We start from the raw sequence: 140,276 nt of genomic DNA, 5'->3' as shown, positions 1-140,276 counted from the left end.
AGCCAAGACGATTCCTGATACTTTATTTTACCAAATTCATGTGTGAAAACAAGGATTCGCATAAATATGTAGAACCGAACCGCATCAACAAAGTTACAACAAATCGTTTCAAGTTGTACATTTAAATAAACATATCTGTTGCCTCACAATTGACTCAACAATCTGTATTTTAAGACAATACGCAATCTGGCAAAAGGCTTTAATTTAACTGTTGTGTTGCTTTTTAATCTTGAAAGTCTGGTAACCCTGTCTATGGTAACCAGTATAAATTTAAAAAACTACAAGTGGGTCACTAAAATTCCTGTAGCGGGTCACTTTGTGACCTGCGGGTTGGTGATTCGCCACCCTGACCTAGACCATTGTCACACTAGCAACATGTTTCCATTATGTTTTAAAGTGCTTGAAAATAGGACTTAAATGGGTACTTTCCTACACTACATATGTGTGCACTTGAACATTTATGTGTGAACCAGCATATGTATGAAACTGTATAGTTTTGGATATGATAATGGAATGTTTTTTACATCCTCGTCTTAATTTACAAACATTACACATTGCTAAAATAAATAAACAATATAGTTGTACACTACACTTAATAGCAATAAACTACCGTGCACTTACAAAAACTTCAAACAAGCATACAGCAGTACCTTTGTTTTTTAGATTTCACAGATGGCCTCCAGGTTCAAATATGTGGTCCTGCTTTATTTTATGTTGAATCAGAAACAGAAATGAACGCAACATTTTCAACTGCAACAACAAAATGTGATCGAGTAACAGCAGGATGTATGTTTGTTTAAAATCAAAAATCACCAAAAACAAAACCATTGTCTGACTGTGGTTATTGTTTTGTTCTATTTTCAGTTGCAGACACAGTTGTTTTTTTCTTTCGTGTTTTGTTTTTTAGTATTTTTTCAAACAATATGGACTTAAACTATGTGAATGTTTAAATCATAACGCCTTGCCAATCGCATTTCACAACAAGAATTTACCTCTCTTGTAGTTAAACTAGCAGATGCACTGTTCAAATTTACAATAGCAGAGTAAGTTAACATGTTAAGAATGTGTTTAAATGTAAGTGTTTCTGCAATACAGTGTTAGTGTGCGCTTTCATAATACATGCTTCTCTTGTTTTTGCGTGTCTAAATTATCGGAACCTTTAATTTAAAAGGTTCAAACCTTTATTGCCAATTTTAATCACCAGAAACAGAAAAAAACAAGGTCATTAAAATCAGATATTCTATAATTGCATGTTTCAGCCAACTACTTTCTGTTAGCCAAAAAAACATACACAATGAATTTTTATCAAAATGATAACTTAATTCTATAGTTACATTTTTCTTACCTGCACTGTAGTTGGCATCAATAATGTTCAGGAACCTTTGAAGTTGAACCCAAAATATAGCCTATACTCTTTCTTTAAAAGGAACCTAACAAATCAACAATATTTAGTAGTGAAATAGTTTTCAGCAGATACCATGTTGTTTCATATTAAACATGCTCTTTGCAATTTTCATCAACAAAAAGGATTCGATTGAAGTGTTTCGACCCGAAACTTTTACGCGTAGCTAGTTTGCAGTAAAAGAGATTATTAATAAACAAACAACTCAAACATGCACTTCATAAAATCCTACAAAACAAAACGTGCTTTGCCAGCAAAACACAAAAAGACTCGTTATTTTTAGACTTGTCCTCTCATTGGGTTTCAAATGGCGGGAAAAATCTTTCAGTTCACTGAAGCGTTATGACGCACAGGCAGTACCTGACAAACAAACTATGACCATTAGGTATTTATTTGGCATAGTTTAACCATTAATTGCCCCAAAAAATCAAACAAAACAAATTAAAACAGTTGTGCTTTTCCAAGCGTCGCTTAAGTTAAGTGATAGGATTAAATATAATCTTAGGCATCGCAGTGTTCAGAGTCTGCTTTGAGACTAAAGTTGTCACACGGCGGTAAGTTCAAGAAGTGGAAATTTTGTGTGTATTATTCAGATTATTGATTCAAAATAGTTTTCAATAACGTATTTTACGAAAAGCATATGTATTGGCTGTTTCTATGGTTTTTAGTTTATACTGTGTAAATATACAGATAATCAATTTTAATCCGAACAGTACAGATAGATAAAACACACTTCATTTTGTTATGAGCATAATTTGGCGCATAGTAAACATTCAAAATATACCATGTTTTATAGCATGCTGGACTGTAAGTTTTGTATTTGACACTGCATGTATACTAAATTAGATGGAATCTCTGATAAAATTTCTTGATCAACATTCCAATGTGATACCAGACCAGGCAAAAAAATATCAGGTATGAATTTGGGGTAGTTTTGATATATAATCTCAAACCACCTGAATGAAGTAACATTGATGGATGTTTTGTTTCGCAGTAATATTGATCTTATTGTGGTTTTGCCTTACTGTTGGTGATAGGATAAGTTCAAGGTTCTTTACACAAAAGGGGATTTCCCCTGTACTTCATGTGACCTTTTTGAAATCATTTGTTTTAGGCAGTTCAATGCCAAAATTGTTCCCAGTGCATTCAAAAATACCAATACACCATTTAATTGTGAACATGTGCGATTAAACAGCAATTAAAAAACTAGCCATGCCCCTTTAGCAATAGTACCAAGTTGCCAACCACAAGTAAATTCGTTAAGACCAATAAGGTTGTTACTTAACAATTTGCGTTGCTTTTAATCGAGTAGACACTACATTTTATTGAAATATTTTTTCAAATATCTTTTATTTTGCGACAATATGTATTTAATTCTATTTGGCATGTAGACATTAACTATAAATTAAAAGTCCTTTATTCAATCATGTATACATGTTTACAATGTTAGAACTTTTTTGTGTTTCAGGCCAAATTAAACCGCTCCAATAGTAAATCAGCAGAAGCTGTTTATTCTATCTTACACCACAGTGCAGTTGTAAGTGGTGTTTTAAATTATGCTCAAAACACTAAGCCTAATACAACATGTACAATTCTTAGGGTCTTGCCAGCATTAACGATGAAGGTGAATTATTGGACACTGTAAAACTTTGTATTGAATGTCTGAAATACTTAATAGGACTCAGCCCAAATTTGGGTGGTGTTCCTGATGGTGGTGTGGAAAAGTTGGCATTTCACATTATTAAACAAACTGAATCAAAGTGAGCATCTTGATTAAAATGACGTTACATTTGAACTATATATGTGTTATATGACTTACTCTTTTGGTTGAGTACCAATGATGAGAAACAGTACATATATATTACACAGTAAAACTCGGTTAAAACACATTCAGTTAATCTGACTCTTTGCCAAATTCGGACAAAACTTGTGGTACAAATGATTTGTAATGCTGTAAGGCTTTAACTGATCAACATCGGTTAACCCGGATTTCGCCTAATTCTTATAAAACTTTGTTTGAAAGATTTGTAGTATGTTAAGGCTATCAACTAATTAACATGGGTTATTTCGGATCTTTGCCTATTTCGGACAAATTTGTTGGTCCAAACGGTTTCAGATAAACTAATCGTTTGTTAACAGACATTTGATTGAAGATACTAAACTTATTTCCGACCTTCTGTTGAATCTTTCCCTTCTACAAGCATGCCATACTCAGGTATAAAACTGTTACTCTTCCAGAATGAATATTGAATAACACAGACTTTTGATCAGGTTCTGTACTATGTTAGCTTGAAATTAAACAGCCTGGAAGCAGAGCCAAAGATCTGTGGTTGTCACAAAAATGATTGCAAATTGATAACAGCATTATCTTGTAAAATTAATGGAACAATATTACACAGTTTATCAGGTAAGTTTTTTCTGTATTTAAACTACGCCAACCAGTTTAAATATTTTAAAACAATAAAATTAATTTAAGTACATAATAAAGCAAAACTTCTTTGGTTTGTTTCATTTGGGTTTTTCTTCCTTGACCAGCTCTTATGAGTTTAATTGTTGATACTTGTTTTCTTTTAGGACATGATGTTACATTCAGCCATTTTTTCTGCACAACAATGAACTTTATTGTTCCCCACATATCAGACACACACTGTTTGTGTCATTTGTTGAATGTGGTCAAAGTTGTTTCAGGCATTTGCAAGCTTTTTGAACGATACCAGGTTTTAAATGAACAACTTGGGAAAAAAGAGGTCAAAACTGCCACAGAATTTCTTAGCAATTTTGTGCACTTATTTGGTCTCTTGGGTCGCAAGTCTGACAACTGCCTTGATAAAGATGTAACCTCTGCATCAGTTTTATTTCAAAACTTGTACAATGCTGCTGAACATCTTTCTGAAAGTCTTACAAGTAAGTTGGGAACTAACTGCTATTTATATACTTGATTGTTAACCACATGTTGCAATGATGAGAAATCAATATAAGTAATGTATTGTTTGAGTTGAGTTTATTTTGCTTGGTGAAAGACGACATAGCGACACAATTGCACTAAAACAATCACCAAGCCGGAAATAGCTGCGCAACGTTATGGAGCGCATAAAAGTGTCAGGCACAAGTGGTGGATGAGAGCCAAAACACGCTGCAGCTACACTGTCATTACAAGACGTTAAGTGTCTGGGGCTCACAAGAAAGTGAGGTTGGTGCATTGTGGGTAAACCCGACTGGGGTGGAAACAGTCGATTGTATGCACGCAAAAAGGCATTTTCACTGACAATAAAAATGTAAGATGCACAAACTGAGATCAAAACATGAAAAGTCACAACTTGCTATCAGATAAATATGGTACAGTACGATCTTCGCCTAATTAGCCCAACTTGAGGTACAAATCAAATCTAGATTGGATACAACTAAAATCTATGAGCATATTCCAATATTTATGAACAGAATTGGAAATAATTTTATTCCCAAAAGTTGTTTTTCGAGCCAAATGTGCTGAACATTGCAAACATAAACATTGAACATGGTTTATAGTGTTTTTTTTGCAAATGGATTACTAATAATGTTGTCTTAGATAATTATCAATCAAAATCGCTGATAATGTTGTATGTATATGCTCAGTTTGAGAAAGCTCAGGCAAGCCTAGAGTAAAAACATGGGATGCTTGACATACAGAACAAAGACAGAACACTTGCAGTTCGCACCCTAAACATCATATTTGTATTTTCCTTTCAGATTCCCCTAAAGCAGAACAATCAATGATTTGCAAAGTTGGCTGCAAGGTTAGTTTTTTTCTCTGTACTAAAAACCTAATTTATTGATTTGGTAACATCTTTAATTCTTCAATTTTTTCAGCTCTACCATGAAATACTAAAGCACCTTTCACATATAGAACATGCACAATCAAAAAGTTTTGAGGTAGCATTTAAACTAAAGAATATATATGTCGTCAAACACTATATGCATAAATTTATACAACCATTTTTGCAGTGGGACAAAATCATACCGATTGTGGGGAAAATGGCTGCACTTTTACTATTTACCAAGTCACAGGTACAGAATTAACGCCTGAAATTCTTTGAGATGTGTGTTATAAAATATTTAGCCTACTAATTGCTTTTTTGTAGATTGTTGACCCAGATATTTTTACAAAGACGATTTTTTGTTACAACCAAATCTTAATGCGCCAGAATGGTACAAAAATTCAAAACCTGGCGTTACAATGCGCAGATTCATTGGTTGAGAAAAATATGGAAAATGTTTCTGGGTTCTCCAAAGCAAGCACAGAGTTTATAAGTATGTAGTGTTTTGCGTGTATGTTTTTTTATTTAAAAAATTAAAACACATAATTTTTTTATCTAAAAACATAACTTGATCTTTGTTTCAATAAAAAGTTGCTTTCAAAATTAGAATGCTCAGTTTTTACCGAATTTTTTTTCAGAAATCATGTTTTGCACAGTTATAATTTTTTAATGAATAAGTGCATTTAGTAATAGAAAGATAACTTACCTACCAAGAAGTAAGAATGCCTTTCCAACTTCAAGCATCTAATTTTATCAGATAAACAAAGTATGTAATGCTTTGTTAACATTTACATATTTCTTTGCAGTGGATTGTCTAACTAACATGTGCATTTTTGTTGTGAAATCAAAAAATAAAGATATTATAAAGGAAGCCCTGCCAATAGCTGTGAATACCCATGCAATTTCATGCAGACTAAAAAATTGCACCAAAGTGAGTTTCTTTCTGTCAAGTCATTTTGTGAAGTGTTTTAATTGGGTGTGACTGATTGATGTAGCCTCATGTCACTGATGCTGACTTGGGCGTTTCCGAAGCGTTTGAACATTTATGCATGCACTGTTTTACATATGTTATTGTCATTAGACATAGAACAGGTCCATGTATAGTGTTCCAAAGTGAGTTTCTTCTTTAGCATTTTGCCCAAACTCTGCTGTTATAATTTTTGTGCAGTAATGATTTAAAACAGGTTTATCTTTAACATTTTCAGGATGTTTTAATTTTTTTGCAGTAATTTTTAGGGTTGGGCATTTGACCGGTCAAATAAAATCTGGTCAATTGACCCGTCAAATACTTGTCAAATAGGTCAAATATCGGTCAAATACTATTCACATTATTAAATTGCACTTTTAGTTTAAAGTTGAAGTTAAATCTTCTTCTAAACCATAAGTAGTGGAGATGGAGGTTTCAACTCATATAAATTTGTTTGTGAAATGGGAAATATTCAGTTTATATTATATTACAGACTACTCCGACTGCATTGCATGCTTCATTTCATCAATGGCCCCACCTGTGTGCCTGTAATTTTCATTCAGTAATCACATTTGTGAACTGAATTCTCATTATATTCTATATACATCATATTAAAGTCTAATTTTGACTGAGATTTAACTGTAAAACTCGCTTATCCTGCTTAAAGTCGTAATTTATGCTGTTACGCTGTTGTCACATCTCTATTCATGACAAAAAAGGAATATACAAAAGCTTAAAATGTACGTACTTTATCCCAATCAGTACTGACCTGGAACTTATCCAAAAAAATCTATTCAGGGCAATTATAAGCTAATAGCTACAAACAATTTTTGGATCAACTATAGAAAAAAGGACTGTAGACCTACAAGTTTACACAGATGCTATAAATTGCTTAGATTTTTTTATCTGTCAATAAACATGTGCAACATTTACAAAAATGTCCAAGTAAATACTAATGAACTAACTTTCCCCCATGGACATATCACACTCGATTTTTATTAAAATAAAACGTTTTTTATTAAATAAACTAGAAGTGATCCATGTTTTTTAATTGCATTGTAAACCTTGCAAAGTTTGCCATGACGTAAATCAGATCATAATTTCAAATCAAAAGTATCTCCTAATTGTTTTGCTATTTATTTTAAATGAACAGAACACATCTATATTGGCTTTAAAAGCACTTATTAATACAAAAGTATGCCCTAAACTGTTCTATCTGAGGGTTATTAGAAATAATTTACCCTTTCCAACAACCAAAAGCAAGTACAAAAAAATTTAACACATTTGATTTTTAAAATTAAAAATAGTATTTGACCGGTTAAATAAAGTGCTGTCAATTGACTGGTCAATTGACCGTATTTGACCGGTCAATTGACCGGCTTGCCAACCCTAGTAATTTTGTTAAACATGTTTATCTTTCACATTTTCAGGTATCAAGGATAACACCCCTTCTTTGTAGCATTCTTCGACAACTAAACCGTGCCAGGGAAGGTATGAAATATGTTGCCCAAAATGTTGCTGAGCTTTCTCCCAGACCTGAAGCAAAAGAGTTGGTATGCATGTATTTAAACACTCTAATCCAGTCCAACCAAAATGACTTTGGAGAGCTTAAAATTTTCCTACACCGAAATTGGTCAAGGTTGTTTGTGAGGCAATGTAACAAAATGTTGATTAATGGCACACTGAATTATTACTGAACTGATTAGGTATACTGAAAGATGCAAGCCTATAATTTTGTTTTTTTGTTAGAGAGTATTGTGTGTTAACTGTTAAAGCCCAAGTGGTTCAGCATGGTTTTTACACAAGCACAACTTTGTGCATGTATTTTTTTATGATGTATGAAACGACATTTCTGTTCATCACACCAAAACATATATAGTCCTTTATTCTATCATCACAATCACAATTTAGATCAAATATATGTTTCAGATTGTTTTTATTGTTGTACTGGGACGTAAAACAACTACGTCAAATGTATGCATGTATTCTATAGTGTAGCACAGGGGTGGGCAACCTTTGTCAGTCTAGGGCCAAATACAATTGCCAAAATTAGATCATGGGCCGCATAGTTTACAACGCAAGGCGATTTTACTTTGTTGTTTACCAAATTTGCGCAACTACAAGTAAATTTCGCATTTGATTCTAGCCACATATTGCCAGGTCGCACAAAAATAGCATCGGGCGCATTAATCTGCTCAAAAGTATGTAATATTTGGACTCGTTTTCCTGTACATGTGAAATCCAAGCGTCTCTGCGGGCTGCACAAAATTTAATCAACGGCCGCATTTGGCCTGCGGGCCGCAGGTTGCCCACCCCTGGTGCAGCAGAAGCTTCTAACAGTGTTTTTCTTAACTTGTTTTAAACAACCTTTCTAAAAATACATTGTATGCTAAAGGTTGAGGTATGGGTTCGATGCAAAGTTTCCTGGATGTCAGAAAAAGGTGCCCCAAGCAATGCTGTCACATTCACGATAGGTGAAGATTTGCCACCTAATACACCTTCATCTACAGTTTTGTCTGCTTTGTTTTATGAACTTGATCTTTCAAGATCTTTTAGGTATGTTGTCATATTTTTACAATTACAGTCAAACTTCGATACTATGTCCCTTTGGGACCGAGGGTGGCATAATAGCGAGAGTTGTTTTTAAACATAGCCTTGTGACGTGACAATGCACTGAAATGCCATGTTGTGTTGTAAGATTATAATTTATTACAGTTACTGTATAGTAGGGTTTCTCAAATTTGCCACTTTGGCTTATCCCGGGATTCCGGGACAAAAACAACCTCTATCCCGGGATTTTATTCGATTTTTGTTAAATTTATAATATTAGTTTGTTTGTTTCATTTTTATTTCTAGTGGGCCGGCAAAGCATCAATGCAATATGTTCAGAAGGCCACCGTAGAGCAGCCTGTTATTTTCTAAGTTAATTGAATATTTTTTTAAGTTGAAATCAGTTTTCAAATTAGTCAGTTGGTAAGTCCAATTTAGTTCAACCCATCAGGTTCCAGCTACTGAGATAGGATTAGAACCCACAACCTTGTGACACACGTCGATGGCGCTATAACCACACCGCCGTCTTGGAATTTTACAAATTGCCAGATTTTTACCAACTGGAGAGCTATAGCGCGAATTTGACTAACTGGGTTCTATAACGTGGGTTCTAACACTGTTGTAATGTTCACAACAGCAGAACTATTTATCATTCCTGTTTGAATTGTTGCAAGAAACCTCGGTGAACACTTTAATTCACGGAAACCCAGTGGATGTCGCACCTCTGGTTGAAGAGTGCAACTAAAAAAGCATTCAATTTTTGTCCCGGGATATCCCGGGATAGAATTTTTTGCTAAAATTGTCCGGGATTCCCGGGATCCCGGGAGAGAAACCCTAGTATACAGTATAATTTATTACAAAAATACGGATAGATCGTGCCTAGAACAAACAAGATCTGTTAGTTTTGCCGTGACACAAGCACAGAACGGCATTTACATAACTCGCTGCAAAGCTGTGAAACCTCTTAACATGACCATGTTTGTTTAATCAACGATTTGTTTTTCGTGTTTTCTGTGTTTTATCATGAGCTCAAAGCGAAAGTTGTCAGAAGGCCCAATTTTCAATCCATAACCAGACCGTTAATACAGTATTACTGTACTCTTATGCTTCATAGTATCAAGGGTAAGGGGTGGCATAGTAAATATATTTTCTATTGAATTTACTTGGTGACGATCAAAAATGATATAGTAGCGAGGGTGGCATAATAGCAAGGTGGCATAGTATCGAAGTTTGATTGTAGTTGTAAGTTGTAAATTAAAATCATTATTCAACCAAGTAAGTTGTACTAGAATTAAAGCTTACACATTTTTTTTGTTTTCATATTACAAAATATGTAAATGTTAGGTTAAATTAGCATTTAAACTTATGCACTTTAATTTATAACTATAGTGTTTGAATTAACATCATAGGCGGATATTGAAATTTTGACTATACATACAAAAGTATGTGAAAAATGTGTAAATACGGTGTATAAATTTTCTGTTTTGAATATTTTAAATTGCTGATACATATGTTTTGTAGGCAACATCCACCAACTGCTGAATTTCATGTTCTTAGCAAAATCATTGAAATTTCCTGCGGTAAATCTGAAGAAAGGGCTGTGGCAACTACTTTACTGGCAGTGTTTTTACATTCTTGGTCATCAGTGTTTAAATATGAAAGGTCGAAGCTCATTTCATTGAATGTCAAATTTTACCACTTTTTAATTCATAAGGCAAAATGATTTTTTTCTTGTAGTTCTTCATTGATTCTTAGCTCAAATGCACTTACAACTGCCGATTGTGTAAAGTTAAAATGGGAGATTGTTCTTCTAGCAAAGTTTACACAGTTTCTTTGCACTTGGGAAAACCAACTAGCAATGGTAATAATATATAGTTTCAAGTTGATTTATAGTTCAATATCAAGCATTAATGAACATAGGTTTGGAAAGACAAGGAAAACTTTGATTTACACAACTCTGCTGAACTCTCTAGTTCCCTCAAGTGGTTTCCTGCAGTATCTTTCTTCCACTGTGACAAATTAGTGGCAATCATTAAAGAATGTCATTCTGCCATTAGAGAAAGTCGTGATCGGTCTATAAAATATCCAAGTGAATCTATTCAATCTCTGAAGGCCATCGCAATTTTGCTGCAGTTACGTGGAAACGTGAGTTATGATTTGATGTAAAAAGGCAACCTTTGTTTGTGGTGCTAAGCTGTAATTGCAATTAAAAGCTCTAATCATATTTTATGCAGTCTTTGTTTATTATTAAGTGATCAACGATTTATGTGATGTAATAACCACCTGACAACAGTTGTTTTGTGTTGCTGAAGGGTTACAACCAATGAAATAATTGAAATAATATTATTTCGGTAATATCAATTTTAAAGCAAAACAAATAAATAAACTGCCCAGAAAAAAACAATGTTTTCTGTTCTATCTACTTCCGGCATAAAAACTACATTGCTCTTCCAGCAGTTTTGATAAAGCATTCAACATATCTAATTTAAATGGGATGTGTTGCTGTTATAGCCTGACCATTCTATGCATAATTGACAAAATACTTCAATTACATTGTCCAAGCCAAAATGTTAATGAATCATTAAAAAAAATCATTAATGATGTTATATTGTCTTGCAGCTGTCTGAATCACTTGCCACATATTCTTTGACTCAAAGCTTGCTTGAACATGTAGTAAGTACAGGTGAGTTAATTGAATGATATTTCAAAATCCAGCCACTAACTTTCATTTTTTTTTCAAACAGAGACACATGACAACGACCCTGCACTTTTTGTGCATTTGGTCACAACAATATGTCGAAAAGCAAGAATTCTGCTTGAACTTGGCCATGCCTCCACAGCTCTTGAAATTTCCAAAAGTGCATTGCAATTGTCAAAATGTAAGTGCAGCACACAGTTTTACATGCGTAGTTGTATTATTTTTTTTAATGTAAGCCGCAACTAATAAAGTTTTTAACTTCTGTGGGCATTTTGCGTTTCTAATGTTAAGCCAATATCGTAAGACAGCCCTGCTTTTTGATACAAATTGAGTTCACATTTCTTATGCATGTCAAATTACATTAATTACTTTCCTTATGTACCTTACACAATTTTTTGAAAAACCTCTTTATGTAGTTTAATATCAAAGGTGGTGGCTTTAAATTTATGCTGGTTACAATATTATTTGCTTTTAAGGTTTTGCAATATGTGTGTCAGAAAGTAAGGAGAGAAGTGAAAAAATTCAAAAACTGAAGGCTCAAATACTAATGGAAGCACAAACCACCTTACTTGAATGTTTAATTAGCTTAGACAAGGTAACCTTTATGACATTAATTAGCCTAATAGGCAGTAGTGGGATTCAGCCGGTTCGCACCAGTTATATAGATCCGTCCCACGAAATTTTTTGGGGAAATCAGCGAACCTGTTAGCATTACTGGTTACTGTCAATAGACTTTTTGTAACAGAACCGGCTAAAAAATATGGCTTTTGTGATAAAACCGGCTGTCAAAAAATTTGAATCCCACCACTGCTAATAGGTCCAGGCATACAGCATTGGGTTTTTGTATGTAGTAGCAAAGTTTTTCTGTTTAAACAATAACTTAACATCGGACCAACTATTAACACTGCCTACGAGGCAGGCAACGGTGTGATTCGACTTTCAGCGGATTCTCCACTGAGCCTGCGTAGCTCAGTTGGTAGAGCGTGAGTCCCCGAAAGACTCCTGTCGTGTGTTCGAATCCCACTGCAGGCTAGATTTTTCTAGCCGATGCCTTGCCATATGGTGGTGAATGCTTGGTGACCGGCTGATTCTGTATGGCGCCTTCAATGGGCCTGGCATACTGTGATATATATATTGAGTGTGCCATGATCGCTGGTCTGCATAGACGCTTCAGGGCTGATCCCAGTAATGAACTTATGTTTATCTTAATTTTTTTTCTTATTTTTTATGCTCAACTAAAATAACATAAGGAACAATCCACCGCAAGATTTATTTGTACAATGTCACAATATCAAAGGCTTGGTAAAATTTTCCAGAACTCTTGCAGTTTAAACCACAGCATCTACATATTTTCAACATTTTGCCTTACGTTTAATTACACTATGAATCTTACAGATATCAGAAGCAACAGAACTAATGACTGTAATTTCAAGTAGCGAGTTTATTGATGCTGAACATCGAAGAACATCTCATGCATCCACTATCTCAGCTGCAAGAGTCCAACTTCTAATGTCACACATTTGCATTGCCACTGCAAAACACCAGTGTGAAGCTTTTAATTCACAACACATGCTTAGTGAAACTATGCAGTCTGTGCAAACCATTTCAATGGTGTTATCTCAATCTCTTGCTGGATCATTCAAGGTAAAGTAGCATGGGTTAAGATGAATACGAGGCAGGCAACGGTGCTTGTGATTCGACTTTCGGCGGATTCTCCACTGAGCCTGCGTAGCTCAGTTGGTAGAGTGCAAGTCCCGGAAAGACTCCTGTTGTGGGTTCGAATCCCACCGCAGGCTAGATTTTTCTAGCCTACGCCTTGCCATATGGTGGTGAATGCTTGGTGGCCGGCTGATTTGGTACGACGCCCTTATTGGGCCTGGCGTACTGTAAAGTAGCATGGTTGATCAATAATAATTTAATTTGTTCAATTTATTTTTAAGTTGTTTTAGTATTGTTGGACTCGAACTGATAGCAAGGCCTTTATCTTGCCCTTGCACAATGTATTCATGTTGTATACCAAACTTGGCTGGAAGCCAGAGTAACCCAAATAATATATCATTACTTTCAGTCCACCTTTAAAAGTGCAACTTTTCTGACTCTACAAACCTGTCATAAACATTGGGATATTTTCAAATGTCTTGTCAATATTGTTTTACTTTAAATACTGGCTTGTATAATTTTGCTTTGGATATGTGAAAACTCTTTTACTTATTTAAAGTCTTATGTGACAATTGCAAGGAACTTCCTCACAATTATTTTCTTTTTCATGATTTTTTCTGTTTTTATTTTATCAGATGATGCAAATGTTTGAATCCAATCAACCATCTGCACCACCCAAATTTGGCCAAAAATCAAAAGGTAAAGTTATTGATTATTGCAGTGGTTCCCAACCTTTTTTGTTATATTCCTCCCTTTGCCTGTTTTCGAACTATTCATTCCTCCCCATAAGAAGAAAAACAAATATAACATAAAAATTATAGCAATTTGAAATAGACCTTATAATTAGGGATGTCCGTTTCAGAATCCTTTACAACCGGTTCCAAATGTGAACCGGGTCCAAATTATAATGGACATAATAATGTATGTACAAAAATATTCTGTCACATTTCCAATGTAAAATTTTTTATGTACAAAGTTTTTATGAAATTCCTCCCCTGAATTCATAAAATTCCTTTCCGGTTGGGAGCCACTAGATTATTGTATATATATACCTGTTTGTCACACAAACCCCTTTAAAAACTACTTATATTGTTTGTGGTTTTTATCAAAGGTAATTTGAGTTTTTGTTTACCCCATACAATTGTATCCACAGAAACCAACAATGACTTGTTGCGTCAACTTGAGTTGCTTCTTGATTTGGTCAATGGACTGCACATGGTGGCTGAGCTTTGGATAAGAGGAGGATCTTTGAGATATGCTCACACCAAAATTGTTGAAGGAATTCTGCTGACAAGGCATTTCTTGTTGCCTGAAAGGTTAAACAAAGAAAAATATATATTCAATTTGTCTTCAATGTTCTTTTGCATGTAAATTGTAGACCCAGGGTTTGCAACCCCTGAAGATGATTTTTATGGCATGGCAACCTATTTGCATGTTAATATTGAATTACAAATTTAACCACTAGGCTTTCTGCCTACTATTAAGATGGCATAAACCATTATTACCCACAAAAATGTAGTCACACACAATTTGAAAGGTTGCCAACCCCTGTTGTAGACATTACATACATTCATTTCCAAGCACTGTAACATGCAAGTTTCATTCAAATGAAATTTACAATAACTTCTTAACACTTGAACATGCGGCTTCCAATCGTGTAAGGCTTACAATAATTTTCACACCACAACATGCAACTAACAGATGAGTAAATTTGGCACATATTTTTCTTGCAAACTAGGAGTATAAAATCACCAAACAGGGGTAGACAAAGCTATTGAATTCAAAATATACTGTATCAAACATGCAGGGAGCTTCAATTCCAACTGCTGATGACCAAGTGTGCGATTATGGAATCAGACCAAGTACGAGTTCATGAGGAACTGACTGTTTGTGAAGACATACTTAAGTATGTTGATCAGACCAGTGTAAAGTCAAAAAGGACCAAGTTATGTTCAACTAGTGCAAGTAGGAATTTGTTTGCTTTTTAATGTTCAAAGTTGTTTGGCATTTAATTATTTGGTATGATGGTTTGTAACTAGGATATGACTGGTAATGTTTATGTTATCAGTTGTCACCATAATTTTTGTGAGCAAGGAAACTAAATTATTTTTGTAATAAATGATGCAAGTGCTAGCACAACTGCTTTAGGGAGAACAAATAGCTGTCATTTTTGCTTTAACTCAATTAAACAATTCAAATTGACGAGTATTTGAATTTTGTGTATTTGATTTTTGGGGGGATGGGACCTTCAAGTCTGTTTAAAACTGCCTCCCATATGTTGAAGTTAATCAATCAAAAAACTTTCGACTAAAATTGCATTGTTATCTTCCTTTACTTTTTCCTATCTCTTTTAGCTAATGAAGATCTTGAAAACGAAGAATTGGAAGCAGCAATTAACAACAGCAGTGTTATGGAGGAATTATGTGAAGACAAGGAACAAGATGAAGAAGATGGTATCGACGTGGCAACCCTTCCTGTTGACATGAAGACAAAACTCTTCACAAAAGAATACAATGTAATGTCCAGTCCAGCACTGCAGAAAAGGAAAAAACGTGCCTCACCACATCAAGCAGTTTTCAGACATGACTTAAAATGTGAATGCTCACTGTGCAGTGATCAACTGATGGTAAAACTGCAATGTCAGTTGGCATTACTCATTGCCAAACATTTAGAGGTAAATAATACCCTTATAAAATGTTTGTTAATGTTAATTTAAGAGCAATGATGCAGTTTAGAAATATTAGATGAATGCTAATGAAAACTTATGTATATTATTGCCTTATTTAAATAGAATATAAACAGAGGATTAATAAACTTAGTAGAACACATAGAATATATGATATAAAACACATTGAAAGTAAACATACAGTCAACTTCAACTTTTTAGCAACTGATCGCAGGGCCATGCAAGTTACTACTTGCTATATGGACAATATCAGTAACATAACTATAAGAATAACTGGGAAATTCAGCTGAAGACAAATTTTAAGTCAGCATTTTTGCCTGATGCACTTTAAAAGCAAGTTTTCAATGCTTTAAATTTTAAACTCTTTTATTAAGGCAACAAGTACAGCTGCAGAGTCAATCAGAGTGTTAGAAAACGTTGCAAGTCATATTCCTGCAAGAAATAAGTACTTGATGAACTCTGTCGAAAATGTGAGCATTTCTATATCATAAACATGTGTCTAAGTTTCAGACTTATAATACTGTTTTTAGGTCATTCAAAAACCTGATTCAAAACACAAGGAGCAGCCTTCATGTGAGTTTGAAAGTTAATTGTATTGGCACCTTTTACAAAAACACATAAAAGTTAACACCATTTTTACAGGTTTGTTTTCAGAAGATTTGATGTTGACAGCAGCTTTGGCTCGAGTCTACTACAACATTGGTGACCAAAAATCAGCTCAACTGTTTGTTAAACGTGCATTGCAAAAAATTTCAGGTACTTTAAACCTAGAGTCACACCAGTTGCATCGTTTTGCACCTCTCACTCATGGGTGGCTTACATTTTAATGCTATGGCTTAAAAAATTTGGTATGTAGTAGTGATGGGACGATACCAGGTTTTGAAGCGAGTATGAGTACCACATGTATATACCTTCGATACCGAGTACTTAAGTGTACTGTTGTACTTAGTTGTGTATCACAGGCTAATTTATCTGCCACGGTCAAGGTACAGGCGTGCACACACACATGTCGAAAAATGTAATCTCCATGTGATAGCGAAAAAGATATACGTAAACTGGCGGAACTTTTTTTTCCAATTTTGTGCTGACCGAAGCAAATATTGGCATAAAGTTGCCCGTGTTCTTGTGTCGTAAATCGACCTTTGGTACTCGCATGTTGGTATCGCAAGCTGAGACAAAATATTTCGATACCGAGTCTGAGTATCGATACCACTGAAATCATTCGATACCGAGTACTCATCCCATCACTAGTATGTAGCCATTATTAATTAACATTCTTTCTGCTGGGTACAGTTAACTGCCTGACAGTTGTTGATGTTGACAAATAGGGATGTTCAAAGTAGAATAACGAATCCTTCGGATTCGAATCCATTTTTGCCGTTTATATCGGGTAATTGGAACCGATATAAATGTGTGCTCTCGTCGTTGGCAAAAATGTAAACACATGTGTTACGCTTTTACGTCGACGCCCGGTCATTGTACCAGTTGCAAAAGACGGCGCCGTCAAATCAGTGAGCGCTATACAACGTTACAACGCCAAGTCACGAGTCGCTATAACAACGCCATAACGACGGTTGTGTGTTGGAGGCATAATTAACGATTAGCGCACTTGTTACGCATCTGATCACGTGATTATGCTTTTGCAACGTCTTACCAACATCTAATTGTTTCAGACGCTTTTTTGACACAACAAAAATTTAACGGTGTCGTTATGCAGGGATTGGAAGCATGGGATTGTCTGTTAATATCGCAAAAACAGTGATGGAATCCCATAACATATGACGTTTGCATCATGTTTTAACCCCATGCAAACATAAGAATGCAGTTAGTACACGCTGCAAAGTTCACATTTTGTGTTGCCAAATCGCTGGTAGTTTATTTGGAATTTAAAATCACCCAATGTTTTAACTTTGCTAGGGTTACTGTTTTTGGAGTTGTTTTAGGTTGACAAAGGTTATATATTAGTAGCCTACACTAGGGAGTCTATGTTAGTCCTCTACCATCAACAAATCAAATTACCTTGGCATGCTTACAACATAGTTACTTCTACTGAAGGCAATAATAATCACTAAATAAAATTGTAAAAGTTTTTTTTTAACCTTATGCTAATTTTTTTTTTTTTTAACCTTATGCTAATATGTTTTATAATGTATTAAACTGGTCTACTTTAGTTGTTGTCAAGATTAATGATTGCTCAGTCAAAAATAATATAAGAATTGGATTCGATATTCTAGATTCGCATCAATTATTCTGGAATACCCAATTATTCTACTTTGGACATCCCTATTGATAAATAGGTTTACTATGCAACAACAGATAGAAGTATTTTAAAAGAGTAGTAACAACACAGCATATGTCTTTGATTGTAAGCATATAAAGTTTTTTTTACCCTACTATTTGGGTGGCTTTTACTGGCATGCTGATACCTTTAAAATTGAACTCTACCAGATCATTTTTTTCAGCATCCCAAGTTTCTGTGCACAATCTTCCAACAGTTTCAGAAATCAATTTAATTGCTGGAATGTTGTTACTTGAAAAAAGTGAACCCATGAAACAGACAGGTTGGTGTTGATTTTACAGCATTTTATGTAGTTGTGGAATACATTGTTTTTTTACATTTAGATCAACAACAGCATGTTAATAAAGTTGTTGATGCCCTCGCTAAAAAAAACAAAGCTGAAAAAACTGAAGAAGTCGTAATTATTGCTGACAAATTAAACACACTTAACTTGGACAACAAGAAAGAGGCCAAAACACAGTATGTTATACCATTTTTAATAGTTTAAAAAATGTGATCCAAATGTACAGACATCTAAAGAAGTCAATAAAATAAATCTTTCCCAATGTTGCTCTTAGTTCCATACCAGTCATTGTCAAAAATCTAGAAATAAATATTCGCAGGGTTCCCAGTGTTCCGAAGCTTGAGCCAGCTGCGACTGAAGCAGTCGAGAAAGACTTGTCTCCCTTCAACACTCCAGTAAAACAGCAGTCCAAGAAAAAAGCGAAGCCAACTCCTTCAGCAAACCCATACAAAACCCCACAAGTCAAAGGGTAATATTTCTCATTGTTATCAGAAATACTTCTACTCTTAAAGTCCATTTTTCGATTGTCAGGGCATGGGGAATTTTATGATTTGTTTTTGTAAAAATTATGTTTTGTTTCATATAAATGTGTTGTTTTGCCTTCTGTAATGTTGGTTGTTCCACCCTGCAGTCGTTCTGGTCATTTACAACAGAGAGCAAAAACTTCTATCAAAAAAGTTCCTCCTGGCAAAACAGCAGCAACAAAGAAGTTTGAAATATTTAACGAAAGTCAAACTCCAGACATTTGTCTCTCCACCAAATCAACAAGGACAGTCTCCAAGGTTTGTTCCATCCATTGTATTGTAATGTAATGGTTTTAATTTAGAGCTTTAATGAATGGAAAATTTTCTAACCAGTTACTTTAGTTAACTGAACCCAACTAGCTACCCTTTCTGCTGTATGGGAATGAAATTTATCATTACCCACCAATATGATATCCTTCTAAATAGTTATTAAACATTAATGCAACTGCCTTACATTACAAAAACGATTATCTGGAAACAAATCAATGAAAACGATGTATCTACCAACCAAAAATTCTTTATTGCAGTTACAAACTGTTAATAGTTCAAGTCTCATTACATATAAGTCATTTTTAAGTTGTAAAAATAAAGTTCAGTTTCTCACTTTTTAACTAGTGTATTTTTGATTTACAAAAACTTTGCATACACCCCTTGCCAACAACTAATATGCACATGGTAAGTCCAAGAATAGTTTCATAATCTTAAAAATACTTAAAGAACCTATGCACAGGCCTGCAATGCGTAGAGATTTAACCATGTGTTTTAATGGTAATTTCAGACAAGAAGCAAACTTCCTGTGCCCAACATAAGTGATTCAGATGGTGATAATAGCACTGACTGGGTGCCTGGTGCTAAAACAACATCGAAAAGCAAACGAACAAGAAGAGTTATCTTCAGTGTTTCCTCAGATGACAGCGATGATGCCACACCTTGTATTAAGATCACACAGGCAAGTCTTTGCAGTTTGCAAGAACGTCTCTTGTTTATTTAAAACTACAAAATATTTTTTGAGTTTAACGTTGCAGCATTTTTGGCTTAGCACCTCTTAAAAATAGCTTTTTTTGAAACTCATTGCCCTAATATGCATTGTCTTTGTCCACAGAGGAGGAGATTGGTAGATTTTATGTGTAAGTGGCGTTGATAAAAAAAAGCAGAAAATGTACTAAATTTAATTTCTGTCGTTTTGTTGAAGCAACTTCTGTGTTGCTAAGCATTCTTTAGTTGGAAAAAAGTTTGAGAAGACTACAAACCACGAACGCTTTAAATTGTAAAACTCTCCTAAAGGCGATATTATAGTTTTATATAATTGACCCCGTATGAAAATGTATGTTGCCTTCAGGAAACGCCAACGGTCACTACCAGGCGCACGCGAGCCAAACCGGCTGCATCAAAAAACATAATGAAGACCAGGAAAAGTGCTCGGCGGCGACACCGCGCGGAAGAAGGTCCTGTGTATACTGATGAGGAACAAGAGGTATAAAAATACTGAATTTATCCAATCAAATATACAAAATATACTCAAAAAGAGTGGCAGACGATCAGCGTCAGTGTAACTGACGATGCCTTAATAGGCGAAATTAATATTTCTGTTGAAAATAAAACTTTACACTGACGCTGATATTTTGTATATTTGACAAGTAAAGACAGATCTGTCGGTCACCACCCTGTTACAGAGGCTGATTCTTGTAGTCTGTTATGACATCACACGTACTTTATCCAATCAAAGTTACAGACAGTGCACACTGTTTCGACCTATAAGGTCTCATCAGTGCAGCTGGTGACGAGAGATCGGCCGTATTGGTTAGTGTAGTCACCTTACGGCACTCCAGTTTGTTGGGAGTAACAGGTGAAAAGCCATGCCTCACTGACCTATTCGATGCCAACTTAGGCATTAATGGCATTATGTGGGCATTAACTGTTTGCCCTGTTTGTTTTTCCTACATTTGGCTCAAAATCAGCATTTCTTTTCTTAGATGGATAGACCGACTGGAAAAACGACTAGAACCTCAAAGACAAGAGCGGCAAGGTGACTATAGCACTTTTTATTTCAGCACGTTTGTATTGTCAAATTAAACACTTTGTTTTGTCTAGATTGGGCGCCGTAACTAACGACGATATGTCCGCCAAAAGTTCCGGCAAAGGTAAGATTTATATTGTATACTTTTTAAACTTTTTTTACACTTTAATTTACTTCAGATTCCGAGTTGGATGAAATCGAAAGCGTAAGGGAAAGCACAGTTCGAGAAATTTCCCCATTGCGAAACGCCCTGGTAAGTGTGTGTTTTATGCCATTTTTACCAAACATTACAATCAAAAGAAGCAAGGAGTATGGACCATGGTTTCACAGACTTTTTTTACAACGCCCAGTTTGGCTGTATGTTTTTGTAAATAAGAAGCTATTTTGCCAGGAAACATAACATAGTATAGTATACTGTTTGTACTAGAGATGTACCGAATATTCGATTTGCCGGATTTATTCGGCCGAATCGGTCATTTTTGCAAAGATTCGGTTTCGGTCGAATAATTTGTTGCGATTCGGCCGAAACCGAATCTTTTACGAACACAAATTTGAAACGTTAAACGTGTCTTTTCTGATTATTGAGGTACCACGGAATCTTTCAAAAGCCCAAACATAACGAAAATCGCGTCAATTTGTATCTTTTTCAACACATTATCGTTTTTTCCCAATGTAGTCAAAAAATAGTAATTCAATGGCAGGTTGCCAATCATGCTTGAGGCAATTTTAAACCCCACAGAACAGAAATTAGGACGAAACACAACTATTCTGCACTAGTTGCCTGGTAAATAAACATTTTTTATGTCAAACGCATACTGTACGAAGTCGCGTGGCGTCATAAATGATTCGGTTGATTCGGCCGAATTTATTCGGCAAAACCGCCGAATATTCGGTTTCGGCCGAATCAAAATTTAGCCGATTCGGTACAACACTAGTTTATACCGCCCATCTAGTTTTACAAAACGGCCACGGTTCCCCCTAGTTCAGGTGGTTCTCAACCTTGTGATGATTGTGTACATCACCTTCGACTTCTCTTGTTGTTGCGTACCAGCTCAATCTTTTAAAAGGGTGAGCCAAAAGATAGGCCTAGCAACTTAAATAGGTTAGCGTTGATTGAAACCAGCAATGCGGTAACTTAAAAAAAATTCCGAAACAAATTGTTTCTCCCAATACCAGCAGCTCAGTTGAGATTGGATACCACATGGAAACTTTGTGGGTCAGAAAATTATGAACTATCTGATTTCTGACACTTTACTGACGTAATACATACGTAACGTGATAGCGTACAGCAGGTTAAGAACCACCGGCCTCTGTTAAGGTTTAAAACTGAGGTAAAACGTTTTGCCAGTTTTCTAACATGGCGTATTTTATCCTAGGGTGACATGCATATCGAAGATCTCCCATCGAATAATGTATCCAATTTTGAACTACGAGCTCCTGATGAGCATTTTATGACAGCATTTGATTGCAGTACATCTTGTGGTAAGTATCATCTGTTATCTCCTTTTTATCGCTTTTAACTCTTAACATTCGCTTCAGGTGATTTTATTCATTCCAAGTTGCCTGTGCAACATTTGGCTTTGCACCATTTTCGCTCTTGCAAAAAGTCACGTGACCTGTTCCACGTCGCTGCCTGTCACGCTCTGTCAATCGGCGTCACGCTTCGCTCGGTCTTCAACCTCAACCTGAAGTTACGCCAAAAATCAATACAAAGGGCTAGAAAAAATGCTTCAACAGTTCCAAGAGGTCTTGAAAATGTTTTTGGTGATTTCAATGAGTTTTCAAAATGTCTTATGCGTGATTTTCTTTAGCCCCTGAAGAACTGTTGCTTCATGAGGCAATGACCGAGATCGAAAAGCTCACGCAGCCACATCAAGTAATACACAATCTCCGCCAATCACGTTCCTTCGTGAAGACCATGTGCTCACAGCTGCCCTCTGATTGGACGGTGTGTTTACTGTCCACAGTCCTGGAAGGTAAATACATTTCTATTGCTAGTGTATGTATTTACTTTAGTTTTTTGAGCATAGTTCAATTTTGTGCCATGTTTGGTTGTGTCTTACATTTATCTTATTGCATACAACACCACTAAGCCTTTGTAGTTTAGTTTATACAGCACAACCTTAACGAAGTCTGCAACTGTGGGTTCGAATCCCACCGCAGGGTAGAACTTCTAACACAGTTGGAACGCCGGCTGTGATTGGGTAATGCCATTTTAAGCTATCTAATTTTCAAATGTTACCGAAAACTTTACGTCCCAGCATAGGAAGCTAATAATGATCTAAATTTTAGAATACTGAATGTAACAACCGAACAAATAATGTGTTAACAGGCTCGTCAGACAGACATGTTCTTGTAACTCGGCTGCGAAGAGATGAAGCTCCCCTTCATATCCAACTAAATGGTAAACCATTGGCTGCGTGTGCATTGTATTGCCAAATTACACTTCCGTTCAATGCTTGTAGCACACTTCCGGATATTGATTGCTATGTATCACTTCGGAAAAAATGCGTAAATGGGTAGGAAGCGAAATAATCCCTTGTTGCGACATGACAATCATTTTCACCGTTCTCGTTATAATTGGCACTCTTAAGCGGTAAAACTGAACCATATTAGTTGATCAAAATGCCCAATAAGGAAATCCGGCAAAAATACGCTTTTGTTGCAACATGATAATGATTTTGCCATTCTCCTTGTAATTGACCTAGTTACCTATTACACCAAACGTCGAAAGCGGAACTACATTAGATTCAGGAAATAAACAAGATGTCGAAATATTCACTTTTGTGTGTCATGTATGTGTAACGTTACGATACCGTTTGGTAAATAGAATATGACCAGTTTGAGCATACCCTTGATACATTTGTGTCACAGAATAATTTTTGGCACGAACCCTGCGATAACGGCTCACCACTAAAGGCAAAGATACCGCGCACTGATTTACTTATGGGCGGCGCAACTTTATTAAACTATAAAATCAACATCAATAAAAGCACGTTTATTTACAAAAGCACATTGCGATCTTTAGCCAGCACCTCGAGCACTCGAGCGTCACCCAGAGAAAAGCCACTGTTGCAAAATAAAAGGTTCCTTTTGCAAGAGCCTGATTGGCAAAGCATCGCGTTCCAGGCCAATCAGCACAATTCGTGTAATGGGACAGGAAAATAAAGGGAAGGACAATATCGTGTCTCGAATCAAATAACACAAGAGAAAATAAAATGCGCGTGACAGTACAATCAGGAAAACCAAAGAATGTGATTGTTCATGACCACAATATGTGGTCAAAGTAGTTTTTTTAGTGATGGGACGAGTACCCGGTACTCGGTATCGATAGTATCGAACGATTTCAGTGGTATCGATACTCGTACTCGGTATCGAAATATTTTGTCTCAGTTTTCGAGACCAACGTTCGAGTACCGAAGGCTGATTTACACCATAGGAATACGGGCAACTTTATGCCAATTTTTGCTTCGGACAGAACAAAATTGGAAAAAAGTTCCGCCAGTTTACGTATATCTTTTTCGCTATCACGTGGAGATTACATTTTTCGGCATGTGTGTGTGCACGCTTGTACCCCGACCATGGCAGATAAATTAGACAGTGATATACAACTAAGTACAACACTACACTTAAGTACTCGGTAATCGTACTATCGGTATCGAAGGTATATACATGTGGTACTCGTACTCGGTATCGGTACTCGCTTCAAAACCTGGTATCGTCCCATCACTAATAGTTTTATTACACATTTCCTGATTGAACTGATTTAAAGCGCACTTTTTTGCCCAGGATTTAACGTGCCAATAATAATGGAGGAATTTCGTGCCTTGCTCAAGGGCCATGTGGACGGGTTAAAATGCAAAGACAAGTCGTTATGGTGGACACAGCAAAGGAATGTGAACCGCGCTCTGGGTGAATTTGTCGTGAAATTTGAGCAAAAGGTAAATCAAATTGGCCGCTTTCGTGGTACACATTTTCCGGGAATATTGTGGTTATAACCGTGCATTATTTTTTTGCCAAACTTTTTTTCAACATCACCGCAACTGTATGGTGATTTTTCTTAAAACTACCACCTAACAAAATACACAGGGGAATCTTGATACGGCCTTGGTTCTTTCCAATAAAGTTGACATTTTATTGGGAAAATGAACTGCAAATTTCAATATATAATCGTTGCTTTTTCCAAGAAACTGTTTAATAAGGACGCGTTGCAAATCATTGCATCATGTTTTACTGCTAATTTGCATCAATTAGAGAAAAAATGCGTCAAAATTATGTTGACATCAAGAATTATATTGGAATTTTTCGAGCCACTCTTACGTGAGTGGCAGCATTATGAGTTGAAAATCAGGCCACATCCATCTCAAGTGTTTATTATTGGTGTGATGTAATCAATGCTTTGTGGGTAAAATCCTTAAAACACCACCGTTACATTATTTTTCAACCGAATTTCACCACCACCCAATCACATTTTCTATTTCGGTTCAGATTCTTGGCATTCATCGGGGCGTCACGCTTGGTCGGGTGCTCGGTAAAGCGCGAAAACAAGTGATCCATAGCGTTGGAAAGATTTATTCTAAAGTGGTTAACATCAACAAGACTCCAGACACCGTTGATCACGACCTTATCGAGGTAATTCTTAGTTTATTGCACTGACTTAACAGTTATTAAACGGCATTTGACCTCCAAAGGTCATAAAAGTCTGTAGTTTTGTATGCTTTGGGTAGTTTGATTGTCAATACATTTGCACGAGAAAATTTATGTAAAGACTACTTAAAAACATACGACCAAACGTATTTACTATTTGCATACATGAACAATTAAATCGTATACAGTTTTCTAAGCATTAAGTCATTATTTGTCAATTCGCATTGACAAAAGTTCGATTGTGACTCGACTAAACAAAGCATGTAGTGTTATAATTTACAACGCAAGTTTTAAAATGCAGTGACATGTATGTAGTGTTCGAAACGCAAAGTTAGTTTTTGTCAATTCAAACCCACCTATCTTTACAAAAACGCAACTGTAAATTTTTAGAGCAAAGCATATTGTATTTCACTTCAAAATACAAAAACATCCAACCCATTTTTTTGGTCTGTATAGGTTTTTCTCTCCGCGTGGCATAGCTTTTCTGTTGAGGAAAAAATAAGCGTGGCATGTCAACTGACCAATAGCAACGCGTCCAAGCACGTGATTGAAGTCGTCCTGACATTTGAAGAACAATCCAAACTCCTTGACCACAGCGCAGTAAAAATATTTTGTCTAAAGTCAATATTGCTGAAGTGTAATAAAAATGCTGACCTTGCAGAAACGAGGTCACGTGATTCTAATATTGGACAAAGACCTTCAAGCTTTGCCATGGGAATCGGTCACGTTTTTGCGCAGTCATTCCGTGTCACGAATGCCGTCGATCGATGTGTTGTTATGGCAATTAAGGCTGGCAAAACTTCCAAACCACACTAATGCTGATTTGCGCAACGCTGCGTACGTATTAAATCCAAAGGTATGTGTTCTTTTTTAGTTGCTTTGGGTTTTGTTTGCGTGGATTTTTTGCTCAAATACGTTGAAGTAAGGAAACGGTATCCAACTTTTTCTCTAGCGAAGTATTTGAACGCAATTTAACTATAAATCTTAAATATGTGTTTTAAAGGGTATATGTACGGAACATAACAAATATATTATGTGAGAATAATATAAGTTTCTCACTTTCTACGTTTACTTGATATCGCTATTTGTCTTTTTTTTTACTTAACCACAATGGATAGTTCTATGCTTGTGGTAATTTAAACTCCACGTTTTAATGTAAGTCCTTCACAACGATGCAGAGTTTAAAAATCACTACCTGAAGGTAAAATCCCTACTTTAAATTTTTTAATCTCCCTTTCGGACAGAAATGTTAAAATTACCTACTTTGCATATTGTGCAACAATTACTTCAAAAACTATGGGACTTTAAATCTCTAAATTACAAAAAATACCTTTTGGGCGATTTATGTTGCAACATTGCATCATTTAAGCTTATATGCCTTTTCCTATTTAGCACTTATTGCCACAATAGGATTTTCCTGGGTCCAAACGTTTTTGGTTTTGTCATTATTTGTCACCTTACCTAAAATGTGCAAACTATACACTTTCGTACCTAACACGGTAAAACGTTACGTGCAATTATCACGCAATTGGCAATCCAACCCTATGTCACTTCCGACCATATACATCAGGTTTCACTACATTTCTGTACCAAACAAGGTCTGTCTGGCCAAGCACCATCTGCGTATGTATGAAATTTGCATTTCTGCGCGCTAACCCCAAGCCGTACATATCCTTCAATGCGTTCTGCGAAAAATCCGTATGACTGACAAAAACGTTTTATTGTCACAAGCCATACCTCTGTCATACCTATTTTTGCCTCGTATTTTAACACGCAAACACGACATTTTAGTTTTTTTATGCGCAAAGATGTACGTAACCTGAATTCGCCTTTTCAGGGCGATCTTTCCAACACAGAGGACCGGTTTGGTGATTGGTTTCGATCTATCCAATCATGGGACGGCATTATATCACGTGCTCCAGCGCGTGATGAGTGGTTCTCATATCTGGCTGAAAAGGATGTCTTCATGTCAGTTCGCTGTGTTTGTTTCAACTTTTTGTTATTTCTAGCCTTGGTAGAACAACTTAGTTGATTGTAAACTGTGTTTAACTCTTATTTTTGTCAGTGGCTTTTCGCTAAAAGATAGGTCATGTGTGTATATTTAGTTACATTGGACACGGATCGGGTTCTTTGTACATTTCGCGGGAACTGCTTGCTCGAAGATATTCCCGTGCATGCGCACTGCTCATGGGTTGCAAAAGCGGTCAGCTGAGCGAACAAGGAATCACTGAACCTGAAGGTGTGTGAAAATGTTAAAAAGCATACTCGTCTTTACTTTATTATGTCTCCGAAATTAACTATTTTTTTATGTTATGTTTTAATGAGTATCTTATTGTAAACTAACATGTTGCTGTTGTTTCTTCTGATCTTTTACACCTTTTTGCGACAAGCTGGTGCTTAAAGCAATTAACCGTGGTCGTCATGGTTTCAAATTGTTGCTTTATCATAGACTAGCTTGGCCTCGAGATTCCTGGCTATTGAATACATCTACCTTATAATTTAATCAGTGCCTTGGGTTGCAGGCATGCCAATATCGTACCTCATGTCAGGTTCTCCTTGCGTTTTATCCTGTCTATGGGCAGTCACAGATAAAGACATTGATAAATACATGGTGAAATGCATATCTTCGTGGACACAACAAGGTAAAGAGTCGATGATGCAATAACTTCCTAGATTCTTTGTCAAATTGCTTATTGTTTCACTTTACAGGCTCAAAGTTGACTGATGTGGTTCGGTCGTCAGAAAGCGCTTGTAAAATGCGAAACATGAACGGAATGGCTTGTGTGGTGTACGGCTTACCAGTAACCTGCACAAATCATCCTTCTGAATGGAAAGAAAACATGCCGAAAGAATTGCAGGGCATTTGAAAGTTCTATTTTTTACCGTTTTGTTAACTTTTTACATGTCTATAGAAGTCCTGCAACGTTTACCATCTTCCATAGCCAAATTTGTGGATTTAATGCATGTTGATACTTGCAATGGAATTTAAAATGAAACCTCAATCATTACGAAGAGAAAAAGAAGCTGCTTTCAGTTTGCAATACATTGCTTAAGAGATACTGTTTTTACTATATGTGAAACTATTGCTGTCTACTTTCTGATACTATTGCTGTCTACTTTCTGCAATTTTGTGCACAATAAATATTTTTGTTGCTGTTCTTAAAAGACTATTTTCTTCAATCTTTAATTTTGTTTTGGCGTAGAATAATGCAACTACATTTTATAACTTAAAACAGCTTATGTTTTCTGTTGCCATTAACCAATCTTTATTTCTGGTTATTTGGTTGGGAATTCGTAACGGGAAATCATCTATTTTCCTCATCAAGACCGAGACACACAAGAGACTTGCATTTGGGCTGAAGGAATTTATTACTAGTCCAAAGTACGATGCACCAGAAAGCGTTACAACCTTTCCGTAAGCCCGCATAGTTTTATACACTACTAACTTACCTACTATATAACGGATTACCATTGGAGTATTATACAGACATAGAGGTCAGACAGCGAAAAAGGTAACAAACAACAGAAGCACTGGTAATAGGCAGACTAATCTTTTTTTGTTGCATGAAGCGGGAAATACACAGTTTAGGATGTCGCAGGAGTCGGTAACACTGCGTCTTATTATTTAGCTCCTCCAAGTAGAGGAAATATACACAGTGAAATGGTAATTAGAAAAGGTAAAGTTATTCGATATTAGGCAAAAAACTACTGCAATTAAACAAATGTTTCAAAAGTATCAAAAAATCTTTGCTTCAGTTATTCATTCTCGGTAAAAGATGGTCAAACCGTTCATCGTTTCTTTCTTCGGTTCTTGTCTTTCGAAGGCGATCCCCCCTACCACAAAAACAAGTTGAAAACTTGATTTTTATCATTGACCTAAGCTACAAACGTTGAAAGTGTAGCCTATTCAGCTTACTGTAAACGCACGAAAAATGAAATTTCATAGCTATTTCTGCCACCTTCTTCAAAATAGTCTGTTTAAAAGTCATTGCAAGCTTATTCAAAACCCGGTATTGTTCAAATAATTGATCTGCAATTCAAGTCTTTGGATTGCTATACAAAAGTCCCTCGATTTGTTAATGACAAACAAGTTTAACAGCCTAAACAAAATGATTTGCAAAACTCATTAGCATTACGAGAGGACGTTCATTTTGATCTTTTTTTACTTACATCTCTTGAATCCTTTTGCCGCCTTCCTTCTCTTGAATCCCTTGAGTTATTGCCGCCATCCACTTTGTCATTGAAAAAATCCTGTGGGTATTGACTCCCCGCATCAGCCCTATCAAAATAAAGATTTCAAGAGCTGCGTTGCACAGTTATAGCAGAAAAACGGACATCAAAGTAATATTCTAAATCTTTGTGATCTATTCCAAATTTTTAATGGCAAGTGACCAATCAAGCTCGAAAAGTGAAGAGCAAAATATTTTGGTTCCAAGCCACCTACACATGCACAACTCGTACTTGGATGGTGGCATGTCGTCTTGAGCCTGCCAGGCTAAACCATAATAACCTAATCAAGTTTAAGTTTAGGTCATGTTTATCTATTTGCCTATTATTTATGTAATGTCGTTTCTGGTATGTTGTTATTACGATTGGTATGGCCGCTAAGTGACGCTCGCAAGCCTAATCTTTCTCACTCGTAAAACGGTAAGTTAAGCGGTTTGATCTCCACTTTACCTTCGTATAGGCGGCAAAGCCCGCCCTGCAGCATCATAATAATGGTGATGAGTTCCAGTCTCGCTGTCTGTGGCCGCTTGTTGGCGCTGCAGCGTTTGTGTCATCATCCATTGTTGCATTTGGGCATTCTGTATCAGCATCAACTCCATCAAATCTAAAAGGTTGCACTTTTAGTTGGGTAGGCTTGTTTCTTTATGTCACAAAATTGCGAAACCCTTGTGCAGCATGATACAGTTTTATATTGTTCTCTGCATACTCAATGCAAAAAAAACACCTAACTTATTACTCATAGTTTCAACTTTGCGGCCCAGCAACAAACCATTGTTTGAAAGTTGCCTACGTCATCCAAATTATTCGTCATGCATAACATACATTCATGGAAAGCTGGTACCTTTAGCTTAATGTGGCGTAATTATTAGACTGCACCAAAAGGTGTAATTCTTAGCGTTCAAAACTTATTGTGGTGCAATTGTTATGTTGTATATACTGACAGATTAAACTGTGTAGCGACGTTGACTGCTTGTTAAGCAGCCTAATCCATCAATGTTCAGTCAACGGTTCCCTTTGTCGCAAAAATCACATTGCCCGGCACTTATGTAAGTTTATGACACCAATGTTTTACTATGCATACCATTTCACTTAGACAGCTGGGATAATGCATTGTACACTACACCTAAGAAAAATACAACTTCGTATTGTTTGAAACGAGTATCAATTCTCCTGAGTTTGTCGACATTGGTTTAACTTGTAGGCTATTAAAATGTTGGTTAAAATGTTGGCGTTTGCTTAAAATTGTTATTGTCATAATCGTTTAAAAGTCGGGATAGACTCAATTTGACGTGTAATTACAAGGTGATCGAATTTAATTTTTCCCAGATTTACAACTAGCCTATGTCAAATATGTGCTTGCAATCATTACTAGTAAATAGATTTTGCAGCAAATTTAGCCCTCTTGGCTTGTGCGTTACACCACACATTCCAGGTTAAGATATAGGGGTTTGTGTTCTGAATGAATGTGCGTGGGAAGTTTAATGGTGCTTGCAGAAGCCTATCAAGACACATCGCTTCATTCGCGCAGCAACAACTGTCCCTAGGGGAAGTCCCAGCCGGTTTGAGTGATGACGCAAAACCGTGCTTTCCATCGCATTTTTACAAATTTTCTTAACTCCACCCACACTATTATTACAACGACACATTTTTCGGCAGTTAAATTTCATACCGTCACAATTCCTACGTAAAATAGCCATTACGAGCCACGTATATTCCCACCCGGTTCGTGTCATAACTGTACGCACGTCGTTCACTTAATTAGACGTCTTACATAAACGTTACCGCCCCCTGAGTAGGACGGAGACCCAATAGTACTTTTCCACACCGCTGAAATACTGTAAATCGCAAAGATTTTTGGGAAAAATTTAAACAGTGTAAAACAAGGCATACCGTTTCCACCCACGTTGGTTTGGCTTAAAAAATCCCCAAATCGACTATAATTGGTTTTTGCGGTTGCAGTTGGCGTGGTAAGTCCAAACAAGAGCCAAGAAACAGGGAAGTCAAAAGTTTAAGATTAGTTTTTCATCATACCATCTACGGTTGCTTCAAATTGTGGAAAATCCCATTTTACGATACGTAGCCGGTCACAAGATACATCGGCACACAAAAAACGGAAGTGTTCGGTAAAGTTAACAAAAATTGTTATTCCCAAATTGGAATCCTATGTCTATTGATAACACGGCCGGCTGGCAATTTACACTTGTAACAACTCTTGGCACATATGGAAAGTTTGGGGGTTTTGGTCCGAAGTGATCTAAATCAAGACAGGCATTCCCAAAAATAACACTGCGAACTTATACGAAACCTAAACCTATACTGGTTTATGATGTCATTCAATACAGTATTTGGACATACTTTTGCACCCTTAGTACTGGATTTAAAGTTTTAAACGGACAATAGGCAGTCATATAAACATTATAGACAGTCATATGAAAAAGTGTGAAATTGCATTAAACATGCATACAGGATCGTCTAAAACACTTTTCTAAAATGAAAATTTAAGTTACATTTTAAAGCGAATTGGCATGAAAACAACTTTGCCAATTTTAAAACCAACTTAATCGACGATTTTGGTATACTATCCAGATAAACTAAACACAGATATTTTCAAAACGACCAAAATTTAATATTTCTGCATACGTATTTGCAGACAAAATTACGTCAGAAATATTTTTTGTAAGTTACATTTTGTAAAATTTGTTTCTAATGTGTATCGAATTGCAACTATATTGGCAAAACGTATTCAAATTAACATTTTGACCGGTGGAATAATCACATGTTCGCTATCGGTTTTCTTCGTTTTGTTCTTTTTGTCTTAAATGTCTGTTCTGAATAACTGAAATTATAAGCACCACATATCTAAGTTCCGTTATCACGCACAAGCAAATTGATATTCGTGGTAAAATCTATAAAAGCAATGGAATTATTCGGGGATGAGTTACTGCGTGTCGTGCGTTGTTTTAAATGCAGAAGTCAAGCGATAATTTACGGAAATTTCCTTAGAGATATTAATAGCTCCACGGAAAGTGATTAACCGATCAGTCTAATCAGTATAGCTTCCCCTTTCCGTTTCTAGTTTAAGATCAATTGAAACCTTTTCTATGGCCATCTTCAAATGCACAAGAGCACTTGAAAAGACTTAGGACACTTGTGGGCATTCCCGTTCGCAACACAACCGGGAAAAAACCTATTTTGTGACCGGCTGATTCGGTATAGCGCCTTCAATGGGCCTGGCGTACTGTGATTTATATATGAGTGTGCCGTGATCGCTGGTCTGCATCGACGCTTCAGGGCTGATCCCAGTTATGAATTTATGTTCATCTTAAAATATTTTGCCCTGAAATAACAACTCTACCTTCGAACCCCGTCCGACCTAACACCATGTTACCACCTACAGCAAGATCTTGCCCATTCTTATTCAGCAATTTGACACAGGATTGACAAGCTATTATCGTTTTGGTTTTCATTCAAATTTGTAGCTGGAAACCAATAAGGTAAATACAAATGGCTTGTCACAGTTATGATATTCGTGCTAGGAGCGGCTTTGTACAAATATTTTTGTAATTTCCTGGAAAGGAACTGTCTTTGTTGGATAGCAGCGAATCATAACAAACGTTGTTATTCATGCTTTGATTACCAAGGTAATCACATTCTTGGAGTAATCCGCTAATAGTGCTGTTACTACTAGACATCGGAAATCTACAGTAAAGATTCAGACAATATGGAATGCATTTTAAAATGTCCCTTATAAGGTCACTTACCCGAAATATTAATTTAAGACTTGTCGCCATTTAAAGTCAACGATTAAACAAAATGTTTGTAAAAAAGGTTATTTATATTTTAAGAGGTTCAATTTGCTCCGCCTAATGTAGAAACATCATATTCCAAGAAAATGTGCATTTTATACTAGCATTTCCAGTTTCTATGCCGATAAATGGAATAATGTTCACAATGCGCATTTCGTCACAAGCAATTCGTGCGCCTGAATCAAAAGTGCTTTTCTTCTTATAAGTTTAAATGTGCATGACGCATAATTACAAATTTCTTAGATGTGTATTCGTTGCTACGTAATCTAAGCGTGAATTTCAAGGCTTGAAAATATTTACATGGTTTTTTGAATACGACTTTCTCAATATTTTAATTTTTTTTCTCAATCAACAGAAAACGCTCTTGGTTATGTCCGCGACCATTAGCATGTCGCTACTATAGAAGAAAGTCTTCTTACGTACTAAATAAAGGGCCTTTTCGGTAGTAATATACGACTCATATAGTGTACATTGATGTTGCTAATCCAATTACACATATGTTGGCCATACGTTCGCAATTTCATGAATGTAAAATAGATTCTTGCTTAAATGCAAATGCATTAATACGAAATGCTCGATCTTTATAGCAAATAAAGAATGTTCTTAAGAACACGATTTTAAATTTAACCCGGGGTTTGTTTACTATTGATATTTAAGTTTAGAATGAGATTCTCGTACATATGACTCGTATCTATGCATTTACGCATCTTTACCAAAAATGCAAATTTTAATTACTACATGCATGTTGACAATAGAAGTCGCTTCTGAGAAGTAAACGATTGCGAATTCTAAAATGAAACGGTTTTTGGAAAAAACGGATATTCAAGACTTATTCATATAAGAAATAAGCTATTGCTGCCAGGCATAATGTATGACCAAGTATTGCTCATCCAGCAGTTTTATTGTAAACAATCGACGTTTCGACGTCCTATACAAGACGCCTTCATCAGGATAATGACATAACCTGCAGGACAACTTCCTTTTTAAAGCGACAAAATGCAAAACACACACATGTAAAACAGCGATAACAAGAACGTCGATTGTTTACAATAAAACTGCTGGATGAGCAATACTTGGTTATTCATATAAGGTTCCATATATAGACACGCTGCATATGTAGGTTTATTTTAAAATAATACATTGTGCGTAGATTGTCGTATATGCTTGCTTGTGTAACTAATACGTCTACAAATGACAATTTTAGGTGTCTTTTTACAAGCCTAGTCTAACTATTAATAACCACCAAGTCTAATGTCTGACTCCGGAGACAAACCCATGTTACTCATAAGTATTAAAAAAACGTGTGCCCCATATACCCCTGTACTAAAATATATTGGCCAAATCTGGCCGCTTTGTACGTATTTCAAGTAATGCATCCTGACGTCAGGTACACGTACCCACTGGACTGTGCTTTAAAAAGTAAAAAGTATTCAGACAGACAAGGTCTTAAATTGAACTGCAGTTAGTGTTCTGTCTATCGCGTGATGTTTGAAATAGATACGTCACAGGGTTAATCCAGGAATATAAAACACCATATCGAAGTATTTTCGATTCTAAATGGGGTTGACTTGTGACTGAAAATAAATGTGGTTTGTCTTGCTTTTTAATTTAGGTATAGTTATTTTGCTAAATAAAAGGTTGTTAAATATGGATTTTGTCCTCGACCTGCTCTTGTTTGGATTAAAACGTTTTTATGAGGTAAATACGCCATTTGGTTAATAAACGTTTGTTAAACGTGACTTGATTACCGATCTAAAGCATGATGAACCAAAAATGACCTTAAATGTTTAAAAACCATTTTTAGGTTGTTAGAAAAATTGTACAGTAACACCATATACCATCCTTGGTGGTAGAAAGCAAAGATGTATATCCTTTATTACTTATGGGCCTATAAGGACAAAAAACTTCATTTGACCGCTGGCGGTGATATTCTATAACACAAGCTGACGTTACTTTGTTACATATCAATTACCTTGTCAGGTCGCAAAATAGCATCAGTCGAATTGATCTTTACAGAAACAAAAAACGCTGCCCTGAAATAGTGTAGCGGAACACATTTCATTTTAAATTTAAACGTGGGACGCATTTTGGTTGTGGGGCCCAGTTTGCACTCCTTGGGTGTAAAGAACGAGGGATGGAAATTATTACGGGAAATGCAAAAGAGTGGGGAATCATTGTTATAATCGATTCACAAAGGCCGAACCTTTCTTGGTATTTCCGCTTTTGTTCCACAAATGCTCGTCCATCCACGGTGCGTGATGGTCATGTCTAGTCAACGGACGCGGTGTCAAGGGTGGCAAAGACTTGCTGTAACGCCTGTAGTGCGAACCGCCGTTGCCTAGTTCCTCCTGCAAAGTAACAGAATAACATATTTCTTTGCACTGGGAACTATGCAAATGAGCCACGTGATGATGGGTCAAAAGAGTGTTGTGTTGCCGAAAATACGCCCGGCGTGCAAAGATGCCTTCTGCTAGACAGGAAGACTATGAGCATAGCGAGTTCTTTTCAGCTTAGCATGTCCAGTCATTGCACACGGCAACAACTGTTATGCAAAACTTTCTCTTTGGGCTGCCATGGACTGTTCGGTTTCTATAACATGACTTACAATGTACCATTGGCTGGTACCCATGGGTATCTTCAAGGGTGTTTTTTTGTGTTTTTTCGTTTGTTTATTTTTGGTTGGTGACGTTATGACACAGCAAAAGAATACGTCATTTTGAAAGATTTTTTTATTTGGCAACTGTGCAAAAAAGCACGCTGTTTCGTTTGGCAGTGCGTGTTTAAAATTGCAATAAAACACACACTTAACATTCTTTCCTATGTTATTAATGTTAACAACTAAATATATCTTCACATATTTTGTGAGGCACAGTGCATGTCGTGTTTTGATATTTTGGGATTTTATTACATTATTACACACATGTGTTGGATGCACGTTGTTGCGGATTATTACTGCTCAAATACTGTTGAATCTTTTCATTTCAGTAAATCACAAATGAAATCTGTGTCTTACCCAAAGCTTTTGCAGAAGTTCATTTCGTCGGTCAATTCGTCTATGAAACCGGTCTCTCTTTCGCTCTGTCAACCACAAAACACGACATTTATCATATTTGCATAGTTATTGTTGTATGTTGAGCCAAAAACACCTTCTCGAGAAATGGTATTTTGAAAAAAACTCAAAATGAAACTATACGGCAGAGGTAATGTGGCAAATCGCACAATTTGCGCCACGTGGCACTTGTCTACATATCCAGAGGTAAACATGTTTACGTGTACAGTGTTGGACTTTTCGCAAATGTTACCTAACATGGTTTCATCCCATATGTGAAAATTTGTTCAAAATCGAACGCGCCTTAATTTTTAAGTGTTCCAAGCAAATTACACCACGCCCGGGAGTGAAAACTTGTTACGTAACAGCTCAACCGCCTAATCCTAAGTAATTGTGGAGCTTTAGGAATATGTGATCCAATTTGCGGTGTACAAATAATATACCGTGGTGCAATTCCAACTAACAGAAGGCCGCCATACGCATGTTTAACCGCATTACAACGGAACAATTGAAGCCTTTAGAGGTGCAACTTACGAACTATAGATGATGTATCTATCTAACGAGATCATATTGTTCCTAGGTCACCGGTGCGCGTGGGTAGCTGTCAGTTTTGCACCATTGATGAAGTTATCAGATTTACAGTTCCAGAGACTGTTGAAGGCGGAACCAAATTATTTGTATTGTTGCCCACGCGCCTTGAAAATTGGCGGAAATACCCTTCAAGAAATTGGCGAGTTTTGAGGCGTAATGTCACCTTCATAACTTTTTTGGGAAGACTTTTTCCGAACGAGATATTCCCGCTTCTGGCAAGACTAAAACGGCTGTTAGAAATATATTTTTGTATTTTCAAACATGGCACACGCAAAGTTACAAGCGTTCTGTTTTAATTAAAGACTCGTTGAAATGGTGAGAAAAGCAAGGCGCTAAATCAAAAAATAAAGGATAAACTGCTTTCTTCAAAATGCTGTTTAGTTGCGAAAAAGGTAACCTTTAGTAAAACGTTAGTCTCGTCTACAGTGATTAAAAACAAATTTACTGATGGTTTTCATTTCCGTTGCCCCTGATCGGTCCTACAAAATTCATTTCCGTTGCTCCTGCTAGGTCTTGCAAAATTCATTTCCGTTGCCCTGATAGGTCTCATTTTTCATGACCATTTATGTACTACGGCAAACTAAATGCACTTGCCGACAGTTGACACACCCGACGTGTGGTTGCTACGCAACGAGTTTATCTTTAAATGCAAAATAGCTGTCTCGCCCTTTATGTCTGTGAATTTCTATTTCTGAAAATATAGAACACCTTTTATGAAAACGTTCTTCACACATACCGGCTGTTTGTTATTTTGTATGTTATGGCTAAAGAATGCCCGACTAACCTTTTTTAACACAACGGTTTGAACACATTTTCGCCACAAAAGCACAAGACTAGTATGTTTTAATGATGAAAATAACGTCACAAACAGACGTAAAACGCGACATACTTTATTGTTCAAACGTTTGGCAAAACTCATGGTATCACCAGTGATATTAAGGGCCACATCAGTTACACCCGTTTATAGCCGCTTGAGCTACTGGTATGTTTTGATGCTTAAAGCGAAAATGGTCGATTTTGCCCAGTTCATTCCCGAAAAAAAGTAAACGAAAAAGTAAAAGAATATTTGCACTGTACCCATTATTGGCAATAAGACTGTGTTTTATTGTTTACTTACCGGGATATATTGGTGGCGTGTAGACGTCTGGTGTGCGAGATCGGGCCAGACGCGGCGAGGGGTGATGATGCAATTTCTGCAATAAGCCAAAAAAAAAGTTATACAGTAAATTTTAAAGCAGATTCGATTAATCCGTATAATTCAGACAAAACTTTAGGTATAAATGATTTGTAAGGGTATTAGTCTTGAACTGATCGACATCGGTTAACCCGGATCTTTGCCTAATCCGGACAAATTGTTTGGTCCAATAGGGTCCGGATTAACCTAAGTTTGCAGTATTTAAATGCACTTAACATGCCGTGGTGTTATCCTACAGTGTACATTTCGGCAAATGGATTTCAAGCGAGGCGAACTAATAGCGATGTGCAACGGGTCAAATATCGGCGAAGATAAATTGCTTTAAAGGGAAAGTCCCTTCACGAGACGCACGCTAAGTTACTGATTGACGTCACAGCTTCCTTGCGTCGACGCTGCGGGCAGTTCCTTGAATTCAAGGTTTTGTCTGTTACAGATTGCGCAACAAAATTGAAAGCAACGATTGGGAATGTTTCGTTTCGCCGTCGTTCGTGCGTCATGGGTGGGGCGCCAAATGGAAAGAGGAATAATTTTTCACAAAAGATTACCAACAAAACTTTTGTTTAGATTTTACTTGAATGCGCATTTACAAATTTTACGGACTTTCCCAACCTTTTTCAATTCGTTAACAAGTTCATTACAATTGCACAATAGGTTTTAAAACCCTAGTTTGGGCTTGGCTATAGTGATTCACAATGTTTTTGTTTCACCAGTCCCCCTATATCATTTTATTGCCTATCGATCCCCTTAAAAAAATTACCTATAGCCCCCCTCACCTAACAATCCCATTAACTCACTTGGGGTTCGCAAAGGTAGGAAACCACTTGGCTGTACACAATCTGGAATTGCACTTTTTTATTTTTAGGCGAAGCGGTCATTTGGCGCATAATCGGTTGAATGACCAAATTTACCTGGCAAGTGTTTTACGATTGAAGTAGGTTAAGGCGTAAATCAATAGGTAATTACTTCTTATGCTTTGCAAGGGTTAATCGGTTTGTCGAAGAGAACGACTATCGTGCAAACGCAAGGGGAAAAAGGGGTTATCTGTTGCGCCACAATTGCTTCGACAGCGCCCTAAGTTCAACTAAAATATATCAAATTTTGCACACAAGGCTTGTGCAACATTATGAGATACAGTTAGGCATTGACGTCTTAACCGTTTCCGTCTTATATCCCCACACCCACACAATCTGAAGCCATTATCACACAACAGATAAAAAGCTTAATCTGCAATTAAGTCGTCAAGGCCCACGCAATTTTGTCGGTCAAAGAACATTTCAATGGCAACATGAGGCGTGAAGCCGGCATTATACCACCTCACGTGCTGTGTTATAAATATATCCTTGCCTTGTCAATAAGACGAAGCTTAAGTCTGGTGAGGTCATCTAATAAACGGATGTCGTCACCATACTCTGATTCAGTTCCCGGCATACTAGCGGGTGTGGTGTGGCTTCTCGCGTTGTAGCTCCTGTGGTTGCCAAGCAATCAAAACACGTGCACCTGATTATTCAAGCGTAACCTAAATATGAACAATAACAATATTACCACAGAAACCGATTTTGCACAATAAGTTATCGGGATTCGTTTGGAATTTTTAAGCAACCAACTGCAACATTAGAGTGGTGCTTTCGATTAGTCACATAAAAGTTTCCTTTAAAAACAGTATGATTTTCCATCGGGTGTTTCCAAAACCCAATTATAATGTGTCAACCACTCCAAGCAAAACTTGTAAATGAACGTAGTAAGAAACACCACACCAAAAAGGCTTTAGTATACAATGATTGTAAAGGGTGGTTGCAATAAAAACACGTTGTAAGTCAAAGCATTTTGGCATGGTTGCATTAGTGTGAACGGTAAAAAAGAAAAGAAAAAAACTTGCCTTTATCTTTTATGTGCTGTGGTGTTGCAAACGCCGAAAAAGTAACGCGCCTGTGTTCGATTGCAATTCAAATGCAAACTCGTGCCAACGGTCAAAGCTGTGTGCACAATAACGTGCTATGACATGTGTTGTGTTTTGCAAACTGCCGCAGACAACAACAAAACAATGCAAAAATCGGTGCCAAAAATGTTGTCACCAATGATATGTCTAACTAAATTTCAGGTGCATAAAATCGAACGCACATAGTTTCAAGTAAAACTTTCATGAAAATTAAACCTTGAAACGTCACTTGAAACTTTCTGTGTGTCGTAAGGGTCACATGTGTATGTAACACCGAAAATTTCTCACCAAAAAGTTTTAACACAAAAAGTTTTTTTTACGGCAAACTTTGTACGATGTCATCGTTAGAGCATTCGGCAACCGATATTGGCTTGTTTGTTTGGAATTTCAACTAACTTCGGTTGCGGCGTATTTTTAAGGCTCGGTTGTAAAAAACAGCACAAAAATTTCTCCACCCACGCAAAAACCTCCGTTGTAAACACAAATACTTTTAAATCGCGAAACAATAGGAAAAGCTGCAAAGGTAAGCTTTAAAATATGACGACACGAGGACTCCAAATAAGGTAAAACGCATCGAAGGGAGACCGGCTCGGCGCGTGGGTTAAGTACTTGCCGGTAAATCTTAAAGCGTGGGAACACTGGTTATCGCCAGCATGGGCGCAATGGTGCGTTGAGCATTTGAGAAAGATACTGTGCTGTGGTTTGTTGACACATGCCCAAGCTGGTGCTCGCTACAGGTATGGAGAAGTCACTCAAGCTCACTGGGGCTGTGTGGGCCATACTGAACATGTGTGGGTGGCTAGGGGAATCTGGGTGGCGTATTAGGTTCCGTTTTTACTTGGCATTACAAACAATTTGGACTTTTTCCATCACATGATTCTTACCTATATTTTCGGCAAACCCCCCGTTCCCAAATGCGGCACCTGTTTTGTGGTAGTTTCCAACATATTCAATGATATTGCAGTGTTAAGTAGTTTAAAATCCCCAATTTCTTAATGTGTAAACCGGTCATGTTTATGTTGACTGTTAAGCTAAATGTGGACGGATCACTTAATGCTATACAGCGTTAACAACAATATAACCCCAAGGCGACCTACATTTTTTCTAAAGGCAATGTCTAACACTTGGATTCAGGAAAACCCGAACATCCAATTTAAGGATGTTCTTGTAGCTACGGCGTTATATTTCAGTACTTTTCAGTATATTTTTACCCGTGTATATTTTTCACACTTAACTAATCCTGTATCCCCTCCCCCTGCATGACTTTGGATAATGTAACAATTGGTTGATTTTTTTAGCAGTACGTAAATCGAAACTTCAAGAAAGAAAAACGGTGTTTAAAAGAACAACAATGTACAGAAAATGACACTTATGAAATCATATAAGCACTGCAACTCCATTTAGCAACTCTCGGGCCAACAGTTTTCTTTAGTTAACTCCCATGTACCTCTTTATACCCATGTACCCCTGTGGCTGTTGCAATGTACCCATGCACCCATGTTAAAGAGAGCCTGTCTATTTAACCATCTTTAAAAATCCGAACAACGTATGATGCCTATACAGCACTACTGAGTAAATAACGTGAGGTGACGCGTTTGTTTCACTGGTAGCGACTAGTAGCGAAAAATGAACAAAAACCGAATGGTCTGGCGCGCCTGACCCACATACAGACATAAAAAACCCTTGATCGGGATTCGTCCCCGGGAGTGTCCTGGGTTCGAACCCCGTGAAAAAAAAAAAAAAAAAAAATGAACAAAATCCTTTAAACAACAAAAGTGGGTTCGAATCCCACCCCAGATTTTTTAACCATTGACTTGCTATAGGGTAGTGCCTGAGAGACTGCTTTGATTGGTATTACGCCTTCTAAGGCTTGATATACTTTGATTTGTGAATCGGTGAGTTGTGATCCCTGATCAGCTTAAACGCTTTGATCTTGGTAATGAATAAATATTTATTTTCGTTTAAACATGTAATTTCAAGCTAAATTAAAACACCCTTGTCTTTAATTAGTTACATACGTACACAGTAACAAAAATTACATTCCAATATATAGAAAAAGAAAGCAACGTATTTTTCGAATTTCAAGAAACTTAACAATGTTTCTTTATTAGTTAACGTTAAATACGCAAACTAAAAATATCTCTTGATTGCAAAAAGATAAATATATCGTTTTTTTATCTTGTCCAAGTATAGAGGGCATAAGAATGAGTAGTTAACAGTTAAGGGTTGGTCATTAATCCAACACCATGTTTAAAGTGTCAAACCGATACTCGGTTGCTTTAATCTAAATATGTTTATTGCATATTTATCACAAATGTATTTTTACCTAAAAATTCCGCTTTAACCAAGTCAGCGGCTAATGCTGTATTGTAGCCTCACCGTGAAATGCGTAATACAGTCAAACCTTAGCATATACATTAGCCCTATCTCTGCTAGTGATCGTCATAACACGCATCAGACAGGATCAAGCTTTAATACTGGTCTACTTTTGAGTTTCGTACTTGCATTAAAGTCGCGCACAACGTTTTAGGAGTCATAGTTTTTTACGCTCGTCTATTTTTACTTGACGCAAAACGGATCTATTGTATCATCCCTTTCGGCCGGATGCATCTATTCTAATTTTGCTGTTAATTGTTAGACGTGCTTTCCTCCTGTCGACCGGAAGGGTCGAATACTGGGTTTCAGTCAATCACTTGCAGTTGCTGTTCGTAAATACAAATTCATGCACAATATTTTTACGCGAAGCCGACACCACTAAAAATTACAGGCAACAAGACACTTTCTATTTCTTTTTATTGTTAGCAACAACCTCTAAAATCGCAATGGTTTTCGACTAAGCAACCCTCTTTGATTTTCCTTGCGACTGACAAGGATTGCGTCCCATTGGCCCGCTCTCATCTGTTTTGCGCGGTTGCCCTGGCAACTACACTGCCATGGGCGACGCCACCTTTAGTCATACACTGTAACCATTCATCAACGGCCGATTGTGTTTTCATTTTAGGGCTGGTGTATACATTGTGACGACGTCGCTCGGCCAGTGCGCCAATACTTGCGTGCGCGTGCATTCCTCCCCATAAAGACTTTTCTTGGACGTCGCATCTGTTGGAAGAAGATTAGAGCAGTTTTTTTTCTTTGTCTGTTGGCCTTATACAGTGCATCTCTGTGTGCAAAAAAGCAAAGATTGCACGTCGTTTTGGGGTGAAAAACACAAGTTTTTGGCCCGCACATACACGCAGCAACACACAACATTTTAGGGGTCCTTATTGATTCGTATGGCGCAAATGAATCGGCTTCGTCATTTCGATAATACTCACAAAGGAGCTAACGTCAACACATCCTTGCGAACTCTATTGTACGGCGCTTGTGTATACATTTCGACTACCAGTTCATTCTCTGGTGTAGCGCATTTCTTTGTTGTGGTCTCCGTCGCTCCCGGGAAGGTAACGGTGAAATTGAGAAACGCCGCAAGACGTGACTTTTGGCCAAAGTTTCGAGATTACTGTCCCGTCGCTATGTTTCATATGATGCACTGAAATCCCGTTAATCGCAAACACGAAAAGCCTCTCTTAATCAGAGATCGGAAAAACGCTCTGATATATTTAGGTGTATCGGGAAAATTCGAAACGTTTGTGTTCTACCACCTTAAACTTGCAAAAAACGAACTATTGAAAGGTTAGTGTACTGCGGTGAAATATAACAAAGTGAACAGACCGGATTTGGCTTGTGCTCTTACAAATCCACTTGAGGTGGAGTCGTTTGGTAAACTTGATAAGGGTTATAAATATTGATGTTTTGTCATACCAATGTAATTGTTTTAGGTTTACAGACATGCTCAACCCCCACGTTGAATTCATACCGTTTTTCGAACCCTTTAAAGTCTACTTCCTTAAAACACATTTTTTAAATGTTGTCGTAAAGTTGGGGTTTGTTTAAACTCAGGTAACAAAAACGGTATTTTGAAAACAAAACAAATTGCCCCAAAGCATATTTTTAATCAAGTTTATGTCCGGCAGCATACGAAGAATTGCTTTATTTCTTTTCTCATCCTCTCCGACAGTAACAGTACGCCATATAGCACGCTATTGCTGGATTGTTTTAGTAATCATAAAATTCCACTTCAAGACAAGTGCGGAAGGGATCATTCAATGACGTTACGAAAGCGATTTCGCACTATGAGATATTCTTCCACAAATTGCGCAACAACGTAACTTATATTTCCAAATATATGTTTTTTTAATCACATCGAAATCACAAAGTGTTTTAAATGGAGAAAAAGGTACGGGAACCTCAAAATTATGTCATTCCATCAGTCACGTTGCGTCACCGTTACAGATCACGTCACACCCAATTATGGTGACAAGTGTTCTATTTTTAAACACTTGGCGAATTGGATATCATGAAATTTTTTGGGTTACCAACAAGTTGTTTTGTGTCGCAGATTATTGATAACCAAATTACAAACTTGCCGTTAAATATTTTTCTCTATTGTCATCGGTTTCATGATGAAATCAGCATTCCAGCGATTCGACTTCTGCAACGATTCTTAGCACCTGGACTCCATGCGAAACAGAAATTGTATTTTTAGTTCAGATGCCATTGTTTTCCACGATGGCACCTTCAAGAGAAATTACCCATCGAAAGTTACCGGTGTACAAAAAATGTTTAGGGTTATCGGGTTGATATCTATTTTCGGAATAAATAATGTCTTTTGTGGGGCAGGGGGCGGTATATTTGAACACCGGGGTTTTTGGAATCCAATTTTTTATACACGATAATTGAGTGAAAATTCTTTATTTAACCGGAAAACTGAACAACCTGAATTATACTCTGTATGCATTGTTGGTTTTTCCATATGATGATCAAATGAGATAAGATAATTGTTTTTGACACAAAGATATTAGCACGAAAAAATTTAATTGTGCGGTATGTTGTGTGCAATCTGGCAATAAGCGTTGTGGAAATAAAAGTTAACGCTTTTTACTTACTGAAAGTGATTTGTGTATAATTGGCACAGCCCCTAAAGTAAACAGTAATTCTAGCCACTTAATGGTCAATTCATGTTCAAGCCGTATTAATCATGGCAGCCGCAAGGGAAAAAACCTCGTACTTTCGGATTTTCAAATTCAATTTCTAAGAAACTGCCCGGGGCCATTTTTGCGCGAAACAGCGTAAAGGTGGAAGTTGATAATGTTATTGTGCGCCTGTATAGAGGACTTTCCTCGGATTCTAAATATACTGACGCACAATTAGATTTCAGTTTTTACTTTGCGTCTTCCTGTTGCCAAGTCTCTGGACAAGACTATACCGATAAATTCCCGACGCTATGTTATTTTGTATTGCTTTCGCCCATGCTTCAACCCGGATATGCTATATGCAGCACAATAGAGGCTAAAAATAGAAGCGTGCACTAATTCTGTCAAGCGCAAAACAGAAATAGTGCATAGACAAGCACTGACGCTTGAGCAAAGTCTAAAGCTCGCTTGCGTCGCTCTGAATGGGCGACGACGCATCTCACGCAAAACGGTTTGGAATATTTTTTGTTTCTTCACTGGCGTGTGATTGGTCAATTTTCGATATTTTTCCGTGACGTTGTTTTATTCTGTTCACGCAGCGATTCAAGGCGGAGAGCTATCCGAAAGTAATTAGCTCGAAAAAATTATCGCAAACTGGCGACCTGGCCTCGAGTCATTTCTGTGCGCAAACGTCACGTGGTACGCCGCTGACGTAATCAAACACAATTATCACAAAAGCGAAAATTAAACGAAAGCGACGAATATGATTTGTGACGCCCAAAGAAACTAAACAAAATAAATTTGACCTAATTTTTTGTGTGTTTTCATCTAATGTGCGTGGTTACAATGACTGGTCTCATGAAAGCACCAACCAACGGGTGAATCCCCTTAAATAAATCTCTTGCTTGACGTCACGAAAGCTTGCGGCGCCTGAATTGCGCCCCAATTGAAAGCAAGTGCGCTGGCTCGGTTCCAAAACTTGCAAACCTTCGACGTCACACAAATGCATTAATGACGTCAAGAATAAGTTTTGCACGAGCGGCTGCGCAGGGAAAGTGCGTAAATTAAACTGAATAATTGTGCAATCCCTACACGAGGAACATGAAATAGAAACCTCTGGCAACCAAGGGTTTTTATGTTATTAAGAGCCAAAGTTAATGTTGTAAATGAGAAATGTGCCGATTAACACCGCGCGCCACAGGGAATAAAAATTATACGACGTAAAAAATGGCTAACGCTTAAAGCGAAAAAGCGTGCCACCACGCAAAAACGTCACCTTCAGACAAACAATGTAGCCTAGCGCATGACGTAACATGACTCGAGCGCAGAACATAACGTTCAGTTCAGTAGGAAACGAAGAGAGCGTGTATGCGTCAAGCAGCAGTGTTGGTAGCTGGCAAGTAGCAACCGAAATTTACCAGTTTATTTCTCGAGGGATAATTTTTGAGGGGAAAAAATTTTCATCAGCAGCGGTATATAATGGCTGCAAGATCAGATATTCATCATTCACTTCAACAATTACGAAGAATACATATTACTAAAGAGAGTCGGATAAAAGTAAGAGTCACACTTACAGAAGATTTAAAAAGGTTTTAAAAAAGAATTCAGGAATAAACAGCAAGATGGCGTCCCTAAGAAATCTTATCGGACTTATTTGTTTGACCTTGACCGTTTTCAACCTGGCTGCGTCAAGGCCAAATCCAGAACGCCGCTCAGTCGGCGATGCTTATTTAGAGGACGTGCGCAAAGATTACGAGTGTGACCATGCCACAATCAATAAGTAAGTTTTTAAAATAACGTTTTCATATATTGCTGTAAAAAAATTATAATTTTGTTTGGAGTTAGGCAAACTGAAGTTTCGCTGAAGTTTAATTATTTTTTTGCCTTTACAGGACTGAGTGTGATCAAATCATGAGCAATGCTCTTTTGGTTGAATCGCACAGCCGGTTGAAGCGAATGGCTAATTCAGATGATAAAGAGGCTACATCTTGTCCTAATTTCAATGACACCTATCTTGACAGGCATGATTTGGATGCCGGTCAGCGCAGCTTATCACCTTTCACCCACACTGTTCACAACGACGCTAACAGGTTCGTAGATTCATTAATTTGCAATAAGTTTCCCTAAGAACGATAGTGTCTAATAATGTTAAAAACATGTTGCACAATTTTGAAAAAGTTCATATTATATTTTCATGTATTAATGTTGTATTTTCGTTTATAGAATTCCGCGTTACATTGCACAAGCCAGATGCCTGTGCAAAGGGTGCATAAGCCCCAAAACTCTACGAGAGGTACGGTCACTTAAATCAGAGCCAATCACTGTCCAAGTAACGGTGTACAGACGAGGAGCAGGCGGCAAATGGAAACAAAGCAAGGCTAACATCACTGTTGGATGCACTTGCACTTTCCCTGCTAGATCAAGCCGATAGCTGTACCACTGACTGTATGCGTGTATCGAACAAATTTTTATTGTTTTTTTCTATATTTTATACGTTTTTTTTAATAAGAGTTATTTTATACAAAACAATATATACGAAAATTTATTTAATTAAGGTGCTGGGCAATACGAAACTATTCATATTTGCACTGAACATTTCTGTCCGTATGCCACACAAAACCTTTTCGTTGCCATATAACAATCATATACAGCAGCCAAGCCATTCATTACTGCCTGTTATACATTGTCTACAAAACAACTAAAGCAATCCTAAAATATGTCAAAATCTACTTACTAATTTACTAAGAATAACATTTTGTGTATTGCGAACTACATGCTTTTTCGACATCCCGTGTTTTATCTTCAACAATATATTTATTAAGATTGACATATTCGCACATATATATTTATACTGTTGTTGTTTTTCTTTCTTCACGCTTGTTTCAGCATTTGTTTGTTATACGTTTATGATGTATTTGCAAAGTTGCAGATACATGCGCAAAGTGTGAAACCCTTATTTATTACCCTTCTTTACTAATATATATTTATGGCAATAAAAAGCAAAGCATATAACGACTTGTCGGTGAACAAAATGTGGTGAATGCTCTTTTGGGGAATTTGAAAACGTTTTCGGAGAAATCGAAATTGCAACAGAGTTTTACAAGAAAAGTGGGGATTTCCCTATTTCGACACAACTTAGCTCGTAGACTGTAGCGCAGGCCGCACTTCGAAGAGGAAACAAAAAAGTATCACTTTCATGGAAAGCAAAAACAACACGCGATTAATGATGCGTGTTGTGGCCGTCACGTGCTCAGCTCTCCGGGTTATTTTTAGCACGTGATGTCAACCGCCAATCACGGTTTAGCCTCGGCTTTCTTGAAGTGATGTCATTCAAATTCCCCTGACCCACATTCTCCCGGCGCATTGCACAAGTTTTTGGCGGGAAATTTTACCGGTGGGGACTGGACAAATCTCCAAAGTTAGTTGCCTTGACGATCTCGGGTTCTAACCGTTCCTTGTTGCGGGTCATGAGATTAGAACCAAGAAATAAGCTTTACGTGGTTAAACATGTTTAAAAGTGAAACCCCGATAAAGTTCACCAAACGTCATGCGAGTGAATAAAAAAAGAGTTCATGGTTCGATTCCGTTTTTATCAACGCGCCACTCTGGGGCGATCTGCTTTAAACACAAGTTGAGAAATACGTGGTTTATGACTCAACAATGTTTACCAACATATTCTATGTTACGGACCAATCCTAATGCGTGTTATCGTTTCATTCATTAAATTGCTATTAATAGAACCATGTGACCAATGCGGAAACAGAGTAAGGCCTGTGACTTTCAACGCAAAGTCAGTTCTAACTGTTTATTGTACAAAAAGACTGAGGCAAAATACACGGTTTGTTTCGTGATGCATCTAATCCATGGTAATTTATTTGCAACTGTCGTTTGGTGATGATATTTAACGTTTATTTGCATGATAACAAACCCAGCTACTAGGCTCGCGTCATTGTGTTACAGCGCCACTTACCGGAACTGTCGGCTTTCCAAAAAAATTCCACTCCTTTGCTGGTATTTGCGTAATAATTCTAATTCCTTGGATTTTTAGATGGAACTTTACAACCTTACTACAAAGCGGAATTGTTTCGTTTCTGAAGCTTTCAATTTCGGTATAAAATGGAGCAACTTTGTCACGAATAAAACATACGCATCTTGAAGTCCTACAAAGTCGAAAGAAAATAGTTTTTCTGATCCTATAATAATTAGCACAACTTCTAAACAAAGATAATGGTAGATGTCAATAAACTTTTAGTTTTTTTGGTCGTTATATTTTTTGTTATGATGGGTCTTGTGGCTTTGGAGCAAACTAGTAAACGTCGCTCTGGTGAGGAGAAAGTTCGCGAAGAAGTGAGAAAAGATTATGAGTGTGACAATAGAAATCTTAACAGGTAATGTACACCACGTGATGTCAAGGTCTTTTTCTTCAAGAAAATACACTAAGTCTAGGTTGAAATTGACAAGGTTGTGTTTTATTTGGTTTTACAGTACGGATTGTCTTGAAATCATGAACAATTCAATTTTGGCCGCTTCCCATATGAGACTCATGCAATCTGCTCCAGAGGCTTTGCGCAATGCTGTTAACAAGAAAATAAAATGCCCAAGTTTTCGACACGGCTACCTACTGAATCCACATTTAACTAATGGAGAGCGAAGTTTATCACCTTACGAGAATGTGGTCGACTATGATTCCAACAGGTATACACTAACTTGACTATTTGCAAGGTTTATAACTAATTGCATTGTGGCATGAAGCATTTTGGGTTGTTCTATTCACTATGCGTTAAGTTTTACCAAACAGAATATAGTACAGAATATAGCTTAGCCTATATATACCAATAACAAGAAGACCACTGGAGGTCATGTCACGGTTTACATATAAAAGGTGCAAATTCTTAATCAAATATAAAACTGCAACCATTTTTTTATTAAGCCCCTCTCCGCAATGCAAGGTCTAGTGTTCTTACTATCAATTTGTATTTTGTAGGATTCCGCGATACATTTCACAAGCAGAATGTCTTTGCAAGGGTTGCATCAACCCGATGACTTTAAGGGAAACAAAAATGCTGAAATCTGTCAAGCTTACAGTAAAAGTCATGGTATTTAAACGAAACATAAACAACGTTTTTGTACCAGAGATCATCGACATAACAGTTGGGTGTACTTGCATTATTGAGAAACGAAAACAGCCTCAGTCGTAACACCTTTGCCCAACTATCTTTTTTTTAAAAGTATACCAAAACAGTTTTATTTGTAAATCATCATTTTCTATCTTTTTATGCTTAGTACTTTTTTATTAATTTTGCAGTTTTGAATAAAAAATTCGTGTCTTACGTTGGGTTGTGCAAGCGTTAGTTTTGCAAAACTTTTAGTAACCAACACAACGCCCTTTTGACAGTGCAGCGTATTTAGAACCAATCGTGCACGTGAGATTTACTTTCGGGGCATTTCAAATCGTGTTCAAATTAATAGCTTTATGCCAAAACCCAGTTGCGTCGTGAGGTAAAGTATCGGAATTGGGTTTTCCCTAAGACAACCTAACCTCAACCCATAATCTTCTAAAAAACGTGGAAAAGTTTCAATTTCAATTCAAGCAAAATTGCCAATCGAAAGAAGTGACAGTAGAGTCACGTTTAACATTCCCAGAACGTGGTTTATTATTAGCACCAAGCTGGCATGATTATTCAGGAAATGCCTTTAGAGAGATCGTACGTCTAATGTCCAATCTATCTTGGTTACAAGACCCCACAAGACATTGCACTCTGTTTGACCCGTTTAAAATTAACTCGGTATCTGAGACAGTAACAAGTGCAACTGTTTGCTTTTTATAAACCCAGAACGATATTTCAGGAACAACGTCAAATTTTAGGCAACAACGTCACAGTATGTAAACAATCTAACATTTAAGGAAGCCCTGCTTTTTCAAACTTTGAACCCTGGACAATCTAAAGATGATTTTGTCTGTTAACATTTAAGGAAGCCCTGCTTTTTCAAACTTTGAACCCTGGACAATCTAAAGATGATTTTGTCTGGTTCTGGTCGACCGAATCAGACATGTTGGCTTGATTGGTGCACACTGTGTTAAAATAAGCAAAGTAAAGAATAAATACTTTCGTTGTCACAAATACGACTGACATATTTAGAGCCAACTTTTTTGAACTTCCATGGCTTTAGATACAAACACAAACAAAACAATTATTTGCTGAATCAAAAAAGGCCGGATTTGCAATATTACATGTGATAGCATGGGTGAGGAAAAAAGAGCACAAATCTAAACATTTTTGTGGTCATTTGTACGACAAACCCTATATACATGACATGAAACAGTTTGTAATGCAACAGCCAATATCCTTTGTTGTTAAGTTTGTATTAGTGCTTGTTTACAACAGTGGTCCGGAAATTTGGGTCGCAAGTGCTTAAACTTTAATTCGCAAAAATTCCAAACGTGTTTTTGTAACGAACACTTTTCTTCGTGTTTTCTGTTTGCAGAAGTACATGAAAGTAAACATGCGACTCGATGTACACCAAGTAAATCTGTTTACTTTCTTAGGGATTTTCGCTTTGTTGGTTTGTTGTAGCTCAATGGTTTTGCCAATCCTGATTTATTATATTACTGTTGTACTCTAACTTTCATAATGCGCACCTGCTGTATAGCAGTGCTATTAAACTTTATTAGTCACAAGGAACCCTTAGGGTATTTTGTCAAATTTTGCGGGAACCACCAAATAATAATGTTAAAAACATAGCATAATACAAACAGGCTACATACAAGAATGAAACCTGCATTTTTTCACCGACACACCCGAGCACATAATTATAGTTGACAATTCGTCGGAGAGTAACAAGACTGGGTTTATTACGTCACAATTGGGCAACATTGCAATCGTGACTCCAGACTAGAATGTTAGAGAAGGTTAACCATGCTATGCAGGGGAGCTATACTGTTTGCATCAATAATGTCATGAAGCATTTGTTTGAATTGCTACTACAAACCCTAAAAAACCTCGGTTGAAGAGCCCTGCTGAAACGCTTGCAGTAGAGCAGGAGTGGCATCTGTGAAAGTTTTAGTTTTTGTTAAACTTAGAACACCGACAAATTTCACAAAGGAAAATAAAGTGATCTGATTTAGTTGCTTTTATGTAGTTTGGGTCATAAGACGTTGGATGTTAATTTGTGTGGGTAGAACCATTTGTGTGGGTCGCGCCGGCTATTTGCAGATCTACGGTGTAGAACACCCCTTTCTCCTAAAGTAAAAACATCAGATAGTAAACACACAAAAAGACACTTTTGACTTGTCTTCTAAAAGCCGACCGTTGTCGTAAAATAATGTCGTTTTATTAACTTTAAATCATACTTGTGTTTTTATTTTAGAATAGATAAAATAGAATCAATAACAGTATATGTATGCCAGATATATAAATTCTAAACAATGCGATTAATTATTGCGCTATTTTCTTGTAGGCAAATATAGTCGCGCCAGTGAAAATAGAACAATTGAAAATCGGTAGGTGACATTAAGTGTTGTTGTATTTAGTCATAGTGCTAACCCCGGTAACGATGTGAATATATTTAACTCGCAGTAAGGGTATCCTTTTACACCAGAATTTCTGAATACGGTTTAGAATGGTATACAATACGTTCATGCTCCTCTTGCATTCACACGCCACGGGAAATTTGAATATAAATGTATTATAGGAACTTGCGCTACAAATACCCTCTCCTAGGTCGAAATCGGAAAAAGGGAGATTTGAAACAGCGAACAGGCGAAAGATAGACGCACGCATTTACACTTTACTACATCATCGCGAACCTTGGTATGTCTTCTGAATGGCGCAATTGCTTTACAACCCCCACGCAATTCCCATGACTCTGATATAAAGTAAGACGGAACTTGGCAGTATATAAACAGCAGTGAGGGATGCCAATTTGGACAGTCGACATTTCGGAGAGGTCTTGAGATGGACAAGTTGACAATTTCAATGCTTTTGTTTTTGCTGCTTACGGCCATGGCAACGAGCAATCGCAGACGCAGAGGAACGGCAGAGATACGTAAACAATACAAATGCCTTGTGCCAGAAATCGTTAACCGGTATGTAGATACATAAACAGTTGTTAAAACGGTAATAAAGGCAAGTTAATAACACGTACAGTGTGTCTTTTCAAATAGTTTTGTATATCTTTTTGCGCATGTCAAAAAGTTGCTAAGTTTTAATAAGATCTTTTTAAATAGTTGTATTTCGTGGGTCTGTTGAAAATATTCAGTTTTAACTACTTCTGGTTTCGTTTTACGTTGTGCTTACCCCAATTTGAGGAACCTTAACCTACATAACAATTTTCCTACAGAACTGAATGTGAACATCTAATGGCGAATCCATTGCTCGAGGCTTTCCGGAAATCTTTGGCTCTTGTCACTGAAAGCGTTTTGCGAAAAGCTCAAAAACGGTCGCGAAAAGGCCAACGTTACAATTGCCCTTCCAACGGTCTGCAACATTTCAACGCAAGTTTTCCTGCAGGGCAAAGAAGCCTTTCTCCATACCATGACACCATCGATTACAACAAACGCAGGTACTACAGGCACTTCCTCATGCTTTTAATACTTCCCGTTTTAGGTTCAAATCAGGTAACTGCTTATCGAAACCTAGTTGATTCTGAATAGCTAAACTATGCGGGAAGTTAGTTTCATAGAAAACACTACCCACACATACGAAATACGCAAATGTAATTCAACGTTAAACATTATCAAAACCGAAACGCAGGTTTTCATTCCTTAATTGAAATTATAACCGACACCTACCTACATCGAAACTCGATCGTTTTCTGTACGGTTAACCTTTATGGAAATTAATATGTAAGATTTATTCTTTCATTTGACTCACACCATCGAAAATTCAAAGTATTTTTGTACACGAGAAAAAAGGTACAAAATATGTCAATTCTAGTTGCTGTTTAAAAAAGCAAACTTTGTCGTTTTACGCTTAAAGATTGTATAAACGTAAAAGCACAACTAAAGTATACTCTGTATTCATTCTAAATACGTTCCATTTACAACTGTTACATATGTATCTACAATCGTATCAAATGCCTTGTTAGATATTTACACCGGTTGGTTTTTTATCTACCAAACGCCAATATGGCAACAAAGAAATAGGCTAATCAGGGCTTTATTTTTTCTGCAGGATACCGAGTTATATCATAGAAAAAAGATGCCTCTGCCGTGGGTGCATTAACCCCGAGACTGAAAAGGAAACCAGAACATTAAAGTCTGTTCCTCTTTCTGTGTCTGTAGAAGTATTTCGCAAACGTCGTGGTTCGAGAAGTTATGTTAAAGAAACCGTACAAGTTTCAGTTGGCTGTACATGCGTGATACCAATTTTGAAGCATCAAAAGTAATAGCTGCTAAAACGTTTTTTTTTTCTAAGGTACGACATCAAAAATCTGCGTTTATGTTTATTGTGTTTCAAATCTTCAGTATAAATATTTTTATCGTGTAAAGTTTTATGTTTTGTACAAAAACAAAAAGGGGCACACTGTATATTTATACATCCCTGTTATATTTTTGCTGCTATTTTTTACGACGTGCAATACATATCTGCCGAATTTTTCAATTTTTTTCTGTGAATGTTCATTTCTGTAATAAACCCACGCAAAAAATCATCGTTTTCATTAAGACATTTAGAACAATTTAACCTGTAACTAAAGGCAAACGAAAAAAGATGTTAACAAAACATTTGACGTAACAGGTAAATACAAAATAAAGAAGCATTCAGACAGTGCACGTTGTTTTGACCTATAAGGTCTCATCAGTGCAGCTCAAAACAGTGTGCACTGTCTGCAGCTTATCATTTATCGGATTGATGTTTTTACAGAGAAGCATTCATTTTTAAACTACAAATTTGCACAAAGAATTGCCCACAACTATTCTTCTTTTTGATTATCTTTGAAAATATAACTGAACACTGCTTCAGTTGCACGGTTGGGACAAAATATTTCCATCAAACAGAAGATAGCTACAACGTAGCACATAGCAATTACCACAATGGCTGTCGTGGTTACAATGTTACTTATTTTCTTTAACTGGCTTGGTTCTGATAAATCTGAAAAAAAGTGGTACCGCATGACTATTTAGTATGTAACTAAAAGTGTCACAACATTTAATTTTGAACTCGTGAGGTTAAGATTGTTGGTTCTAATCCCGTCCTGACCATTTGTATTTCTTAAAGCAGCAAACTTGCGACATCGCTTTAACCCAGCAAAACGAAGTGAGCCAAATTAAGTTAAAGTTACCAATTTCTTGAAAACCTTCAATATCTCATGTAAAATTATCCAACAGACCTGTAACGGGACAGGCGTATAACGCATTCTAGGCGTTCGCTCACCAAAAACAAAAACAGACCAGTGGCGATTCTATAGAACCGGTGCGAACCGGCCGAATCCCACCACTGCAGACGTTCATTTTTTCCAAACCCATTGTAAATATCGGCAAAATAAACTTTTTTTCAAATTACCTGTACAAGTGATACCATCTCCTGCGTATCCTCTTTTGCATTCACAAAAGTAACTTCCGTATGAGTTGATACACCACGAGGTATTAGGACATGCGTGGTTTCCTGAACACTCATTAATATCTAATCATGCAAAAGCGTTTTGTGAACCCTATTTTAAATGCAGGCAACATCATCATCAATTTTTGAAATATTTAAAATACGGGTTTTGTGCTGTTATAAGACAATGATGGTTTTTACCCATGTGCATCTTCCTAATACCTGATAGCACTTTAAAACGCAACATAACATTTGACATACAGTGACGTATAGTTTCAACACAATTATCACACGTACATTTGCAATATTTCTAATATCAAGACAAATTTGGGCAAAAGAATAACAAATAAAATATTTTGAGTAAAAACCAACAAAGTTATTTTTTATATTTTTGTTTATGACCTACCAAAACATTTGAAATCCTTGAGTTCTGTCCTTGGTGGGCATATACACTTGTAACTTCCAATTGTGTTTGAACAGTTTGCCTTTTCGGGACAAACGTTCATTTCACTTTGACATTCATTTAAATCTATATTTAAAACTGATATATTAATAGTTGTTGAATATATAGGCTATGTGTTATGCCCGTTGGGTAATATTTTTCAAATGTTACCTATAAAAACGAATAGTTTTTTAGTGTGCAGAAAAGACATAAACAGCACTGATATACACAGTTTTTCAAATGCATTATTTGCACGTGTATAGGCAGACACAGCGACAGAGGGATAAATTTAAAATCAGCAAAAACCGTTTTATGCTGCGTTGAGTAATGAACAATACAGGTTACCTATGCATGTAGTTCCGTTGAATACAAATCCATGTGGGCAGTCGCATACATAACTTCCATTTGTGTTTTGACAACTTGATTCACTTGAGCAAGTGTTTTGGCAACTTAAATCCCTGGTACAGATTGGATCAGGGTCCATACATTCGTTAATATCTGAAAGATATTATGAAAGACTTTTCCCAATTTTTTTCGCCTTCTAGTTATCAAAGTTTTCTGCAATGGCAATTGAGTTTTTCCATATTATGTTTCAGGATAACTAGTTTGTTAACAGATAATTTAGCTGAACAAAAGTTATGTCGCGAAAAGTTCGGGCGTAAGATCCTATAAAATGGGCACACTGTATATATAAAATGGGCTTGATTCCGGCTTGACTTAACTCAACATTTGTGACACAAATTCAGTTAGTTTCCATAAAAGGATTGGGGTTGAACGTTGGGCTTTGTGTCCGCTTATAACTTTGAGATGAACCAATAAACCTTTAACACTACACAAATTTTTCAAACGGTTTTAATTAGGAGCTGCAAGGTAGCCTACCACACATTAAAAAATATCGTAATCACAAATGCCTTTTATTAGTTACCTGGACAGTATGTTCCTTGTGGAATGATGTGTAAAGGTTCAAAAATTTTAGTGCTTGCCGTTTTATTGAATCCATTTAGGCACGAACAACGGTAAATTGAAGTTCCATTTTGCAATGAAACGCATTTTGCATTTGCATCGCAAACGTGAAGAGAAGATTCGCAAATGTTTGAAACTGGAAAATGCGACAGTTTTGTTCTATCTTAAATATGGCGTCATATTTGCAGACTTTTAAGTAGGCGTTTTCGGTCGGGTTCAAATTTAAGTAGAAATAAAACGTCTCTACTCAGGCATAAATATCACACTCGGCCTTATATTGTCTTAAATTTTACCAACTTTCAAAACCCAATTTAGACTTTCAATTCTAAAATCAGACAATACAGTCGGGTTTTTGGCTTGCTTATAACTTTGGTGCTAATACACTGCTGGCCTACTTCCTTTGTTCTTTGAATCGGTTAATAACGTGTAATAGCTGTTGTTTCCACGATTCAATGTTGGATACGTCAAATTTCGCACAGTCGTACTGATCATATGTCCCCCAAATCCGTCATGTTTAGTGGCATGTTCTATGTACGTGATAATAACTGCAACAACACAAAACTATCACATATATACAAAGAAAGGAGATAAGTCACAAATTTCAAAATCGTTTTGGGCTATAGTCCCATTTACTTTATCATTTCTTTGCTTACGCGCACACCTAACAGCTGATGGTGCGATCTATTTACCCTCATGTTCAAAATCAAAACAGTTAAAAAATACAAATGTGAAGTGACATTAATCAAGGGGAAATTGCGCCAAGGTATAGGCCTAGCATATATTCACACAAACATTGCAAGTCTTGGACACAAATTACTACACTACAACTTGTTTTATTTAATTTTTACCTGGTTCATTAGACGTGGCCAGCGTTGAAACAAAGCTAACGATCAAAAACACAACTATCCCTGCCATAACAGTGTGAATAGCCTACTAGCACCTCCGAACTATACAAAACAAAACACGTTTAGCAAACAGAGCAGTTAAGATGTGATGAGATAACCTGGTAATCAGCTGCCATAACACTATCATTTAGACTTTGTTTGTGAACTGAACTAACAGTTTTAAAAATTCGCGCCCCCGTAACTAAAAGCCTAAATATATTTTCCTTTCCATCCTGTGGCCTGAACATTCTGTAAATGTTCAAAAATCGATTCGCTTCCTAATAGGTTTGAACCTTTTTGCTAGAGATTGCCAAACAAACACTTACAATAGTGCACATATAGGCTCTTCCTTTTACAGTAAGTCAACATATGGTATCGTTTGCGTGCCGGACATACACCTACACCTACGCGTGGCCTACGTTCAGCGTTCCAAAGATGTTGCGATAGCCAACGCTAGTTAAAGCATTCGAATCTGCATTAGCACTACTTTTTCACAAGTGAAACGGAATTACTCAGGTACGATACCTGTTTTGTACAAAAACAAACAAAACGGGGCACACTGTATATTTATACATCCCTGTTATACTGTTGCTGCTTTTACGACGTGGAATACATGTGACATTTTTTTCCTTTTTTTCTGTTAATGATTTATTTTTGTAAAGAAAAATACACAAAATCTTCGTGTATTTTTAACAAATGCACAACTTTTTGAATTACGCATCGAACAGTGGAAGGAAATGAAGTAACGGATAAAAACACATTTTACATAACGGTCAAATAAAGTGTAGAGTTTCAATTAAATATTCAATTTTAAACTACGAATCTGCACAAAGAATTGCCCACAACTATTCTTCTTTTTAATTTTCTTTGACAGTATAACTGAACACTGTTTCAGTTGCAAGGTTAGGACAAAATATTTCCATCAAACAGAAGGTAGCTGCAATAGCACAGAGCAATTACCACAATGGTTGTCATGGTCACAACATTATTAATGTTTGTAAGCTGGCTTGGTTCTGAAAAATCTGAAAAAGGTAGTACCGCATAACTATTCAGTATTTAACCAAAAATGTCACAACATTTTATTTTGAACTCGTGAGTTTAAGGTTGTTGGTTCTAATCCCGTCTTAAACACATTTCTTAAAGCAGTTAACTTGCGACATTGCTTTAACGCAGTGAATGTAGTGAGCTCAATTGAGGTAAAGTTATCAGCTTCCTTAAAACCGTCAATATCTAATGTCAAATTATCCAACAGACAAGTAACGGGGCAGGCGTAACGTATTTTAGGCGTTGGCCTCCAAAAAAGAGATAATCTATGTTCATTTTTTCTAAACCCATTCTAAATACCGGTAAAATGCACTTTTTTAAATTACCTGTACAAGTGTTACCATCTCCAGTGTATCCTCTTTTACATTCACAGAAGTAACTTCCGTATGAGTTGATACACCACGAGGTATTAGGACATACGTGGTTTCCCGAACATTCATTAATATCTAATCATACAAAACATTACGTAGACCAGTGGTTCTTAACTGGCGGTCCATTGACCGTCCAGATGACTTTTTGGGTGGTCCACAGGACGCTAATTGTATTTTGGGTTAAATTTAAAAAAGGCTAGTTGCGTATAATTAATTGCTTATGCGAGTTATTGGCCTTTTGTTGTTACGTGTTATATCTCCATAAAATTAAATTATGTATTCAAATAATATATTTCAAGCGAATACGCTTGTTGTGGATGCTTTTTTATCCTAATTTGACATGGGTCTGGTCCACGATACTTATTTAATTGGAATGGCGGTCCATGGCCTGAAACGAGTTGAGAACCACTGGCGTAGACTTTAATTTAAAGTCGAGCAGCGTCAAAACCTAATTTTAAACATTAAAAACACGAGTTTTGTTCACAAAAGTGTTACAAGACAATATTTTTTTTGTTTTTCCTAAGTGCATTTTCCTACTATTTGATGGCACTTTAAATTGCAACAAAAAATTTGACATAATGGCGTAGTTTTAACAAAATTATACATTTGCAACATTTCTAATATCAAAACTGAATTGGGCTAAAGAATAATGAATAAAATAGTTTGAATAAAAACTCAATACGTTATTTTTTAGCCTACCAAAACACTTTGAATCCTTGTGTTCCGTCCCAGATGGGCACATGCACTTGTAACTTCCAATCGTGTTTAAACAGTTTACCTTTTCGGGACAAACGTTCTTTGACATTTCATTTAAATCTAAATTAGAAACTGTAATATTAACAGCTGAAACATATGATTTTATTGTGTCGCGCCACACTATATGTCCGCAACAAATTTCGTGAATTGCACCGTAAAACATACTTTTTATGAGTTTTATAATTTAGGGCTTGAAGGCGAAATAAAATGGTGCTTAATATGAAAAAGCAGTAGAAGAAAGGACACTTTAACAGCACTGATATGAACAAATCAAGTTACCTATGCATGTTGTTCCGTTGAAAAAAAAAATCCATGTGGACATTGGCATACATAACTTCCATATGTGTTGTGACAACTTGTTTCACTTAAGCACGTGTTTTGGCAACTTAAATCCTTGGTACAGATTGGATCAAGGTCCAAGCATTCGTTTATGTCTACAAATAAGTTAGTTAATCTGGTGAAACTTTAACCAGTCACCCATGTTTAACCGTTTGCATGGTTCAATGTTGCCATTGAGTAAAATATTTTGAACGAAAACCTAAAAGTTATGTATAATCCTACCAAAACACCTTGAGTCCTATTGTTCCGTCCCGGGTGGGCAAATGCACTTATAACTTCCAATCGTGTTTAAACAGTTTGCCTTTTCGGGGCAAACGTTGTTTTCACTTTGAAATTCATTTAAATCTAAATTATAAGCTGTAATATTAACAGTTGTTGAGTATTGTATGTGTTACACCTATGGGGTAATATTTTTCAAATTTTATGCGCACAAATGCGACAAGCCATGTTTCATAACCCAATGTAAACTTATTGTTGAAAAAAATTGATTTTAGTATGTTCAATTTCAATCTTCTTTTTTAGGAATTTTTAAAATTTGGTGCATGGCGACGAAATAAAATGTCATTAAAGTCTAACGCAGTATTTTTTATCTTATCACATTAAAGCGGCCATTAAATTTCTTTAAAAAACACAACGATAATGGTATAAAGCTAACAACGGCCGTTTATACTGCGTTGCTGGGTAGGGCAATATACGTTACCTATGCATGTTGTTCCGTTGAATAGAAATCCATGTGGGCAGTTGCATACATAACTTCCATTTGTGTTTTGACAACTTGTTTCACTTGAGCAAGTGTTTTGGCAACTTAAATCCCTGGTACAGATTGAATCAGGGTCCAAGCATTCGTTAATATCTGAAAGATATTAGGAAAAACCTATTTTTGTTTTCCCAATTTTTTCGCCTTCCAGTTATCAAAATTTTCTATGATGGCAATTGAGTTTTTTCGACTTATATTTCAGCTTTAGTAATTTGATAACTAGTTTGGTAATAAGATGATTTAGCTCAGCGGTTCTCAAACTGAGGTCCGCGGTCCCTCAGGGGTCCGCCACGCGATTTCGGAGGGACCGTGAGGTCGAGCCTGAAGTACTTCTACAATCTCATGTAACATCAGATCTTACGAGTATATAAGTAAAAATTAGACAGACAAATAAGTTTTCTGTAACAAGAAATATTTTTTTGCTAAAAACACTAAAAAAGCGATTGTTCGCGCACAATTTAAATGTTGTTTTAGTCCTGTTTGACGTAATAAATTGCCATTGAAACATTCTCACGTAATCCGAAGTAAATAAACTGAATTTATCCAGCATGTTGTAAGGAGAATAGTTTTGCAAAGGATTAGAGAACCACTGATTTAGCTGAACAAGAGTTGTGTGTCATTAAGAGTTCGGGTTTTAGTTTCTATATAAGGGGCCTTGATTCCGGCTTGAATTAACACATCATTTGTGACACAAATTCAGTTAGTTTCCAAAAAAGGATTAGGGTTGAACTTTTGGCTTTGTGTCCGCTTATAACTTTGAGATGAACCAATAAACCTTTCAAACTGCACAGCTTATTCAAAGGTTTCATTATGAGCTGCAACTTCCAGTGGTGGAATTCAGCCGTGATAGAACCGAGTGACAACAAAATTGAATCCCACTACTGCTGGCTGCAAAGTACCATACATTGAAAAATAGGCCTCTTATTAGTTACCTGGACAGTAAGTTCCTTGTGGTTTGATGTAGAAAGGTAGAAAACTTCTGGTGCTTGCCGTTTTGTTGAATCCATTTAGGCACGAACAACGGTAAATTGAAGTTCCATTTTGCATTGAAACACATTGTGCATTTGCATCACAAACGTGAAGAGAAGTTTCGCAAATGTTCGAAACTGAAAAATGCGAAAACTTGTTTACCACTAGCCTATAACCATTAGCCTAGTTCAAGTGATGCTTCTCCATTGACACTAGTTGCAAAATAAACTACAGCTGTTCACATTATCCTATAAAAGCTAAAATATGGCGACATATTTGCGGAGTTGTTTGTCGGCTTTTCGGGTCGAGTTTAAACTAGAGTTGAAATAAAAAAAACGGTTTTTACTCAGACCTAACTTCACAATCCGCCTCGTTTTGTTTCAAATTTTGCTAATTTAGACTTCTAAGCCTAAAATCGGGTACTACAGCCGGGTTACTTTGATGCTAATACACAGGCTTACTTCCTTCGTTGTTTGGATCGTTCAATAGCGTGTAATAGCTGTTGTTTCCACTTTTCAATGTTGAATACGCAAAAGTTTCCAACTTGGTTAAAAATCTTCCTCCATCTCCGGCCAGTATAGTGGTTTGTCTTTCGAGTGTAATAATAACTGCAACAACACATTTTTTTTTATTATACATAAAAGGAGATAAGTTCAGATTTTAAAATCGTTTTGGGCTACAGTCCAGTTTACTTTATCATTTTTTGCTTGCACGCCCACCTCACAGCTAATGTTGCGATCCATTTACCTCATGTTTAATATAGTTTAAAAAAATACAAATGTGAAGTGACATTAATCAAGAGGACTAAATAGTATCGAAATTGCGATAAGGTATAGGCCTATCTACATATTCACACAAAGATTACAAGTCTTTGCCACAAATTACTACACTTAACTTACAGCTCCCGCACCCCTGTGACTGTAGCTATAGGCCAGGGATGGCGAACCACTGACCCGCGGGTCACAATGTGACCCACCACGTGAATTTCAGTGACCCACTTGTAGTTTCAAAATTGTATACTGATTACTAGTGGTAGGGTTACCAGACTTCCAAGATTAAAAAGCAACACAACAGTTAGCTTCAAGCCCTTTGTCAGATTGCCTATTGTCTTAAAATTCAGATTGTTTAGTCAATTGTGAGGCAACAAATATGTTTATTTAAACGTACAACTTGAAACGATTTGTTGTAACTTTGTTGACGCTGTTCGGTTCAACATATTCATGCGAATCTTTGTTTTCACACAAGAATTTCATAAAATCAAGTGACAAGAATCGTCTCAGCTCAGATATGACTGCAGCGTTTATTAAGCTGAAAACTACCTAAGATTACAAGACTTTCAGAAAAAATGCAGCAACACGCATTTTAGCATTGACATTGACATGTAATAAAATATGTGACCCACTTTGTTTTCTGTCCGAATTTTGATATCATGGTTGACCCATTCAACTAAAAAGGTTCGCCATCCCTGCTATAGGCTATAGTTTGGTTGTCAATACCCAATCGCATATTTTTATGTTAAATTAAACGAAACCAGTTTAAAACGCTGTATTTCAATTCAATTTTATACCTGGTTCATCAGACGTGGCCAGCGTTGAAACAAAGCTAATGATCAAAAACACAACTATCCCTGCCATAACAGTGTGAATAGCCTACTAGCACCTCCGAACTATACAAAACAAAACACGTTTAGCAAACAGAGCAGTTAAGATGTGATGAGATAACCTGGTATTCAGCTGCCATAACACTATCATGTCGACTTTGTTTATTAACTGAACTAACAGTTTTAAAAATTCGCAACTAAAAGCCTAAATATATTTTCCTTTCCATCCTGTGGCCTGAACATTCTGTAAATGTTCAAAAATCGATTCGCTTCTTAATAGGTTTGGACCTTTTTGAAAGAGATTGCCAAACAAACACTTACAATAGTGCACATATAGGCTCTTCCTTTTACAGTAATTCAACATATGGTATCGTTTGCGTGCCGGACATACACATACACCTACGCGTGGCCTACGTTCAGCGTTCCAAAGATGTTGCTATAACCAATGGTAATTAAAGCATTCAAATCTGCAAACAGCACTCCTTTTTCACAAGTGAAACGGAATTGCCATCGAGATGCCATAATAGTTAGGGCGGGGGTCCGCAACCTTTTTTCACGCCGCGTTCCAATTCTTTTGTTACGTCAAAATTGGAATGAGTGCAAACATTTTTGTGCGTAATAGTTGTAAATGGCAATCAGAGAGCAACCCAATCTTTTGTAGAGCTTTGGTTGAGTTTTTAAAACGATTACGTAGAGAACTAACAACAGGCCAATTGATCGTTTGCTGTACAGTCAACTGTACATGCGTGGTACCAATTATGAAGCACCAAAAGTATTAGCTGCGAAAAACGTATTTTTTCTAAGGTACGACATCAAAAACCTGCGTCTATGTTTATTGTGTTTCAAATTTTCAGTATGTATATTTTTATCGTGCAAAGTTTTCAATCATATTATGTTTTGTACAAAAACAAACAAAAAGGGGAACACTGTATATTTATACATCCCTGTTATAATTTTGCTGCTTTTACGACGTGGAAAACATGTGTCATTTTTTTCTATTTTTCTGTCAATGATTTATATCTGTAAAGAAACACACACAAAATCTTCGTGTTTTTTTAACAAATGCACATTTTTTTGAATTACGTATCGAATAGTGGAAGCAAATAAAGTAACGGATAAAAACACATTTTACATAACGGTCGAATAAAGAGTAGAGTTTCAATTTAATATTCAATTTTAATCTACAAATCTTCACAAAGAATTGCCCACAACTATTCTTCTTTTTAATTTTCTTTGGCAATATAATTGAACAATGCTTCAGTTGCAAGGTTAGGACAAAATATTTCCATCAAACAGAAGGTAGCTGCAATAGCACAGAGCAATTACCACAATGGTTGTCATGGTCACAACATTATTAATGTTTGTAAGCTGGCTTGGTTCTGAAAAATCTGAAAAAGGTAGTACCGCATAACTATTCAGTATTTAACCAAAAATGTCACAACATTTTATTTTGAACTCGTGAGTTTAAGGTTGTTGGTACTAATCCCGTCTTAAACACATTTCTTAAAGCAGTCAACTTGCGACATTGCTTTAACCCAGTGAATGTAGTGAGCTCAATTGAGGTAAAGTTATCAGCTTCCTTAAAACCGTCAATATCTAATGTCAAATTATCCAACGACAACGGGGCAGGCGTAACGTATTTTAGGCGTTGGCCTCCAAAAAAGAGATAGACTATGTTCATTTTTTCCAAACCCATTCTTAATACCGGTAAAATGCACTTTTTTAAATTACCTGTACAAGTGTTACCATCTCCAGTGTATCCTCTTTTACATTCACAGAAGTAACTTCCGTATGAGTTGATACACCACGAGGTATTAGGACATACGTGGTTTCCCGAACATTCATTAATATCTAATCATACAAAACATTACGTAGACCAGTGGTTCTTAACTGGCGGTCCATTGACCGTCCAGATGACTTTTTGGGTGGTCCACAGGACGCTAATTGTATTTTGGGTTAAATTTAAAAAAGGCTAGTTGCGTATAATTAATTGCTTATGCGAGTTATTGGCCTTTTGTTGTTACGTGTTATATCTCCATAAAATTAAATTATGTATTCAAATAATATATTTCAAGCGAATACGCTTGTTGTGGATGCTTTTTTATCCTAATTTGACATGGGTCTGGTCCACGATACTTATTTAATTGGAATGGCGGTCCATGGCCTGAAACGAGTTGAGAACCACTGGCGTAGACTTTAATTTAAAGTCGAGCAGCGTCAAAACCTAATTTTAAACATTAAAAACACGAGTTTTGTTCACAAAAGTGTTACGAGACAATATTTTTTTTGTTTTTCCTAAGTGCATTTTCCTACTATTTGATGGCACTTTAAATTGCAACAAAAAATTTGACATAATGGCGTAGTTTTAACAAAATTATACATTTGCAACATTTCTAATATCAAAACTGAATTGGGCTAAAGAATAATGAATAAAATAGTTTGAATAAAAACTCAATACGTTATTTTTTAACCTACCAAAACACTTTGAATCCTTGTGTTCCGTCCCAGATGGGCACATGCACTTGTAACTTCCAATCGTGTTTAAACAGTTTACCTTTTCGGGACAAACGTTCTTTTCACTTTGACATTCATTTAAATCTAAATTATAAACTGTAATATTAACAGCTGAAACATATGATTTTATTGTGTCGCGCCACACTACATGTCCGCAACAAATTTCGTGAATTGCACCGTAAAACATACTTTTTATGAGTTTTATAATTTAGGGCTTGAAGGCGAAATAAAATGGTGCTTAATATGAAAAAGCAGTAGAACTTTAACACAGCGGTTCCCAAACTGGGGTCCGTGAGGCAATTTTGGGGGGACCGCGAAGCGGTTGAAGTAATTCTAAAATCTTATTTGGCGTCAGTTTGTGCCACTAAATAAGTTTAAAATCAAAGTAGAATTGAAAATCGTCTCCATTGCTAAACAATGGCCTTTATTGAATGACAACTATCAAAAATGCAATTGTTCGCGCACAATCGTAATGTTTTTTGTCCTGTTTGTGATGTCACATGCTGTCTTTGAATGATTGTTATGCGCAATTTTGCATAACTGGCTAAAATCCTGCAATCAACTTTCGTTTTTATGAAATACACATTTAGGCTTAAGGACCGCTAGCCTTCGAAATAATGGCAAAGGGACCGTTTTGAAAAAAATATGAAAAAGTTTGGGAACCACTGCTTTAACAGCACTGATATGAACAAATCAAGTTACCTATGCATGTTGTTCCGTTGAAAAAAAATCCATGTGGGCATTGGCATACATAACTTCCATATGTGTTGTGACAACTTGTTTCACTTAAGCACATGTTTTGGCAACTTAAATCCTTGGTACAGATTGGATCAAGGTCCAAGCATTCGTTTATGTCTACAAATAAGTTAGTTAATCTGGTGAAACTTTAACCAGTCACCCATGTTTAACCGTTTGCATGGTTCAATGTTGCCATTGAGTAAAATATTTTGAACGAAAACCTAAAAGTTATGTATAATCCTACCAAAACACCTTGAGTCCTTGTGTTCCGTCCCGGGTGGGCAAATGCACTTATAACTTCCAATCGTGTTTAAACAGTTTGCCTTTTCGGGGCAAACGTTGTTTTCACTTTGACATTCATTTAAATCTAAATTATAAGCTGTAATATTAACAGTTGTTGAGTATTGTATGTGTTACACCTATGGGGTAATATTTTTCAAATTTTATGCGCACAAATGCGACAAGCCATGTTTCATAACCCAATGTAAACTTATTGTTGAAAAAAATTGATTTTAGTGTGTTCAATTTCAATCTTCTTTTTTAGGAATTTTTAAAATTTGGTGCATGGCGACGAAATAAAATGTCATTAAAGTCTAACGCAGTATTTTTTATCTTATCACATTAAAGCGGCCATTAAATTTCTTTAAAAAACACAACGATAATGGTATAAAGCTAACAACGGCCGTTTATACTGCGTTGCTGGGTAGGGCAATATACGTTACCTATGCATGTTGTTCCGTTGAATAGAAATCCATGTGGGCAGTTGCATACATAACTTCCATTGGTGTTTTGACAACTTGTTTCACTTGAGCAAGTGTTTTGGCAACTTAAATCCCTGGTACAGATTGAATCAGGGTCCAAGCATTCGTTAATATCTGAAAGATATTAGGAAAAACCTATTTTTGTTTTCCCAATTTTTTCGCCTTCCAATTATCAAAATTTTCTATGATGGCAATTGAGTTTTTTCGACTTATATTTCAGCTTTAGTAATTTGATAACTAGTTTGGTAATAAGATGATTTAGCTCAGCGGTTCTCAAACTGAGGTCCGCGGTCCCTCAGGGGTCCGCCACGCGATTTCGGAGGGACCGTGAGGTCGAGCCTGAAGTACTTCTACAATCTCATGTAACATCAGATCTTACGAGTATATAAGTAAAAATTAGACAGACAAATAAGTTTTCTGCAACAAGAAATATTTTTTGCTAAAAACACTTAAAAAGCGATTGTTCGCGCACAATTTAAATGTTGTTTTAGTCCTGTTTGTGACGTAATAAATTACCATTGAAACATTCTCACGTAATCCGAAGCAAATAAACTGAATTTATCCAGCATGTTGTAAGGAGAATAGTTTTGCAAAGGATTAGAGAACCACTGATTTAGCTGAACAAGAGTTGTGTGTCATTAAGAGTTCGGGTTTTAGTTTCTATATAAGGGGCCTTGATTCCGGCTTGAATTAACACATCATTTGTGACACAAATTCAGTTAGTTTCCAAAAAAGGATTAGGGTTAAACTTTTGGCTTTGTGTCCGCTTATAACTTTGAGATGAACCAATAAACCTTTCAAACTGCACAGCTTATTCAAAGGTTTCATTATGAGCTGCAACTTCCAGTGGTGGAATTCAGCCGTGATAGAACCGAGTGACAACAAAATTGAATCCCACTACTGCTGGCTGCAAAGTACCATACATTGAAAAATAGGCCTCTTATTAGTTACCTGGACAGTATGTTCCTTGTGGTTTGATGTAGAAAGGTAGAAAACTTCTGGTGCTTGCCGTTTTGTTGAATCCATTTAGGCACGAACAACGGTAAATTGAAGTTCCATTTTGCAATGAAACACATTGTGCATTTGCATCGCAAACGTGAAGAGAAGTTTCGCAAATGTTTGAAACTGAATAAGATATAAGACAATTTAGCCTATAAGACAATTTGTTCACCTATATAGTTTACGTGATGCTTCTCCATTGATACTAATTGCAAAATCAACCACAGCTATGTATATTATCCTGAAATGTGGCGTCACATTTGCGGAGTTGTTAGTCGGATTTTCGGGTCGAGTTTAAACTAAAGTTCGAATAAAAAACGGTCTTTACTCAGACCTAACTTCACAATCTGCCTCGTTTTGTTTCAAATTTTACCAATTTAGACTTTTTAACCTAAAATCGGGTAGGCTACAGTCGGGTTTCTGGTTCGCTTATAGCTTTGGTGCTAATACACTGCTGGCCTACTTCCTTTGTTCTTTGAATCGGTTAATAACGTGTAATAGGTGTTGTTTCCTCTATTTGTTGGATACGCCAAAGTTCGCACAGTCGTACTGATCATATTTCCTCCAAATCCGTCAGGTATAGTGGCATGATCTATGTACGTGATAATAACTGCAACAACACAAAACCATCACATATAAACACATGAAAGTCCTTATTTCTAAGATTTGTCCTTACTTGGAAGGGCAATGTCTTAGAAAAATGTATTGTGCTTATTTCTAAGAAATGTCCTTGTTTTTGACTTGAGTCCTTATTTTGTCTTATTTTCAACAACTACAAGTCCAATCCTTGTTACAATGAAAATTAAACCGAGACTTGAGCTGTCATGGCTCGTATAAAAGCAAAGATTTATTCAAAAATGTTTGTTTCGTTTTGTATGAAAACTTAATTTTTCGGTTGTCCTTATTTTGGGGTATATGTCGATGGCAACCCTGGGCATAGGCCCATCTATATATTCGCACAAAGATACAAGTCTTTGTCACAAATTACTACACTTAACTTATTAGGCCTACAACTCCCGCACCCCTGTGACTGTAGCTGTAGTTTGGGTGTCAATACCGAATTGTATATTTTTATGTTAAACGGACAAGTTTAAAACGCTGTATTTCAATTCAATTTTATACCTGGTTCATCAGACATGGCTAGCGTTGAAACAAAGCTAACGATCAAAAACACAACTATCCCTTCCATAACAGTGTGAATAGCTTACCATAGCACCTACAAACTATACAAAATAAAGCACGTTCAGCAAACACAGCAGATAACATGTGATGAGATAGCCTGGTAGCTGTCATAACACTATCATGTCGACTTTGTTTATTAACTGAACTAACAGTTTTAAAAATTCGCGCCCCCATAAGTGAAAGCCTAAGAATATTTTCCTTTCCATCCTGTAGGCTAGCCTAAACATTTTGTGAATGTTCAACATTCGATTCACTTTTATTAGGTTTGGACCTTATTGCAAGAGATTGCAAAACAAACACTTACAATAGTGCACATATAGTAGGCTCTTCCTTTTACAGTAAGTCAACATATGATATCGTTTGCGTGCCGGACATACACCTACACCTACGCGTGGCCTACGTTCAGCGTTCCAAAGATGTTGCTATAACCAACGCAAATTAAAGCATTCGAATCTGCAATAAGCACTCCTTTTTTGACAAGTGAAACGGAATTGCCGTCGGGATGCCCGAATAGTTAGGGCGGAGGTCCACAACAATTTTTAACTCGTAACACGTGCCAATTCTCTTGTCATTTTAATACTGGAACAGGTGACAACATTTTTGTTCGTAATAGTTGTAAATGGCAATCAGAAAGCAGCCCAAATCTTTTGTGTAGCTTTGGTTGAGTTTTTAAAACGATTACGTAAAGAACCAACAACAGGCCAATTAATAGTTTTAATTTGGCGAAAAAGTACTTAAATATGAACGCGCAAATCGTTTGACATGCCATGGAAAATAACCGCCAGGCGTTGCTGACCCCTGTGTCTGAGCAATCCGTATGTGTTCACAAGATTGTGGGTTCTATTCCCGACTCGGCAACTTGTGTGTCGGAGAAAGAATCTTAAGAAACATGGCTCCACCCCAAAAGATATTTAAAGTCAGCTTTATTTCACGTAAATGTATGTAACGGACTCGTAATAAAACGTATAACAAAAAAACACTTCAAACAACACATAAAGCGATTGCTTACAGTCGGGCAACATGTTTAAAGTTCTTGGAGAGGATTTGTACCATTACCCCATCACTGTTTGGCACACCTTGAAGGATAACGTTTTACAACATGGCTGTTTAGTTTTGACAATTCTGCATGTCCCCACCCTTTTTCTTCTTGAATATCTAGGACTGTTCTATGACACCAAATCTTCGTTTTCAAGTGGGCAATTCATCTTCATCAGAATCAAATTCAACATTTGGATCTTTTTCCCATTCTCCAGCTCTGTTTCGAACCCAGCCTTGACTAAATGGTAATGAAGAATTTAAAAAAATCTGATTTATTTTAATCTAAAAGGACATTCTAATTATAGAAACAACTTTTTTGGCATACTGCACCTGGTATTATGACGAAACCAAAGAAAACATTTTAATTTAACAACTATGTAGAACAGTTTTTCTCAAACTTTTACCCCAGGCCAGGATACACCCGTACAATAACCAAATTTACGGGATGCACCATTAGTATTAACATGAAAAATTATTCACGAAAGCAAAGGACTAAATAATGCTAATTCAATTTTTTGTTATCTCCAAGCCAATTGGCTGTCTCATAGGCAGGGTTGCCATCAGCATGGACCGTAAAATAAGGACAACTGAAATATAAGATTTTTGTACAAAACAAAATGGAGGTTTGCATTCATATGAGCCATGGCTAACATGGCATATTTTTTACCAGAAACAATCTGTCCCAGGAACAATACTTTTTTTGACTTGTAATTGTTAAAAGTATGACCCACTCAAAAACAAGGACATTTCTTAAAAATAAGGACAAATCTTAGAAATAAGGACAGTATTGCAAGTTTGCAACCCTGCTCCTAGTTCAGACTTTTTGTGAACCACTGATTTTTTGATAGATAGTTGTCTACTTCAAAAACAGTTCAAAGCTCTAGCAATATGCTACCTGGTAAAATGAATATCTTATTAGCAACACTTACCTTCTTTTTTCAATTTCCTTTCGTGTCAGTTCAGCTTTTTCCTCAGCAGTCATGTTTTGTCGTGATTTATATTCCTAGAGTCACAAGAGAAGATAATAAATACATTTTCATGATATTTGTGATTATACCATACCTCTGCATTGTTAAATGGCATAGTTTTGGCAACCCTGTCCAGGCAAGTTTTCTGATTTTGTGGATTGGGTATTGGGTGATCATCTAGAAATGCAATTATTACTGTATTACTGTAATCATTCCTGAAAGAAGTTGTTTACTTTTGGGGTGTTCTCTGTGTTTAATTGATTCATCACACTCTTTGGATTTTGCCTTGGTCATCAATTGCAGCTTGGGTTTGGGTTGGTACTTCTTAGGATTTGACTTGTAGTGCTTTCTATTGCATATTGTCTGTGTGTTGTTTCCCAGAAGACATGCTCTTTTTCCCAAAAGGTCAGACTTGTGTTTATCCTAAACAAATTCGCAATTACTGAAAGTTACTACACAGTTCCTCAGCACACAAAGATAAAATACATTATCTGCCAGTCTTGATTCAATCTGCTGCAACATTTCCACTTTCCTCCTTTGAAAATACTTTAAATCTACAAACACACACAATACATTTCAATTTTGACCTTTGTTCTACTGATCAATTGAACTTTAGGTTAAGTTCTTACTTTTAGTGTGTTTTGTCGAGTTTCTGTGATTTTGAAGAATTGATATTTTATCAAAAATGTGTTGAGATCCACAAACCAAACATGTAAACCTTCCATCTCTCAGCTTTTTCGCTTCATCTATTGGAATGTCAATAGAGGATAGCTCTTCAACTCTTCGTTTCTAACAGAAACCAAAGGAATCAAGACCTTTTTGATTTACTTAAATGAAAACACATTGTTATTTACTCTATTTTGTACCTTTAACAAGTGCAACAGGGCTGGATCATTTCCCTCTCGTTTAAATGACATCAGATTGACATAAGAAATGATCTAAAACCTTTCTCAACTAAAACCTTGGTTGCAACATACAAAAGACATTTGTAGAAAGTAAAAACAGAATCTAACTGAAAATCCATTGACATGGTGAAGAATAAATACATAAAGGTGGCACCGTTGTGGCGTCGCCGCCATAGCTCAGTGGTTAGAGCACTGGTCTTGTAAACCAGGGGTCGTGAGTTCGAATCTCACTGGTGGCTTTCATAAAAATCTCATATTTTTGTCGACAAGGCTTCGAAGGAAATCAACGCAATTCCAAGCATATTTTACATTGTCATAACAAAGGACTCAAAATTACTTCGTAATGATAACAATAGACATTTTGTGTAATATTAACAATAGAAATCATTAATCTAGAACCAATTTTCCACTGGTTGCCTCTTATACTTTTAACTGTTCGTTGGAAAATACACCGGAAAACAGTGCCTCAGGGGTATTTTTGTTAGTTTAATTTTCTGTGAATCTCATTTAACATAAACTGCTGGTAAGTGCTGGTTTGAGCCACGTCGGCGGCGGCACAAAAGGCGATTTCGCATTAAAAGTTTGAAGAAATGATTAATAGCCCGAAGGCATGTTTATGTGGAACTTCGCTTTGCGTTCAGACCAACGGTGTAAATTGACGATTTAACTTTTCATGTAAGTTACAAGAGATCTAGACTAAACTAAAGGCAGTTGGTTAGCATTATCTTCAGAGATAGCTACAGATGGCCTATGGTTTAATGGTAGTTTGAAGTAATCTATTGGTCATCAAAAAAGTGCATCTTAACTGTTTTAATGCCTTAAGTTTTGTTTTAATGACATATTTAAGTAAAAAACTGCGATAGCTAGAAGGCTCGGTTTTTGTTTATTTTACTTTTGGACGATCATGGTTGTTACAAAGTCAAGGCTATGTTGCTGTTTCGGAAGAACCACGTTTTGTTGCTGTTGCAGCGTGAGGACCGGAGCTTCTGTTATTGGATGGTTTAACTTTGTAAGTTTTGAACTCGAGACTGTATATAGGCTATCACAGCATGATTATTTTATAGTACATAAAGTACGTTTATCTTATGTTTTAATAATAGCCTAAGAGCGTATCACGTGTAGCGGTCATGATATTAATGTGCACAAAGTTTATGTTTAAAGTTAGCATGTTGTTTGCAATAATGTTGCACAGCATGTAGGGGAAGTGTTTAACCTCTTTTTAACTGGATGCAAGTGTTGGTATTTCCGTTCTCATGCAAGTCATAAGATATTTTGAGTCATTTTGTTATTCTAGAATGTTCTGCACAAACAGGTGTTTGTTCATCATTACGCATACTTCCTCTTGTTTATACTGTCGTTTCCGTTTCAAGTTTAAAGTAGAACACAGCCGCTCGTACTTGAGAAGAAGCATAGCAGCTCGGTTCGAGGGCGCTATGACTTTATAAATTGCACCTTTGCCATAAAATGAATTCTATAACTTAAAGGAAAAAAGGTTTCACGCAATAGACAATATTTTGCTCTACTATATATATAGCTTATTTTCGACTTTGTCGCCGGGGAATTCTGGGTCTATTCTTAGACTATTTTTAGTCATCTGGTAGTCTATTTTCTTCTATTTTTCTCCCTTTGGGGATGTGGAAGCTGATTTAATCGTTCGCCTTTAAACGTTTACTCAAGAATACAAAGAAATAAGAAACACTCTGTGGGGCTGTAATCAGTCAGCTGTAATTGAGATGCAAAGATCAGACTCACCAAACAATTTGCAATGAACATCATAGTTTACACTGTAGCCGCCTTTAACAAGTCGCCATCGAGGCAGCAGCGGCTACACACGCAACTAGAGTAAGAATGTACAACATCTAATGTTGCTTACCTTGGTTTGCAGATCATCAACTCTCTGTACGTTGGACTGATGGTATTTTCACTTCATCGGATTCAAGATGATCTGCTAAGTCAAATACAGTATGAAGAACAATTACAGTACGTGTATCTCTAATATTGTTTTTTTTGCATATCAACAGCCCTAAAAATCTTACATTTTTAGAGTGGGCAAATTTGACGCAAACAATGAACCAGTGGATGAAGGTTCGGGGTCACTTATATTGTCCGGTACAGGTAAACAAACAAACCTTTAAAATAGAGAAAATATACACAACTGCATTCAGATATTTCATATGTTTTTACAGTGCAACTAACGTCAAATTGTGTCGTTGGTGGCAAAACGGTCATACTGGAACAATGCATTTGCGAAGAAAATTTAAACTGTAAGTTGAACTTTGCTTTAAACATGAATTGTCGTTTTTTGTTGCATTAAAACCTGTTAATTTTCAGTTAAATCTGCAAACCGGACGGTTTGTGTGGGAGCACTCAGAGATTGTAACAAATGCATCATGATTTATGGTAAGTAAGCAGCAACTTTCTCAATTGAACTTCAAGTCAACGATATCAAGGCCAGTGTTTTTCTTGTCACCATCTGCACTGATGAGACCTTTTAGGCCGAAACATTGTGCACTGTCTGCAGCTTACCATTTATTGGCTCTATGCTTTTACAATGTTTTTCTTCACATAAAAAACCCACTTACATATAGTGGCAAAACTTGAAGTATTTTTTGGCTTATATCAACACGATGAAAAGATGATGTGATTGTGCTGGTTTCAACATTGAGTTTAATGCTACAACTTTGCGAACAATTTTGACACGTTTGTTATGTTTGTTGCATAAAGGAAACTTATAACTAACTTGTTGCTGTATTTCGCCTGTTTAAATTTTATTTTAAAATTTGCCAACGATCCCACAGAAGGCGGCGGCAAAGCTGAGTAACACTGCACTCAGGAAAACAAGACGAATAAAACTTTGTTTGTTTTACAGTGGAAGAGTATATTGTTCCAATGCTATACAAGAGCCTTGCGATACCTGGCATCTTGCTCGTATTCAGTATTATCTGGTTGACAGCAGTTGAATCAGTAAGTAGATCAAGCCTGTGTCCTATTGTATACTTAATTGATTGTGATGGATGCTAAAAGTAGTTGTAGACAATAGTTTTCATATTTCGCAAGTATGCTGAACTGATTCTTTTTAAATTTCAGAGATCGCTAAGATACGTTCGTGCTTGCGGCTTTATTTACATTGTGGTGATATTTCTGCAAACGGTTTTGCAACTTGGATTTCTCGGTTATGCAAATCAGGAATTAACAAAAAATCAATTTCAGTCTATCTCTTGGTCTGTGTGGTTGGTCTTTGGAATTTACGCAGCGCTAAACGTAAGTCAGCAGGCAAACAGTGACTCTTTTTAATTACCTACGAATTAAATTACCACATTGATGTTTAGGTGTACTTCATTCCAATTCTCTACACATATCTGAAGCTAAGAAAACAGGAAGATTATGAAGGAATAGAACAGGGTCTGCTAACATCACAAACCACTGCTCCTACACCTGGACGACCCATGGAGTAAGTGATACGTCGTGTGCTAAATATGTCTGGGATAAGCAACAAGGACGGCAATCCCCTTGAACAAATATGGCCACCCTATCTCTGTTACTTGCGTTTCTTATACTTTACCTAGTATCAAATTAAAAATACGAGATGATTTCCAAAGAATAGCTTTTTACTGTCTGTGTGGGTTAAGACAAGTTAACAAGCTAATAAATAGCAGTTCATACTATTTTGCTCCAAATAACCTTGTGCTTAATTACTTATGACACAGTGTGTACCTCGAAGATGCGTTTGCTATTGACAGCGAAGGGGAGATGGACGTATTCCGTTATACCAACGACGACACAAATCGTGCCAACTACGGAGCAGCCAGCAACGACCAACAACCAATTTCAACTCATAACGTTCCCATATAACTAGCTTTATTGCAGCGCATCAGTCAAAAATGCCGCTACTATTTTGCTTTTAGTGGTGAACTTACCTACACTCAGACCTATTTGCAATGTGGGAAGATGCTTTAGTCCGCGGTAATGGTTATAGTCGTGCAAAATTTAAAGGATTTTATGTAACTTTTACACAAACCCGTTTAATGGATGTATAGATCTTGTCAAGGGTATACTTGCCAGCAGATACACGTGAAAGGAAAATCAATGTGTTGCTGTATTTTGCTTTTAAAAAAGGTTTCCCGTTGCTGCGAAAATATTTATTTCTTCTTTCTCTTCTGTAATATAGTTATTTTCACTGACACAGGTTACATCCTATACGGTATTCCCATCAACTTACAAACGTATCTTTAATTTTATCAAGCACCATCGAAATTTGCTTCTTTCCAAGTTTTTTCCGCTACATGGCGCTCTTGCGAAGTAAAACTGTCCATTTTATGGAGCTGCATAAGCTTTTTCTCCTTGATTATAAATTCAAAAACAGTGATTTAAATATTAGCTCAAGTCAAGACTTTCAGCGTTGATATGATTACACGATTGCGGTCAGTGAGTTTCAATAAAAAAATGCCGTGTTTTGAAGTAACCAAAAAGTTTTGTTAAGAACTGGGCGTAATGTAATCAACAGCATCGCATGCTTTAAAGCTAACCGTTTTTAATCGGTAATTTTGAATTAAGTTTACGTTCAAAATAATCAGGACAGTATTTCCGTTTACATCGTCACGCTATCGAATTGGCGTAACAAATGGTCGCGATATCTCGCTCCTTTATATGGCCACCTGCTCATTACCCGAAATCCGTTCTGCGTATCTGCCTGTAAACCGCTATAAAATTGATTTCCAATGGCGCATAACGACTGAAAAGAGCCAAAGCAACGTCGCTTCCTCACAGCGTACGCGTATCGTGTATAGTGTCAATAGAATTTAAAGGTTTAGTGTCAAGTTTCAACTGTTGACCTATAGAACAGTGATCAGTTATAAACTGTGCAATATCGTAAAGCTTTATATATCCAATAATCTTTGACAGCAAGTTAATTCAAGATGCGCAGGCTTCGTAGTTATGAGCAACGTACCGGCATCGAACAGATGTTCTCTTATGTTGGCATTATAAGTTAGATCTCTGGGGTTTTGTGGTTAGGAATTCTCACAGTATTTATTACATCTCGTTAACTTATCGCTAGACCGTTTATTACGTCGCGATTACTGATGACTTTCAACACTTTGAAATTGACTTTAAAAACTAAATTAATTTTAACACGTGCATCAAGTTGAACATCCACATTCGTATTGGCGGATTGTTTTAATTAAAAACTGTTTCCAAGTTTTCATTTAGAAAACGATTCAATAAGGTTGACTAAACTAAGTTGCGTCTTTTGTCACCATTTAGCTTAAAAGGGAACCATCCATTTGCTATGAAAAATTACTGAGACAAAAGTGTTAATTGGTTGGACGTTAGAGAACTTTGACAAAGTAAGTTTATGATGTTCAAAGGTGCTGGTACAATTCGGAGTAGCTTAAAGGATTTCAACTCTTACAGCTATAAGTGTCAACAATATTTAAACATAGGCAAAGGTTAATTGCTAGATCAATATTGAAAAACTTGGCAAGTTTCGTAGCCTAAGCAGTTTCGAGGCCTATTCTTCAATATGGGTATTTTAATGGAGACACTCTTTATGACGTCAGCTTTGGTGAAGCGACGTCCTAACCATGATTGACTTTGTCCAAGAGACGCTTGACGCTATCGAAACGTACAGACCGCAGCCAAATTGTATTAACTTTCGGTTGTGAGTTGGTAATCAGGAAGAAAATTCAATTAACGCGATACATGAAAGGAATGACTGACAAGACGACGCAATCCCAGCGCAAAGGAACGTTAATGAAGTCAGAAGCTATTTAAAAAGCAGCGTCGCTGAGATTGATTGCCATAGGCGACGACCAACGTTCAATAAAGCTTGCGGCCTGACGCTGTTCATTAGGCAAACACTGAAATATGAACCAGCAATCTCATTAAGCGCGACAAACAAATATTTGAAAGACGTTTAATCAGGGTGATAGACTTCTGCTGTTTTTGACTTTGCAAAGACGTGAAAATGAGTTTTAACATGGGCCTCTCCTATCGCGATTTCATATTTCATCAACAACAACACGTTAAAGTCCACTTGCTTGTCACAAACGTTTATTAGTTCAATGTTACTATCGCCACTAACTTTGTGTATTGCAAACTGGTAACGTTCAAACAACAACATCGCCGGAAAATAGAATCATGTGAAATAGCAGATTTTTGTAAGAATTTAGGTCTACCACATACCTGAAAACAAAACTAAAAATAGATCCAAGTTGGCAGGTCCCAGGTGCTGTTTTCCCAACCAAATGCCGCGACAGACTTTACGCCCCGCATGCCTGTTACGTCAGCACGCCAAGCAGTTGAGAATTTCCACTCGACTGAGAAGATGAAGCCACCGCGCAATGAGCCTCTTTTACTAGTTTCTTTTTTACTCTTTGGAGGTCGCGTTTACTTCCCTGCGTGAGCGTGAGCGCTGAAAAGCGTTGGTTGAGACGCAAAGCGCGCAGAAGGCCTGCGTTTTACGGCAGTCGTGATTGCACACAGCGGTGCTTGTAAAGGTTGTCGGGACACAGTTTACAGCAACGTGCAGAAATCTCAGTGGTAATTCTGTGACCTATGTTGAACACAGAAGTGAGGCATGGTAGATCCTAGATCAAACACGATTTGCTAATGTAAAGTAGGTAATAAGAACAGAAAAGTGTATGATTTTGCTTGGAGTGTTATAGATAGCATCAAGCATGCGGGCTTGTACAAACGGGTCAGTGATGGCGTTACCTCGAGATTGACTGTACTGCTGTGCGTAAACAACATCAATAACTAGATGAGGCTGCAGTAACGCACTTTGGAGTTGTTGTGAATTTTGACGACACACGCAACTTCCCTTCATTGTCGCAGTTTGATTGGTCGATGTTAGCACGTGCCCACGCGGCATCTGTCGATGGCAATTAAAACTATGAGGCTGATTGTGTAGTACTGGGAACTGCAGGTGCGATAACGTTCTGTTTGGCAAGGGAAGTTTCAATTACCTTCTCTACTATACCGCTTTTTCGTTTTTACTGCTTAAAACGTTGCTAATTCAGCTATGAACGTTTAACAAGTTACTATCTGTTTCCATTTAGTTTGTAAGAACTCAGGACACCGTAGTGTAACATTTCTTAAAAGCGTTTGATTTGTTGCTGTGGTGACCGCTTGATGGAAAACAGTGAGGGTAATCGTTGCTTTAAGTGGTTATTATTAAGGTTAACCTAGAAATCTACCAGGGCAGTATTCGTGTTTGAGGGTAAACAACTTGCCACGTTTTTACGAGCTGCCAGCATCTAGTCTGTAGCGGCTTCCGCTCGTAGCTTGGCATCGGTACGATGATTCAGTACATGTTGTGCAGTCAGCTCACGCAGTTGTTTATTGTTTTCGGACCTCTTGTAAACTTTGTATCTTCTCTCTAACCATGTTGGGTCATCGTAATATAAAGCGCTTTCCGTAAACGCTTAGATAACGCCGACTAGAAAAGATAAGAGGTATTATAGATAGCTTTGTGGTCAATTATTGGATAAACAATGCGTCTGTTTACACTTACGCAAATAAATTTTATGTATTGTGTATTCTTTTAGGCTACCTTGTGTTTTAAAGTACATATACATACGAAACATAATGCAGTGTATGGTTGACATTACATTTCCAGTTTGAATAATACGGTGTAGAACAGGATGAAAAACAAATTTTGTTGCATTAAAACTGGTCATAGAAATGTAGGCGGATTTCCATGTGTAGGCTATGCAGTTTGCTTGCATAAGCGTTTAGTTTTACTAGTTCCACGAAGTATGTATATTTAGCTTTGCAGTAAAAAGCAATTAGTTTAAATAACAATCTCGGTTTAAATATGCTGCTTGTTGCTGAGTGGGATCAACGTTCCACAGTTTTGTGATCGTTTTTATTCTCAAGAAGCAAGTTATTTTTCACAGAATATGGGAAGCAGTAAAGCTTGTACAGTTTTACCATTCTTTTCAGCTACCGGTTGCACGAAATATTTCTTTTTCGTGTACGTTTTGTTTATAATCTACATAGTCTAATCCCGTTGCATTCTTGTTAAGCCAGAAAGGTGCTTGCTACTAGCGTGGCCGCTTAAAACTTAGCCGTTAAAGCCGAGTCGCGTCTTTTTCATTATCAATAATAAATAATTCATGAGGCAGCCGAAATTTCTGCTTCAAGCAGGCAGTGTGTGCAAGCAGACAAAAGTGTAGAAAATAACCCTGAGGACATTATACTTACCATAATATGCATCGATTAAGACACACAACTGTATGTTATATATTAATTCACAATGTAGTCGAAACTTCTGCGTGAGGAAGGCAGTGCGTACAAGCAGACAAAAGCGTAGAAAATAACCCCGAGGACATTATAGTTACTGTAACATGCATGGATTGAGGCACAAAACCGTATGTCACGCCTTGGGCGTCCTTATGACTCCATACATTTTGATACTAAGCACTTTTTTATTATGTGTGGTGCTTACAGGTTAGGTTTTTAGGACACCAAATTTACAAGGCATTGGCCAGGTACAGGATTGCTCATTCCAGCATTCAAATTAAACAGCATCGGTGCCTGCTCATTGATTTTAAATCGGACCTTGTACCACTGCATCCAGGTTTAGTCGGTATCGATCGCAACTCGTTTGCTGAAGCTTCGACTGATTGCTTCTGCTTGGGCTCACGCAGCCGAGAAATTCGCAGAACTGTGTAATCGGAATTTCAAAAACAGAACCCCGTTGGCTTGAAATATGACGAGCACTTCTGACGGAGAATTTGTCATTCTCAGTCCTGAGGAGTTTGAACGTCTGCAGAAGTATGCTGAATGTGAGTATAGAAGTCAAAGGTTCTTGTTGCAAAAAAGGTCACACATTATTCTCTTGAAACTTAGTGGACTTTCAAGTTTATGTAGAACATAATTGCCACCTTACTGAATTTGTTTACTTTCGTTACTTTACACATAAAAGCGAAGTCCAAGTCATTTTTAGTTGTTGTTTGAGTTTGTATTTTCGATCGAAGTATAGTTTGTGCCTGGATTTTAAAATAAGAGGCTAAACGAATTTCTGTATCTTTTTGAAGATAGGTGTAGGTCATAAAACTGTCACTATAAGTGTGAACATTTTGTTGCGTAAAGACACATTAAAACGTAAAATTTTTTACGCCACCTCTAACGATTTTCTAGGCTTTCTTTCAGCTTTGCACTAAGGTTCATACGAGATCGTCAAATCAATACTAGATGAACGAACGAATGTTCACTACACCAGAAAATTAGTTAAAAGCGCATCAACTATAATTTTGTCCCTTGTCAATAGATTCATCGAAGAAACTAAAAGATGTTTTACTGGAGTTTAACGAAGGCGGTGCGCTTGCAGCTTACAACAAAGAAGAGGTAAGTTTATGACGACAACATCCTTCTCAGGACAGATTAGCCCTCTCGTTTCCCTAAATACATCTCCTATTTTGTTCGTTGTAAATAATGTTTCAAATTTTTTTGCACCTGTAATAGATGCTGACATTAACTGTAAAAAATGATCTCCTACAATGCTTAAAACAGATAATAACTTGTAATTTGTATATGTTGTGATTTAAATTTGCTTTTCAAAGTGTGGGCGCTTTTGGTGTGGGTCAAATTTTAGGCTGCATGGCAAGTTTTTTTTAACGATAGTATACTTAATGTTTTTTGTGCTAATGACCTTCGAATGTTTCTGCTTCAGAGGAGCGACATTGATTACTTAGTAAGAAAACTAATCATTCCTTCATCAGCCAAACTCTGTTGCAATCGTATTGACACTTCACTTCACGTCATAATGCACTACATGTTTTTTCACTGTAAACTCGACTGTTTTTGTCCAAATTTGTTGTTGGTTTAACGTCGGTTGTGTCGGTTTTGACCTTGTCCTGTTCTACAGAAAGCGTTCGGTACAGAGAGTTGTGCGTTGTAGCTATCATAAAAACATGCCAACATTTTAAATTGTGGGTTTGCTCTCTGGATAATAATCGCTTGATCGTTGCGGCATGCTGAATACTATTTTTAGAACCCCGGTGGACTTTAACGCACTATACAAAGAGCGATTCTTTTAGCACGGGACCGTATTGTTTGCGACCTTTTTCGAATCCCTGTGGACAATATAATAAACGCATTGAATAGAACAAATTCATTATTCACAAACTGCGTCTCTAATAAAGATCCAAAATTGGAGAAACGAAATTCAATTTTATTAAGTATAGATTACGTGAATTTCTGCAAATTGATTCTTAGTCCTGTCCATTTTGACACAATTTTCCCGTGTATAAAATGTATCTTACTAAATACATTCAAATTCGGGCATTGACCCGTGAATCATTTTAGGATTAGGGGATTATTTTGTGATATTCTAGTAAATGTCTATTTTAGAATCTGCCAGACCACGAATTATTTCATTCACTTTTGCTTTAAGTACGATAGAATTGTTACGAGGTGGAATTGTTAATGGCATAAAACGCCAACCGAATCACGATTACTGTTTTTTGTTAATTTTTTCAGGTGGGGCATTATTGTTTAGGTTGCGTTGTATAGGTTTGGTGTTGTACACTGTCTGTCTGTCTGTTTGTGAAGTGTAAAGTTTAATTTAAACCGTTTAAATCTGTTTTCATACAAAAACACGCCAACATGGTTCATTTTGGCACCTTATGTTATTAGAGCATTCAAACAACGGTAATTTTTCTGGTCAATTATTTTCTTAACTAGCATTCGTCAAATAGTGCTATTTTACAAAAGTTGCTTGTATCTAACCATTGCTACCGATTTAGCCTATCGACTATCCCGGTTTTAAAGTCTTCATGGAGACATACTTAGATGCCGATCTACCAGATGATTTCTGCACACACATGTTTAGATCTTTCCAGAAGACTGACCCTCCAAAATCACCACCCACTACTGGTCAGTTTGGTCTGATTTTTTTGTTTAACGTTTGTTATGTTTAGCCGAAGTAATCATACCCCACGTTGCATGCCCGAATAGTTTCAAATTACATTGCGTTTGTTGCTAAATCGGACTTCTCCAATGATTCAGCGACTTAGTAAAAATCAGTGTTGTAACATCATGTCGGGCACTATTTATCCATTTATTACACGATTTGTGCAATATTGTGTCCATATTATAAAATGTTGCCGTTTTTACATTGTAAAAACAAACCAGTGTGAATCAAGTCCGTTTGTTATCCGTGACAAAGTAGTGTCTATCAGCCTTGTTTCTTGCCAAATGAACCGCCAACGGTCTTCGTGGACTGTTTTCTGATTAAGACGCGATCATCCACGTTTTTGCATTCAACTTTATCTTTACACGGCTTGCATAATCAGATCCTTTGTATTGTGTAAATGTCCAGGTGCCAATATTGATCTTTCCATTCCCACTGCTCTGGCGTGTGCTTCAATCGCAGGTTCGGTTTTGCCCGTGTCTTACACCTCATCCGTTTGGTCTGTGTTAATGTGAATGACTGTAGAGTAGTCATTTATATTGCCCTATATTTTTGCCTCTTGCATGCCCGGTTATGGCAAACATCATTATCATCATCATTATCTTTGTCATGATTGCTTAGTGTGTACATAGGTCAAATAATCGTTTTTTGGCTATGGTGCCGAGCTTCACTGATCTATTAGGCATGCTACTTACTGCTATTTAAAATACGTTGCCAAGTGTTTTTTATTTGGAGCCATCATAACGTTCAAGGCTTCTTGTAAATCATTGCTAATACTTATATTGCAAATATTTGCATGTTAACAATGCTAACGGCTGTTAAGTTTCTTAAGTAACATATACAATCTTCAGAAATATATCTGAGCCACTAGCTTATTGTCCAGGCTGGAATGTGTAATGCCTTTACATCAAAGTTTCATGTTTTTTAAACCAACACTGGCCACAAACAAACTACCAGCAGTCCTCCTTAAACATCTTTTGCGACTTTTTATAGAATCTTGACGTTTTTTTTTCGAATTATGTGTTTTGCAAGCAATGCACAAAGTACGATATAACAATATTGATGCAATGCTAAACGATAGGTACGCACATGTTGGCTTTTACATCAATCGATGTGGATGTATAAGATTGGCATTGGAAGTTTGTCCATACCCGACCCTTAAATGACCATGCCGTGGTCTGATATCAAAGCATACCTTTTTGCGTTGTCGTAACATACGCCAAGTTGGATTTTGGGCTTAGCTGTCGTGTATGGCATACATTGCGAGGCACGACCTTACTAACGTAGCACAATATTGAAATAATGCATGTTGCTATACAAAACAACAAATGCGTTTTTAGTTTAACCCAAAATACACATTTTTGTGGTCTTTTGTCCTGGTGATGACCCTTTAAAGTTTAAACACTGGATGTAACTCTCTTCATAACTTTCCAGGAACATACGTGACACTTTAAAATAGCCGTTGCAGTAAAAATCCCGATTGTTTGCTGCAGATGACATATATAGGACAAATTGTGCCAAAAATAGTTGCTCGTCTTTGCATGTTGCCACTTCCTACTGGCTTCTCCTTTCTGCGGGCGAGATATGTGCTGTCGAGGATCAATTTTCTAAATTCGTCCTAAATGACCAAAACGATTAATTTCAAGCAAAATTTTGGAAATACCCATATTATGTCTGTCACGACGTTATAAACATGTTTGAAGGCGAGATTTATTGAATTGCATGATCGGCTGCACAAAACTCGCTTCTGAACGCACTTCTATAGTATGCATGCCAGCAGATGCATTTTTTCACGTAGCTTTATTAACCTTTGTGTGCTTTTAACACAGTCACCTATACTTACGCAAAGTGTACTATAACCAGGCCCGTGCACGGACACAATATTGAAAAGTATGTCTGGAAACCGGCCTAACAGTGTGGCTGTTGCTGAAACCGGTGAAGAAGCTACAGCGGTGAATCCAACTGATAATGGAGGTGCATTTACAATAACTCACATTGTGCTTTTTGGGGCTGGTAACGTTTGCATGTCTCCTTTTGGTCCATGGTGACTTAACGAATGTTGAAAAACAACCCACAGCATGCGTTTGATCAGTGGTTCTTAACCGGTGGTATGTACATGCAGAGGATAATTGTATATAGGGTACCTAAATTGTTGTTTTCAAGTTTCACTCTAATATCTAAAGTCATATATCTAATTATTCAGTCATAAAGTATTTTTAATGGAATATAGACAATTATTCGTAATGTACAAAACATCTTCATAAAAACAACAGAGAGGGAAATTAGACTTTGGTGATTGACTGTGGTGGGAAACTACACCAAAAAGGTTAAGAACCACTGTGTTTGATGGTGTCGTTTTAGGCCTAACCAGAAAAGTATAAAAACGGTTTAGGTCATGGACTCACAGCTGCGCTATACTAGGGTGTGTATTCGTGTTTTGAAACGAATTTTAGATCGTCGTTTGGGGCAACTTTTCTATCACCAATAATCGTAAAAAATGGGTTTTTAAACTCACCTTATTCAGGGTCACAAAACAACCATGGAATAGAATCAAAGAAACTACCGAGAGGCCAGAGCAGCCCAATATGTTTCTTAAAATCGCAAAGTTCTTGCATTTCAACCACCTTTAATGACCCACCATTTTGAGGCCAATGGATTACTTTGCTACAAAACCATATTATATTAAAAATCAGCCATTAAAGCATGACGTTTAGCGTATTTCAAAGCCTATGTTGTAACCGGTAATCAATTCCCACAATGTTTAGAAAATTGCACCTGACCTATAAATAGTGACGTTATTATATTATGTTGCAGAGGCGAACGGCACCGCTGGGGATATTCCGCATCAAACCGACACGTTAAAAGTTAACGCTGATACACAGAAGGGCGACAGAAGATCTAAGCTGCTAACTGCAGGTAAATGTTAATTCTAAGCCGAAAATCTAAAGAACCAATATAGCCAAATTGTTTTAAACATAATTTGTGTAGATACATAAATGTATGGATGTATATATGCTGTTCTATATTTTTATGTGTGTCTATGTAAGTTAAATCTACGTGAAACCTATAAGAAATGACGCGTCTCACAAAAAAATGACATGTTATAAAACCACTTCAAGCGGCCTTATGTAACAGTGAACAAGTTGGCTATAAATAACACCCGTGGTTCTAAATATTTCAGTACATCTATTCGATCTCATGTAATGGGTGCAATTGGACAGTTTTGTTTTCAATTTAGGACATTCTAAGAATGACAAATATAAAATTTACTCTTTTTTGCGCATCTATTATTAAGTCAAACTGAAAAATGTTGAATTTAATGGTAAAATAATTGCTGACATTTGAAAATTACTCACCTATAACTTAAAACACGTTAGTGCGTTGGTCAACTATTACACAACACTTTGCCTATAACGAGAACAGATGCTGCACCGATAAAACAAATTAAACGTAATTGAAAGTCCAGTAGCGAGGCAATTGCTGAAAAAAACGTCAATTGGCCAAATGTAAATGCTCTTGGGAGAATATTTTGCAAGCCGCCTCGCTCACGAAAAGGTCAACTGTGTCTATAAATACGCGAGCCACAATTTCCTGTAGTTTTTCTCCTGTTCTCGCTCCACAACGATTGCGCCACTAACCTACGTTTGACTGCAAATATGCAAAGAATACAAGAGTTCTTGGCTATTGTGCTTGCACTCACTGCTTTTTTTGCCCAACGTGGATACGTTTTAACTTGCATACGTTTTTAACTACTTTACGTAAGTTTCAAGATTTTGGTTGATAAATTCGTTTTTAGTCGTTGTTTAAAGTGTATTGCTGACGTTTATGTTGAATGATGATTATTATCATTATTTCATTTGCACGCGCTGCTTTTTATAGCCAAGTTCCATACGTTTTAACTTGCACACGTTTTTAACTACTTTACGTAATTTTCAAGATTTTGTTATTGATAAATTCGTTTTTAGTCGTTGTTTGAAGTATATTGCTGTTTGAAGTATATTGTTTGAAGTATTTGCTATGTTGAATGATGATTATCAATATTTCATTTTACTGACATTAACTTATACCGTCCACTGTGGTGAAAATTGTGTTGAGATACACTGATGTACATAATGTACTTTCTACTATTGCCTATAATACACTGCATTAAACTTGTTGCCTACAGTTAAAGCCGACTCCCTATATTGTTAAACAAATGAAAAATATTCGACCCATTTAAAACTATATCACCAATATGCACTCTTTACGAAACCATTCCGCTTTATAGCAAATACTTCTTTTAGCCGTGTAAGTTACAGGCACCAATTTTTCCTGCCTTCATACAACACCTTAAGTCAGCCGTTTGCAAAAAAAAACATTCCAATCATTTCGGATTGACCACATATGTTTCTCCCATTTTGCAGTTGCGCCTCTCAAGGCTATAACTTCTGGGATTGGTGGGGGTGCCAATCCAAAAGCAGATACAATTCCATCAGAGAACGAATCAGTTCAGTTGAAAGATATTGTTTGCTACCTCTCGCTATTAGAAGGAGGAAGACCTGAAGACAAACTCCAATGTAAATACCAGACAATATAGACTTTCTGTAAATGGCACGATCTGCCCATCAAATCTAAAGTCAATCATAATTTATTATGTACTGTATGATGTACATTTCATTTTAAGCCGTGTGGTTTGAATACTCCAACGTGATTTGCAAGCTGATTCACTTACCACCTAGCTACTTCCTAGTTGTGATATTCAATTGATAAAAAACTGTATTTAAAGTAAGTTTCACAAGTTTTGCATAAATATATTTGCTTAAGCCTGTAGGCTATATAATATTGCTTTATGGTCAAATATGTGTGTATTTTTGGTATTTGAGGGTAAAGGTATTACATTTACATGTAAGGCATAGTGACATGTCAAACAATACTAAATTATACTGATTTTTCCAGTTTGTGCCTTGCCATATGAGAATGTTTGAGAGACCGGCCTAATTCGGTAATACGCCTTTAATGGGTCTGGCGTTCTATAAATTGCCACAAAATTTGTCTATATGTCTACGCTACAAAGTTTGACAATAACTCTATGTTCTGCCAGGCCACCTGGACAATAACCTAATGTTAATCATGAACACATTTCAAAGTGGAAAAGTAAATGTCATTCCCGATTTTGTTTGTAGTCGTCTTCAAACTTTACGACACGGACGGCAATGGATGTTTGGACAGCTCGGTAAGAACTTTTCTTTTCCCGTTGATTTAGCTACTACCAAATACGTACCACTGTGGTACCTAGGCCTAGTCTGTTGACATAAAACTAGTAGTGTATGATGTTGTTTTGCTGATGGCTCGATTTTGAATTATATCGTTTGCTATATTTGATGTTGGGCAATTGTGAAATGTTGCACTAAAAATGAATTAGTCAACACTTTAGGGCCAACTTTAAATGACAGGGCTATTTTTTTTACTTTTGGGCCAACTTTAAATGACAGGGCTATTTTTTTACTTTTGAGCCAACTTTAATTGACAGGGAGATTTGTAGTTGTTTACGCAATCCGAGAAATGATGATGCTACTGGTAGTACCATATGTGCATTTATAATACTACTTAACCAACCAATAACCATTACGTTAAATTCACAATTTATTGATGCTTTTTTACTTCATATTTCCAATTAAACATGTCAGTGTTCGAAACTTCCAGAAGTTTAATCAATTCCGGCTAAATCAAATTAATCCACTTACTGTCAGCGCTTTTGAGAATCAAACCGCCCCAGTGGAATGAAATTAGAAAATCTCGAATCAATTCCAATCTAAGTCGAACAAAGTCTCATTTACCACAACGCTAACCATAGTTAAATTGGTATCGATCACTTGGTAATCAATTCAAGTAGGGGGCCAACTCATCTCCGTAACTTTTACGTAAGAGGCTGAACGAAAAAATGCGTCATCCCATAGGGTGACATTACGCATGTTGTGTAGCAAGTCATCCAACGTTTTCCTTTGCGTTAAGACTTATGAGTTTCATCGTTGTGTTGAACAAGTTTCGCAATGCCATTTTATGGGTTGGTGCCAAGAATGCCCCATGACGAATTTATTGAGCGTTGTGTAAAGACTAAACACGATTTTGCTGCCAATCATAATGTATAAACGAGTATTTCTCTTCCAGAGGTTCATTATAAATAATTGACGTTTCGACGTCCCATACGAGACGCCTTCATCAGGATAATGGCACATACTAGATTACTTTGATGTAAAAATATACTCAACTTTCATTTGCGGTAATGCATGTTGAAACTACAGTCACGAACGCCCAAAAAAGTTTTCATTAATCGTTGTGTGACGCTGGCTAAGCCATTACGCTTCTCCCCCATAGCCAATAATTTTTGTAACGTTCTAAGATATTAACAAGCGCATTGCACATTCATACTTTACTAATACTGGCTTTGGTCTTTTTGTTCCGAATATTTAAAAACCGTGTATTGAAAAAACATGTACCTACTTCTACTTAACTCGACACAAAGTTACATACCATGTCATTTGTAAAGCTGTTTATCGCAGTTTTGAACTGTTTTCTGATCCTGGCGAAATAGGTATGCATATCGTACAGGTTATTTTTCAAACATTTTCACATTCCATTAACGTGTATTTGCAGGAGATGGAAAGAATCGTGAACCAGATGATGCACGTTGCAGAATATCTTGGCTGGGATATTACCGAGCTCCGACCTGTAAGTTAATAAGTGTAACAAAATTTATGTAAGTTACGAATCCTGTTGTATTGATTCTGTGAATCATTTCCTGTTCTATTTCCATTTTTGCATTAATTTCCACCTTTCGTCATATATATATATATATATCACAAGAGGGAAACTAAGAATAGAAAGTATTTTCCAAGTAACGAAATCAGTCGATAAAATCTTGAAATATATATTTCGCCTAATGGCATCTTCAGTTCCTATATAGACCACAAAATAAAACATCAGTAAAAGAAATAAAAGTAAAAACACAACAAAACAAAGTGTGGTTTTTATAGGAACTGAAGATGCCATTAGGCGAAATATATATTCCAAGATTTTATCGACAGATTTCGTTACTTGGAAAATACTTTCCATTCTTAGTTATTGAATTAAATAAACGGTGATCGTCGATGACCATGCTGCCTGTTGAAGGGTCAGATACTGTTCAGTTTAAATACTCTCAGGACAAGTTGGGAAATGTTTATTTCCAGGTTAAAATCAGGTGACAATCTTTCGTGCGTTTCCTATCTTTTACTGTGCATTCGCTGCAAATTGGTGACAAACCATGTCATTCCAATCGCAAAAAATGCAATAACGACGACGGAATAATCGCGAAAATGAACGTTTCGTCGATGCAATTGCGTGTTTACAGTAAGTTTAGTTTGCCAGACTTTCAGTTGAGGAATGATCGTGTTTGTGAATTGAACTCTAAGCCTTTTCTAATTTAACGCCCTTTTATTGCCCTTATAGACACTAAAGATGCTTTTTTAGGGAAAACTGTTTGCTCTTTATAAGATTGTCAACTGATTTTGACCTGGAAATAAACATTTTCCAACTTAGGAAATTTATGTACGAATATCAAATTAATAGCCACTGATAAAATAAAATGCAATAATACTCACAGTAAATGGTATTTTGAAAGGTAAAAATATATTTGTTAAAAAAAATCAATACAACTTTGTGAAAAGTAAACTGTCCATGTTATTGTTTTAAAAAGCTTTGCATAAACGGATAGTCGGTTTGGAAATAAAAACAATACAAAATTTGCATTTTCCTGTTTTTGCATTGCCACATCCTGGCGTGATTCGATTGTCAACACGGGGTTATAAAAGTTCACAACATGTTTTGCCACCGAAATAACCCAAAAACATTTGACGTCATGTACCAGTCGCTTTCCCTCGCTTGTAAACTGAAACAGGAAGGGATAATAACGACAAGAGTAAATGCATGTAGTGGTATGATGAACGATTATTCATCAAGATTGAATGACGCACTCGTATAGTGCACACGCACTTATCGGTTAAGCCTTTGTGACGTCACAGTCGTTTCCGGTCCACTGACTCTGACCGAGAAGTGAGGTTATTCATGGTCAAAACACTTTCGTTTGCTATGAATAAACCGAAGCGAATATAAGAATCTTTGTTCGTGCATTGTTTTGGACAGTAAGGTACAGGAAGCAGGAATTTCAGGCTTTTTGTAGAATCAAAAACAATAGTACTGAAAGGCCGCGCAGGTTTTTATAGCGGGTGCTTATATACTTAGATTAACTGTAAATTTGGAGTTATTTTTACCAAAGTTTATTTACCAGTATCTTTTTATTTTATTTGAGAGTATCATTTGAGAGTACCAGTATCTTCTTATATTTGAGAGTCCCTTAAACCCAACCTAATATTCTTCAAACATGACTATCGTTGTCCTTCGTAGAAATACAGTAAGCCTCGGTTAACCCGGACCGGTTTGGACCAAAATGTTTGTACGGATTAGGCGAAGATCTGGATTAGTTAAAGCCTTAACACATTATAAATCATTTGTACCTCAAGTTTTGTCCGAATTAGGCGAAGATCCGGAATTACCGAATCCGGTTTAACCGAGGTTTACTGTACAATAAACCTATCAGGTCACTATATGAAGTGTTCTCTATATTGGTTTGCTCAGCTAAAAAGCTTGATACAAAGGTCACGATTTTGTCTATGGATACCAACACATCTCCACTGCGATTTATATTTACCTTTTTGTCCTTCATTAAAAAGTGCTATACTTTTTTTGCTTTAGATTCTGCAAGAAATGCTACAAGAGATTGATTACGACGGGGATGGGGTTGTTAATCTGGATGAGTGGATCCAAGGAGGGCTTACAACAATTCCGCTTCTGGTGTTACTTGGTCTTGAAACGGTAAGACTTCCCTTTATATTGATATATAGCAGTAGGTTATAAATAGAGAGAAGCCATGTAATTAAACGTTTGCTCACATGTTGTTCCATGAGTACAGAACAACGATTACCCACAGCTTTAGCACTAATAAATTGCCAATAAAGTACTACAAAGCGTGGACATTTTTTTCACGTATTGCGACAGAACTATATTACAGCGAAAAATTATAATAAGAGCAAGCTATGATAAACGCACAGTCATAGCTGATCAGCTCTGAAGCGTTCGTGAAGACCACTAGCGATAACGGCATTTTCACGTATGAATCATAGTACGCCAGACCCATTGAGAAGGCGTTTATACCGAATCTAGCCGATTTTCCAAACCTTCAATTGACCAGACGTACTATAATAATAACAAGCTGGTATTTGCTTCTAGAATTTGTTGTAATTAAATGCACAAGGAAAAAGTAACGATGTAAATAAACGTTTTGGGTTTGACAGATTTGTAAATTATTCGCACACTTAATGGACTACAGCAGTGGTCGGCAACCGCCGGTCCGCGAGGAGTTCGTTACCGGGCCGTATAATTTTTCAGGTTTAATGCTAAAAAACATTTTGCGCATATATCCCGGAGATAATAAACTAATTTAAGCGTTTTTATTGCCAAATATTTGTAGTTTCTTGAATACCGGTCCGCGATAAAATTTTAGTTTAAAAAACGGGCCGCAGTGCAAAAAAGGTTGCCGACCCCTGGACTACAGTAAGTTTTGTTTTACGATCAAAATATAACTACAAGTTACTGAACGTTGCTGAAGGTATATTATTGAACGCTATAGGTTTTAAAGATGCAAATGGTCCCCCAACGCAATGTAGTGCGTTGTATTGTGCAATCAAGTTAAATTACATGTTACTGAACTATATTACCCAAAGCTCTAGGTTTTAGAGATGTAAATTATTTGCACAACGCAATGTGGTGCTTTTTGTTTCGCAATCAAATTACAAATATAACTTATTAATTTTTGGCATTTAGAATGTCTTTTAATACACAGCAGCTTTGCTTTCATGTAAACTTTCGTGACCCGTGCCGCTTCACACATTCTATAACGCTTTGTCAAACGATAGCGTAAGCTGATTAATGTATTACGTACTCGGCAAATTTGGTCACAGCCTTATGTTGACATCAGGTAAATATTTAAACGTGAACATAGAACTTTCCGGTCCGTAACAAAGGTGTTAGACGTTAACGCGACATCAATTGATTAAACTGTTCGACAATGCAAACACACCAAAAAGAGCCTTCTCATCCTCGCAAATAAATGCTTCGCGTAGTAAGAAATATTTGACATGTGAATAAACGTAATACACATCGTCTTTTAGGTATCTGTTTTACAACACTGCAAAGGAGGCCAATTTTTGTTTCCCTTTTGTGGATATACAGTAAACGTCGGTTAATCCGGACCCGTTCGGACCAAAACATTTTGTCCGGATTAGGCGATGATCCGGATTAACAGATGTCGAATAGTTAAAGACCACATTACAAATCATATGTGCCTAAAATTTTGTCCGAATTAGGCGAAGATCCGCATTAACCGAATCCGGTTTAACCGACGTTTACTCTATTTTTACCCGTTTACTCTTGGTTATCTGCTTACTCTTGGTAACGTAGGTTTTAAAGATTAAATTTATCCCAAGATTTTCAATACATAATAGTTTTCAATAACCAAAAATTACCCGAAAGTTTTTTCGACAAACAAAATTTTTGTTTACCAAAATTTACTACAAAGTTTGTTCAAAACATCATAATATACCCCAAAATCATGTCGCATTCCTCGATTTCGGAACCTCGATTGAGAACCTTAGCATTATGACAGCTTTGGTCATGTATGCAATTTTATACGCGACTTGCCTATGTGGAAAATCGTGCGCAAATTATACAAATCAAGTAATGGATTTAGATGAATTTAAGGCGTAGGGGTTTGGGGGTCAACCTAAACCCCATTCTGGCCCACAATTGGGTGTGACTTTGTGACCCCATGCGTGTTGTGACCACCCTAGTTCGTGAACAATGTAACTCAATGACGGGTCTAAGCTAAGTAGTTCGTGTAGACACCCGTCTATAAACAGTAGCAATTAGTTGAATTTTACAGTCCCCGCTCACGAACCAGCAATCTTTTCTGCTTGGTGAAACACTAAAATGGGTTCCTGCAAAGAAAAAAATGCACTATACTGTGTTTTGAAGAGTTTGTGTACTTAGTACTAAAAGTTGATCCATTTCTTATTACTACATTTTCTTAGTTTACAATTTTTCATTTTTGCCTCTTGTGTATTTAACTTAGATAATACAACAACAGTTGTTTAACTCATAAAAAAATCCCATGTTAATAGAAGCGTAGTAAAATCCTTTGGCAATATCATGTTGATACGTTTCATTGACGCTCTTGTGGGCTGCATCGATTGTTTGTCGGGTCCGTTGGTCCATGACGCCGTAATCGCTTTGCTGAACCTTTCTATTGTGACGTCATTAACCTTTTCGACCGGTTTATAAATAGACCAACTCTCTTCCGAAAGGGTTTTGTCGGCTCAGCCCTCACAAGAATATTGACATACGTGTAGAGTCAGGTTCGGTTTTAGTGATTTTATGTGGGCTGTTGTAGTTAAATCTGATTGATGTATATCAAGATTTAGGCTTTCAGTCTTTTCAATGAGGGTTAGTCCGTTACGGGAAAATACAGCTTTAATTTGTCAGGTAATATACCTTATATGTATATATTAATTAAGGACTTTCAAGTTGAAAGAAAGAATAGCTATTATCATTGTCAAGCTTTTAGGGTGCGATCTGGAAAGCATTGCGATTATAGTAAAGGTTTTTTACGTTTTTTGTCGCCATTCCTACGCTATCTTTTGTTAGGAGTCTCTAATTTATACTGTATTGTATTTGAAAAGAAATAGGCTATTCAGATCTAAAAAAGCGCATAATAATGAGTTTTATAGGTTAATGCACTTCCTGTGTTATGTATTAGTAGCAGTGGCGGGATTCAGCCGGTTCGCACCGGTTCGCACCGGTTCGCACCGGTTCTATAGAACCGTCTCACGAAATTTTATGAGATCAGCGAACCGGTTTGCATTACTGGTTACTGTCAATGGAAGTATGACTTTTTGCAACAGAACCGGCTGAAAAATAAGCCTTTTGTGAGAGAACTAGCTGACAAAAAATTTGAATCTCACCACCAGGTTTTTCTTTAAGGTTTGGTTTGGGTGACCACTAAGTATAGTTTTAAGAGACCGCAAGTGTTTCATTTAAATACCAAAAATAGCCATATTTGCAAAAAATAGCCATAAGTCCAAATTTTGGGAAACCGCTCACCACTGATTAGTAGTTATAGTGTCTGCAACAGCATAGTCAAAAGAACGTTGTTTTTTTGTCATTAGAACATTAAGGACGACGGTACCCACTCATGGAGACTAAAACACTTCAACTCGCCTGCTTACTGCAACTATTGTCTCACCATGCTTGTCGGTGTCGGAAAACAGGGACTCTGCTGCACTTGTGAGTATTGGTTTCATTTTTGAAGTAAAAGAAGTTTGAACAGAAAATTGAATTTTCTAAAATATAACGCCGAAAACATTTGACGGTTTTTGACAAAAAATGAAAAAAAACTTTTAGAATTTTTAAAAAGCTGTTTACTGTTTTGAAACTTGAGCATGACCTTGTAAGTTAAAAGGCTGTGTAAATATTAGTTACGAATTTACGTGCGTTTTCATATTTTGAAAACATGTGCTACAACGCACATATATTTGCTTTACATTTTACATTTGTTTAATGTGTCATGCACGCAAAGTTCATGTTAATGCCAAAGCTCTGAGGTATATTTGACAAACTAAATTAACTTCGTCCTTTACCATCAACTATGTCAAGTCACAAAAAAGTAACCAGTGGCGAGATTTAAATTCTATCACAAAAGTCATATGTTTCAGCCGGTTCTGTTACAAAAAGTCCATTGACAGCAACCAGTAATGCTAACCGGTTCGCTGATCTCATAAATTTCGTAAGACGGTTCTATAGAACCGGTGCGAACCGGCTGAATCCCACCACTCGGTGTAACTAATTATAGATAAAACAGCCAATTGCTATTGTCAGTTTTTGCCATTGATAGTCAGACGTTGATTCGCTTCAAGATTGGTGTTTCAATTTCTAATGGATCTGCCCTGATAACTTGTCGGCAGTATAAGATTGTAACATATAAATTGGTCTGTTTGACGTCATGTTGGGATAAAGCGGTTTGGAAAAGCTACTTTGCCTTTGGGCAATTTGCCTCACACATTGACAATTACTTCCCAACAAACATGGATTTTTACGTACAAAACAACGATAAATGCACGTCTGAGACCAAAAAGCTAGTTTACATTTTTCGGAAAGAGGCAGGGGTTACTGATTCTAAGAAACTGGTGTGTTTTTTTAGCCTGGGATGAGGTACCAATTACCAGGCGTTTGGTTAAGACGTTGACGGCCTAATAGTAGGTTTTCTGGAAATAGTCAAATACATGTTTGTGTACATTTGCATTATCTAGGTGCGCACTTGAGTGTTTAAATACCAAATATTATGTTTGTGCTTAAAACGCCTCTTATCCAGTTGCATAAGATGTAATTTCAGTGATTTGGAATTTTAATTTAGTCCGGGAATGGTAAGAAAGTAGGCAGAGTCCTGAAAAGTTTTAAACATTGGTATAGCAAGTCTGATATACGAACTGAAACAAAATTGGTTACACATTAGCTTACCGCATATGTTTCAACGATTTCTAATGATAAAAAATCGTTATGTTTGCATATACCTATAGATATTAACGCTTAAATTAGACTCGACACAATGTACACCCAACAACATAAGCCTGACAGCCTTATGACATTTGTATTAAAAAAGGCCTTATCAAACGAATTGGCATAGAAAAGATCAATGCTATCCGGAGGAAAATGAAAACCCGACTCTTAAAACGCAATCTAAAATGCTGTGCGTCATTTGTGGTGTCAGTTGGTTGTTGGTTTGCGGGCGTCGGCATTTGTGCCTTTAACGTTCGTGACCTTTTCAAAACCGAACTGTGAGCTGTCATGTTTCCTTGATTCTCAAATGTCAAAGCTAAGCAATACCCTACAAGCACTTAACACAAAGGTGTGCAACCTGCGGCTGTAGGCATAAATGTTACCTATTCAATAATGTCCATTTCTTGCTTAGACATGAGGATGCCATTTTAATCGGGGAAATAGATATTACAATACATGGCAAAACGAAAAACACAGATTGATTTAGGTGGACTGAATGCTTTAGTTTAAGTTATGATTATCCGTAACTTGAATCATCAGTATTAAGCGCACGTTGGTTCAGGACGATTTCCGTAAAAGCACAATTTTCTATTTTCTGTTCAATGAAGAAAATACGGCCGCGACGTTTGGATTTTAAATAGAGTGTGGCTCGCTTGACTGTTGCATGCAGTTCTGGCGGACGAATCAAATTATTTTTGGTTTTGAGCAAATCACTGTGTCCTGTGCTTTTCCACTGTTCAAATAACTTGGCTAAAACCTCTTTTAAGCGAATTTTAATGGTAGTTATTAACTCAACATAACCGTGTTTATTAGAGAAAGTATGCTTCGAACAAACGGTTTCTAAAGTCAGCCTATGTTAAATAAAGATGGGTATAAACTAGTGATGTACCGAATCGGCGAAATTTCGATTCGGCCGAAACCGAATATTCGGCGGTTTTGCCGAATAAATTCGGCCGAATCAACCGAATCATTTATGACGTCACGCTAAGTCGTATCCTACGCGTTTGACATGAAAGCAGAAGTTTATCTACCAGACAATTAGTGCAGAATGGTTGTGTTTCGTCCGTATTTTAGTTCTGTGGGGTTTAACATTGTCCCAAGCACGATTGCCAACCCAACAATGGAAAACTGATTTTTTGTCTGCAGTGGGAAAAGCGTCAATATGTCAAAAAATATAATGATTGACGCGATTTTCGTTGGTACTGAGAAGAAAGGACACGTTTAACGCTTTGAATGGGTGCTCGTAAAAGATTCGGTTTCGGCCGAATCGCAACAAATTATTCGGCCGAAACCGAATCTTTGCAAAAATGACCGATTCGGCCGAATAAATTCGACAAACCGAATATTCGGTACATCTCTAGTATAAACATGCTAGTGGTATTTGGGCCGTCAGTGACAAAGGTTTCACACTCTTGACCTGACAGATCATTTTACTGACACTAAATCTCAATCTTGAACTGCTGCTGTTTGATGTTTTATCAGTTGGTGAAATTTAGCACAGGACATCTCTTAGACTTGTCCATTACCAGTAATTGGATCCAAAAGTAATATAATGTTTTGTACCATTTTCAGTTTGCAAATACACCGCACACGAACGCTGTGTTAGCCGAGTGCCAGCCAACTGCATACAGACCTACGTGAAATCAGCCAAAGAATCAACGGTAAGATTATACCTTTTAAAGCATTGCGAAACTTTTAGTTTAGGTCTCCTTTCCTGAAGCCTTGAGTTTCTGCCTCCAGAACCAACTAAGCTTATAAAATCAGTGACTAATATGGGACCCAATTAAGTTTAATATGGAAATTTATTATGTTTCAAAATAGGTCATAGTGTATATGCAACGGCAAAATGTGCTAAGCCACCCTTCTAGTTGCTGTTACTTTTTGTCCGTTGTAAAAGGTTGTAAATTTGTTCTTGATTCCAATTTGCCATGTCAAGATTAGAACAAAAAATAATAGCAATACTTATATATTATACCTTAAACTTGAAACTAATATTTCCCAGCTCGAACCATGATAGATGAAGACATACTTTAGATTTAAAGATATCTAACCCCAAAGTACATCGTGTGTCGAGAATAAAGCCTTTTCACCTTGGTGATAAAGTTTTGCCGAAATTCTTTTCATTTTTCTGGACGCACACAAACAGTGTCAAACGCAACCATAGCTATTTACGCCCGCAGAAACGTAGGAACCGAAGTTGTATTTAGATATCGTGTACCAGGTAGCAGGTGTTTGTGCAGTAACTTGACCTTTTTCGACGTCGAAACATCTTTTAAAGACAGAAGTGAACGCTAAAAGCGCCTAAATTCGATACTTGCTTTGCCGGTTGACCTTTGTTCATGGTGTTTTGCAAACTTACGCAAAAAGAGATGCTTGACGTAAAACGCCGCTGAGTTTTTAGATCTTATTTTTAGTCTTTTGTTATCAGACGTGAGGTTCGCTGACATGCAGTGTGCTGGCACGCACTTCAGTTTAATGAACGGTGACATTAATATTAGCTTGCGAAATCAGTTGCAACCTTTACAAGCGACGGGTATAATTGAAAATCAGATTCGTTTCCACCTATCATGCACCGATGAAATGAAAGTGAATAAATTCATAAAGAGCTCTAATTGCGCAAGGGTTGCGACGTTATTATCTTTTATTTGCTTTTATTTATATCGCCTGTTTTGTGCCTTTATAAATATTAATTTTTTTGTACATGTGTTTTAATTGGCCATATTATGTCAGTATAAATCAAATACTTCAATTCTTTAATGCGATTTTAATATGCTTAGTATTAGTAGCTTATAGAAGCTAATACTCAGAAAACTACATTAAGCCGTTGAAAATTTAAAAATTGGTTATCACGTCAAACGATATGATGAGCTTCCTCGTCATAAATGAAGTGACGTTGTACCTGGTATTTGAACTAGTTTCTTCGTAAACGATCCCAAGAAGCGTAAAAATACTGTATTTTTCTGCGTACTGTATATGGAAATAAAATACTTTGACATAATCCCAAGTTACAATTTACCAAACTTTCAGTACATCTATCTATAACCTGGTGATTGTATGTAGAGCAGGGATGTCCAAACTTTTTTTGATGGGGGCCAATTTTTACCAGGTGAAGATGCCCGCGGGCCAACGTTTTTTCGGAATCAGAGCGCAAATATACGGGATTTAAGGAAATTGTGGGATTTAGTTCCATGAAAGCTTTTGCTTGAAGTGGCAAGTCGCCAACACCCCACAACGTAATCCAAACTATGACGTTACATACGCAACAGAATTTGAAAAAAACAGCCGCGGGCCAAGTGAAATGCCGCCGGGGGCCGCATTTGGCCCGCGGGCCGCACTTTGGACACCCCTGATGTAGAGTAATAGTGTATCATGCTTATCAGAATCTAAATGAAATGATTATGTGAAACACCCAGTATACTGTCTGCCCTGAGTTTCATGTATTCGGAATGCGATTTCAACAGCCTATAACGCGTTCAGCTAGAGTATGACTTGGACGTGTCCGCGTTTGCGTATTTGAAATAATAGATTTACTGATCTTTGACAATAAAATGGAAAGAAACAAGATTTTAGACTAGCACATTTGCAAAATGTTAGGACTTTTTGCCAAGTTGCTTTAAAAGATCAATCTGTTTTGTGTTTTTTAGAAGTTAAATCACCTGTGGATTGAAGGCAATAACGCTGGACCATGCGACAAATGCAAGAAACCAATAAAGTGTTATCAAGGATTAACAGGCCTACACTGTCGATGGTGCCAAATGACGGTAAGAAATTACAACAAATTGTTTGTTACCATACACTATCTCACAATTCCTAACTTGTCACAATACAAATTGCTTTTAAATAAGAAGTTCAAAAATTGTGTTAATTACCCATTGCCTTATACAATCTATTTCATCGTGTGTTTTTTGAGACAAACTATTCCGCATAGAATGGCTATTACGTGCTCCTAGTTACAACTTTCGACCATTTCCTTTACAGTGACTGTTATTTTCCTTTGCAGTATCACAACAAATGTGCTTCCCACATACCCACTGAATGTACACTGGGCAAAATGCGACCACACACACTTCCGCCAAGCTCGATATGCCCAGGACTATTGGTATGAATAAATATGCATAATGCTGTCTTTAGTGGTGGAATTCAGCCGGTTCGCACCAGTTCCATAGAACCGTCACACGAAATTTTATGAGATCAGCGAACCAGTTAGCATTACTGGTTACTGTCAATGGACTTTTGTAACAGAACCGGCTAAAAAATATGACTTTAGTGATAGAACCGGCTGACAAAAATTCTCTTAATATAACACTAAAATTCAGGGAATTCGAAACACTAAAAATCAGACATTTTTACAACACTAAAAATTAGGGATTTTGGGGGTTAATTGTGGGGGCTCTTAGCTGTATCCCGGCCAACAGCCCCTCTTAATTCACCACTAGGTCGGCGTTCTCTTGTCTGGTTATGATTGCGATAACAATACGACCTATGAACCTCTAATATCACATTTCCAGCAACAAGAGAGACCTCGTTCGAGAGAAAACAGCTCGACTGATACCGTCCCAGGTGGTCCGGACCATGACAAAAGTAAGTTTGCAGCTTTTACTTATATTTTTCAGATTCATCAATAGCGTGGCAACTTGTAACAAAACCTAACTACAGTAAACTTCAGAAATTTCGGACCAAACTTGAGGTATAGATTTGAAATGTGCTAAGGCCTCAACTAGTTGCAATTGATTATCTGAAATTGTTTGGTCCAAACAGGTCCGTATTAACCGAGATTTACTGTACGTTTCATTTGCATACTAATTTATACACCATACTAAAACCGGGATTTTAAATAGCATCTGTAAAGTCTGAAAACTCCAAACAACCATAAACTTAATTAGAACAAATATTTGAATAAAGCTTTAACTTATAGGTCACGTTTAAGGTCGTGTGACTTTATAGCCGTCATAGCGCTAAATAAATATTATTTCACCTGGCGTGTAACATGCTGTGACATAATGTACGTGTTTCGCAGCTAAGAATATGAAACGGATGAATTCGATGTCGTGGGATGGACAAGGGTTGCAGGTGTCCCCCCTACCCAACACAAGACCCCTCCTTGTCCTTATTAACCCCAAAAGCGGCGGAAAACAGGGTGTCAGGTAATTTCAAATTCTTTGGAATGTTAATTTTTTGGTTTGCACCTTAAATGATGGAATATGTGTCCTTTAAAGTTTGTTTGAAAACAAATTTAAAATTCGGCATTATACCATAAAAAGTAGCTAAAACGGTGTTTTAAAAGCAAATATAGCATCATCACTCACTGGTAAGGATTCAGACCGAAACGTTGGGTGAACTGAAGTATTTTGTCAAAGTTAAAATTAGACCCATAGGCTTACTTTATTAAATGCACCCATTTATAACGCGTGTTGATAAAGATATTCGGATTGTTAGGTTATATATGCATAAAATCCTTGGGCGCGTACCTTGTTTGTTTTCATGAAAAACCCAAACCCGCCCAAAAAAATGGTCCGACTTAGAATTCTGGCCTGGTCCGACATACAATTCTGGCCTGGTCCGACATATAATTCTGACACGTGGACGGATGATTTGGTTAAAATTGATAAACTGTCCGCAGTCAAAATGTAATAAATTTAATTTGTTGCATAAGAATTGCGTCGCGTTGCACTTTAATTCAATAAAGTTAAGATTATTACATTCCCTAGGTTGCATTTATTGTAGGGAATACAATTTTTTTTCATAAATGAAACCTAAATAAAACTCGGGTAATGCAGAATGATTTACCAAAACGTTGGCTAATACAAACCGAATTAAGCCAGCATTAGACACTCCTGCGTTCGATTTTTTCTGCTGTAATCGATACTTCGTCGTGTCGTCCCGTTTAAGCAACGCTTTAATTATTTAAGTCACTGGACTAAGTACTTGCACTGAAGCATTTGTTAAAGTTTGATATAGGACTTCCAAAATTCTTTAAACTTTAGGACGATTTTTTTGACTAAAAGATCTTCGCGAGTCTGAATTGAATTTAAGTCTGTAATTTTTTATTGAAGTCAAATTTGGGTTAAAGTGTATGGTTCCGTGGTTGGTACCTGGCAATCTGATATAGACTTAAGCATAGCTCGATCTTTACATTGTTCATATCGATTCCTGCTTGTTCTAAAAGGCCCTGAAACCACCGCTAAATCCGTGAAGGTACTTTAAGTCACTGACGAAATCATGTGCACTTATGCTGTTACTTAGGAACACTATGCACGGACTTGAAAAGTAGTTTAATCATAAACATTACTGCCAAGGTAGTGGTGTATATAGAATACATCGTGTAGACGTTTCGACAATCTCTGTTGTCATCATCAGTACACGTCTACACGATCTACAGCTTGATTGAAAACATGTACTGATGATGACAACAGAGATTGTCGAAACGTCTACACGATGTATTCTATATACACCACTACCTTGGCAGTAATGTTTATGATTATGCTGTTACTATTTTAGCAATAATGCTTGGCGTTAAAATTTTTGTTTTTGTTTATATTAATCGGACATGTTTGTCCCAGTTTGATCGTGCAACTATGTTTTATTATGAACACGCCTTTATTGACTGGCGTTTCAACACCTATGAAGGAGTAAGCCGAAAAACAGTTCGTTATTGTTTCCAGTTTTCCTGTGTTATGTACTGAAAGTTTTTGCGTGAAATTATACCTTTTTCATTTCTCAGACTTCTTCGCAAGATGCAAGGTTTGCTAAACCCTCGCCAAGTGTACGATCTTTCAAAAGGAGGACCGATGCCTGGAATCAACTTCTTCCATGATGTTGAGGACTTTCGTGTTCTCTGTTGTGGAGGAGATGGTACAGTCGGTTGGGTTCTTGACTGCATTGGTAAGTTAACTTTCGTCATTAAATATAAAACAGTTCATGATTTTACATTGCCACATACAAAATTCACGGTTTGGAAGTTGTTGCAGTAAAAAATACAATTCATTGGTAGGTGAATTGCTTTCGTTAAATACACGTACTTCAAAGGTGTAGTTTTAGACTTTAAAACAAGTTTTACATTTAAGGTTTTAGTAGTCATAGCAAAAAAAAATAAGTCACTGCTTGTGTATGAATCAATTTAGATGTTTTATAAGACATTGTTATAACCACTAAAGATCTAGATTTTGTTTAGATTTTTTATTACTGCTTTATTCTCTATTCTTCCATGGAAAACGAAATGTCAATTGGCATTGTGGCCGTTTAAAAATATTTTATAATAAAACATATTTGACCTTTGTTGCTAACAGGTGTAATGTTTTGATGTAGACTTTACTATTGTTTGTTTACAGATAAAAGTCAATTGGTGAAGAATCCTTCTGTTGCCATTCTTCCTTTGGGCACCGGCAATGATTTGGCGCGCTGCATGAAATGGGGCGGAGGTGGGTATTAGTTTATGCCGAAATTAAAATACGAACCCAACATCTCGGCAAGTTTGAAATTGAACGCACAACATTTAGCTTGTTATACTGTCCTATAAATCGAGTTATGTTATAGTGTTGAAGTCATGCACGTATAGTGGTAGTGCAACCTATTTCTGCTTGGTGTTGCCCAGTTGGCAGGGCGCAAGTCCTGGAAAGACTCCTGTCGGGAGTTCGAATCCCACCGCAGGCTAGATTTTTCTCGCCTACGCCTTGCCATATTGGAATGCTTGGTGACCGGCTGATTCGGTACAACGCATTCAATAGGCCTTGCGTAAACGTTGCTAACGCTGTGCTTTTAAATACTTTCTTGCAAACATTTCCTGGGATAATTCATGACTAAATGTTATCCATAGATCATATCTATTTCGATCATATCTATGGATAACATTTAGTCATGAATTATCCCAGGAAATGTTTGCAAGAAAGTATTTAAAAGCAAAGCGTTAGCTATCAAACGTTTTGCATACTTTCTTTTTTCAAGAAATATTACATCATTTGATTTTGTAGTAAGGATAAATTAATAAACACAACAAGTCAAAAAGTAAATAATGGTGGTATATACAAACCTTAACTGTCAAAGACGTTAACAAATCGGCCACCTGGGCCAGCTTGCGAACATTTATTGCTGTCACCAAGCAAAGACCAATGTCGTAGACAAGGCGAAAGTGCTTCAGTACAGCCCGCTGTGTACACCTATATCGGCTTCTGCAAGCAAAGCGTGACGCGTGGAGTGCAACACCTAACCTTTGCGTAGTGACGTGGCACTTGAACGTTTGGGAAAAGTTGAACTTTACACTGACGCACGCAAACTTACCACAAAACCTAACACGTGATGAAAATTGCGGGGTGATGTTTTTTTAGGGCGCCTCGTGAAAGCTTCGCAAAATTAGGAGAAACCCATGGTTCGGATTCAGTGCGCTGTCTCGAGTGCTGCTAGCGTTAAATCCGTCCTTGAAGTAAAGTGCGGAAGCAAAAATAGCTTAGACCACGGAGTGTTTTCACAAATACCTAATCCCCACTTTAGTTTAAGGCTTGTCACATAAATAGATCTGCGGCTTCTTATGTTAAGAATTAATCTTAGAGGAATAGTACTGACCAAAACAGCACTTTAACCTTTGTCAAAAACTCACAAAGCCCGTAAAATATTAACTTGATGAAAAAGTTGGCTTGAATTTGACAATCATTCATAGATGATTTGCCGGTTTGTCTGGTTTATAAGAAAGCGTTTTTTATTCAAAACACTCGTATTGTTTGCGCAAACTTTGAAAAATGATATTAGCTCTTTGCTGGTATCTTGGAATTCGACCTTCTGTGAGTCGGTTTACAGCTGTTGAAAGCGTTGGATAAAAGTAATTGATTCCAGTGCCAATATTTCAAAACATTTTAATTGCACGAGCAAACACGTAAAATCTGCATTCAACCAAAGGTTTTGGTGCCTAACATTTACACATGCGTCATTAGTGGTTTGTTTAGCCAGAATGGGTAAAGGTTGGTCTTTGGTTTTGTAAACAAGCATTGTTATCGGTTTTTGCAAAAACAGGAGCACGCTGACCCGCAAAATACAGCAGGAAAGACGTTTTTTCTTTTCGTGTGGTTTTGGTAGCGCGCCGAAGGTTTTTTCAATGTTCCGTAGAAATTCCATTCAGGCCAAGTGATCGTGAATCGTATAAAGCGATGTTATGACTTGTAAAACCACAAACTTAGCGTATCCAGATTTAAGCTGGATGTCAGAAAACTTTTACAACCGACAATGGAATAAATGGGTCTTGCGCGTCTGTCGCTTACACCCAAGTCGATTTTTTAAAATGTGCGTAAAAATTCGGTACCTTTTTTGGTTTTCCTGCATTAACAAACACTAAAAATGCTGCAGATCGGTGCAGCTGGTCTCATCAGTGCAGTTGGTGACAAAAGATCGGCCCTAATGATAACCACCTTATGGCACTCCAGTTTGTTGGTAGCAGCAAGCCGAAAAGCCATGCCTTACCAACCTGTTTGATGTCACAACTTGGCATTCACGATAAAAGAACAAACAGTTGTTTTAAATCAGTTAAGATGGACACATGAAATTATGTAAACAGCGTGGATTTGTGTAGCCGATCTTTTTGCTGTATTATTCGTTAACCAGTTGGCAAACCGAAAAAGCCTGACCCTACTCACATCTTTGGGCAACGGTACAAATTTGTGATTTTCTCTATGCAGGTTATGAGGGAACTAGCATGATGAAAGTTCTTCAGCAGATAGTGGGAAGTGATTTGGTACAAATGGACAGATGGAACTTGAGAGTGGACGCAAAGGAAGGACTTTCACAGAAGGGTGATCCCGTGCCGTTGTCGATTATGAACAATTACTTCTCCATCGGTGTGGTATGTGAAAATTTTGTCAGTGAACGAAATGTAAAAAAATATGTACTGGCTTTGAATTGTGATGTTCATTTAAAAAAATGATACCCTGTACAGAGATTCTTAACCACGGGTATAGTTGTTTAATTAATGGAAATGGTTTACTTTACAGACCTTTTCTATGCGATGACACAATTCGCAAATTGTTCTGCAGTATGGTTCGATAAAACTCATCACTAGAGTCATTTTTTTTGCTTTAGATCAGGGGTTCTTAACCAGGGGTGGAAGCACCCCCAAGGGTTGCGAGAACTGTTCCTAGGGGGTGCGGGGGTGCTGTATAAAAATTAAATTACAATGGTTTTGTTATTTCAGCAATTACAAAAGGGGGTGCGATTGGTTAGTGATTTGAAAGGGGTGCAGCACGAAAAAAGGTTAAGAACCACTGCTTTAGATTGACACATATAAAAAGTGTGAAAATTAATTTAGTAAAAAAGCGTAAATTTATGCAGCAATAAATCATATAAAGGCGTCATACCGAATCGAGCCGGATTCCTAAACATTTTTGCAAGACAAAAATGTAGCCAGCTGTGTGATTTAAACTTTTAAGATGTATACATGCCTTTTGTGTCATTTTTTTCTATATTCTAATTCGTTGACCTTATTCATACAACATTGGCATTAAACACCCATGTAAGTGTTTGGTTTTAAACCGATTTTATAAAATTGACAGGACGCTATGATTTGCCGGAAGTTTCACGTGATGCGTGAAAAACATCCCGAGAAATTCAACAGTCGAATGAAGAACAAACTTTGGTATTCAGCATTCGGAACAACAGAGACTTTTGCTGCGTCTTGCAAAAAGCTACACGACAATTTGGAAGTGATTGTAAGTGTCAAATAGGGCTGATAAATATAAAGCAAACAAATAACAAAGATCGAAATTAGGCGTTGGCTGAGAAAAGAAAGCAAAGATGATATTTAACCAAAAAAAAATCGATAATAAATTGTTAAAACGTGCTTTTAGCTTCCAAAATCTGCATAGATTACACAGGTCTTTTGAAGGTAAACATTACAAGCTTGTGGGAAAATAACATTTTTGGTAGAACCTATGTGACAATTTTTTTTCAGTCATAAAAAATGGATTCATTAAGTCGTGTTGACAAAATCCGGTTACAATACATTTAAAGCGTAACGACGCATCAAGTCACCGTTGTTTCAACTTGAATTATTTCGTTGACCGTGAAGCGTTTACATTGGAAAAAAATTCTGTCCCAACTGAGCTGCAACTTGTATTAAGTTCCAAACAATGCTTATCAACACTTGTAGGCAAATATGTGCCATTTTCCATAAAAAATACAGAAATAAACGAACAACGTTTTATCTGTACAAAAGTCACACCTTATTACTCAAAATGAAAAATGAATTTTATGCTCCCACTTTTTGTGTTTAAGCCTGTATGTGTACAAAAAAACATACTTTTTTGTGCTGCAAGCTCATAGTTAATGGATTAGTTGAATGCATAATTAAAAATACAACGAATACCTGTGAGCATTTTGTAAAGGCTAGCGCACAGGAGGTCTTCATCTGTCCATTACCATTCTAAAAATACCACATTCAGTGATAGATTAGGAAAGAAAACGTTCTGTCACACAGCGGGATAATAATCAACCAATTCAGCGAAGCGTTAAACGCCCCATTGGCACGAAACCCACACAATGATAAACCCACTATTTCCGATTTCGGACAGTTTCAATGGAACCTCAAGTCCTAATATTCCAGCTTACTTGTTCAAAACACGACTATATTAAGCATGGGGGTTTTCCTTTTGGCAAAGGGTTTACAGTGATTGTGCGCAAACAAAATATTTAAAATTAAGAGTCGCAATGGAGACTGCATAACTGATAAATTTGGTGCTAAATTTTCAAAAAGACATCATGTAATTCATATTAGGCCCACCTACTGTATGAAATAAGTATTAAGAGCTAATCAACAGCAGTTATAATTGTTTGAAGAAAATTGGCATGGTCCTTGGAATTTTCTGCAGCAAAATTTGAAAGCGAACTAATACAGTGGTCGGCAACGGCCCGGTACCGGTCCGCGAGGAGCTCGTTACCAGGCCGTATAACTTTTTAGGTTGAATGCCTTAAAACATTTTGTATGTATCTTCGGGATGATAAACTAATTTTAGCGTTTATATTGCTAAATATTTGTAGTTTTTTTGGAAGACCGGTCCGCGATAAAATTTCACTTTCAAAACCGGTCCGCAGTCCAAAAAAGGTTGCCGACCCCTGAATTAGTATACACCACCGAAAAGTCATGCATTATCTACAGTAGATTGCCCCAAAGAGTTTATGTGCGTACTATGCCTATGTACAGTTCTGTTCCTAGAGCTCTTTCTCGAAACGGCCTTACTCGAAGTGTAGTAAAGAAAACGTTATATTTTTTGTGCAGGTTGACGGTGTAAAATTGGAAGAATTGTCTCGAAACCGTTGCCAAGGAATTGCCATCCTTAACATTCCCAGTGTTTACGGTGGTACGAACCTGTGGGGCACTACCAAGAAGAAGGCAAGGGGCAAAGACATAACCGGTGATCTTCGCTACGCTGTACAAGGTATTTTTTGAAACCTCCAATTTTGCATTGGGAACCAGATTCAGAGTCATAAGCAGGTCTTAATAAGCTCGATCAAGAAACAGCAAGCCCGAAACCCGGCCTTTGCTTTTGGGCCCGAAAATAAAATTTAGTGTAGTGAAAATGTATATAGCCCTAATGAACCTCGTTTGATTGCAACGAAAGCCCTATCTTGACCCAAAATATGCCTGACCTAAAAGTTAGGCCAGAACAGGGTTACGGAATGCTTTAAAATGGACACCTGTCACCTTTTATTAGTTTTGTTTTACTTCAGCACATGTTGATGCAAGGATAATTTAAAAAATACATATATATGCGGATTGATGCTTAAGTGGGTGACTCCCATAACATTTAACATGTCAATGATAAATAAAATTGTTGACAGGCGGTGTTACTAGGCAAATGCAGTGTTTCAAGATAAAAAGATACAAAGAGGACTGGAATGGTGCCTAAATGGCATCTACAAAAACACTGTTAAATATTTGCTAACTTTAGATAAAAAAAGTATTTATTAAACTGTGCAACAAAGTAATTATGCTTTTCGAAAACTTTGCAGAAATGGGTGATAGAAAACTCGAAGTGGTTGGATTAGAAGGAGCTATGGATGTTGGTCAAATTATTACTGGACTAAAGGCTGGAAAGCGACTTGCACAAGGCAGTGACATTAAAATCACGTAAGCTCGAAATATCATGTTAACAAGTTGTTGTACTTTGATCAAAAACTGTGTATTTTATTTTGTTATTTTTTGACTTTCAGAACTCAGAGAATTTTTCCCATGCAAGTTGACGGTGAACCCTGGATGCAAGTTCCTTGCACGGTAATATTTCGAAACCAAAACGTTTGGCAATTTTCTAAATTTGTGTACAAATTTCCAATGTGCCTACAACTGCGCTTAGGCGTTGGGATTAAACGGAAACCAACGACCGCTAAGTTCCGTTAATGCATTATGGCAGGGGTAGGCAACCTTTGTTACTGTAGGGCCAATTATAAATGTCAAAATTGGATCGCGGGCCGCACATGTGCATAACACAAAATGATTTTGCTTTGTTTCTCACCATATATGCTTAACTACAAGTAAAATTCGCATTTGATTCTATCCACATTTTGCCAGATCGCAGAAAACTAGCATCAGGCACATTAATCAGCTCAAAAATGTGTAATAATTGGAATCGTTTGCCAGTACTTTTGAAATCCAAGCGTCTCTCTGGGCCGCACAACCTTAAACGAAGGGCCGCCTACCCCTGCATTATGGCTTACTTAGCTACTCTACAAGCGGTATGCAAAGTTTCCGACTTTCGGCTGAAAAAACACGTTTTGTCACTTCTGATACACAAATCCTAATTAGCTCTATCTGCACACAGGCGTTGAATTTAAAAAATAAACGACAACGAATTTAATCGTATTCTTTTGTTTCACACAGATCCACGTAACCCATAAGAACCAAGTGCCTATGATGATGGCATCAGCAGGCGGTCCCTCCTCGGTTTTTTCGTGCTTGAAAAAATCCGCTGTGGATGACGACAATTAATTGGAACTTTAGTACTATTGGTGGAAACGTACACCGACCTATACTCGTTATTTGTGGCGACCCGACGGCTCTGAAAAAGTCACGGTTTTTACATGGCTTCTTTGTAAATTCAATTGATTCCTTTACTTATTGTTATTGTTGTGGGACGTTAAAGGCACTTCGTACTTTTAAATGCATAAAAAGACTAAAATGCATCAGATTTGGAGCAGATTGGAATTTATTATTTGCTTAAAAATAGTGATGCATCGAAATCGCCCCAAACGATTCGTTAAAAACGCAAAATAATTTTCACTGAATTTCAAAATCGAAACCGAAACCGACACATCATAAAACGGTCATTTTTAGCAGAACAGATTCGACCAATCGAAACTTCGGTGCATCACTACTTTAAACTAGTAGACAAAAAATCTACAATATACACATTACTATGCCTGATCTTAAAGAAGGTTTCAATGGGAAAAAAAACAATTAAAACCACTTCACACACTTAATTGAATATTCGAGAGACGTATTTACATTTGTGTTGAATTGTAAATCATTTCAAATAGGGCTCAAAATGCGTGTTAATGAGCATGTAGTAATTGGAGCTACAAATTAATATGTATGGCGCATACCTTAGCCCGGTGTGGCCTACCTTGGCCAAGCGATCTTGTGGTTTCTTAGACCTTAGCGCTCATAGAATTTTTATGTCACATTACCTTGTTTACGGCTTTGCGCCAAAATCTTCGTATTTTTGCGTTTCTATGGTCGTTTCTTTGTTTGTTTAGACCTGGTGTCCGACAATTGCACTTAAACCACGATTTACTGATGATGATTTAGCGTTCGTTTCTGGTTCCCCTTGTGTTTTCGTGATTTGAAGTGAAAACCGAAGCGTTTTCTACTCTCTAGCGCAACCCCATGTCAGACAGTAACACTTCAGTCTGACGTTCCCAAACATTGGGCAGACATAGCCCAACTCATAAAGAGATGATAGTATAAAACCTTTATCAGTATAAAATCCTTGACTACCTGTATACCTGTACTATCGTTAAGTCTCGGTTGTTAACTGTTGTCTAAGGTGAAAAACATCCTAATTTTACTTCATCCTACATTATGTTTTTGTGATGTTATCCCACAAAGTCCAAAGTATTGTCAAATGTTCCAAATATTTATTGATCCTGTATCTTCGTCGTTTTTTCTTCTTTCGGATGCGGTCAACGTAAAGATACGGATAAAGAGTTTTTAAATCAGGTTCGCAGCGTCCGTAAATTTAATCTGTGTTATCGGTTTTAATGACTTGCGAATAAAGGCATCTATTGGAATTAAAACTTCAGGCATATAGAGACCACGTGGAATTGTCACGTGACACTGTCGCCCCGATGACGTAGCCACTCTGACGTCACGTCAGTATATGTGCAGCAAGGTGACCTGTCAATCAAATTTCGAAGAAGATAGCAGTTCGACATATTTGTTTTATTTACATAGAGAAATTAACATTTAGTTGTGCAGTAAAAAAGAGCAGTGTTTTGATGAGTTGTATCAGAGCAGTTCGCGATAAAAACGTTAAATTCATGGTGTTACAGGCGACAGGGTACGTTAATGCTCTATTGTGCACGTTATGAATTAAAAAGTGTCAGAAAAAGAGAGAAGAATACAAGAGGAAAACTCATTGTTTGTCATTTCATCTAAGCAAGCTTAACAGACGCGCAACTACACCAGGGGTTTTCAACCAGACTAAAATGACCCCCTGAATTTTACCTTGAAAAGCGACCAAATAAAATAAAGGATTAAGAACTTGTGAATTATATAGTACCTGCAGTAGTTTAATCTCAGAATAAATCAATTTCTTCTTAATTTAAAAAGGAGAGCAAAAGGAAAGTTTCTCTCACACAAAATTCATATACCATGTGAAATAAGTCTTAAAATACAATAGCACTTGATGGACTTGACAACCACAATAAGCAGTGTAGAACACAGATCAAATTTCGGCAAATCGTGCACACCTTTGAAGCAAGCGTAAAAGGTACAGGGACGTGGTTTTCACCACAAAATATCACTTTTTTGGATTCAGACGCCCAAGAGGCTTCCGCATACGTTCCATCTAAAACAGACAAACGGTTGGTAAATTCATTTCATTTTATAACTTGAGGTGTAAGCAAGAGAAAGCAGCTGTTGGTCGTTATTTGTTAAAATAGACAACAGATATTAAAACGCACTAAAAACGAACCATCAGTATTTTTATAAAAAGGCTTAGTCTTCGTACGGAATTCAACGCTTCCATAATGAGTATGAATTGCTAAATGTTGTTCTTAAGTATAGCATACAACAATGAAGTATGTCTTGGTATCCAAAATAACATTCGCTCGACATTGTAGTAATTTTATATTATACATATCGACAAAATAGCTCTTATATGCACTGTATTATTTGCAAAATACCTACACTCCATGCTACCCCAATAGCAACCCAAATAGTAGTTAAAGTTACCAATGTCATGCCTTGTTTTTGCACTGTAGGTGTGACATTGCAAGTTTGATTTTTGTTACTTACCAGGCTTGGTGTACGTTTTCCACCTTCCTTGCGCTGGCGGGTGGTAGGAAGTTTTTCTGGCGTCTTTTTGCTCGATTTACTGGCCACTGTAAAGTTTATGATATTTTTTAATTCACCTTTTTTCGAATACGCTACTGGTCTGGCTGCAGTGGTTCCCAACCTTTTTGTAGTCACGGACCCCTTTTGTAAATTTTAATACAATTCATATGAAATCTTTCTATGTGTTTTGTTTCTTGCATTATACATTTTTAGGCAGCATTTTAATCAACCTTCACAGTCCTTAAATTTAAATGATGTTCCGTACTGTAGAAGTCAACGCAACACAGAGATAATTTTTCTGGTGAATACAAAACTTGAAACAAAGCACTATTAATTCCATTGTCCATGTGTGTTGTGATGTCACAATGGAGATAACAATCACAAAAAAAGTATTTTTCCCATTGCAAAGGTGTGATACACAGTCTGCACTCGTATGTAGGATTGCAAAAACAGTTCGAAAACTTACAAATATTTGATTGTTGGTTAATGGTACTAATGATGGTTGCCTCCACGGACCCCCTAAAACCATCCCATGGACCCCTTGGGGTCCGCGAACCCCAGGTTGGGAACCACTGAGCTAGCGGATAGCTTTAGGTACGTTAAGTATAACAAAACTGGTACACAATCCTCGTGTTTTCACGACATTGAACAAAGATAAGCTGCAAACAGTACACACTGTTTCGACCTAAAAGGTCTCATCAGTGCAGCTGGTGACAAGATATAGGCCGTATTGCCCAGTGTAGCCATCCAACAGCACTTCACTCTATATAGATCGAAACCGTGTGCACTGTCTGCAGCATTTATTGGCTTAGTGCTTTTACATCAAACAAAGATACTTTCGGAAAATGGTTGCAAACGCTGGATTTACCAAGCGAAAATTACACATAAATCATCAAAACAGCTACTGCTTTTCCGTTGCATGTTCAATTGGTATGCGCCGACGCATAATTTCTTAATTTACACTAAAATTTTGCACACTGATTGTTTTGAGGTCTTTTAGTTACAAACGCTTTCAGATACTAATATAAAATGACCATAATTTAGCAATTTTGAATGTAATGACCGCCATTTTCCTAAAGCATAGTGCAAAAGACGTCTTGGCAGTACCTGACGTTACGGTAACAGTTGGCGGTGACTTTTTTCTAGTCCGTCGTCGTCTGTTGGCAAGATTGGTAGGTGGTGTATTCGCTATTTCAAACATCGTGCTTTGCTGTCGGGTAATACGCTACACAAACAATAAGGATTACTTGACATTGTAAATAGTATTTCAAGCACGTTAATGAGAAAAGAAATCCAAAGCTTCAAATTCCCTTTGTATGGCATAACTCCCTTATAGAGCTCTTCTGGCAATTGTATTTTTATGCAAAAAAATTAAAAATACTATTTCCAGAAAAGCTCTATAAACTTGAAATTATGCCTGGCGCAATAGCTTACATATAACTCCCTCGTTGCTTAGTATAATATCTGCTATATTCGGTTGTATTATTAGTTAGTTGCGTAAATATACTTATCCAAGCCGTCAAACGAAACACTATCTTAATCAATGATAGATAAAAGATATCCGCGCACTACCAAGTAGATTGAATTTATGACACACACTTTTATGCATATTTGTTAAAGTTTAAACCCACCTGATTTTCCATTCTGTTACTTTCGTTAAACTTTTTAATGGAAGCTGTGGCAAAGGGACCGGCAATTGTTTCCCGTCGACTCTGCATTATTAAAAAAACGTCCAAAAAAACTTTTTTATACACCAACAAGGTAAAGTGACGAAGCAATAACCAGGTATTGTATTGAACCGGAGTTGTAAACCAGGCCAGGATTTTCGGGTCAGTTTTAAAAAACGGGTTTGATTTGGGCCCGACTTCTCATTAGGAAACATGTGTGACGCATTTTCACCAATTTTCGGGCCTAAAACGGGCTTTTTTAACAATTCGGGTTCGGGTCGGGTTTAGGGCTGGTACTTTCGGGTTCGGTCCCAATTTCGGGCCAGCTTACAAGTTTGCAACGCACAATGCAAATTTTAAAAGTCTTTCTACATTAAATACTGCTTGTAACAGCATCCAAAACATTTATAACAACTTTCCAAAAAGGCCATGAATATTCCAATACGGGAAACTTTGCCGAATGGCCTGGCGCGCCTGACCCATATACAAAACCTGATCGGGTTTCGTCCCCGGGAGTATCCTGGGTTCGAATCCCGCCAACGACAAAGTGCAATTTTCAGTTCTCGGACTGCCGTCTGATTGTCGAAAAATACAATCAAAAAATAGAATATTCCAATACGTTTTTAACCTGGTCCGTTATACCCAGCTCGCAAATTAAAATTTACCTTTGGCGATGTTATATCCCATTGCATGTCAGGTACAAGACTTGCTCCTTGTTTTCGTTTTGTTCCATGAGCCGCTGACGTCATCATTCTAGGTTGGTTACGGTTGGTTGCCTGCAGCGATGACGACGAACGGTAACCAGGCAACCCGCGAACTGTTTAAAATGAATATCAAGAATCATTGAAATTTGCAATAATGCAGAATATAATAACGGGCTATGGTCTCTTATTGAAATATAATTTTAGCCACATCTCTGATTGTCAGTGATGAACATTATAAGTTCATTACTCTGCAAATGACCAAAGCAACAGAAGGATTCGCTTAAATTTATTACAGATTTCAATAGTATAAAACCGGCTTAGGATCGCAAGGTTGGTGGTTCGAATCCCGTCTAAGTCGTTTCGGTTTCAGACAAGGAAACTGAGCAACACTGCTCTAAACCTGTTTCTTAACAAAGAGAAAACGTGCTGTCAGTTCGTCTTACTTATTGACATTCGTTCCGAGGTCTTCGCGGCGTCCTCCTTCTGTGTTTCGGATGGTTGTGTCATATTGTCCATCCGCTTCATTGTTTCATGGGGATTCCCCACGCGAATTGTTTCGTCACATTTACTCGGAGTCTTTCCCTGTGTAGAGAAACGAAGTGTTTTCATTTTTCATTTCCGTGAGCTTTTGCCCAACACTGCTAGGCTAATTTGAAAGTTGTTAATAAGTCATCTGTAACAAGGAATCGTTCAAAGTGATTAACAAAGCGATGTTATCAATTCGATATTGCAGTGGGAATACTTTTGAGCATAAATTGTAGTTGTACCACAATGACCAGCCGTTTTTTTTTTGACAACTAACAAAAAGGTACATTTCAGCCTTGGGTGATTTTTGTCGTTTTTGATAAACTTAAGAGCCTTAACCGACTTTTCATATTTCCGTTGGAACATCTTATGTCATAGGTTCGTAATTTTTAGTAAATGGTATTTTAAACACTATTTATTTGTTTTTGAATTATTAGGTGTAAAAAGTTTTGTGAACGTTTGTGACCATCCGTGGAAACAAGAACCAACACATGGCAATCTATGTGTTGAATTGTGCAAACAGACAACAAACAACAACAGCAACATACACACAAGTGCATGAACACTCGTTAAACTTACACGGGTATTCTGCGCCGAACCGTCGCTGCTAAAGGTCTGCAGGATCAGAAGTCAATAAAGTTTGAGCATAGCCACATGATTAAGTTACAACTGAAGTGTTTGTTAGAAGTCGTGTTAACAGAAGCGGTTTGGCATCGCAAATGATAGTGAACGCTTTCATTTAAATTTTTTTCCATCCGTTAGTTACAAAATTTCACGTAGACTAACCATTAAAAAATCATTTAGACATTACAGTCATTCATACAGTTTTACTGTGATATAAGCAGCCGTTGTAAAGCACCTATACGCAGAGTAATTTTAATTTTGTTCAAGTTTTAAACAGTATGAAAAAAATGCATTTGGCGTTAGGTATTTCGTGTAACACAAGTTAGCAGATCGAGGTTGATGTTTTTTTTGATTCGAACAAGTATGTACCTGTGTTTCAATGGGATACGAAGATTTAAGATGAGACGGTTGGATTGAGTTTCGTTTCTGAAGTTCGGCGATTCGCTGCAACGAGCAGGAGTAGTTGGGATCATCCGGTTCTTCCAACACAGGCAGTCCTACACGGCAACACAAAACATAGTTGTTCAAGGGTTAATATACACTGCGTATCAAAATGTGTTCAACACATTTTTAAAGCCAATATGATTATTTTTGTCTATATTATGAAAACATTTTTGCTGTTTTTATACATTTTAGTCTTAGCGTATCTATTGCAGGCATGTAAAATGCACACATATGTTTTAGCTTTTCATGCATGTTAGTGGTTCTGCTGTCCCAAACTTTAACATGACATGCGGTTATTCTTGCTGCAGTTGAAGAGCAGCAGTTTGTAATATCCAGACAATGCAAAGACAAGAAATGAGTGTGCGTTTAGTGCGAATTTAGTAATATTTTTAACCATTTTTGCAGTTAAATGCGTTGATTACGGATTACACAACGGAAAGGCCTCACCGTGAAATGAAAACGGACAAAATACCGAACCAAATTAAAAATACCCAAAAAACCCTGATCTATCGTAGGCGCTATTTTTAACTGAAAATCTTGTCACTCTTAAACAGGCGTCACTAAACTTTTTTCACTGCGGGCCGGATAAGTTTAAAAATAATTGGCGCGGGACGCATAGTTTACATGTCCTAGCGCCGTCTTTCCAGACTAAGGCCGCTGGGCGATTTTTCTAGGTGCACCAAGATATGGCCTTTCTACAATCCCATTTAAAATCTGGTGATGCGACTATAAATTGTATAGTTAGTCTCATCTTAAGAGCAATGCTTGTATATTACGTCACCTCAAACAAAATAAGGCCATTTTTGCGCACAATTGACACTTGTAGGCTTGTCTGTGACGTAACAAACTGGCTTTGGATTGGTCCAGGGCGTTGTATTCCTATGAAACTAGGTAACACCAATTCTATAAATCGCGACAGGAAAACTTTCGTAAGGACGAGATTAATTGTTGAATGTTACAATGGTATCAATACGGTTTGGCAAACCAAAAAATGTGGGTCGCGGGCCGGATGAAATAACCTCGCGGGCCGGATCCGGCCGTAGTTTGGTGACCCCTGGTCTTAAATAACCAGTTTTCGAAGTTCAAAAAAGCCTATTGAGCAAAAATGACATAGTTTGAATTCAAACTAAGTCATAGTACAAGCTTTCATGCAGTGGCAAGGGCCAAAAATTGTAGAGAAACAGTATGACGTGCCACATGGTTTAGCCCTACTCTTATCCCTGGCTCGTTGACTTTGTAAAATCGATATTTCTTCCCATAACGCCTTCTCATTTTCAAATGAAGTGCGCCTAGAGAAGCCTGAAACATAAGACTTGAGGTATTGTCAATTCCGGGGTCAAAAGGTCAGTATTGCAGGCACCATTAAGCAAGCTATTAAAGTTAGCAAATGTATTGATTGTTTCGCAGAATGTCAAAATCATAGGTATTCGTCAATGAGGATTTTAAAGCTCGTAAAAAAATAAAATTGCGTTATACAGTAGAAGTATCACTACACAAGTATTTTTTATAACTGAAAAGTTTTGAGTACTGTACGTTGTTTTTTCAAGGTGCTTTTGTTACAGAGTTAAGTCAGAGTTGGACTCTGGAGTCACACTTTCTAAGGTCGAGTCAAAGCGGGAGTCTTTTTTGTAATAGCGTGAATTAGGAATCGGTAAATTTGTAACGACTCCTAAACCCTGCTTTATAAATCTTTTGTTACGTCATTTCGGTGTGACGTCATACGTGACGCTCGTTTCTTGGCCACCCAAAACCGTTGCAATTTTTACAAACAAATTTCTAACAATTAGAAAAAAACTGGGCTTATCTAACATGGCCAATACCAGTTACTTAAACTAGTCTCCTAATTGGCTTTGCAGTCTGTGCAAAGGGAGCGAGATAGGCTAAGAACGATACTGACCTAGAAGGCTTGGCCTTCCCGCTTGTCTGTGCATGAAGTCACTTGGTCCCATCGTCATTCTTCTACTGGATAGTTCCACGTTGCTTGCGTGTGAAGGTGATGGCATAAAGTGCCATGCGTCCTGTGTTAAATCTCCGGTGCCTACAATTAAAACAAAACAAATACGTTTTTTTGATTACACGATGTTTTTTGTCAAACCCAAAGCAATTCTAAGCCCCATATAGTAGAACACACTATGGTGAAAATAATGAGGTTGTAAAAAAATGACACAAAATTAACTCGTAAATGTACAGTTTTTAGTTGAAACTTGAATTCATAAACCTTGTAGACCTGACGCGGTATGATTTACAGGCACTGGTGCGTACAAAACACATTCCAACTTACTAAATGCGTGCGGGGGTTGACTGTTCTGCTGCTGCTGGTTGTTGGGAAGTCCAAGCATACTGCTTTCTACACTCATACAGCTGCGACTAAGGGACGATTTAGTCGGAGTGTCCAGTGACAAAGTGGAACTCACTGCATGAACAAATACAGCGTGTGACGATGTTTTTAAAAAAATTAGGTACAGAAAGCAATTCCAGGCTTGTGCAAATTTTTGATGACAAATGTTTAGTTATTAATATTCACAAACCCAAATCCAGGAAATGATAACAAACCAAACGTAACAGCTTTAAAAAATAGCTGCATCGGCAATTTTGGGAATGTCGGTCTTCAATTACTCATTTAGTAAAGAAGCTTAAAAATCGACTAAATTATAGCTTTAGTGATCGTCCAAGCATATTTGCTTTGAATGGTTATAAATTCAAGAGTCCGGTGAAAAAGCTCATTCATAAAATTCAACTTACAGCTGGAGGTGTTTCCCCTTACATGGTGCATCACCGGATGTGGCTTGATAAATTCCTGTAAAGTAGTAAAAAAGAATAAAAACTGTGTTCATCAATAGCAGCAGTATAGACACCCCCCAAACCAAACTCTAAAAACATAGCCTAAATATGCAACTTTGAACACCTATCACTTTCAATACATACAGTATAAGTTGCCTAAATTTCATATTAAAGCATATTGATTTTTAACGTGATGGAAATAATGAAAACTTACCAAGGAATCGTTGAGCGAATCGTTACTTAAACACTTCACTCTGTCACGGAATTCCAACTTGTTAGTTGGCGTTGCAAGACAATCTTCACTCAGTGACCGTAGAAGTTTGTTGGGAGTCAAAATCGTGCCGTTCTATGAACATAAAAGGATCTTAAATTATATTTATTTCACAAAAGACGACCCAACGAAATATAAGAGATATTCTTGATAGTGGCAAAATAGGCTAAACTTTAGATACCGTATTGTCAGCGTTAACATTGATTTACAGTACAGTACGCCAGGCCCATTGAATGCGTTATACCGAATCAGTCGGTCACCAAGCATTTCCATATGGCAAGTCGTTGGCTAAAAAAATCTAGCCTCCGAAGGATTCAAACCCACGACAGGAGTCTTTCCGGGACTCGCTTGGGTTTCTTCAAAAAACAGGCTTGATTCGGGGCCGACTTTACACTCTGTGTCAGTACTTTTTTAACTGTCAAACAGTCCTAAAACGCCCTGTTCAAGACCAATTGTCATTTGTGTTTGTTATCTGTGTTTTTCTTAAGGCTTCAGTGTATAGGCCTGTCAATCAAACATTCGGGCCTGAACGGGCTTCTCAAAAACGATTCGGGTTCGGGCCGGGTTTGGGCTCCAATTTTAGGTCTGTTACAACTCTGGACTGCTGTACTCGTGCTTAATGATTCTATAAGCAAATCAATAGTAAAAATGTATTCACCTCATTCATGTCGCATGTATTGACGGATGACCTCCTGTTCTTATAGTGGGAGAGATCAAATTCAAGCTGTTTTATTCTTCCCTCCAGCGAAATAATTCTGCAACACATGACATAAAGTTTACGTACAGTTAACCACGTCAATGGGCCATTGTTCAATATGTGGCAAATTGCGGTTGTTCGAACTGAAAAAGGAGACGTTACACAGTTTTTTTTAGTACATTTCAAGTTTCATTCATTTATGTACAAAACTTTTTAGGCATTCGGCTATAAGTTGCGTTAAACCATGGTGGAGAATAATATTCATAGCATTGTGTGGAATGATTTATGTTCACCTGCTCTCGTACTCCACCTTCTGGTGAACAAGATCAGCGTCGCTTTTCTTGATCTGGGATTCGTAATGACCCGATTTGTTCCCGGAGATTTCAAGCTATAGGGTAAATACAACATTAAACATGGTAAAATTTCGTGTTTGTTTGTTGTATGCATATCAAAACACTTTTAACGCCATTTGTAAGCATTGGTAACCTAGCAAATGGCAAATGTTAACCTAACGTTTGTTATTATTGTACCGAGATAATGGTAATGTGACTTGAATTTACAGGCAATTAAACATGAAAAAATGTATTTGATTTTTTGGGATGCGGTTCAGTAGATCGATTGTTTAAAAAAATATGGTAGTTAACATGCGAATTCGGTTAATCGCATAAGCAATCTGGATTAGGCGAAGAAGTTATAGTTTCACTACACCACGCCATTTGGATTATTGGACTAAACGGACCCGTCTGTACTAAGCACGCAATGACAGTACATTAATATTAATCTACAAAAGGCTTTACTATAAACAAAGATTGGTCACTAAACAAGTTGATGCTGTAGTTAAGGCCAGGTTTACAAACTCTAGTGTAACCAGGACAAAAAACAATATTTTGGATCACCTGGTGTTCCAGCTCCTTTTTCTCTTTTCGCAACTCTCTCGTTTCGCCTTCAAGTCTCTCGACAGCAAACTTATGTTCAATCTTCGCCTGAACGAGCTGCTGTTCGACTTCTTTGCGTCTCATATCACTTGTTTCAATTTCATGTTCTTTTACTCCAATCTCGCGTCGAGCCGTGACGTAACGATTCTCGAACTCCGTGACGCGCTCCTCAACCTCCTGACGTTCTTCGCGCATGCGCAGTAGCTCGGTTTTGTGTTTTTCCAGCAAGCGACGAATTTCCGCCTCTCGATGTGCAATGGTTTCCCAAGCGCGACTAATTTCTTCACTGTGAGCAGTTTCTTTGTGACGGAGCTCGGTTTCCAAGACAACGATCTTTCCGTTTAATTCATCCGCTTGCTTTGTATAATTTTCTGTGTCCGCGTGACATTGTGACAACGTTTCTTCCTTCTGCCAAGAGTAATAAAAGGATGAAAAGACTATTAAAGAACTTATATTGTGCGTCGCTTTTCAAGACCATATATTGTACAATGTTCCTATTAACACTGTGGTAGTGGATTTATATAGCAACTAGAATAAATTTGACATGTCACATACTTGGTCACCAAGTGTTAAAAAGAGATATGTTTTAGACTAAATAGATGGAAATTGCCTAAGTTCGCCAAATTCTACCAATGACTTTTAAAGGTTCTCTCTAACCAAGCTGCACAATGGTGCCAAATTGGTCAAAATTTTTAGGGTTTCTGTATTAAAAAAGGTACCTGCTGTGCATGTTCCAGCACTAACTCTTCAATTCGTGTGTTGGCAGAAATCAGCTGATTTTTCAAATCTTCCAAAATTAGCTGCAATATAATAGCAATGTTTCAGTAGGAACCAATGCACAGTAAAACATGTTTTCTGCCTCACTTATGTGTTTTTGCTTATGATTTATTTTGCGGCATTACCTTGTCATTGGCTTCTACTGTAGGATTGTCATCAACTATTTCAAATTCGTTGTAGGAAACATCAACTGAAAAAAAAATTTGCTATGATAAATGAATAAAAAACTCATTGCTATTGCAACGTAACCGGGATTGCGAAGTCATTGTCAAAAAGCATTGATAAATTCAACAATTTACAGAACTTTGTTTTTGGTCAGAGTCAAAATCAGTTTTTTTTTAAAATTTGAGTCGGCAAATTTCCGCACAACTTTAGTTGCAGAAAACTGGTTATGGATAGTTGAAAAACAAACCATTTTCAAGGTTGCTTTGGTTGTTTTTGGATTCACTTTCCTGAAGAGTTTGCAGTAGTTCATTGAATTTGTTTTTCATTTCGTCCAAGTCTCTTTGCAACTCAGATTCTTTGGCAGAAAATTCCTTCAAAAACATAAAATTTGTTACATCATGCATAGAAACCCCACACAATAGCTTGCAAAGCATCTTGTTTGAAAACAAATAATACATTGTAATTATGGCTAATGCAGAACAAAAAATTTTAAATCGTCAAATCAAATCTATAATACCACATCTTATTCCATTTTTTGAAGTCATAAAGTTGTAAACTCATTCTGACAATATTTTTCTGTCGTTTTTTCACCACCTATTTAACAAAACTACTGTGATTTCTACCAACAAATAATTGAAGAGTGTGCACATGTGCCGTAACAGTTAACTAAAAGATTGCAACACATGAAACCAAGTTACATTTGGATAGCTCCAGATTGGCTATTCTATGCAAAGCAATAATCATGCTTCCAACATAGTTCTACCCTGGGAATGCTAAAATACAAATTTCTATGAGTTATTTTACCTGTTTAAGATCAGCATAATCACGCTCTTGACTTCCCAACAATGAGTTTAGTTCATGTAACTTCTGGGTCAAGTCTGCATTTTCAGCCAACTGCAATCACAGCATAAAGATTTTTCCTTACATTCTATATCTTTATGATGGCTTGTTGCGAGCCAAATACAGTTGGCCTATATTAATTTAGGCTGATTTTTTTACTTTAGGTATTTTTGTGTGCTTAAAAACCACAAACAAAACACCACCTACCATTTCTACGTTCTTTTTCACCACAGAATCTCTACTTTCTTGCAAAATATCATTTTCTGTTTGCAATGACTGATTTTTTTCTGTTTCAATTGTGAATTTCGCTTGCAAATCATCTGAAAAGTCGCATCATTTTGTTCCCAAAATATACAGGCACAACTATAACCTTATTTTTAACTGAGCTTACCAATTTCTTTTTTTAACTTGGCGATATCCATGCACTTTTGGAAATATAAATTTTCAGATTCTTCTAGCTCTGCTTTTAGTGATTCCAGCTCTTGTTTCCATTGTGCTTGTTGAGTTTCTAACTGACTGGCAAATTCCTACAAAAGCACATTTATGATTTTTAACAACAAAAAAGTTTATGAACAAAAATTATGTGGCAAACATGCAGAAAAAATAGCATTAAGTATTTGCATTGCATCTAGTATACTGTTTGTATTTGGTAAAGTGGACTTACTTGGGAATTATTGCAATAAGCTGCTTGCAACTTTGCTTCAAGTTCTTCACATTTTGTTGAGTGCCTTTCTTCAACATCATCTATAGAAAAACACCACCGTTTTTAGTTGATACCAGTGAAGTACTGAAGCCAAATTTATTTGACCGAATTCAGCAACTTTTTTAGAAAAATTCATTTTGGCCAAATAATACATTGTGATTTACTTGCAACTGAGTCTTTTACACACGCGAAAAGAAAAGAGCATGCCTATTCAGCTTGCTACAATTCGAAATTATTTAAACTGTGCAATATGTAACAATTAACTTCTCCAATATTACATTGCTAGTTAATGTGTAGATACAGATTTTTTTCTTTTTTACAAATTAAGGCACAACTTATGTACTATGTCATTATTATTCATTTACTTCTTTCTGTCCGTAAATCTTCCAGAGTTGTAAACAGACGATCATTTTCTGATGTTAAACTCTCAACTTGCGTCTTAAGAGTGGCAACCTCCTCCACATACAGGTCTGCCTGTGTGTTACATTTTTCCTGCCAAGAAATACCAACATACATTTACATAAAAATCATTGTATGTTCTGTTAAAGAGTAGTCTCAGTTTTAATAAGGTAACATAAAATAAATTTACATTGTCATTTTTACATTTACCTAAATTTAATATTCTAGTACATAATTATAGTAAGCCTAGCCACAAGGCTATCTAAATAATCTGATTCATACATGAGTTTGTCCTCATTGATGGTCTGCATAATTGCTTCAGGGGAACTACAGTGATGAAAAATTTTTAGTTTTTTATAATTATATTGTACAATTAGTGATGGGACGATACCAGGTTTTGAAGCGAGTACCGATACCGAGTACCACATGTATATACCTTCGATACCGAGTACGATTACCGAGTACTTAAGTGTAGTCTTGTACTTAGTTGTATATCACTGGCTAATTTATCTACTATGGTCGGGGTACAGACGTGCACACACACACGCCGAAAAATGTAATCACCAAGTGATAGCAAAAAATATATACGTAAACTGGCGGAACTTTTTCCCGATTTTGTGCTGTCCGAAGCAAATATTGGCATAAAGTTGCCCGTATTCTTATGGTGTAAATCGGCCTTCGGTACTCGCACGTTGGTATCGAAAACTGAGACAAAATATTTCGATACCGAGTACGAGTATCGATACCACTGAAATCGTTCAATACCATCGATACCGAGTACCGGGTACCCGTCCCATCACTATGTACAATGCAAGTTTTTGGATAAGACTTATAAAGAAAGCATCAAAATTAAAGAAAAAATATGAATTTGTTTGCTGTGCTGGCTGATAAACGCTTTTGATTAACCTTTAACAAATGGAAAATCTCCCCTTTAAGAATCATTCGGCGATGCTTGATGGTCAAAACTCAAGTATAGGAGTTTCAATAAATATTAGATATGCAAATTGACCACATACCTCCAGTTCAATTACTTTCCGATTGGTGTTTTGTATTTCAGTCAACATATGGTTTGCCTTCTCAGGAGTTAACCATGCTGTATGCATAGCTTGTATTGTCGAAAAATGGTCTTTTATTTTCTGCTGAAGTTCCTTGTTCTTTATAATCAAAAACAGTTTTTTTTTAGCACACTTAACACAGTTTTGAAGTGCTTGGTTTAAATTTATAGGTTAAAACAGTTTTTTTTTCAAAAATATATGTTCTGAATGTGCAACAATGTTATAAACTTTTCCTTTAGATTCATTCATTACTTGGTTAAAATACTTTTCTGTCCTCATTAGCCAATTAATTTTTACATTGGAAAAATGTATCCAAAATGTTGGCAAAAAAGGGATTAGGAATCGAGATTTGAAATATTTTCTTATTTAAATCCCATTTTTTTGTTTATTCTAACATACTTCATTTTGTAGGCCAAGCGAATGTGCTTTCACTTGTTGCAATTCATTGATCAGGTCTTCATTTTCCTTGTTTGTGTTTGATTTGTATTCAGAATATTCATTACTCAGATCAACTGCACACAAAAAAACAAGCAAAAAATATTGGTAAATAAAAGTATCTGACTGGTCAAAACATTTTACAAACCTAATTTGGACTGTACATTAGCATGCTCCACTTTTTCTTTATTAAGTTCAGTTGTTGTAGTGTTAAGTAACGATTTCAAGTTTTCAAGAGATGCTACAAAAGATTTATTTTCGTCTTTAAGACTGGTCATATGATCTGATAGCTCAGTATTTTCCTTGTTGGATATAGCATTTTCCATCTAAAATAAAACCATACAAATTGTTTAGTATTATGAAAATTTTGCCATCAAAGCAATTTCACATATATTAAGTTGAAAATTTGCTTAAAAATAAACAATACCTTTATATCTTGTATAAATGTTTGAAGTTCTTCAACAACTTCACTAAGTTGTGATGGAAATTCATTAACACAGATTTCATTTTGTTCAGCTGATGATAAATCCTAAAGAATTTATACAAAAAATCTTGTAATAACGGAACTTTTACACTGATTGCAAAAAAATAGGTATTACCTGGTTAGCATTTTCCATATCAGGCAACATTTTAGTTAATTGAGACTTCACACTTTTAAATGTCCCATGGCAGTTATCTGGTAAAAATAAACATGATTTAAACAAAAACTTTTTTATTATAAGATTTTATCTTACATATTGTTTGCGTCAAGGCTTCATTCTTTTCGATCAAGCTTTCCTTATCTGTCAGAAGCAGAGCATTTTTTTGTTTTATTGAATCCAGTTCTTGTTCCACTTCTTCATGACTTTTTATGACAGAGTCTGCATTTTTACTAATTGTTTTCAGATCTTGTTGCACAGTTTGAAATTCTTCATTTGTTTCGTTAATTGTTTCATGAAGTTTTTGGTTTTCAGACTCCAATGCACTAATGGTCTTTAGGTGCCGTTCGTAGTCTTGAAACAATTCCTTATATCGGGCCTGTGATATAAAAACAAAAGTTTGAGAGTTTTCTACATTTGAAGTATAGTTCAGGCCATTCGTTCTTAACCTTTTCATGGTCATTGTCCCCAAGAATAACTAGATGAATTTTTCATTTTAACCCATTTTACAAAACTAAAATTATCGAATGTGACACACAAAACTAAGAAACTGTCCAGTTTTCCCTTTTGTGGTAATTACCCACAGGTTAGGATCTTATATCTAAACCCATTTGTTAAAAAAGATATTCATGTATCTTGAACGTTTATTCAATGTTGTTCTATTATGTTTATATTTGTCACCTTTTCAGCTGAAATGCCTTTAACACTTTCTTCCAGTTTTTGTTTCAGATCAACGACCTTTTGAGGTTCCAACCAACTGCCTTGTAATTCATCCAATTTCTCTTTTAGCTCTTGGACCTAAACGATCAATGAATTTATACACATAGGAACATTATTTAGCTGAATGTACACATTAACAAACAGTACTGCTATAACAGACAGGCACCAATAGTATGAACAAAAAAGCAACTGTAATTAAACCAAGAAAAAACAAAAACGAAGCAATTGCTGACACTTTAAACAGCAAAAACTTTAAAAAAGTACCTCAATTTGTGTGACAACACTCATTGTTTCACCCTGAAAGAATGAGCCATCAGGGGTTGCTGAAAACAAGTTGGAATTAAAACACAAAACTCTTAGTCTACAATAAGCCCCTAGACACTGAAGTTTTTAGCGAAATTAATTTGTTTTTACAACACTGTTAACACTGATTTCAGCCTGGAAATAAACATTTCCCGAACTTGTGATCTACAATAAGCCTTTATCATACCTGTCCCATTTGCATTAATTTCAAGTTTCTGTGCATCAAAGAGCTCCTTTAACATTTCATATTCCTGTTTTTGCTTGCCTTCATTTTCAAGCAGACCTTTAAGCTGCTGTTCCTAAAGTATATTATAATGTCAAAAGGGTTGTTATGTCAAGTCATAGTGGGTCAGACATTTCAAAAAGTTGCAGTCAGATTTTCTGTTACCACAAAGAGAATCAATAATAATGTCCTAAATGTGACAGAAATTATTGGTTTACTTAATAAAAATGTGATTGGAGACACTTACTTGCATTGAGCAGGTAACTTGATATTCCTCAATCGTGGACTGTTGTTGTGCAATTGTTTCATTTAACTGTCTTCTGTCAGACTTGCATGAATTAAGATTTGAAACCTGTAAACAAAAACAGGTCAGCCCCACCCATTCTATAGTTGCTAAAGCATACAACCGATTACATTTAGCAAAAAACCTTCATATATGTAAGCCTCTTAATGCATTTACCTCTTGTTGCAATTCAGAATTTCTCTCTGTTAAATGTTGGACACTTCTTTGGAGGATTGCAATTTCATCTTCTTGTTCATTCAGTTTTGTAAGACGCTGACGATATCTAAAACAACCAATTTATTGCATACAAAACAAAAATATTCATTTCTGAAATTATGTTTTTTACTTTTAATAAAACAGATTTTATTTTAGGTTCTGGCAATTATTTAATGATGGAATTTACAGCCTAAACAACCATTGTCAAGTAGTATTTCAAGAGCCTAAGCAAACTTACACAGCATTTTTGTGAAACAAGTCATCTCTTTCTTCTGTCAAAGACCACATTTTATCATTTTCTTGTCGTAGTTCTTCTATTTCTTTTTTATTCCGTGCAAGCTTTTGATCTACATCAAACAATACTTGTAATATGCAGACATAACATGCAAAAAAATAACCACAACAAAGTGAGAAAACTTACCATTTAATTTTATTCTTTGTTCCATTTCTATATTTATACATTCAGTATTTTCTTTCGCTTGTTGCTCTGACATTAAACTTGTTTGTAACCTGTCTTTATCCCTTTTTAACACTTCCACTTTGTGTTCCAGCTCTTGAATTTTCATCTGTTGCATAATATGTAGATATAAATATAACATAAGGACGATTGATAACTATCTAACAGGGTTTCAAAAATCATTTGTGTTGTGTACAAAAATGAAAAAACATAACTTACTTTATAAATGTTTATAGGGGTTGCTGGTGCAGGAGACAGTCCAGGAGAATCAGTTTGACAAATATCCACAGTCTAAAACATAAGTACATGTTATCAACACAAATATTAGTAACAATTTTCAAAAAACTCGGAAACAGCAAAATGTATGCATAGTTTGTAGGTATATATATATTTATTGAATTACGTTGTTTTCATACCCAACAATCTAATCTTAGTGTCACACTTTCTGTCATTTAGATTTTAAAAACCGAAACAGTATTACAATTCAAGAATTCGCATGAACTTTATAGTTGTTTTACTTAACAGGAAAGCAAACAATGAATAGTTGGTATATACTTTATGGCCTTGCAATATTCTGGATATAGGTGTTAGTTGGTCTACAAGTTGCAAGGCATGGTTAGGAGCAGGTGAACCAGATATTAGCGTTGACCGATCATCTGGCATAAGCAAAGGCTAGAAAAAAAATCAAAAACAATGTTCATTGTTTTTTTTTATTGTATGAAAACAGAAAAAGAGAAGAATAAAAAGCTTTAGTAGTAAAAAATATCAATTTGTAATTGTTGGGACAAAAAGTACCTTTTCGTCATCATCCATTTTTCTTGTGCTACAATTTGCACTACAAAACTTCCATCAGCAAAAAAATATTTTAAAAGCCAACAAACTATTTTTTTAGTTTTGAATGAAATATGTCAACTATTAAGTCACGAAAACAACAAACAGATAGGTGGCTTGTGCTGTTGCTAGGGTAACAAATCCTAACAATTAACATGCATAACGTTGCAAAACGCAATACAACAAAACAGCTGCACATTTTACAGAATATTTGATGTTTCCATAGTATTATGTGACCAATAAACGCAATGATCAACGATACAAACAAACAATAGTGCTATTGTAAAGCTGGTCAAAAAAATACTTTACAAAACGTAACAAAAAAAAAACGTTATACAAGCGACCGTATTAGGTTTACGTCAAAGCTTGCCGTTTTGTCGTATACAAAGTCAAGCAAAATGCAGCGACTATCGGCACTTTAATACAGACAAAAATGTGGCTAATTTAGCCTAAGACGGTCATCTCCATGAATACAAAGTCTCTCTATTCTAATCTATTCGATCAATTGGTTTGGTTCAAAGCTTATGCGCCAAAGTCACCCAAGCGTTGCTGCGGCATGATTGGTTATTGTACTTTGACGTCACAAATCTACAAAAATGGCCTGCAGACAAAATTTAATATTACAACTATCGTGCTATATTGCAAAGTCTAAGCACATGTATTCGTTCAAACATTTTAAATACATTTACCTTTACAATTTTATCACAAAATAATTCCAAGGGCCAAATAAAATTAAAAGATTGATCATGCGTGACCGTTGTAATTTTTTGTATTCACCGGTGCGGAACAAATCCCCATTCAAACGTTTTTTCGTGACCAACAATTGAAACTTGTACAGCGATTTAGCAAAGATAGCGTTTGGTAGGTTTTGGATATTAGTTGAAACTGCCCTAAAATGAATAGGCTTCCACTTGTTAATTTAAATGTCATTGGAACCAGACCTGAACCTGTGGTACCTGATGGAGTTTGGATTGAAGTTCAACCCCACGTTGAAACAAACGAAGCATCAGTAAGTTCTACTGCTTTAACCAGTTCTAACTTTTTTATGCTGCTACATTTAGTTTGTGACAACCTGATGGAGTTAACTTGATATTTAGACATTTTGTTGCTTTGTTTTTAGCATAATGCCGAACTTGAAGAGCAGAGAATTAATGCAGCTAACAGAGACAAAACTGAACGACTGAGGAAGTTTCAAAAGGATGTTAAACGAAGAGTAACAAGAGCTGCTTATTTGCAGAGAAGCAATGTAGCAAACATGGAAACAAAACAGGTAAACAAAGAAAAACAAGTTGTAACAAATATGTGTTATTTTTCTCTTTAAAAGATGGTGTTCACTTTATTCTGTTTAAAACTATTTTTTGTTTTTAGATGGAGCATGAAATTGATATGTTGTACCGAAGCGCTTCTGCAGCAGAAAAAGCTACACCAAAGAAGAACAGGTGTTCATATAATGTCAACCCAATTACTATTGATTGTTCTGGAAAGATTTCAGCTGTGGAGCTTCCCTATTCAGACATTCCAGAAAAAGTTCAAGTAAGGCCAGGATTGTGATTTGGTCTGACATTTCTTTTCTTTTCAAATGTTAATTTCACCATTGATATTAATGCCCTAAACAAGCATTCTAAAGAATAGGCATACCAAAACATATAGTTGTTGAGGTTTAATTGAATTGTTTGTTGGTAATTAAAGTAAATTCATTGATGCACCATTCATTCCCAGAAACAAGTCTTTTCAGTTTTATGACAGCAGTATTTACATTTAATCATTTTTTGTTGTAACACAAGTCTTTTTGAAATAGTATAGGTTTTACATCTTAAATGATTTAGCTATATTGAAAGTGTAACATTAATACTTAGTTCATTAATGTCTACAAATCTCAACATCATTTTTACTTTTAAGTGAACCAGTTATTTAATGCCCAAAGTTTGAGGGCCAGTTTGGTGCTTTGCTATTTTGTGTACCATCATGGCATGATAGCGGTTAACAGAAGTTTTTGTCCTGTGCATTTTTTAGCCCATTGCAAAGTTGGATGAAAGGTCACAAGAGCATGAAGGTTTGGTAAAAGAGGCTAGAAAACGTCTGGTGCAAAATCTTATAGCTCCTCTTAGCAAACCTACACCATCTTCGAATGAAGACTCAACAAAGTTGCTCCTGCCAGGGGGAGTTTGGGGAACAAGTTCAACTCGAGATGTGAGTTTCCTGGTACACATTTTACACATTTCAAACCCTATGGAAATTTACACAATATGAGTCAGTGTTTGTTTAACAACATAAAATTGATTCGCCTCAATTTTCACTGCAAAACACATTTCGATGAACAGAAAACATCATTACAGAAGAAAATTGATTACAGAAGAAATTTACGTTCAGGGTTTATGAATGTTTTAGAGTGCTTTTAGTTGGGGATTATGTATGAGAAGAGTGTCTAAGGGCAAAAATATCATAAAATTCTTTAGATTGGTGTTCCAAATGATTTTCATTTTATTTATACCTATATAATTATACATCGTAGTTTATAATTTATGTATGCTGAATTCATGCATTTTACTCTGGTATAAACACTGTTTTGGTGTTTGAGTACTAAACTTGTACATTTGACTTGGTGCCTCTCCTCAATCTAAAAGCTCAATCTAAACTTTATTGCATGTTTTGTCATCCCAGAAATCAGCAGTAAGAACTCAGGCAGATGATTTTTCTGAAGACCAAGCACCTGAAATTCCTAATGAGCAAGATCATGAAGTACAAACTGTTCCTGCTGTATCAGCACCAGATGATGTTGCCCTTAAATCTGTCCAGGAGTCAATTATTCAAAGTAAGAAAAAATACTTTATTATTTCAGTTTGGTTGAATCATTTGTATTCCAGCCTTAACAATTTTCAGTTGTGGGACTTACAACTAAAGTTTATTGGTTGGTTTATCCTCCACGAAAATAGGTGTTCCTTTATGTTCATGCTCAAAATTTTAAATAAGAAATTTTTGACAAATCTTAGCAAAACAGTTTGTAAATGAAATTCTGTTTAGTATGTAGCAAATCTGACACCATTTTTAGTTATCATTTGTTTAGGTAATTTTTGGTCAAAAATTATAATTTATTTTTCTTAATCTTAGTTGTTCTGTAGATTTATCTTCAAAAATTGATGATTCTGAGAGGCTTACAGATATTTCTACAGCTCCAAACATGAATGATGGTGCAGGGGACTCATTACACCTTCCACCTTGTCATGTTTCCTCTAAAATACCCAGTGTTGTACATTTTAATGTTGATTCCCACCACTGGAAAAGGTATTCAATACCTATCAATTTGTGTTTGGGCACTAGTTATACTGCTATTGTTTTAACGCAGTGATTCCCATTTTTTCTTCTAACCCACCACCTATAGATAGCATACAGTATATATCTGCATAAAACTCATATCCATAAAATCTGTCATGTACCACTTATATCCAAAAATATAGGCTACATGTCAACAGCTACCATCAATACAATATTCCATGTTGCCTCATAAACATGTTAAATGTATTAGTAATTTTAGCACAAGATTGCACAAGGCATGCCCTAAAAGTCCATGCCAATTACACTATCTATAATAAACTTTTACCAATTAAAGGACGATTGGTTTTTACCTACAACTGCTGGTAAGCAATTTGGAACCACTTTTAAGCAAAACACAAATTCGCCAGCTAGAAAAAAGTAAATTGTTACACAGGTTGCACCTATTTATCTGAAGGTTTGGCTTGACCAAAATATACTAAACTTTGCATAAGGTTGAGTAAAAATTCACTTACTAAGCATTAACATCGGATGCTTGGTACTATACCAACACAACACATTTTTTACGAGTTTGTTGTGAATATTTTCTACCCATAAGGCCTCACCAATGCATCTGATGATCTGATGACAAGAAATTGACCATTTGGACAAGTTCAGCATAAGGGCTTTTTTAATAATGATCGCTTTTCTGCAGTGAGGTGGTTCAGTGTGATGATATGCCTGTTCAATCTCACCACGTAAGCAAATCAGCAGAGGCGGGAGATATGCCACTAAGAATATCTGAGAATATTGTGCCAAGGAGAAACGGTGGCCGAAAGATACAACTTGGAGGTGTTTATTACATTTTTTCCCAACCTTTATTGCAATCTTATGTCACAATAAGACTTAAACAAGAAATTTTAAACTGGTGTATTTGTTACAAAACATTTTTTATATTTACTACTGTCAAATTCAGGTAAGTAAAATATCTATTTAAAATGTAATTTGTGTTTTCTTGCGTTTGGTGGATTTTCATGTACATGGGATTATAAAAAGTTTTAAAAAAAAGATAAATAACTGAAGTTTCGTGTTTACAAAAATATCGAACACTGGCGGGATTTGAACCCACAACCTTTCAATTCTGTAGCGGTAACGTTGATCCCTTCTTGTGTGAACTGAAATCTATTGTATTTACTTGAGCAGTGGAATGTTTTAAACCGCCTGTACTTCACCCGGGTGCTGTCGCACTGGATGAGCGGAAAGCTAATCAGCGAGCGAGGTGGTTGTCACGACGAGTGTTTGCTGATGCGGAACGGGAAAGAACCAGAGAACAAGCACGGATGCGTGATCACCAACAACGTGTTGAAAGGTTAGAGAAATTCTCAGCCAAAATACAACAAAAACAGATAGAAAACTACACTAAACTTTGGTTAGTCACTCAATCCGGACCCGTTTGGAACAAAAATCTGTCTCGATTAGACAAGGTTCCGATGTCGATTAATTCAAGCTCTACCACATTACAAATCATTTCTAGCTCCAATTTTGTCCGAATTGGGAGAAGATCCGGATTAACCGAATCCGGTTTAACCAAGGTTTACTGTATAATCTGAACATGTTGCTGATTACTGTAAATACTTTTATTTGAATCTGCGAGATGTACAAATGTTTCCAAGTTCAAGATTTGGCTGTATTGTACCTCTGGTAATTGACCAAATATCTTAATTTAATGCCCAATGCTTCGTGATTTCCCAAGCCCAACGCATAACATTAACATGACCGGAAATATCTCGCCGGTTTTACTCATTGAAGACTGCCCTTGAGTTTAACTTTCCTGCATAGTATTGGTTTTCGTTACAAAATTTGGAAAATACTGTAAATACTATTGACAAATTTCCTTGCAAGATACTGTTATGTGTGAATTCATCATCAGACGATATTTAACGCATTTTCGTCACCAATGAAACCTTGCGTATGAAACAAATTAACAGACCCCAACTTTTCAGACAAAAATTGTAAAGTTTTTACTGTAACATAGGACCTAGACATGTTGGCAGAGCATATATTATCACAAGGCAACAGACAAACTGTAGTTAACGTACAATCATCGTAAATTTGTTTTTTAGGCTTCGGGAGGCCAAAGAGCGTGAAAGGGCCGAAATCGAACAAAAGTCACGTGATCAGGTGGACGCAATCCGGATAGCGGACGAGCAATTACGTCAGCAAGTGAAGAAGGAAGAACGTCAGCGTGCCAGAGCGAAACAAACAAAAGTGCGGAAGGAGAAACAGGACTTGAGGTAATTAAAAAGACAAATTTAAGCAAAGCGCTTGTCAAAAAGCATCATTCAAACACAACGGTTGATGATATCAGAATAAATGCGTTTTTCTTTTGAAGCCGGTGGTTTGAATATCACGTGGAAATAGCTTGTGTTTTTGACCACTGCAGCACAACCATTCGAATTATAATTATATGGTCAACGTCTCTGTAAGTTTGTTTGACCCTAACTAATAAAATAATGATTTTCCAGCGTTAAATTAAGGGCCGAACCGATTTTGTTAGAAACTACCTTCTGAATTAGGCTCCAAAGTTAAATTTATCTGGGTAACATTACGATACAAGTGTAACTGAGTTCAAAGCAACGCCTAAATGAAGTCTGTTTTATTCAAACTGAAGCCCGAAATTGACCGTTAAAATCCCAAATCGACTTACAACTCTTTGTATGATTGGAAAAAAGTTTTCCTTACGTGAAGTTTGATAAACATTAATTACTGGTAATATTTTTCGGTAATTGTTTGAAGGTTCGTTCGTGCTATGAAGTCTCAGCTCCGTGAAAGAGTTGAGCAGAACAAGATGGAATTGCCACCATTATGTATGTGTGCATCCACTTTCTGGCAGACAGATCCAGACACCTGTGCCAATAATTGTCTTTTCTACAAAAATCATGAAGGTAGGTTCAAAAAAGTTACTGTATTCAGTCTTTATCTCAAAATCGTTTCTTTTCGTAAGTCCTAAAACAGACATTAACCAACCAAAATACAAAAAATCTATTGCACACACTAGGGCATTGAACTTGAGAAGGGTTTTCACTTAGAAATTGCACATGCAGCAAGACCAATTCCGGTTTCATTTAGTTTAGTTTTCTTGTGTTCCAATTTTTCCATTGTTTTGATCTCATTAACAACAAAACTCTGTGTTGCTTTACTGTGGTCGAATTAGGGTTAACCCAGTGGTTCTTAACCTTTTTATAACGGCCGAACCCCTACGATATTCTTTAGCCTTTGGTCGAACCCCAAAGTTACATCCTAGGTTTTTAACCCATTTTGTTTGCTGGGTCGTAATAAGCTTTTGTTCAAACGTAGTGGCAACAAGTACTGTTTGTCATTTTGTTAAATTCTAACAGAATAATACAAGCATCTTGCTGATGATTGCTTTAATTCCGGCAATTTTTAGTTTTTACCAAAATGAAGCATTGTATTTTTAACATCTGTACACAAACATGAAAAAGATGAAGTAATAAGTTTTTGCTGCCAACAAAATTTCGTTGTTTTTCGATCGAAACCCGGTTAGGAACCACTGGGTTAACCGATACCAAGCGTCTAAAACAGGGGTGGGCAAACTACGGCCCGCGGGCCGCATGCGGCCCGGCAAAGGAGTTCATGCGGCCCGCCAAATGTTTCCGAGTAACGCTGAATAGTACTATGAGCACAGGCGCAGAGTTTTAAAAATACCGGGGGTGCGACTTGCCAAAACCAATATCATGTGCAGTATCTGTACCCGCACGATACTTTGGAACTAAACACAGATACTTTTCACGTGCTTTAGCCTGCCACGTTATTATGCAAATCGTCACTTGACACAATTTCTTCGTTCGATAAAAGTAAAAGCGATTCACGTTTTCAAATACAGCCCACTTTGCACTGTTGACGCCCAAACTTTGGAACAAGAACTTTATCAACAAAAAACGTGGTTTCGCCTTTGTTGCAACAAACGCTTGTTTTTTTGAAACAGTTACAATTGTAGCGTTTCAACCAATGTTTGTACAATCATGAACAAACGTATTTTCATAAAGCTGAAAATATACTATGTAATAATTTTGCGCAGGGGTGCACAACCTGCGGCCGCAATCTATTTTGCTAAATATTTTGATTTTCAAACTGCTAAAGCAGATTTCGTGGGACAGGAAAAAAGATTACCAGTCTAGTAACCATGCGCCAGGCTTTTTATCCGCTTATTATGTACAAACAATGCGAAAAAACGGGCACTGCAAATCGTCACAATACAGTTTATGACGTCATAAACAGTTAGCTCCGTTCAGCTAAACTTATGCACAAGTTAGAAATTGTTAATCAGAGCAATTTAGGCGACTTCAAATGGTATATATATGATACAAACCTTATTCTTTACATCAGTTGTTTTAAAACAACAAGCAAGCAATTGGCGGCCGTTGGTGAAAAACCATGCGGCCCGATAAGATTATTAATTTTTGAATGCGGCCCTTGCACTGAAAAGTTTGCCCACCCCTGGTCTAAAATCTAATTTTTGTTTAAAAAGTTTAAAATTGTTTTTGTCGGACTTACACTTGTGCAATAAGTCGTACCTGCAAGTTCAATGACCTAGCCTACATATTTTAACTTGGTCAAAAACCACACGTTGTTCGTTCGGTATAAATCAAATCCATATTATCCTACATGAAATGTTCAACTAACAAATAAAAAAAGTACTACATCACACTAAGATTCGACACCAGCAACATGGAAGTCCCATTTGGAAAGTTTACTTACATAAGATCTAAGATAAAGATGATTCGAGACCGTGAAAAACACTGACAAATCGCGGTGTATATCAGTTTCAACAGTTGGTTATTATATGCCACTAACTTTGTAAAGATCCAAACGTCGAGTTAAATTAATATTGTTGTTATGGGTTTGATTTTCTGAAAAACAAATTGTTCTACCGCAACTGAAGCGGCGTAATTGTGATTTGGGCGAATACACTTGCAAAACCACATCACTTCACAGTACACACTAAAATTTTATTCAATTAAAAATGTTTATTAAAGTGTAAACATTTTCGACTCTTGCCCCTAGCTTATGCCAAGGCGTTGGAGGCAGTTCTGCAGGCCGTTGAACGAAACATGGGACCGTTTCATAAAGACGCCTTGCAAAGGAGCGCCATTTCTCTACCATTGGACAGCGACACCGGACCAACACCATTTTCTGCACGTCGTTCAACCAGTGCGAGATCCCAATCCTCAAGTCTTTCTGTTGGAAAATTATAATCGTCGAATTATTTTTCGTAGAAATTTACGTCTAGTTTTTAAGAAGCGAAATACAATTTATACTTGACTGTGCATTTATTTTTTCACTTAACAGCAGTTCCCGATGAGTATACTGACAGTGGAAGCGGCACTTCATAATTAATCTGTTCCGCTAAACCAATACTTCGCATAGTATCAAATCACAGTTTCTACGAATCATTTTGCAGACAGATTCCAGGAATGAGCGGAATTTGGCGGCAAAAAATTTTCGAATTGGAAGATTTGCAACAATAGCTGTTGGGTAATGAAACGTTCTTTCTACACGTGAATAGGTTTTAAACCATCCCAATGGTACATTTTGATACTGCGTTAGAGTTTACAGCTAAATAAAGGCAAAAAACTTTTGAGATTTAAATATTTTAAAATCAATATGTATGATTTTTGTGTTTCTACATGCCTTGCGATTTACTGTAGCGTGACGGAGTAATTATTGCGAATTAATCTAGTTTCTCAAGTAGCAACAGTTCCTGCGAAAGTTGACCAGATTTTGTCTCAAATTGTTGTTGTTTTTGAACAAATTGTCGACTGCCTTTCAAATATTAAACTTTTTCTATTAACGTTACTGAAAGTCTAGGCAAAAATGCATGAACAAACTGCACTACTTTTTCTAAACAGTTTTTTTGCAAACTTTATTTAACTGTACGCAAATTAAGCCATGAACTTCACTATATTTTGATTATCTTGCATAGTTGTGTTAAGGGCTAAGGTGTACTTAACTGTGACCGGTTTTTGTAGAGACAAAGAGATTATTTTTTTTAACATTTCTGACTGAAATAAATGGAA

General features: G+C 36.7%; 12 protein-coding genes, 1 long non-coding RNA gene and 2 other non-coding genes across 26 annotated transcripts in view; 10 read left to right on the top strand and 5 right to left on the bottom strand.

Moving 5' to 3' along the window:
- Positions 1-717, bottom strand: part of LOC145218746 (uncharacterized) — a 41,310-nt gene extending 40,593 nt beyond the window's left edge. The window contains exon 1 of the long non-coding RNA XR_013857716.1: positions 651-717. This is a non-coding gene — a long non-coding RNA (uncharacterized LOC145218746). The remainder of the gene's footprint in view (positions 1-650) is intronic.
- The window catches only part of LOC145218743 (SH3 and cysteine-rich domain-containing protein 3-like), a 9,632-nt gene extending 8,499 nt beyond the window's left edge, over positions 1-1,133 (top strand). For all 6 annotated transcript variants that reach the window (XM_080086154.1, XM_080086153.1, XM_080086152.1 and 3 more), the window contains one exon: positions 664-1,133. The gene's annotated coding sequence lies outside the window, so the exon portion shown is untranslated. The remainder of the gene's footprint in view (positions 1-663) is intronic.
- A 640-nt stretch (positions 1,134-1,773) lies between these two features.
- LOC145218741 (uncharacterized) lies at positions 1,774-28,691 on the top strand. 2 transcript variants are annotated; one of them, XM_080086144.1, is made up of 49 exons: positions 1,774-1,956; positions 2,249-2,317; positions 2,871-2,939; positions 3,002-3,162; positions 3,542-3,617; positions 3,674-3,809; positions 3,977-4,306; positions 5,129-5,175; positions 5,249-5,311; positions 5,384-5,446; positions 5,521-5,689; positions 6,003-6,127; positions 7,594-7,716; positions 8,559-8,719; positions 10,235-10,375; positions 10,451-10,574; positions 10,634-10,858; positions 11,333-11,396; positions 11,458-11,592; positions 11,888-12,006; positions 12,807-13,055; positions 13,706-13,769; positions 14,224-14,386; positions 14,878-15,035; positions 15,425-15,744; positions 16,131-16,226; positions 16,287-16,329; positions 16,399-16,512; positions 18,219-18,317; positions 18,379-18,514; positions 18,658-18,807; positions 18,970-19,120; positions 19,641-19,811; positions 20,202-20,336; positions 20,836-20,888; positions 20,954-21,003; positions 21,059-21,132; positions 22,256-22,361; positions 22,419-22,625; positions 22,691-22,855; positions 23,212-23,283; positions 24,669-24,820; positions 25,368-25,511; positions 25,983-26,126; positions 26,188-26,382; positions 27,364-27,494; positions 27,632-27,765; positions 28,049-28,168; positions 28,236-28,691. In XM_080086144.1, exons 2-49 carry the CDS (start codon positions 2,249-2,251, stop codon positions 28,391-28,393), a joined length of 6,354 nt encoding a protein of 2,117 aa, XP_079942270.1. In that variant the 5' UTR covers positions 1,774-1,956; the 3' UTR covers positions 28,394-28,691. The 2 variants fall into 2 exon arrangements, with proteins under 2 accessions (XP_079942270.1, XP_079942269.1); XM_080086143.1 differs by having other exon boundaries at positions 1,860-1,956; positions 2,199-2,317.
- Positions 13,134-13,207, top strand: Trnas-gga (transfer RNA serine (anticodon GGA)). The gene has a single exon. It is a non-coding gene; the product is annotated as a tRNA-Ser (tRNA).
- A 185-nt stretch (positions 28,692-28,876) lies between the features above and the next one.
- Positions 28,877-42,061, bottom strand: LOC145218744 (uncharacterized). Its single transcript, XM_080086155.1, has 8 exons — positions 40,271-42,061; positions 39,739-39,910; positions 38,317-38,392; positions 36,573-36,637; positions 35,763-35,907; positions 30,204-30,357; positions 29,697-29,805; positions 28,877-29,360 (listed from the first exon to the last, which is right to left on the bottom strand). Exons 2-8 carry the CDS (start codon positions 39,820-39,822, stop codon positions 29,316-29,318), a joined length of 678 nt encoding a protein of 225 aa, XP_079942281.1. The 5' UTR covers positions 39,823-39,910; positions 40,271-42,061; the 3' UTR covers positions 28,877-29,315.
- Positions 42,062-45,864: 3,803 nt separating this feature from the next.
- Positions 45,865-48,340, top strand: LOC145218699 (uncharacterized). The gene is made up of 3 exons (XM_080086106.1): positions 45,865-47,122; positions 47,235-47,432; positions 47,566-48,340. The coding sequence occupies exons 1-3, from the start codon at positions 46,965-46,967 to the stop codon at positions 47,771-47,773; spliced, it is 564 nt and encodes a 187-aa protein (XP_079942232.1). The 5' UTR covers positions 45,865-46,964; the 3' UTR covers positions 47,774-48,340.
- A 1,283-nt stretch (positions 48,341-49,623) lies between these two features.
- LOC145219844 (interleukin-17C-like) lies at positions 49,624-50,540 on the top strand. The gene is made up of 3 exons (XM_080087151.1): positions 49,624-49,730; positions 49,828-50,037; positions 50,327-50,540. Exons 1-3 carry the CDS (start codon positions 49,624-49,626, stop codon positions 50,538-50,540), a joined length of 531 nt encoding a protein of 176 aa, XP_079943277.1.
- A 2,348-nt stretch (positions 50,541-52,888) lies between these two features.
- Positions 52,889-54,983, top strand: LOC145218781 (interleukin-17D-like). Its single transcript, XM_080086183.1, has 3 exons — positions 52,889-53,428; positions 53,683-53,904; positions 54,516-54,983. The coding sequence occupies exons 1-3, from the start codon at positions 53,298-53,300 to the stop codon at positions 54,727-54,729; spliced, it is 567 nt and encodes a 188-aa protein (XP_079942309.1). The 5' UTR covers positions 52,889-53,297; the 3' UTR covers positions 54,730-54,983.
- A 10,112-nt stretch (positions 54,984-65,095) lies between these two features.
- On the bottom strand, positions 65,096-66,596 carry LOC145220267 (protein disulfide isomerase crld-1-like). The gene is made up of 3 exons (XM_080087527.1): positions 66,481-66,596; positions 65,737-65,856; positions 65,096-65,393 (listed from the first exon to the last, which is right to left on the bottom strand). The coding sequence occupies exons 1-3, from the start codon at positions 66,521-66,523 to the stop codon at positions 65,275-65,277; spliced, it is 282 nt and encodes a 93-aa protein (XP_079943653.1). The 5' UTR covers positions 66,524-66,596; the 3' UTR covers positions 65,096-65,274.
- A 4,509-nt stretch (positions 66,597-71,105) lies between these two features.
- On the bottom strand, positions 71,106-73,279 carry LOC145220214 (sodium channel modifier 1-like). The gene is made up of 7 exons (XM_080087489.1): positions 73,072-73,279; positions 72,835-72,994; positions 72,692-72,759; positions 72,439-72,628; positions 72,300-72,382; positions 72,167-72,240; positions 71,106-71,475 (listed from the first exon to the last, which is right to left on the bottom strand). The coding sequence occupies exons 1-7, from the start codon at positions 73,120-73,122 to the stop codon at positions 71,388-71,390; spliced, it is 714 nt and encodes a 237-aa protein (XP_079943615.1). The 5' UTR covers positions 73,123-73,279; the 3' UTR covers positions 71,106-71,387.
- On the top strand, positions 73,277-73,349 carry Trnat-ugu (transfer RNA threonine (anticodon UGU)). Its single transcript has one exon. It is a non-coding gene; the product is annotated as a tRNA-Thr (tRNA).
- Positions 73,350-73,838: 489 nt separating this feature from the next.
- On the top strand, positions 73,839-77,440 carry LOC145219111 (uncharacterized). The gene is made up of 9 exons (XM_080086494.1): positions 73,839-74,119; positions 74,996-75,090; positions 75,155-75,225; positions 75,297-75,374; positions 75,442-75,510; positions 75,980-76,074; positions 76,198-76,371; positions 76,440-76,561; positions 76,818-77,440. Exons 1-9 carry the CDS (start codon positions 74,015-74,017, stop codon positions 76,960-76,962), a joined length of 954 nt encoding a protein of 317 aa, XP_079942620.1. The 5' UTR covers positions 73,839-74,014; the 3' UTR covers positions 76,963-77,440.
- Positions 77,441-81,539: 4,099 nt separating this feature from the next.
- On the top strand, positions 81,540-112,975 carry LOC145219109 (diacylglycerol kinase beta-like). 4 transcript variants are annotated; one of them, XM_080086489.1, is made up of 25 exons: positions 81,540-81,899; positions 82,385-82,461; positions 82,787-82,807; positions 83,862-83,991; positions 84,437-84,490; positions 85,892-86,002; positions 86,843-86,944; positions 88,432-88,584; positions 89,191-89,240; positions 90,662-90,736; positions 92,798-92,917; positions 96,325-96,442; positions 99,284-99,372; positions 101,356-101,472; positions 101,712-101,810; positions 102,220-102,292; positions 102,729-102,855; positions 104,433-104,593; positions 105,040-105,129; positions 107,371-107,534; positions 108,241-108,396; positions 109,962-110,121; positions 110,696-110,813; positions 110,897-110,957; positions 111,561-112,975. In XM_080086489.1, the coding sequence occupies exons 1-25, from the start codon at positions 81,824-81,826 to the stop codon at positions 111,666-111,668; spliced, it is 2,610 nt and encodes an 869-aa protein (XP_079942615.1). In that variant the 5' UTR covers positions 81,540-81,823; the 3' UTR covers positions 111,669-112,975. The 4 variants fall into 4 exon arrangements, with proteins under 4 accessions (XP_079942615.1, XP_079942616.1, XP_079942617.1 ...); XM_080086490.1 differs by lacking the exon at positions 82,787-82,807; XM_080086491.1 differs by lacking the exon at positions 84,437-84,490.
- A 124-nt stretch (positions 112,976-113,099) lies between these two features.
- Positions 113,100-131,066, bottom strand: LOC145219108 (uncharacterized). Of its 3 annotated transcripts, XM_080086486.1 has the most exons (39): positions 130,894-131,065; positions 130,654-130,770; positions 130,318-130,389; positions 130,063-130,207; positions 129,880-129,988; positions 129,603-129,708; positions 129,390-129,494; positions 129,107-129,218; positions 128,881-128,939; positions 128,578-128,694; positions 127,993-128,275; positions 127,858-127,934; positions 127,686-127,787; positions 127,407-127,584; positions 127,223-127,335; positions 126,785-126,922; positions 125,735-125,861; positions 125,331-125,410; positions 125,058-125,193; positions 124,874-124,986; positions 124,631-124,720; positions 124,074-124,197; positions 123,787-123,851; positions 123,604-123,684; positions 122,846-123,292; positions 122,243-122,337; positions 121,911-122,007; positions 121,196-121,327; positions 120,943-120,997; positions 120,482-120,613; positions 120,098-120,238; positions 118,126-118,253; positions 117,712-117,747; positions 117,051-117,189; positions 116,569-116,720; positions 115,868-115,948; positions 115,344-115,461; positions 114,198-114,283; positions 113,100-113,748 (listed from the first exon to the last, which is right to left on the bottom strand). In XM_080086486.1, the coding sequence occupies exons 1-39, from the start codon at positions 130,909-130,911 to the stop codon at positions 113,701-113,703; spliced, it is 4,554 nt and encodes a 1,517-aa protein (XP_079942612.1). In that variant the 5' UTR covers positions 130,912-131,065; the 3' UTR covers positions 113,100-113,700. The 3 variants fall into 3 exon arrangements, with proteins under 3 accessions (XP_079942612.1, XP_079942614.1, XP_079942613.1); XM_080086488.1 differs by lacking the exon at positions 115,868-115,948 and having other exon boundaries at positions 130,894-131,066; XM_080086487.1 differs by lacking the exon at positions 117,712-117,747 and having other exon boundaries at positions 130,894-131,066.
- Positions 131,067-131,721: 655 nt separating this feature from the next.
- Positions 131,722-139,526, top strand: LOC145218903 (uncharacterized). The gene is made up of 11 exons (XM_080086302.1): positions 131,722-131,938; positions 132,050-132,199; positions 132,298-132,462; positions 132,943-133,119; positions 133,591-133,741; positions 134,049-134,211; positions 134,894-135,030; positions 135,382-135,547; positions 136,302-136,472; positions 136,975-137,123; positions 139,264-139,526. Exons 1-11 carry the CDS (start codon positions 131,825-131,827, stop codon positions 139,452-139,454), a joined length of 1,734 nt encoding a protein of 577 aa, XP_079942428.1. The 5' UTR covers positions 131,722-131,824; the 3' UTR covers positions 139,455-139,526.
- Positions 139,527-140,276: the final 750 nt, after the last annotated feature.

Source organism: Phallusia mammillata, chromosome 3, assembly GCF_965637545.1.
Source record: "Phallusia mammillata chromosome 3, kaPhaMamm4.hap1.1, whole genome shotgun sequence".
NCBI lineage: Eukaryota > Metazoa > Chordata > Ascidiacea > Phlebobranchia > Ascidiidae > Phallusia > Phallusia mammillata.
The sequence above is the reverse complement of the archived record's forward strand: the minus strand, read 5'-3'. Positions and strand labels throughout refer to the sequence as shown.

What these genes read in the sequence shown, in the direction of transcription:
- LOC145218741 (XM_080086144.1), top strand. Translation starts at nt 2,249, where the DNA reads ATGGAATCTCTGATAAAATTTCTTGATCAACATTCCAATGTGATACCA. An exon ending in TCAGTGTTTAAATATGAAAG is followed by an intron (nt 10,376 to 10,450) that starts GTCGAAGCTCAT and finishes TTTTTCTTGTAG; the next exon opens with TTCTTCATTGATTCTTAGCT. An exon ending in AGGAATCACTGAACCTGAAG is followed by an intron (nt 27,766 to 28,048) that starts GTGTGTGAAAAT and finishes CTTGGGTTGCAG; the next exon opens with GCATGCCAATATCGTACCTC.
- LOC145218744 (XM_080086155.1), bottom strand. Translation starts at nt 39,822, where the DNA reads ATGCCGGGAACTGAATCAGAGTATGGTGACGACATCCGTTTATTAGAT. An exon ending in CACGCCACCAATATATCCCG is followed by an intron (nt 36,638 to 38,316) that starts GTAAGTAAACAA and finishes TGTGGTTGACAG; the next exon opens with AGCGAAAGAGAGACCGGTTT. An exon ending in GGCAAAAGGATTCAAGAGAT is followed by an intron (nt 29,361 to 29,696) that starts GTAAGTAAAAAA and finishes TTTTTGTGGTAG; the next exon opens with GGGGGATCGCCTTCGAAAGA.
- LOC145218699 (XM_080086106.1), top strand. Translation starts at nt 46,965, where the DNA reads ATGGCGTCCCTAAGAAATCTTATCGGACTTATTTGTTTGACCTTGACC. An exon ending in GACCATGCCACAATCAATAA is followed by an intron (nt 47,123 to 47,234) that starts GTAAGTTTTTAA and finishes TTGCCTTTACAG; the next exon opens with GACTGAGTGTGATCAAATCA. An exon ending in GTTCACAACGACGCTAACAG is followed by an intron (nt 47,433 to 47,565) that starts GTTCGTAGATTC and finishes TTTCGTTTATAG; the next exon opens with AATTCCGCGTTACATTGCAC.
- LOC145219844 (XM_080087151.1), top strand. Translation starts at nt 49,624, where the DNA reads ATGGGTCTTGTGGCTTTGGAGCAAACTAGTAAACGTCGCTCTGGTGAG. An exon ending in GACAATAGAAATCTTAACAG is followed by an intron (nt 49,731 to 49,827) that starts GTAATGTACACC and finishes TTGGTTTTACAG; the next exon opens with TACGGATTGTCTTGAAATCA. An exon ending in GTCGACTATGATTCCAACAG is followed by an intron (nt 50,038 to 50,326) that starts GTATACACTAAC and finishes TGTATTTTGTAG; the next exon opens with GATTCCGCGATACATTTCAC.
- LOC145218781 (XM_080086183.1), top strand. Translation starts at nt 53,298, where the DNA reads ATGGACAAGTTGACAATTTCAATGCTTTTGTTTTTGCTGCTTACGGCC. An exon ending in GTGCCAGAAATCGTTAACCG is followed by an intron (nt 53,429 to 53,682) that starts GTATGTAGATAC and finishes ATTTTCCTACAG; the next exon opens with AACTGAATGTGAACATCTAA. An exon ending in ATCGATTACAACAAACGCAG is followed by an intron (nt 53,905 to 54,515) that starts GTACTACAGGCA and finishes TTTTTTCTGCAG; the next exon opens with GATACCGAGTTATATCATAG.
- LOC145220267 (XM_080087527.1), bottom strand. Translation starts at nt 66,523, where the DNA reads ATGTGCCCATCTGGGACGGAACACAAGGATTCAAAGTGTTTTG. An exon ending in CAAGGATTCAAAGTGTTTTG is followed by an intron (nt 65,857 to 66,480) that starts GTAGGTTAAAAA and finishes TTGTATGATTAG; the next exon opens with ATATTAATGAATGTTCGGGA. An exon ending in AGATGGTAACACTTGTACAG is followed by an intron (nt 65,394 to 65,736) that starts GTAATTTAAAAA and finishes TACCTTTTTCAG; the next exon opens with ATTTTTCAGAACCAAGCCAG.
- LOC145220214 (XM_080087489.1), bottom strand. Translation starts at nt 73,122, where the DNA reads ATGTCATTTAAACGAGAGGGAAATGATCCAGCCCTGTTGCACTTGTTA. An exon ending in CCCTGTTGCACTTGTTAAAG is followed by an intron (nt 72,995 to 73,071) that starts GTACAAAATAGA and finishes GGTTTCTGTTAG; the next exon opens with AAACGAAGAGTTGAAGAGCT. An exon ending in AAGGAAATTGAAAAAAGAAG is followed by an intron (nt 71,476 to 72,166) that starts GTAAGTGTTGCT and finishes ATTACCATTTAG; the next exon opens with TCAAGGCTGGGTTCGAAACA.
- LOC145219111 (XM_080086494.1), top strand. Translation starts at nt 74,015, where the DNA reads ATGGTTGTTACAAAGTCAAGGCTATGTTGCTGTTTCGGAAGAACCACG. An exon ending in TTGCGAAGAAAATTTAAACT is followed by an intron (nt 75,375 to 75,441) that starts GTAAGTTGAACT and finishes GTTAATTTTCAG; the next exon opens with TTAAATCTGCAAACCGGACG. An exon ending in ACACCTGGACGACCCATGGA is followed by an intron (nt 76,562 to 76,817) that starts GTAAGTGATACG and finishes CTTATGACACAG; the next exon opens with TGTGTACCTCGAAGATGCGT.
- LOC145219109 (XM_080086489.1), top strand. Translation starts at nt 81,824, where the DNA reads ATGACGAGCACTTCTGACGGAGAATTTGTCATTCTCAGTCCTGAGGAG. An exon ending in GGCGTGTGCTTCAATCGCAG is followed by an intron (nt 84,491 to 85,891) that starts GTTCGGTTTTGC and finishes TACTATAACCAG; the next exon opens with GCCCGTGCACGGACACAATA. An exon ending in GGCGGAAAACAGGGTGTCAG is followed by an intron (nt 102,856 to 104,432) that starts GTAATTTCAAAT and finishes TTCATTTCTCAG; the next exon opens with ACTTCTTCGCAAGATGCAAG.
- LOC145219108 (XM_080086486.1), bottom strand. An exon ending in CATTTATACAAGATATAAAG is followed by an intron (nt 127,585 to 127,685) that starts GTATTGTTTATT and finishes GTTTTATTTTAG; the next exon opens with ATGGAAAATGCTATATCCAA. An exon ending in CGTATCCCATTGAAACACAG is followed by an intron (nt 117,748 to 118,125) that starts GTACATACTTGT and finishes CTGATCCTGCAG; the next exon opens with ACCTTTAGCAGCGACGGTTC.
- LOC145218903 (XM_080086302.1), top strand. Translation starts at nt 131,825, where the DNA reads ATGAATAGGCTTCCACTTGTTAATTTAAATGTCATTGGAACCAGACCT. An exon ending in TTGAAACAAACGAAGCATCA is followed by an intron (nt 131,939 to 132,049) that starts GTAAGTTCTACT and finishes CTTTGTTTTTAG; the next exon opens with CATAATGCCGAACTTGAAGA. An exon ending in CCGAAAGATACAACTTGGAG is followed by an intron (nt 135,031 to 135,381) that starts GTGTTTATTACA and finishes TTACTTGAGCAG; the next exon opens with TGGAATGTTTTAAACCGCCT.